At 38.9% G+C, this 133429-nt stretch overlaps 3 protein-coding genes and 1 non-coding gene across 10 annotated transcripts; 2 read left to right on the forward strand and 2 right to left on the reverse strand.

The window, feature by feature from the left end:
• Positions 1–22365: 22365 nt before the first annotated feature.
• TRNAG-CCC (transfer RNA glycine (anticodon CCC)) lies at positions 22366–22438 on the forward strand. Its single transcript has one exon. It is a non-coding gene; the product is annotated as a tRNA-Gly (tRNA).
• Positions 22439–23372: 934 nt separating this feature from the next.
• On the reverse strand, positions 23373–27604 carry KCNRG (potassium channel regulator). Its single transcript, XM_068527001.1, has 2 exons — positions 27024–27604; positions 23373–23613 (listed from the first exon to the last, which is right to left on the reverse strand). Exons 1-2 carry the CDS (start codon positions 27602–27604, stop codon positions 23373–23375), a joined length of 822 nt encoding a protein of 273 aa, XP_068383102.1.
• Positions 27605–28930: 1326 nt separating this feature from the next.
• On the reverse strand, positions 28931–40861 carry TRIM13 (tripartite motif containing 13). Of its 5 annotated transcripts, none has more exons than XM_068527065.1 (4): positions 40774–40861; positions 40081–40213; positions 32353–32533; positions 28931–30526 (listed from the first exon to the last, which is right to left on the reverse strand). In XM_068527065.1, exon 4 carries the CDS (start codon positions 30516–30518, stop codon positions 29295–29297), a length of 1224 nt encoding a protein of 407 aa, XP_068383166.1. In that variant the 5' UTR covers positions 30519–30526; positions 32353–32533; positions 40081–40213; positions 40774–40861; the 3' UTR covers positions 28931–29294. The 5 variants fall into 5 exon arrangements, with proteins under 5 accessions (XP_068383166.1, XP_068383168.1, XP_068383170.1 ...); XM_068527067.1 differs by having other exon boundaries at positions 32353–32561; XM_068527069.1 differs by having other exon boundaries at positions 40081–40210; positions 40774–40852.
• Positions 40862–41381: 520 nt separating this feature from the next.
• Positions 41382–98464, forward strand: SPRYD7 (SPRY domain containing 7). Of its 3 annotated transcripts, none has more exons than XM_068527070.1 (10): positions 41382–42204; positions 44850–45060; positions 45804–45859; positions 46368–47052; positions 50708–50849; positions 61533–61878; positions 85642–85758; positions 87951–88117; positions 92429–92531; positions 95929–96132. In XM_068527070.1, the coding sequence occupies exons 6-10, from the start codon at positions 61677–61679 to the stop codon at positions 96024–96026; spliced, it is 687 nt and encodes a 228-aa protein (XP_068383171.1). In that variant the 5' UTR covers positions 41382–42204; positions 44850–45060; positions 45804–45859; positions 46368–47052; positions 50708–50849; positions 61533–61676; the 3' UTR covers positions 96027–96132. The 3 variants fall into 3 exon arrangements, 2 of the variants coding, with proteins under 2 accessions (XP_068383171.1, XP_068383172.1); XR_011071127.1 differs by lacking the exon at positions 41382–42204 and adding an exon at positions 98045–98464 and having other exon boundaries at positions 44866–45060; positions 95929–96665; XM_068527071.1 differs by lacking the exons at positions 41382–42204; positions 44850–45060; positions 45804–45859; ... (1 more) ...; positions 50708–50849; positions 61533–61878 and adding an exon at positions 80369–80525.
• Positions 98465–133429: the final 34965 nt, after the last annotated feature.

Consider the following 133429-nt stretch of genomic DNA (forward strand, 5'->3'; position numbering starts at 1 on the left):
ATATTCTTGTGATTGAACTTTTGTGTTTTGAAAAAATGTAAACTGCCTGGAGAATCTTGTTATTGTTTATATTTATCTTATGCTATAGGGTTAGATTTTGTTTGAGAAATTATGCTGAGAAAAAAATTTTTAAGCCACCTTTACACTAAATGTCCTCAATTTGATTAACTTGTTATTAAAGTTATTCTGTATATCTTCATTTTATAATTTAAGCACTTAGCATGGATTAATATCTTTAGGAAGTAGTAGAAACTTTAAAATCACTCCAGAGTCTGCTTATTTCCACATCTCATTATTTTATAATCTTTGGGAATGCTTGTATTTATGAAAGTAACATTTTTCAGGGATATAAATTCTAATAGAACCACTAAAACTTTTTTTCTGTTTGGACTTTAATGCATGCGATAGTAACTATAGGATAATTTTTTTTAAGTTTTCATGTGATCAGTTAAAAATACCACTTTAGCATGAAGCAACGAAGTAGAATGTCGTCCCATAGTTAGAAGTAAAGAAAGTTTAAGTACATCATTTCTTAAGAGAATTTGTACATTTTAACATAGTCTATGCAGATTTTTATGTTAATTTGTTTTTCCATAAATGTCTTTTCTGGCTTATGTTTAACAAGGAGCATTAAAAATAGATTTGAAGCATTTATATATAGAGGACTACAAATTTATTTATTCTACTGTATTGGCACTGAGGATCAGCACTGAACAAAACAGATAAATTCCAGCCCTCATGAGCTTACAATTTTGGGAGTGAGGCATGGGTAATAGAATAGACAAACTGATAGGTACTAATATGTGGTATGTCAGATGGTGATAAGTTCTATGAAGAAAAATAAAGCAAGGGAAGTGGGAGGGATGGGTTAAACGTGTTTGGAAGGCAGGCAGATGTGTTTTTAAATAGTGTGGTCCAAAAATGCCTCACAGACATGACATTTGAACAAAGATCTAAAAAACGGAGCAAACCATTAGGTTTCTGGGAGAAGAGCCTTTCAAGCAGGTGAAATAACAACTACAGAGACCTTGAGGCTAAAACATTTTTGGTGTGTACCAAAAAGAGCAGCAAAAAGGTCTGGATGGCTATGATCAAATATACAAGAGGGAGAATCATAGCTCAAAAAGTTTATAGGAGCCATATCTTAGGGCTGTTTAAGTTCTTAGCTTAATGTACAGATTTAATTTTCCTTACCTTAAGAGAAACTTGACAGTTGTATGTGCATCAGCCTATTTGACCTCTGTAGATAGAACAGAATATTTTTTTGGATCTCACTCAAGGTTAGAACTGAGACCATTTAGAACATAAACAAAATGTTTAAATGGTTAATAGGTGTATGTGTGATGATCAGGTTTTTATGAATTGTGCTTTGATTGGTCTGAAATTGTTTTTTACTTGCTCAGTTTAGCTAGTCAAAGCTAATAGCTCCAAGAGACACTCTGAACTTGTTCACATTTGTCATTTACTCAAACGAACCACAGTTGTCTTCAACTCCTCCATTCTAGGAATTGCTGCCATTTTTCTCACTTATTCCTATTCTGTTAGCATTTTAGCTGAAGAGTTCTTTGCCTGTAATTGTTTCATCATGCTTTTGCTAATAAGATAAAATTCAGACTTCTTAACTTAGACCTCATGATCTTGCCCCAGCCTTAAGTTTTTCCATTTTTCTTCAAGCAAACTAGTCCTGCTCCGTCTGTTTTTCTATCTCTGTGCCCTTATTTATGCCATTTCACCACCCCAGTTCTCCCCCGACTAATTCCTGTACATTTTTAAAAAGCAGGTCAAACCTCTTGTGTGTGCTGAGTGTTTCCTGACCTTAACAGTCTGGCATTATCCCTCCTTCCCATGTTACGAACGGTTCATACCTGTAGCTCTTAACCTTTTTCTCTCACTTAACAGAGAAGTACATTCATTATCATTAATCATTAATTGTATCTCATTTATTCATGTGTATTAACCTTTTATAAATGTATTGGCAATGTGAAGAAAAAATTTAAATTTAAGAAACAACAAAAAGCAAGTGGACTAAGACATCCAGAACTTCAAAACAGCAGCCTAAATATTAGGTCCCAAAGTTCAAATATTAATTTTATGCTGACAAGTGATATAGTTGATTTTTTCCTCGGTTGTATTAAAATATATATCACATACAGTAGAGTGTGGACCAGTCATAATATATTTCTAGGATTTTAGCACGTTAAAAGAATTAAAGAATTAAAAGAATTCTTTGTGAGTAGGACCCAGGCATCATGATTTTAAAGCTTTATAGTTGATCTGTATCTGGCCAAAGTTGAGTGACCTAGAGCATCACAGCACATAAAAAGGCATTCAATAAAGAGCTGAATGATTGAGGAAAAAAAAATTTTTTTGAAAGAATACTGGATTCTCTATTTCAATTTTCTAATACTGTAAAAGCGATTAATAAATATACTCATTTAAGAAGTAATCCATGTGTTTATTATAGTGTTTATAATATTAAAAGATTGAAAGTTTTTAAAGTGTCCAATAATAAACTGATTAAATAATATGCTGAGCGGAATACTGTGCAGCTGTTTAAAATAATGTAATCAGTATTTTAATGAGCTAGAAACTTCATGGTTAAGTGAAAAAAGGTTACCAAATAGTGTGAACAGACTCATTAAAAGACTACATATGCTAAAATGCTATTACTGGTTCACTATGGATGTGAGATAAATCTTACTTATTCTTGATGATAAATAAGCATGTATGATTTTTGTGAGTGAGGGGGGGAGTTTGTTTTTTTGAAAAGAAGAGAGAGCTCCTTGAAAAATAAAAACAGTTACTTGCAGCAGCCTTACCACCACTTAATCACCTCCTTTAGAAATCTGTAAATGGAAACCCTAAGTTCCTATGGGTTCAGGAAATTTAGAAGTGATAATGAAGAATTAACTACCATGGGAAGGACTGAACAGGTAATTTCAAAAATCAGATAACTTTAAAATCAGCTTCAGGGGAGCAATCTACTCTGTGTTCTCAAAGGAATGGTGAAAAGGAAGTCAAGAATCACTTCTTGAATTCTCTGTTGAGAGGTTTTGCTGTCTTTTCCCCGGTCTTCCAGCCCCCAAAACCTCAAAAGGTAAGTATAAGAAAAGGAGTAGGTATCTATTTTAATTTTGAAACTATATTAATAAGCTGTAAAGAAAAACAAATCTGGTTTATTTTATAGTTACAGATATTTAATAACACAGTGAAACTGACTTTCAGATCTTAAAAGGATTTTTGTTTAAAATGAAGTTTGTTTTAATTTCTCCCAGCATAGAAATAATGTATAGGCATAGAAACCTCGAAAAAGGCAAAAAATTCTATTTAAAAATTACATTTTTACCATCCAGTGGCAACTATTATTAGCAGTATATTGTTTCCTTCTAGTTGTATAGATGGATTAGCAAATTTATTTCTTAATTCATGACTATGCCAGAAACTGGAAAGAACATCACCCTCTGGAAGAGAGATATGAGATATGCTCCTGGCTCAGAAAGTTTTTCTTTACATTTATCTAAAGTACAGTTGATCCCCAAACGACATGGGTTTGAACTGTGAGAGTCCACTTATTTTTTTCAATAAGTACATACTACAATACTACACCATCTGAGGATGAGGAACCGTGAGTACAGAGGGCAAACTCTAAAGTTACACGTGGATTTTCAGCTGCAAGGTGGGTCAGTTCCCCTAACCCCCTTGTTGTTCAGGGGTCAACTGTGTACCCAAAAAATACCACTAATTTTATCATTTGTTCCATAATGTTTTACTGTAAAAATGCGTACATTTTAAAATTTCTTTTTCTCAAGATATTTTAGTAAATTTGAGTACATGAGAAGATGCATGTTGTTGACCCTCTGGCTTCCTCTTTCACACCTGCATGTCATCCCCAAGGGTACCTTTGCATAGTTTGAGAGCCATTCTGAAGCAAGGGAGGTCATTGAAGGGTTTTCACTGGAAGAGAAAGAAAAATAATTACTGAAAATGTATTGCTCAAGATTTGCTGAAGGAAATCTAAGACCATTAGAGAAATTATGTGCTTCTTTTGTACCCCAATACTCACATCAAATTTATCAAAAAGCTGAGCTGGTGTTCTGAAACTGTGGAATTCACATTTGATATTCAAAAAACATTTACTAATTATGGACATTTCAGTTCAAACACATGGCTATGGTTATCAAAATGTAAACACGACACATATATAAATTCATAGTGTATGACCTGTCTGTTATAGTGACCCATTTAGAATGTAAAAATAGTGTGTCTCAACCTATTTTTCTCACATTTCAATATTTTATAATTTAACTAAAACTCTTTAACAGTTTTAGACAGGCAGGTTTAGAATCTGACAACTTGGCTAATCAAATAAAGAAACATTTGGGAGTCTAAAAATCTGCCTCAGAGGGGTGTTTGTCACCAGAACTCACCTATGGTACAGATGTCAAGTTAGACCCTCTGTTATGCCACTTTTGTCACCATTTTAGTGGGCATTGCATCCTTTGAAAAAATAGGGAAAGGACCCAAAAGTAAAGCCTCAGGTCCATAATAGTTAAGCTATCAGACCAGTTTTATGAATATAACTCTTTAGATGTATTTACCCCTAAAACCCAAGGAATTTGGATCTTTAAAAATTGATGACTTACTCTTTCTAAAAAGTTCCTTATAGTTATATTGTTCAGGAAAAAATTTGTGATGAGTTTACAGTACTTCTATATTCATTAAACTAAATTCCTTTTTTAAAAAAGAATTGTGGATGGTTTTTTGGGTAGCCAAATTGGATAATTTAGTTTGGAATTTAGGTAAAGGTTCAACAGATTTCAAAACTAGCATGAAAATTCTTCATTTATTTAGGCTAAACTATTGCTATATGCTAATAAACACGTGTTCTCCCAAATCATTGTTGATTGAAAGTCTTGGTTTGTATGGTTCATGTCAGGACACATGCAGACTGTGGATGTGAACCAGTTTTAGAGGGCATTCAGAGAGAGAACTGAAAAAATATGAGATGTCAAATGTCCTCAGGGGTGGGTGGAGGTATTAAGAAGCTTGCTTGAAAAAGAACAATATTGAGACTTTGATTCTGTATTGCAAAATATAGAAGGGCAAAACTGGGGAGATTCAGTTTCAGGGATGCAAATATAAACTCTTAAGCAAGGGATTTCTACCAACTATGGATGTGTGTGTGCATGATGGAAATGGACTGCTTTACCAAGGACCTCAGAGCGATGAAATGGGGGTGGGGGAGGGAATAAGATTTAAAGACATCATTTGAGATGAGTAAAATCAATACATCAGCTTGAACAAATTCTTGCCTTTAAAATGAGGGCACTTGTGCTAACAGTTTTTGACTAAAGGAAGCTACAGGGATATTTCTAGATTTTTTGTTTTAGCACAGCTTTTACTGAAAACTATTATTTTAACAGAACTGACAGTATCTAAGGAAGGTACTCCCTTAAGAAGTTCAAGATCACGGTTTCAAGAAGTATGTGTCACTTGTCTGAAAACTGAAATAATGAAAATAAATGTTAATGAGTTATGAAATTGGAACATAATTTTTGAATACTAAAAACTTATAAGTTGGCATTTGTTTTCAAGAAAGATCACTTTATCAAGGCTGTTGGGTAAATCCAGTATAGAACTGGATCATTAAGTTTTCATTTTCCTCTTAAGACTTCAAAGGAGAATAAAGTTGAAGAATTTGGATAAACTAACAGGAAGGAACCAATGCCAGAGAAATTCTTAATAATACCGTTTTGATTTGAAGAGAGTTGAATCATAGTGTCAATGTGACATTCTCTGATATTTATATTCCAGGGTGCTTGGATTTTTCAGAAGACTGCTGCGCCATAGCTTGGACTTGCCACTTTTGGAATTCTCTTTCTGTAGTTAAATATAGGGGGATTCAGCTTCAATTGGAGCTTTTCTTACCTTACTAGACACATAGTAGGTGCTCAGTTATTTATTAAGTGGAGTGTTCCTAGGAAGATCAATCTCACTCTGAAATTGGCACTGGGTCTAGTTGATTCTGTCATCACATATACAGGAAATAATCATTCTGTATATTCTTTGCCAGTCTTTTGAGCTTAAATCATAGTTGAGACTTGATTAAGAAGTGTTACGCCTTGGCTGAGAAGATAGTTTTTATGACATCTTTTAATGCAGGCTTCTTAGTTTTTACAGTTCAAGTACTTTTCAGACTACTCTGGTTCTCTTTCAATTTTATATAGAGATTCTTGATAGGAGAGAATTGTTAATACAGTAAGGAACATCAGCCCTGGCACTTTTGGGGGGTTTTTTTGTTGTTTTTTTTTTGTTGTTGTTGTTGTTTTTTAATCAGTCATCAATTTTATACACATCACTGTATACATGTCAATCCCAATCGCCCAATTCAGCACACCACCATCCCCACCCCACCACAGTTTTCCCCCCTTGGTGTCCATACGTTTGTTCTCTACATCTGTGTCTCAACTTCTGCCCTGCAACGCAGTTCATCTGTACCATTTTTCTAGGTTCCATATACATGCATTAATATACGATATTTGTTTTTCTCTTTCTGACTTACTTCACTCTGTATGACAGTCTCTAGATCCATCCACGTCTCAACAAATGACTCAATTTCGTTCCTTTTTATGGCTGAGTAATATTCCATTGTATATATGTGCCACAACTTCTTTATCCATTCGTCTGTCGATGGGCATTTAGGTTGCTTCCATGACCTGGCTATTGTAAATAGTGCTGCAATGAACATTGGGGTGCATGTGTCTTTTTGAATTATGGTTTTCTTTGGGTATATGCCCAGTAGTGGGATTGCTGGGTCATATGGTAATTCTACTTTTAGTTTTTTAAGGAACGTCCATATTGTTCTCCATAGTGGCTGTATCAATTTACATTCCCACCAACAGTGCAAGAGGGTTCCCTTTTCTCCACACCCTCTCCAGCATTTGTTGTTTGTAGATTTTCTGATGATGCCCATTCTAACTGGTGTGAGGTGATACCTCATTGTAGTTTTGATTTGCATTTCTCTAATAATTAGTGATGTTTAGCATCTTTTCATGTGCTTCGTGGCCATCTGTATGTCTTCTTTGGAGAAATGTCTGGCACATTTGTTAATGTTTATTTGCCCCTCTGGGAAATAGGCCTGTAAATTTTTATTATTTATTTTGAGTGCTTATTTTAGTGAAAGTGACCCAAATCAATCAAATCAAAACATTTAAATACCACCCCTTGGGTTGTGGATGAATTTTTTTTAAGTACATATGGAAACCACTCAAGCTTTAGGCACTATTAGTGACAGAAATAACTGCTGACACATTGTTTGTCCTTTGCCAGAAACTTTTACATTTAAAAATCCTTTCAATTCTCATAACCACCTTATGGGGGAGGTACGTCATTATTCCCATGTTATAAGGTAAGGAAACAGTCACAGGGAAATAGCATGCCTGATGTCACATAACTAGTAAGTGGGGGAGTCAGGATTCAAGCTCAGGTAGTTTCATTGCAGAGCTCATGCTCTTAATAATTATATCTACAACCTCTGTCCTATAGTTAACAAAAGGTAGGGGAGAGAAAACTAAATATTAAGCCCTAAAATGCTCAAAATGATAGTGATACCTTCCAAAGAATGTTAAGACTTTAAAATAGGTTTGTATGTGGGAGTACTATACTAAGCACAAATTATCTTCTCATATATTCCATGATGGTGCTACTATCCCACTGCAAGGAGGCATGCTCTGAGAAGTGTGTTTTGGTAACACTGGACGTGGGTGTTTATGTGTCCATGTCCTTCTGTATGTATGTGTAGTCCATGAATATACATGCAGCTATATGAATTCAGTCAGCCCTTAGTAGCATTGTCCTCCCCTGAGAAAACTGCCCCACCTAATTGTCCAGAGTAAGTCTACACAATCTATAGGTCATACTTGGTTGTACTGTTTTTAAGGTGTCAAAGCATCAAACAGCATTGTTATCTCACTTCACATGTCTCTTTGGAAGCTAATCAAAATCTAAGAGAAAATAAACCTTTTGTAACTAAAAGGCTGCAGACAAATTATACATTTGAATTGTAAACTTATTTTGCAGGTTACCTATTCCTAAGCTATGAGACATACCATTTTATTTGTATTTCATGTTAATTTAAAGAATTGGACTTCTGGCAGGCTTAAAAATCATTAACTTCATTCTGTCTTATAGAGCAATTGCAGGCAGTATAGCAAGTTCTTACTGAGCCTTCAGAAATATTCTCGGGTATTGCCTCAGAAGGGCAACCTCCTCCCACCCCCTTCACATACACAGAAAATTAATAGTTCCCTTTTCTGTTCTATCATCCCTATAGTAGTTTCATTATTGCTTATGTTACATCATATTGTGATTATTTTTCTTATTTCTCTATGACTAACCTGCAAGCTTAATAGGCTTAAGCCCAGACTGTATCTTAACTCAGCTCATTTGGTGACTGATGTAGTAAATAGAGCCCATGATCGCACACAGCACTCAGTAATATGTTACTTCCCTTCCTTATCATGGAACACATTGATACCAATATTAGTATGGCTACTCAAAACAACTCACTTGTTAGATAGCCAGAAGATAGATCTTTTCAGTGGAATCCTCCTAGGATCAGTTAGGTGAAATTTCCAGATCACAAATATCACAGTTTCATTGAAGGATCACAAGGAAAGAGAAATGAGAAACATGAAATAGTTCTTGCCAGGTAATAGCAAGTTTCATATGTGAAATAAGTTCTTTGTGAAGGCTCTTTATCTCTTACTGAGATGATGCATTAGTTAAGGAATAAAAAATTTCACAGAGTATGTTTTATCTCCTAGGTAACAGACAAAAGAAACTGACAATATACTTTATGTAAGTCTTAGGAAAACTGTCTCTAGCAGATTGAAATTGTTTCCCAGATGTTCTTCCTGAAGTGTCACAAGAACACTATGGAGGTCAGGAATTCCATTTAGCTTTGCTACCATCTCAAGATTCAAGGTTTTTAAAAAATATTAAGTGCTTTTAAAAGTATTAAAATTATTTAATGGCTGTTTTTCCCACTTCATCATTCATCTGACTGACCCTACAGTTGATTGCTTAAGACAGCTTTAAAATCCAAGTCAACCTTGCTTAGGCCAATGAATTCATACCAGCTTGTATGTAAGAATCCAACCAGAACGACCATTTGTGACTGCCTCTGTTTCTACCTCATCAAGAAATAGTTTTCACTTTAATCTTTCTCACTGAGGTCATAGGGTGTGACCTTTTTTCCTAGCACTGTATTTGTGTTCTTTTCTTGCTATCTCCCAGACTCTCAACTTTACCAGCTTCCTGAACCCACAGTACCCAGCCTCTAAATCCTACCTGCCTAAATCCATGTCATTCAGATGCTTTGTCCTGCATTGGGAAATCATCTGGCTTCCGGGCTCTACTTGTGTTTGGAGGACCCAAGTATATTCCCAAATTAACTGAAGCTCTAGCCTTAATACTCTGCTTGCTCTCAGATCGATTTCACATGGTGGCCTCTGTTGCTCTTCATAGTTAATGCCTTCCAAGCTAGGTATGGCCTACCTGTCAATAAAATATTTGGGTGTTTTATAATTAATAAATGTATGCATTGATAATATACCTGATATGTCTGCTACTCTAAAATTGTTTTTATCTTTAAGATGTTTTCGAAAATCAATTGCTCACTGCCAGTAATACTCATTACCCTCATTTTTAAATAAGGAAAAAGCCTAAGATACTGTTGCATTAGTATAGGATTTTGGCATCAAGATTCTAAATACAACACATGGCACAGTGTCAACAGTTAGTTAGCTTTAAATAGATAATTGCTCAGTAGAATTTATCCAGAGACCTACGAAAGGAAGCATGAGAATGATGAAATCATCTTATAACCTCATCTTCAATCCAGGCCTGCCTAATTGCTTGCCACGGAGAAGTCTAAAATTGTTGGAAATTCCTTTTTTTGGCTAAGTTTACTTTTCATCTTGTTTCATTTCCTGTCTTAGTATGATAATCTTTTTATATGAAATTGTGCTGTTTAAATTTTCATACTTTTAATTCATACATGTGTAGAATGTGTAATTTTATAATTTGTGATACCTGATGTATTTCAAGTAACATAATTTCCTTACACATATAAGAACAACATTAAAATTAAACTGACACAAGTAGATATCCAATAAACATTTAAATTAATATTGAATGAATTAATAAATTAATTTATTTAACATGGTAGTAAGTCAGAATTTTTAGAATTCTGTTATCGACAAATAGTCATAACTTTTCAACCTTCTCTGTGTTTTCAAAGTGTTTACTTTTAATACTCAATATTTTTGTATTTAATTTCCCACAGTTGAAAAGATGAAGCTTCTCATAGAAACAAAATAATTTTTTTAGATTAAATAATCCTTTTTAGACTATGTTTTTGGTTCTGTTACTGGCTCCTAGGGAAAAGAAATTGCAATAAAATAGGCATTTCTAAAGAAATAACTTAGGATTAGGATTCCTTCAAGAATTCATACAAGAATTAAGAACACTGTAGAAAATCAAGTAATGTAAATTAGAAGTGAAAATGTCCATTAGATTAATTTGATGATTCTAGACATGAGAATCTGTAAGTTGTTTTCTATCATTTTGTCCTCATTTTTAAAGTCTCAGACAATGCAACTTCCATCACTTGAATCTCATTCAGTAATGTGTATACAGCTATTCATTCATTCAACAAGTCACTTTGTTCAGAGGCATTTGCCTCTGATACTAGTATCTTCAATGTCATCAAAATGCATTTTATTAAGATGACAATTGAGCATGTAGGAGAAGCTTAAGCTTTCCCACTGGTTTAGAAGACCATGAAATGAAGCAGAATAAAAAGTTATAATTCAGTATAATAAAATTTGTGAATATTATCCTAAAGAAGTGTTCAGGTAGCTTGGTTACTTTGCCAGAGGAATGACAATGTAAACAGAAGCTTAAACTGTTCCTATCCTAGAGAAGTTAAATGTGGTCCTATTCAAATACTTAAAAATTGGCTTGACTTAAATTTGTGTGACCTTAAGCAAATTGCTCTCTCCAAACCTCAGCTGTAAATTTTAAGTAAGAGGTTGAACTTGGATCTGTTTTGTCCCAAATTTTTATAATCCTAGAACAGAGTCAGCCTCCAATGTATTTATTTTATGAATAATTCTGTACACTGACATATTACTCATTAAAGCAAAGGAAAAAAAGTTAAATAATCTTGTAGATTTATGTGGAAACCTTAGTTATCACCTTAGAATTTTGGATATTATATATTTAAGTTTTCCATTCTAGAAAAAAAAATTAGATTTTTTTTCCTACCCTTTTGTCAGATTGTCACCTTGACTGTATGAGACATGGCCAACAAAAGGAAAACAACCCCCATAGAAACTTGAAGAAGGAGAGGCACTGTAAATGAAAAATAAGAAATCTTTTAATGTTTATCAGATAAAGAAAGCATTTCATTGAAAGCATTTAATTGAATTAATGGGACACTATGGAGTACCAGATGATTTAGTTAACTGACGTTTACAATGATCTTAAACCTTGTTTGAATATTTTGTAAAATATTAATACAAATTACAATATTTCAGTATATTTTCTTAAACAGTATGCTGAATATTATTAAATTTTATGTAAGGATCAAGTCATATAAAGTGTTATGTAATAATAAGTATAGAAGTTTCAAGAGTAGTGTTTAATGTGTTTTAAGCCATAACATCCAGAGGGTGTTTGATTATAATTTTTCTTAAAGTTAACTTCTTTTTTCTTGAAGTAGAGTGCAAGAGACAAATTCAGGTTAACTAAGGATTCAATTTGAAGAATTCCAGTTTCCTTTAAGCAAAATTTTACTTTATTTCAAACTGAACAAAATTATGTTGTATTCATAATTTGACAACACACTTGAAAGGTGTACACTATAAAGGATTCAAATTACAAAACCTTTCAGTTATAATCTGTTGGTTGTAAGCAAGGCCATGTACTTGTAAATTTCTCCTACTGCCAGAAATTGTATCAGAAGGGACTAAATTATCAAGAATGGCTACTGGTGTTTTGTTTTGTTTTTGGCTCTGTGGCATGGGGGATCTTATTTCCCCGACCAGTGGTCAAACCCGTGCCGCCTGCCGTGGAAACACAGAGTCTCAACCGCTGAACCATCAGGGAAGTCCCAAGAATGACTACTGGTTTTGATCATGGTTATGTACATAAATGTATGTTATATACTCTACCAAAGTAGAGTAGCACAGTTTTATTCATATGCAAATCTATTTTTGAATAGTGTGAAAAATCTGAGGTGGTGATAATTTGAGGTGTCATATTCTGTAAATGAGAGTGAATATAATTTCATCTCATCAAGAATAGTTATTATAATAATACTTAAAATGTCTTCAAAGTTTTCTTTTTGCATTTTTCAAGTGAGATAATCGTTTATTATTAAAGACCTATTCTATGCCCAGTACTTCACTATAGTCTAAAAAAGATGGTCACTGTCGGCAAAGAACTTCTGGCCTAGATGGTAATATTATACTAACTTACAGGAAACAACTAGAGAAGAGTGGAGTGTAAAGTCTGTCTTGCTGACCTGAAGTGCAATAGAAGCTCAAAGGAAATGTGGATTTGGACAACAGAGAAGACTTCTTAGAGGAGGTTGAAAATGAGCTGGACTTAAAGAATAGATAGGATTAATTCAGTGAAATGAAGGAATTGGAGACTTACAAGTGCAGAAAACATGAACCAAAGCATGATCAAGTAGGAAGGAGTAAAGTAGAGTTACTGGGTTGAAAACAGATTGGTACTGGGGAGTAGGTAGGGAAATGAGTGTAACCATGGTTGAGATTGTTTTTCTTCCTTTGCATAAAATGCCCTAATTTCTAATTGAAGAAAATGAGAGTATATTCGGATTGCCTGCAGCCCTTCGAAAATCAAGGTGTGATGATTTGAAGAAAAATCACGATTTGTAAGAAATGTTGGAAGGAATCTTGGCTTAAATTAGACGAGTTTACCTGAAACACTCACTGGGAGTCTATAGCCTTTAACTGAGCAAATCAAGTGAGAAATCTTGAGAGGCAGGGGTTGCATAGCCAAAAGTCTACTCTCAGGGATATTTTTTGCCCAGGTGAGATTGACCTTATCACTATGGGAATGATCGCAAATACCACAGTACTGTTGTTAAGCCAAATAAAAACACTGTACTCCTTTTCCAAACCTCTAATTTGCATACAAGCCTTAGCTCAAGTTATGTCCTTTCCCTCATCTTCAGCTGTCCAAATATTCTTAGGCTATCTAGCCCCTGCATGTAATTTTCCCAGTTCACTTTTCTTCCTCTCCCAGAAATACCATTTCTCTCTTTTGTGCTCCTATTCCTGATCTAGAACAATTAACACATCCTGCTTTATGGGCAGAGGCTATTTTATTTTTTATTGTATACTCTGCAAGTCTAACATAGTGGGTGCTTGATAAATGGCAGTTGATTGCTGAAAATCAGTAGTGATTTGGTGATAAATTAATATGTTCTGGAAAGACTGAATACCAGCCAGATAAATATAGAAATGCCCAAGCTCTTGCCTGGTAATTTAGAAGTTCTCCACCTTTTACTGTTTCACTTACCAGGGCTCAGGGCTCCTCTCATTCTATGCTACCTATTAACATTCAAGTCTTAGCTACCTTAAAGTTTTTTTAAAAAAAACTTAATCAAAGCCAGAAACCTGTGGGTGGGGGTATGAATAGCTGGAAAGCCTATGAAATTTTGAGGGTTATAAATGATCTGATTGATCATCTAAAACTTTCCAACAAAGTATAATTTAACTGTTTCCTATTGGCTTTTATTTGTTGTCTCTCTGAGGAGATGGGAGATGGTAGTAGAATGAAAAGTCCTTACATTAAAAAATACTTTTCAAAAAAATTTTTTTCAAGAAGCATCGTTACCATAATCACAAAAATAAATGTATTGAACATCTGCTGCAATTCTTTAAAGTGACTCTCTAAAGTTAATTGTATGCTTCTGAATCCCTCCGCTTACTAGAGCTACCTTATTGAGTGAAATGGGTTTTCTTATAAGCTTTCTTGGACAATTTTGTAAGACAGTATCCAAGTCACACGAAAAAGCTTTCAGAAATCTCAGAAGGCAAAGAAAATTGTGGATCGAATATGTAGCATTTGTTTTCTGCTAGGACATTTAAGTCATATTTATAATGTGATAAGGATTTATTTTTATGTATCCTTAAGAGCTTTTAAATAAAATCTATAGGACATTTATGTCTGATTTCCAGAACCTATATATATATAAATTACATTTTTTTGAAAAGTCTAATGTTGCTGTTGGGTTGGGTTTGGCTTTGAGGGAGGTTGACGTATTTGTTATACTTAACATTTAGCCAGAAGTCAGGAATTCAACCAGCAATTAAATAATGGTTCCCACGGTGAAGCATTTTCCCCTCTACACTGATTTGCTTTATGACCTGTTTTCTAGGCACTTATTTTGACATCACCACTGCCCCCACAAAAAAAAAAAAAAAAAAAAAAGTGAGAACTGACTATATCACGGGTACCTAGACCATGTGGAGAAAGGACTGAGACCGGAAGCAGAAAACACATTGTCCGTACAGAGCAAAGTGCCAGACAACAGCTCACTCTAGTAAAGGGCGATAAATGCCACATGAGATGGTCTCCTCAGTTCAAAACTGTAAGTAACTTCAGGGAATTGCAGGGGGATTAGACAGTTGTCTCTGCTGACTCAATAAAAAAATGTCTTCATTTTGTAATTTGTGGCCTGTATGCTTGTAAATAAGATGCACTGGATTGTCAAGTAGTGGACTTTTCTGGTTTGTGCGTGAGAAATAGAATGCAACCAAAATAGAATGCAGTATTCCCCCAAAAGTAACTTGGGACGTTTGCCTTAAGACCTGAGACAAAGGTTACATGAATTTAGATAACCAGGTTAGAACTAAGTTATTGGGTCTTTGCCTAGATAACCAATTAGAGGACTTTTAGTCTTGATATAGCAAGGAATAGGGAGGTATTATGGCCTCTTGAAACAAAATAATGAAAACTTACAAAATAATGGAATTTTTGGAAATTAAATGTGGCTATACTATATATAGAAGGATTCTAAGAAAGTCTGTTGGCAAAGAAACTGGGCATGTGACTACTGTGGTGATCTAGGAGTGAAGAAAACCTGAACAGAATAGTGGCAATGAGAATGGAGATAAGAGAATAAATTTAAGATATTTCAAAAGAAAAAACTGTAGAACATCATGATGAGTTGGATAAAAGGGGGGGTGTCAAAAATTACACATTTTCTGTACTGGAAGACAATGATAGTATCACTGAAAGGAGAGAGTTAAGAGAAGCTAGTTTGAGAAGGAAAGATTCTGAGTCCCATTTTTGTAATATTGAATTTAAGATGATATCCAGGCGTTCCTTTTGAAATGCTTTGATTAAAAGTCGCTGAATATACAGAACTGGAATTCTATGTAAAAGTCTGGCTGGAGAGGTAAATTCGTCAGTTATCCACTCAAAACTGATAAGGGTAGACAAGCTAACTGAAGTTCTTTATTAAAGACAGTATATCCCTTTCTTTTAAAAAGAAGTACATAAACACATACATTTACATAAAAAAATTATTTGATTGGGTATGTAGTCTTAAATAAACATTTCCAAAATGGAATTAAAACTCTCCTTTTTTTCTTAGAGTGTCATATCTCAAGCTTGTGCCTATAGGAAAATCCTACACTGGTATCAGTTATGAAGGTCAGTGACTAAAATGTGTTAATTATTCTTTTATTTTATAAATTTATTTATTTTATTTATTTATTTTTGGCTGCGTTGGGTCTTAATTGCTGTGCGCTGGCTTTCTCTAGTTGTGGCGAGCGGGGGCTACTCTTCGTTGCGGATGCATGGGCTTCTCAGTGCGGTGGCTTCTCTTATTGTGGAACACGGGCTCTAGGGCACGCGGGCTTCAGTAGATGTGGCGCATGGGCTCAGTAGTTGTGGCTCGTGGTCTCTAGAGCACAGGCTCAGTAGCTATGGCGCACGGGCGTAGTTGCTCCGCAGCATGTGGGATCTTCCCGGACCAGGGCTCGAACCCGCGTCCCCTGCATTAGCAGGCGGATTCTTAACCACTGTGCCACCAGGGAAGCCCCTAATTATTCTGGAATCTTACCTTTGCTTCTATTCATTAAACAAAGATCTTTCCCAGTATTACATTGAGGGAATGAAATTGAGAACTTAAAGTCCAAATAATTCAGTCAGTTAAAACTGTAAAATTGACATGGCTTTAATTTCTCAAATGGAAAAGCAAGTAATTGAACTGTGGGAAATGTGCTGGTCTCCAGTTTCAAGACACAGTACAGCACAAAGACCTGGCATTCTGGCTGAAGAGTTGTAATAATAAACAGAAATTTGAAAACCAGGAAGACAAGTTTTCCAAGAGTGCAACTGTGGCATTTCAAAAGAGATATAACAAGAAATTTCGGAAGATGTCCAAAAATAGGTTTAGATAATTGAGATTCCTTATTTGAATACTTGTTTTTGATGGAGAAATACAGTTAAGAGGAAATGAAGCTTCTGTCTAAGAGGTCTAAAACATTTTCTCCTTTTCACCCTAAATTGGGTTTGCGTCTGAAGAAAAGTGTTAGCCAAAAAAAATCAAATAGGAATTCAGTACTGCTTAAATTGTAGCCAGAAGTTTAAAAAGTGACCAAAGCAAAAAAAAAATTTTTTTTTAATTAATTGAAAGCAAGTATTTTGATTTTCTAGGAGCTAAACCTTGTTTTACAGGATTCCTATTTAGAAAGTCAAAGTATCTTGATCTGTTTACCTAGTAATTACATGCCCATCATGAGACAGAAATACCACATTACTCTACATTTTAAATTTCTAATATGTTCTGCTTTAATGATATGTAAGGAAACCTAAAATGTTAATCTATGCCTCCAAAATAGCCTTTAAAAAACTCAGTAACATGTCTTCTGAATATACCAGAGTCTTTTATACCATTTTACCTAAATCCTTGAACCATCTGATTAATCCGAATTCAGTGAACCTATGTCTTCAAGGCAGGTTATCCAGAACTGGGAACATTTGTTTCTGTATTTCCATCCTAGTTGCATCTGACTTATGTGCCTGGTCTGATGACTTCAACTATCTTTTCATGACTCCTAAATTATGGAGGTAAGTCAAGATTTAATATTGATTATAGTCATGTAACATTCATTCTGAATTTGTATTCCTGTAATATTTATTTAATTACTAAGCACTCTTGTAGCATTGCATTTTTATTAGCAAATGATGGTATATTCCAGTTTTGGCTGAGCTATTTTACTCTGATTAAATGTATGATTTTGCATAACTTTTTTTTTTAATTTATTTATTTTTGGCAGCGTTGGGTCTTCATTGCTGTGTGCAGGCTTTCTCTAGTTGCAGCAAGTGAGGGCTACTCTTCGTTGTGGTGCACGGGCTTCTCACTGAGGTGGCTTCTCTTGTTGTGGAGCACGGGCTCCAGGCGTGCAGGCTTCAGTAGTTGTGGCACACAGGCTCAGTAGTTGAGGCTCACAAGCTCTAGAGCGCAGGCTCAGTAGTTGTGGCGCACGGGCTTAGTTGCTCCGCGGCATGTGGGATCTTCCTGAACCAGGGCTCAAAACCGTGTCGCCTGCATTGGCAGGCGGATTCTTAACCACTGCCCCACCAGGAAAGTCCAATTTTGCATAACTTTCAATAACTTAGTATTTCTATATACATCTAGACTTTCATCTCATTTTTTGTGTGATTACCCACATAAACTTCTAGTAGAAAATACCATGGGTTTTTTTCTGTAGTCTTTAACTTGAATCAACTCTTTCAGACTCTTTATGTAAAGTATCCTCATCTATCTTTGAATCTACTATAATTCTTGTTTTTCCAAGTGCCTGTTTACTGAGACTATAGTGTTCCAAATTGTTCAGTTCAGTTCAGTTAAGACTGTTAGATGTCCAGCACTGTGGGGGAATATAAAGACCAATATAAAGCTCAATCCCAGTCCTCATCTTAAAAGAACTCATGGAACCTCAGACATTGCAGCCAGACTTTCTTGGGGTCTCTTATTACAAGAAGGGTAAGATAAACCTCTCCTGTTTGGCTTCCAACTTGGGAACTCAAAGACATTCAAATTCTTACCAGATTGTGAAATGAGAAAAGTAACATGAAATAGAAACACTTGGTAGTTGGTGTGTTTTACTCAACTGATAGAGTAAAAAAACCACTTTAAAACAATGATTTCTAGATTTGAGGTGTTGGTGTGAAATCTGAAGGTGCAAAAAGCTCAGTATGATTAAATAAGTCTTAGGCACATTTCAGTTTTGGGAGCAAATTCCTATTTATTTTGCTGTATTTTGTTGCTTATTTATTCTGTGCCATGCTTAATACTCATTTCCCCTTCACCATGTAAGGTGTTAGCTCTTTATCTATTAAAATATTTTGGGAGTTGGATCGACCTCATAGCTTAGATATATATTAAGGCATTTTCTGAGCTCAGAAATATTGAGATGATGAGTCTTTTGGTGAAATTTGCACATAACTTTTCATCTCAGATCCAATAGAAGGCCGAACAATTCATGACAAAGCTGTTCTGGGACCAAGCTGGTGAGTAATTATGGTTTCTATGATGTTGTTGATTTTCCAGAAATCTAAGTATTTTTAGTAATATATTTTCATCTCATCTCTATACTTCTTGAACTTTTGTTTAAAACACTAAGTTTGATGTCACACTGGTGTTTTCCACGGGTTCACTGGCTCCAGGAAGGTAATAAAATTTCCCAAATTTCTTTTTAAAAATTTCCTCTTAGTGGCTTTTACATTGCTAAGTGTGCTATTACAGAGTCAACTTCCCCAGCACAGAGGAAAAATAAAAGTAGAATACGGGATAGTTAGAAGTCTTAGCAAGTCTTTTGTTATTCCAGCAAGGTCTCTGTTAATGTGACCATTTCTGTTATTTATGATAGAGAACCAATACAAAGACTTATAAAACTAAGCTGACATTTGTCAGATATAAACAGAATACAAGACAAATAGAAACAGCTTACAATTCCCTAAATCATATATTTCTCAAGCTGCTTTCCCTTGACCATTTTATATTACTTCAGGCTCCTGAATTCAGATAAATTTTGAAAGCAGCCCGAATTAATTTCGACTTTAACATAACCTAAGGATTCTTTGTAATTATGACTTGTAGATTCTTTGTAATTATGACTTGTATATTAAATTCGAGAGTAAAATTCAACACTAGAGCTCTTTTTCAGAAAATCTTTGTAGGGAGAACTTCCAGCAACTTATAAGGTTACATTGTTGAGGTTCAAGAATAAGCTAAAATCTTTAGTGCCTTATCAGAAATGAAACTGTAGGTGATGGAAAGAGGCTGAAACAAACATAAGTGGGAGAATAGGGGAGGCCCAACTATCACTGGTATTGTTAAGACTGACTAACCATGCTTTGTGATGACTCATACCTGTGTATCTGAGATGGATTGATAGAAATATATGATTTGATAGACCAAAGTTTTCAGTTTGGCTGGCCAAGACAAGCTTCTGCCATTATTTTCTTATAATTTCTTATGATTTTCTTATAATCACTTCAGTCGAGAAGTTAAGTGATGCTCATATGAAGATGTTAAAGTCTTTTTTTTTTTTTTCTAAAGCAGGCAAGAGTTTAAATTTGCCTGTGGTGCATCTAACATAAGCCTGTTTTCTTCCAACCATATGCCTGCCTCCCTTTCTAAAACAAGACTCTTTTTTGCGCGTCTTGACATCCCCGTTACAGTGCCCCACTCTGTGTTGGAGTGAAGACAAGAGGCTTATTACTTAGATAATCTTGACAGATGTGTCTCCAGATAATATCATCTCTAAAATATTTACTAAAATAAGAAACTCAATCCACTCTGAAAGTACACTTTTCCTAATGAATAATATACATTTTTAAATTTTGGTAATCTATCTCCTTCTAAAGACCTCTGGATTGTGAACCCATGACTTTTGAGGAATTGTTTAATTAAAGGCTTAAGTTATTTTAATTTATACCCATTGTCAATGTTATGAATTGTAATTGTAGTAAGCTCTAGAAGGGAAGACCTTATTTTGCTCCTTGCAGCTCCTTGCTCCCCAGTGTCTAGACAGTATTTGGCACACAGTAGATGTCAATGAATATTTTCTGACTGCATTAATTAAACGTATATATATTACATGTTTCCATAGGGTAATGTTTCTATTAGCACATTAAAAAGAACATTTTATTTCTCATCTCAAGCTAATTTCCGGCAAGTGTGAATGACTAAGAACACATAATAGCAGTTTAAACATTTCCTGTCTTATTCCTTGCCAACCTGTAGTTACAGTATTTTTTGCTTCACTATTCTTTTAACCAGTTATCAGTTTTGAATCATCTTATCAGCAAAGCCCTATACGGAATTAAACAGTGTAACATATATAACCATGCCAACTACACCCAACTAGTTAAATCACACGCGTGCCCAAAACTTAGCAGAATAGAAATATTGTGCCCTCGAATATGATGCTCGCAAGGGAACCAGGCCAGACACATCATCCCCAAACCTAAGATGACAGACTAAAACAACTAAGTTGGTTTTTTCTGCAGTAAAGAGAGGATGTGTGCCACCAAAAACAAAACACTCATTCATAAGGCTTTTTTTTCTTATTTGGGTCATTATTTTCCGTTGCTAACCTTAACGTTACTAATCTTGAAGTATTTTGCACTTTTCCATTATACATAATCTTTTGAGGTACTGTTAGGAAATTTTTTTTTTTTTAATCTTTCTTCCTTGCAACTTAGTACACAAATCTATAAGTAATTACTAGAAATTTCTGGAGTGTAATTTCTTTACTAAGTGTAGGGGTTTCACAGAAAGGATGGAAGAGTAAAATTTATGTCAGTATGAGCTAATAGGCCATACTATGCCATAACATGCCCCCAACCCTGGCACACACACACACAATCTTTCAGGTATGGCTTTTTCTTTCTTTTTTAAAAAAGACCTACCTGGTCTGATGAAAAGTAAATCTTCCTCCCACAACCAAACCCCACTCACCCAGTTTCCTCTCTACAGGTGACACATATCTTTGCTGAAAATTCCATGAATATAGATATATGAGTATTATATATCTTTCCACAAATGGAAACTAGGTACCGCATATAAAGTGGAAATATATTTTTCTACTTTATACATTGTCTTACACCTTGCTTTTTTTCAACTGATATATATTTGACAATCCTTCCTTCTTAGTTTATAAACTGCTGTCTCATTCTTTTGAAAGGCTGCACGGTATTTCACTGTATGAACCATAATTTATACCCATTCCCTATTGATGAACTTTGAGTTTACTTCCAATTTTTGCTGTTATGATGATACACTGTCTCTCTTGAATGTGAGTTCCTTGAGAATAAGGATTTTTTTTTATTTTTATTTTTTTTTATTTTTGGCTGTGTTGGGTCTTCGTTTCTGTGCGAGGGCTTTCTCCAGTTAAGGCAAGCGGGGGCCACTCTTCATCGCGGTGCGCGGGCCTCTCACTATCGCGGCCTCTCTTGTTGCGGAGCACAGGCTCCAGACGCGCAGGCCCAGTAGTTGTGGCTCACGGGCCCAGTTGCTCCGTGGCATGTGGGATCTTCCCAGACCAGGGCTCGAACCCGTGTCCCCAGCATTGGCAGGCAGATTCTCAACCACTGCACCACCAGGGAAGCCCAGAATAAGGATTTTTGTCATGAGTAAATGTTTTAATTCTGAAAACTTAGTACAGTGTTCAACAAATGTTTAACAGATGTTCTTGAATGAATGAATGGTACTTTTTAAAATGCTGCTCAACTGCTTCCACTCAATGTTTTTTAACCCTACTATGTGCAGAGTACTTGGTACTCTTTGATTCAATGATTCCCTTTCTAGATATTTATCCTAATATTTTTTTTAAATCATCATTTTTTTTAAATTATTAGCACCTTTTAATTATTTATTTATTTATTTATTTATTTATGGCTCTGTTGGGTCTTCGTTTCTGTGCGAGGGCTTCCTCCAGTTGCGGCAAGTGGGGGGCCACTCTTCATCGCAGTGCGCGGGCCTCTCACTATTGTGGCCTCTCTTGTTGCGGAGCACAGGCTCCAGACACGCAGGCTCAGTAGGTGTGGCTCACGGGCCCAGCTGCTCCGTGGCATGTGGGATCTTCCCAGACCAGGGCTCGAACCCGTGTCCCCTGCATTAGCAGGCAGATTGTCAAACACTGCGCCACCAGGGAAGCCCTATCCTAATATTTTAAAGACATGTATGTAAGAGAAATTCCTACAAGAGGACTCACTAAGTCAAAGTAATATGTGTAGGGGACTTCCCTGGTGGTCCAGTGGCTAAGACTCTGCACTCCCAATGCAGGGGGCCCAGGTTCGATCCCTGGTCAGGGAGCTAGATCCCACATGCCGCAACTAAGAGTTCGCGTGCCACAACTAAAAGATTCTGCATGCCGCAACTAAAAGATCCCACATGCTGCAACTAAGACCCAGCGCAGCCAAATAAATAAATATTTTTTAAAAAGTAATATGTGTATTTGAAATGTTAGTAGAAGTTATATGCAAAAGCTTTTTACCAGAGTAGGTGCTAATTGGTAACAAAGGTATTTCTCACCAAGTGTTCAGCACAGTGCTTTACACGTAGTAGAGTTAAAACTGTTGAGTGGATTGAGCTCACATTCAAGTGAGAAAAATTTGCTTTTATGATGGCATGTAAGTCTAGATAGAGGAAAGGGCTGATTACTATGCCTAGGAAAGAGGGAAAACAAGGCCTTACAGAAGAGGTACAGTTGAAAGTGGGTCACCCATCTTCTTCATCATTATCACCACTGATAGTTACTGAGTGCCTACCATGTGCCAGGCAGTGTGTTGAGTGCTTTACCTTATCTCCTTTAATCCTCATATATCCTATAAGGGAGATATATTTATTACCCTCATTTGATAGATGAAAAAGTTGAGGCAGAGAGAAGTTAAATGACTTGCCCAAGCCATATAGCTAGTAAGTGACTTAGTTGGGATTAGAAATCAAGCAGTCTGATTCCATAGTCCATTCTTGAACGCTTTATAAGTGTTCATGAAGAAGAGAAAGGGAAAGAGGCATTGAAGGTAGAAGGAACGTGCGCCAAAGCACCAAGTGCACGGTGTTGTTTAGAGCAGCAAGTAGTCAGTGTGGCTTAAGCACTGTTAAGCTGTGGTTGCCCAAAGATGGCATGGTAGAAGGCCAGAAAGTTAGGGTGAGTACATATTTGACTAACATATATGCCCTAAATATGGAATTTCCAAACAAGAAAATGGCAATTTCTTTTTACTCTAAAAGAGAACAGAGAACCTCATTTCTTTTTCTGAGATTGCTCTGGCATGAGGGTAGTCTCTGGTTTCAGTGTTTTGTTCATGGCAAGAGCTTCAGGCTTTTTTATCCTTTCAAAGCTATAGCATTCAGTTTTGTCTTCAGAGGATACTGTTCTGGTGCTGACCAGATGGAAGCCTTCCATTAATAAAGTGTCAATCAGTAAGCCGAGGACATTAGTTCCGTTGGCCAGTTTTCGGTTATCAGGTTTTATAGAAACATACCTAGGACACACAAAAATGTTCAATTTTAAAACAGCCCTTTAATAACCAGCAAAACTAAACAGAAATATTTGATTTATAACCTCAAATAAAGGTATCAAACCATTTTTGATCAGATACTTTTAAAGACTTCATTTATAAATCCAAGCCAGTACTTTCAGGCTACTGAAAACAGAGACCTTGCTGTGATCTCCAAAGTCATTTTAATTCCACATTTAGGAATATAGCTAACATTGATGAATTTTCATTGAGAAATTATTTTCTGGAGCAAACAATTTGATCAAACAATTAAATTAGCTTAATTTTCATATAGTGTAATTTAACTATTTCCAAATTTTGTTTTCAACTTACTAAATATTGTTTTAATCAATTTAATTAATTGATTCAATCATTTTAATGAACATCTAATACATTTACAGTTTCCCCCTAGATCTAATTTTACCCATTACCAGCACTGACATTACAGATTTTCTTTTGTGACTTTCTCCTATCAAATGCATTTTTCAGGTGAAATTTTGCAGATGTTAAATGTCAAGAAGACTTTATTGTCAATTTTTCTCAATAACTGTCCATTGTTGAAGAGCAAAACATGGGGTCAAAAGGCTTCTGGAGTCAAAATGACAAAACTTTCTGGAAAACTTGATAGATACACATTATTCAAGAAAAATATACCTGAACTTTTCAGATTGACTATATGTTGCTTTAATAATGTCAACATAACATGTCCATAAAGATATAGCTATATTGCCCCTTCTTTATCTACCATCAGGATATTTTTATATCCTTTGTGTCCTCCCACCATTTGTTTATGAGATGTGAAAAAAAAAAAAAAGGCTTTAGTTCCAGGCAGCAACCTAAACTATCTGTGGTTTTATGGGATAAAAAGAGCCTTGGGGTCATCCCTGGCCTCCTTTTAATTATGATTGATAGAGTGGTTATTGTAGCTCACATTTAGAAACTCATTCTAGGCAAAGAAAAAAATTCAATAATAAAATGTAAGAATTATAAAACTACAAAGTACATATCAAAAGCACATTTATGTTTAATACAGCAAATTTTTAACATTAGTAAATCATTTCATCTACCCCCAAACCCCAGATCTTGATTTTATAGCCTAGAAACTTTTGTCAAAGAGAAAAAATGTTACAGAACATCTCACAAAATTAAGATGCAAATAGTATATAGTAGGTGATAACAAAGTGGAATGTACTTGCAAGAAATCACTTGGCCTAAATACTTGATTCCCTAAGAGGCCAAAATGAAAAATGGAAGATTTCAAGGCATAAGAAAAAGATAAAAGAAACTAATGGGAAATGGAAAATCAAAACTTATTTTAAAAACTTAAAAGGCAAGTACACTTTTCCATTTGAGCTAGTTTATAAAGGAAAGGTCAGATAGAAGATGGCTACCAAAGAGACTCTAGAATCCTGTGACCATAACTTGACTTGATAATGTGGTATGGCCCTCTGCAAGATGCACGCCAAGTATTTCTAGTACTGTGAACTTGAGAGATAATAACTGAGCAACTTGCTAGGTTACCAAGACCTCAGAGTGATAAATCATATTAGTAGAACATACTGAACAGCTGGATGATACACCAGACTCTAAGGAGCCATTCAAGCTTACTCCTCCACTTTCCACCTTCAAAAAAAACATCTGAATGGACAGATTCAGACCACAAGGAGTGAGCAAGAAATAAAAATGATTGCTAGCTAAATAATTATATACCTAAGGTGGGCCTCTTAAGACCAAGAGTTTTCATCCGATCACCTGAACTCCCAATAATGTCACCTTATTTGGGTTATCTACCTCTACTTTGAAATTGGAACTATAGAAAAAAATCACGACCACTTATAGGCTGAAAAAAATTCTAAACTTCAAACAACTGAAAAGAATACTCTTTGGTGATGCAAGAAAAAGTCAGTTTTAAAAATAGCTTCTGGTTTTGGAATTATCTATTTTGGAATTTAAATATGTCATTCTCTCATTAAGATGAAAAAACTTTTTTGTACTATTTGTAAAACACAAACACTTAACAGCAAAGGGAAAACTACTGTCACTGTGTACACACAAAGAATATCCCAACTTGAGTTTCTAATGTTTTTCAAGATTATAGTCATTTTCTCCAAATGCATAGCTTTTAGAGAGCATTTAGTATTTCCAGGATACCTTTTTATCTTGCATGTTCCTTCTTGAAATCAATGACACCGTTTTTTCTTAGTTTTTTAACTTTTTAGAAAGGGATCCCCAAAGATCTTAATCACACAAATTTAAAACAAAAAACAAAAAACTGGTAATTTCCCTTCTATTTATGTTAGTACCCCACCAACTGTGACCAGAGGTATCTTAAAACATTTTGAGGTGAAGATAGGGTCTTAGGTTTTCTCCACAATCAGCCTGTTAGCTGGATGTCTTTCCCCAAAATGACATTTCATGCCTCTTTGGAAAGGCAGGAAATTATAAAGCGTAAAAACTTAAGAATTGTCCTACTGCCCAGGGTTCTTCAGCTGGTATGCAGGACCAAGGGGTATGTTGTGGGAGGGGTAAACATTGATCGTTTCTGATGGTTACTGCAAAAGTTAAGAAAATATCCCAAAATATGTCTGTCTACCTTGACCCCAAAAATGTGTATCTTATTTAAATACTGTCAGTAAAGAACATATGCAGACTTTTTTTTTTTCCCTCCTGAAAATTAAGGCCAGCTTTCACAGTAAAATAATAGTGGGACAGCATTAAGACATTTCTAAGGGGCGAAAAAAAAGCGTCCGTGACAGTAGAGTGGAAATCCGCCTTAGGGTCCAGCCAAGAATAACAGGGGTAGAAAGTGACTGACTCAGAAGCAACTATCCTTAATATACTGACAGCCTATCCCAATATTTTGAGTTGTGTAAGAGTGCCAACAATGTAACAGGAGACCAGATTTGCCATGAGATATATCTGCCTTAATGGTGTTTAAAAATAAAGTGGAATGGAGAAAAATCAGTAGCCAAATCAGAAGGACTGAAAGAACTGTACATAGTGTAAGGAAATCATGACAAACTGTTGAGCCTTTACTATATACCAGCAACGAAAAGAAACCCTTGGGGAGAAAAAGGCTTCTCATTCCATAGAAATGGAACATAATCTATAAAATTGTTTCCTCCTACAACTTGAATGACCATAGTCCCAGTTTTCCCTGGACAATTTTGATTTATTCCTATTGTCCCACATAATAACGACTCCTTCTTTCACTCTGAAAAGTATCTCAGTTTGGACAATAATTATCTGGTCATTCCACCCAACTCTGCTGGTTACTCCCCCCAAAAAATCATTTTGAGTAATCATTCTTTTCCAAAACTGAAATGAGAAAATTTCAATTTTGAGGGGAAACATCAGGAACCGGTGTAGAATAGAGGCTTCAAAATACAAAATACCTGATTCCAGTTTGGTTATCAGTCGTGCTGTCAGAGCCGCACTGGAAAACCAGGTCATGGTAAGAAGGTCTTTGTGGAGGCAGTGGAAGTAAGGTCATCTGAGGAGGGAAAGAGTTACTACTCCAGGTCCGTGCTGAAGGTTGCTCTATAAACACTGTAATTCTCCCAGTTAACATCTCGATTGTTTTGCTGCAAGAGCCAAACACCCTGAAAAAAGCTTGAGTGTTTCGGCTTAGGAAATGTACCTCCACAAGAGCAGGTCTTGGCTGTAGCAGGTGTTCTTGGTTTAAGAGATCCACCAGAGGATAAAGTTCATAGAATAGAGCCTCCCTCTGAAGCCTGAGATAGTCTGAAAAGTCAGTGGGTAATAAAAGCTGGTGAGTTCTCAAAAAATCTAAGATGAAACTAAATAAAACACCATCTCTGTCCACAAAAATCTGGCCACCAACCATCTTGAATTCTTGGTCTCTGCCATCTAACATACGTGTCAACCGAGAGGCAGGAAACTGCTTTAAGGTTGAAGACCTTGTGGTGAATATCTTCCCTCCCACGTTCAAAGTGACCAGTTCCTGACTACTCATTTTCCTCTTGCTTCACACTAGAGGCTACAAACCATCAGGCACAGACTTAGGAACTTGAAAATCAACCTGTAACCACAAATGTTACATATGATTAAGAAATGTAGGGGAGGGGAATTTAACAGAAACAGAGACCTCGATTTCCAGGTAACTACTGTTAAAGCAAATAGTGTGTCCATAGCTGTGTTTACAAATTTGAGAGTTGCCTGGGAACGTACAGTATACAGAATGAAAAAGTAACAGATGAGGAACTCCATAGTTTAAGGAAAACTGCCAATATGTCTGAGGACATGTGTCAAATAGATCCCTTTACTGTATCCCATTAAAAAAAGAACCTTCATAAAAACCTCTTGTAAATCTATATTAAAAAAAAAAAAAATATATATATATATATATATATATACTGGGAGTAGAAAAGCATTCCCTGTCTCCAAACCTCTTATCTACTATGAGTCCTCATGGCAGAGGTAATATTTATAGATAAACATTGTCTTAATTTTTTCTATCCCTTTAGCAATTTAGTGGCTAATCTTGGATTGTCAGTTGGGGATAAGGCAGTCATTACCTCAACTAGCAGCTTATTTTGACTACTCTTCTCATAACGAGAATGATTCTTCTGTACTTGAAATTCACTTGCCACCTTCTTTTCCTGTCCCTGCTTGTATTACCTCCTCTCAACCAAATTAATAGACTGGGGTAAAGACCCTCTGGACTGTCAAGGAATGTCTTGTCCCATGACAGAAATAAGGTTGACTGAAAGCAGTTCTAAGATAAAGTCACTTCTTGTTTTCATCTGAATTCTAAACAAGGTGAAAAAATTAAGTATTTTTGTTCTGTGGGAGACAGGGCATCTTTATCTCATGTGAGCAGATAGGACAGCCTTATTGTTTAGCTGATTATTTTGTACTTTATAATAGCTGATAGTTTCATCTATCGTTAAATTAATCTTACTACTCTTAAGATTGCCATGATACTTTGGAACAACACTTAGCTGCCAGTAAAAAGGTGGCTTTTCCATTTCCTGCTCTTGCAATGTGTTTTTTTGTTTGTTTTTACCCATGCCTTTGCTTGCACAGTCACCTAACAGTTTTGTAGTTTACCTCCAAACTCCTTTGGTGGTAAATTTACAAAACCTAAGCAGATAAAAGGCAAGCTGAAATAAATCTCCACCCTCCTTAAAACGTAAACTTCGCACAAGGTAATGCCAGTTTTTGTTTACATGAGATTTACATTGTACCAAAAAAAGAAATCAACCCTCTGCAGAAAAAGTTGGAAATTCAATCCGTATCTTATTCCTTTTTTAAAGAATGTTCACTCAAAACAAAAAAGTTGCTTTACAAGAGTAGTCTTTATTACATGCTTAAGAACAATCATTATTACACTACCTCATCAATATTAAATCATGTACTCTCTCACATCCCCTTTTTTCATAGCATAAACACAACCAGTATTAGGGGTAGGATGCTTATTTCAAAAGCACTTAAAAAAGGAAGGAGGGTTCAGGACTACACTATTAAATTTCACTTTTATCTTTATACTACCTAATTTCAACAACATGTGTAGGACATTGTTTTTGAAAGGAGTACTTGTAGAGGAAAATATCTGACTGGAATCTTGACCAAATCTGAACTACCACTCTGTATTCTGACAAATTTCTAACAAAAGACACAGAACTATGTACTTTAAACAGGTTTTATAACAGTTTATATTTGCACACAAATTCTGCCACATTGTTCAGCACCACCAAAGTAAAATTCTTTAATCTTTCACTGAAAATGAAAAACCCATCTGCCAACTGTTCCCAGTAAAAAACTGATTGTTCTACAAAATCAGCTGATTTAGTCAGGTAGGAACTAAAGTTTGAAAGATTGTCTTTCCAAGTTGTGATTTCATCAAATAAAGACCATTCTAGGAATATGGTAGGACTGAAGAAAATGAGAAGGCCAAGCAGAATGATTACCACAAATAACAGATAAAAGCTCCAAGGAATCTTGCTAATGAATGTGCCAGTGTCTTGAGGCAAAGAAAGTTTATCCACATCTACTAGTTTTATGTCTTCCCACTGACTGGTATCAAAGTTCTTCATTAAAGGGCTTGAGGGCAAATTAGAGGGAGGCAAAGGAGTTTCCTTGATGACTTTTATTTTCTCCCTGAACTCCTGCATCTGTTGCAGAAATATGATGGGTTCTGACACATCTTTGAAAGCCTCAGCAATGTTAAAGGCCATTCGTTGTTCCTGCAAGATGGTGTTGAGTTTGTTGATCTCTGGGTCATAGGCCTGCATAACTGCAAGTTTCATGGTCTCAAAGTCAGAAAGGATTTCATTCTTCTTTTGATCTAATGTGTGTTGTAACTTCTCAAAAAACTCCTTCACTTTATCTGAATCTTTAGTCAGCAACTGTAGAGATTTCCTTTTGCTAGTTTCCAAGGTATCCAAGCGAGAAAGAGCATCTCCCCGACGCCAGGTCTCAAAGCTCTGGAAGAGGGACTCAAAGGCATCCCTTTCCTGAGCATAGGCATCTTCGATAGAACAGAAGACATGCTTGGTGTGGTCACCACGAGTAGCACAGATCCCACAGATCAGCTGCATATCAGTCAGGCAGAAAATGTTGAGAGGCTGCCCCAAGTGTCCTTTGCACACTGGCATTTTGGGAGAGATCTTGATCTTGTTATACTTTTCCACAATACCCTTCAGGGAGTAATTAACCTGCAGGCTACTGACCCCGGTGGCTGAAGTTTCCTTGCGGCATGTGGGGCACTTGAATGGAGATGATCTCCACAATGAATTCCGCACGTTCCCCTCTAAGATCCCTTCTAAGCATTTTTTGCAAAAGTTGTGCGAGCAAGGCAAAACTCGAGGATCGTCAAACAGACTGCAACAAATTGGGCACGTGAGATCTTCTTCAAGCAGCTCCATCACATCTCCTACCAGAGAGAAAGAAACATTTTATTTTACTCCTGTAACCCCTTCATTTGGACTATGGACTAGTTAGAAGAAACTATCTTCATAGCCATTAAAAATGATTTTTCACTGAAATAACCAAACAAAGGAAATAAGTGAGAAATTTGTGAAGGGAATGCACACCAAAGCAGATTTAATCTGCTGGGACTAGAACACGCTCCTTATTAGTAGGGCTCCCTGTACACAAGGCCTTTGTGTGGGCTTTCCAACAACAGTCTTTGGCTGAGACAGGGTTAGGACTAGGACAACTGCAAGTTGAGCCAGCAGGACCCAACTGCTTGTTTTAAAACAGAGCTGACTACTAGCTGTCAGAAACAAAGCCACTCAGTGTCTGAAGAGAATGAGCTCTTTAGTCTGGGCCCACAATTATAAAATGGTATGCTATTTAAAGAAAGCAGCACAGAAATATAAATCCAAGCATGTACTGTCACGTAGACTTTTATTAAAAACTGGCATATTTTTCTATTTCAAAGGCAAGATTACAATTATTAAAATCAGAGGTAAAAACATAAAATGAGAGAGCTGCAATTCATTCTTCCCTAGAGAATTAAGTGAATATTTTTTCAAACCACTGGAACAGTAATCAAAGCCAGTGGGGACAAACCTGGGCGTCCCTAAGACTCTTCCAGGGCATCTGTGAGGACAATACTATTTTCATAGTAATACTGAGATGTTATTTACTTTTGGCACAATGTTGACAGTGCACTGTAAAAAAAGCAGTGGTGAGTAGACACTGCTGGAGCCTTAGCAGGAATCAAACAAGGCAACAGGTAGCACCAAACTGGATTCCTGGTTATTGTATTCTTCACCACCACGTACCCACGGTGGGGGCAGGGGTGAGGGCAGCCAGTTTCATTTTAGAATGTTCTAGATGAAGCAGTAAAAATTATTCATTTTACTAAATCTTGATCCTTGTGGACATGTCTTTTTAATATTTTGTGTGACAAAATATGAAGTAACCACAAAGCATTTCTACTGCATACCAGCAGATACTGTCTGGAGGAAAAGCAATTAGCTGATTGAGCTACAAGCTAAATCAGCTGCTTTTTTCATGGAACACCATTTTTACTTGAAACAACAAATGACGAACTATGGCTGTGCAGACTTAGGTATCTGGCAGATATTTTTTTGAAAATGAACAAAATGAACCCATCACTTCAAGGGAAACAAATGACAGTATTTCTCACCAATGATAAAAAGTTGAATTTTTGAGTGAAAATTGGATTTTGGAAAACATATTTGCCACTTAAGAGCTTGTAATGAAACAAGTGGTGAAATTAACATGTGGGTTTTGGCTTTTTTAGAGGAGAGATCATGTATAATGAAATATGTCACTATTTGGAGATCTACATTACACAGTGAACTAATTGGTTCAAATCACCAATGTATGTTATAAATCATACATTCTAATACAGTTAAATATCTATATATAATACACATGTAAATAAAAGCTCTTGGGAGCCTTAGTTTTTAAGTGTAAAGGGGTCCTGTGACCAAAATATTTGAGATCTCTGACCTAGAGAATACCATAGAGAATACCAATTCTCAATACAAGTTTATTCTTTTAAAATGTACATTTTAAAACTTTTATCCCTGAAGTTTTAGAACCAAAAATAGTGCTAAATATGTCCTCATTCAGTTTACTGATATATACACACACATATATCGCATTACCACCAAAGTAACAAAATAGGGTCTACTAATCTCTATGCCATCTTATAACCAAAAGTAAATAATTTTTTTTATTATATACTTTTTAAAAAACATATTTATTTATTTATTTATTTACTTGCTTGTGCCGGGTCTTAGTTGCGGCAGGTGGGCTCCTTAGTTGCGGTTCGCGGGCTCCTTAGTTGCGGCTTGCGGGCTCCTTAGTTGCAGCTTGCCAGCTTAGTTGTGGCACGTGGGCTCCTTAGTTGCAGCATGCATGTGGGGCCTATTTCCCTGACCAGGGATAGAACCTGGGCCCCCTGCATTGGGAGCACGGAGTCTTAACCACTGCGCCACCAGGGAAGTCCCAGTAAGTAAATAAATTTTAACAGTAATTTTAAGAATCACAATTGGAGCTACAATCTAGAAGATAAGTAGTATTTAAAAGATAAGCTGACCTTGCAAGACTAATTAGTTTATGGTTTTCTATTAGGTTGTGAGAGATATATGTATAACAAATATATAATACATATATATGTAGAATTAGAGCAAAGAGTATTCTGTCAAATTTAGTGTTACACGGCAAAAATGGTGAAGCTTATTTTTCTGAAAAATCTTTTGTGACATGGCAAATCATACAACCTTTGAAAAGCATTGAGAAGAGAACGGCTACAGAGACTGAGGTTAGTGTGCTCTCTAAGAAGTTATCAAGCAGCTATAAAACATTCTCTTTAGAGCAAAGAAGGAAAACTTTTGATGATCTTCCATCACTAGTCCTGGGGTTCTACACTTTATCACCTCCATTGATCTCTGTCATCTTTCACCTAAGAATTCTATGCTAAGGCTAGATTCTGGAGTAAACTGTAGAAACAGGAAAGTAGTGGCAGCAGCATTCAATAAAGTAAACCTAATTGACTCATCCTTGCAAGGTTAATACTTCCAGAGAATCCTATCCAAGCATATTAAATAAATAAAAGGAAAAACAAAGGATACCAAGTTTTGTAATGAGAAGGAGAAAAAGGGCACACAAGACAAAGAGAAACTTTTAAGAAAACTGAGGGACCAAGAATAATTTTAAGGCAATCAAGTATGATCAAAAGGAAAATGTCACACACAGGAAAATTTAGAAATAATAAACAGTCATCCCAAAGCCACAATCAATTTACAGCTCTTAAAATGAACCAGAGGAAAAAAGTTGGTATTTGGAAAGTCCCTTTTTTAAGAAAATTGCATCAAAATCATGGTAGATCCTATTGTTCCACTTTTAGTGATGTAACTTAAAAATTTTGGTTTATAATTTAAAGATTCTCATTTTAATCCACATTAAAACTAAACACTATTTTCTTTTCTTAGCTTTATACTCAAAACTACAATCACAAAACTATGTGACCACTTCCACAGCTGACTTTTAGAGAAAACTGAGACATATAGCCTAACAACCCAAGAAACCATGGCAAGTTTGTTGCCTTAAAAGTTTTAAAGGAAAATACATAATAAGGTTTTTAGTCTCACTAAGTGAAGGGTATGCTTTTCACAGTAAAGGAACTTATAGATCCTTTTCTTAAAGTGTGGCTAACACATAAAAATCTAAATAAATCAATTGAGCTTACTCCTTTGACGAAACCAAAGTACATATCCCCCCCCTTCTGGGGGACAAATACAGATATCAAGAAATTTTATGTGAACAGAATTACTGTTCACCAGTGATAAAATTTCAACTTAACCGATGTCAAATTAAGTATATAAAGGCAAATAAGTTTTCCAAGATTCATTTCTTCTTTTGAATTAAGAATTTCCCAAGATTTATTTATTTACTTACTTACTTATTTATGTATTTATGTATTTACTTATTTAGGCCACGCCACGCAACTTCTGGGATGTTAGTTCCCCAACCAAGGATTGAACCCATGCCCTCAGCAGTGAAAGCGTGGAGTCCTAACTACTGCACCACCAGGGAATTCCCAACAATTTCCCAAGTTTTATACCAACAAAGAAAGTAGCCAAATATATACCTAGTTATCTACCACCTCTCTGGTTTTCAACTTTATTTTCCTACCATATTTATACTTTAAAATATACTTTTTAATTTATGTAGAATAAAACTCACTCCTTTCAGTACGCCGTTCTATGAGTTTTGACAAATGCACAGTTGTATAACACCACCACAGATTTATTTTTAAGCAAACATTCAAGATATCCACACTTAAGGAAGACTATGAAAACTGTTTGATCAATACTACCTTGAGTGGGTATATAGCAACAACAGTCTCTGCAAATGAAAACAGTAACACAATAACCAGAATATTAAAAATGGAAAAGCCAACACTTACAAAGGAGTCATAAACTAGAAGTAAAAGCTAATATATATGACTTCTCCCTCCTGGAAGCCCTTTTGTTTTTATATGATCAACCCAAAATGATTACAATTGAACAGGTACTCATTTTATTCACTCTTAAAAGGTAATTTTAATAAAACCTTTTGGGCTTCCCTGGTGGTGCAGTGATTAAGAATCCACCTGCCAATGCACAGGACACGGGTTTGAGCCCTGGTCCGGGAAGATCCCACATGCCGCGGAGCAACTAAGCCCGTGCGCCACAACTACTGAAGCCCGCGCGCCTAGAGCCCGTGCTCTGCAACAAGAGAAGCCACCACAATGAGAAGCCCGTGCACCGCAACAAAGAGTAGCCCCCACCCGCCGCAACTAGAGAAAGCCTGTGTGCAACAATGAAGACCCAACGCAGCCAAAAATAAATAAATTTATTTAAAAAATAAATAAAACCTTTTAATTAAAAGAAACTTTCCTATTAAATCTTTGAACTTCATTAGCTGATAGCAATATAAAGTTCAAAATAATACCCATGATTTCTTTTCCAAATCCCATTACAGAAGAAAAAGAAAAGCCAATATATTACACCTTATGTCTGAGAGATTTAAATCAAATTTCCATCCTGCTTTGAGGCATCTCTGAATTCAGGAATTTTAAAGCAGTATCTAAATACCTAACAAGTAACTAGATAGCAAATTCTGAAACTCACTTCATAGACAAAACTACATTATGTGAGCTCTACTAAACAGACAGCCACCAATCAACCTTATCTTGGAACAAAGCTTAGAATAAAAGAGCTCACCTTTAAAAAGTATCACTTCCTCTCATCCCACTAGTTAATCTTATTTTCAAGTTGTATACTGTATTTTCAAGTAGTATACTGATATTTTAGTATGAGATCCACTAATAATCGTTTCTTGAAACTTACTAAGAATCTATTAACAACTACTGAATCTAGGTAGAGGATGTAAGGATATCTATTGTAATATATTTTTAATTTTCAGTATATTTGAAATTTTTCACAATAAAAAGTTGGAAAAAAAAACTAAAGAGGGGACCAATAATAAGAAAACCATATTGAGCTAAAAAAGTAAAACTTCAAAAACATTAGCTAACTATGATAAGCTTCAGAGAGAGCTTAATCTGCTGTAATATTGTTTTATCTTTTATAAAATAAAAAATATATTATTGGAATCTCTGGATCAAGGCCTGTGATGAGACTGACGTACTTGTTTTGCTCTCAGTCTATGACCTTTGACAAACCACTTAGTCTTTCTCCTCATTGAATAAGTGTTTTGAAAGGTATCTAACAATATATGAAAATTATTTACCAAGTTTTTTTTTTAATACTCTGTATCAATGTGTTATTAACACCTTATTCTGGCTTTTAGACTGTTCCAAAACTTGTATGATCCAAACAGGATAAAGTGAGATTAAGAAAAAGACAAAATTTCTGAAAACTTAAAAAAGGAATATTAAAATTAATATACCATATACTCCAATAAAGATGTTTAAAAAGAAATTTAAGGAGCCATAAAAAATAAAATAAAATAAATATACCACATATAGCATCTAAAATAGCTTATCTAATTGTTATGTGGCCCTTGCAAACACAATATAATTTACCTTTGTGTCCATATAAGACATAAGTAACTTACCTTTTCTGGCATTATCCTAGAATAAGTAGTAGTCAAAATTTCCTCCAAGGTATTTCTAGTAGAATTCCTGATAAGTAGGGCAAAATAAACCTAGTACAGAAGGTCCAGCAGCTTGGAAGGCCTACCTACTCAGAAAATTCACAAGTTTTTGGACTAAGGTGACAGTCTCAAAAACAAAAAACTAGGTCATTACCTTCATAGTCCAGAAAAACTTGGAAAAAATTAGTTTTTTTCCTTTCCTTCTTTCTCTTCTCTGTGCCACTATTTTGCCTCGACTTTTCCTTTGTTTATTCTTCTTTTAACTCATCTTCCCCATTCTATTTCAAGGAATGCAATCTTTTGATTTCCTCTTATTCCTTCCTTATCTCACACCTCCTCTTTACCTTACTTCTTATGTTTCTTTCCCTATTTTCTTTTCCCTGTATCACCTGATAATCACCCAAGATATTATTCTGTAATCCTGTAAATCAGCAGCATTAAATCAATAGTTTTAGGATACCAGCTAGATCAGATATCCCTATCCCATTTTTGTACAACTACTGAGAAATCTAAGAGGACACCGAATGGTGTTGAATCCCATTCTCTCCCACCCAGATGAAATCAATTTGAATATAATGAGGGTCTGAATTTGAAGGAAACATACATATAGCCCAAATTATTCTCCTGGTCTGGTACGAACCAAACCCAGACTACTTATCTTTACATGTTAAGAGTTAAAATTAACTTAAATTGGAACTACTGACTTCTGCAAAGGTTTTACAAACTAGAAATGTCTGGTTTCTTTTCTCCCAAATAAATATAAACAGGTTTAAATGAAGGTGGCAAAATTCTACCCCTAGAACAAATTGTCTTCTTTCACAACAATAAACTTGGCAATCATTAACCTAAATTATTATCCCCAACAGGTTGGTATCTATTAAAAGTTTTCATCATGTAGCTCTGCATTTGAGGTTAATTCCTGCTTTCAGAAAGTACTGTCAAAGTCTAGCATTCAGTACACAGTAAGCTAGATCTACGTAGATAAGTGAAATTATTTACATAGTATGTAATACTGTGCCAAGTGAAAACAAGTATTTAGTGGATAACTAATAAGTACTACCTACCTGCTAATAAGAACTTCTGAGATGGAAATGTAACTGGTCTGAACAAAGTTCCTTTTGCTCAGTGTAGAATTACATACGCATTTTATTCTAAGTAAAACTGATCTAGAAAATATTTCAAGTAGAAAGCTAATTATGCTAAACTTTAAGCAATTTTTAGGTTGGCTATATTCTATATACAATGTTGGCACTCCTCACTCATATTCAATACTGCACATATGCAGGGGAAGAAAGGAAGAGCTCCTCTGGGACTTTTAAATGGGGAGCCAGGTTACTGCCAAGGAGATATACTTGTGGTGCTTATGCCACAGGAAAGACAATAATTTAAACTATTGGCAAAAATTTTCAGTTCAACATTTCCTTAGAAATATATTTACATCTATAATGCAAATGAATTAGAAAGCGTTCACATTATGGGAATTTGCTTTATATTTACAGAAGGCTTAACTGGAATGTAACTATTCTGTATGTCAAAGGACACCTGTTTTTGGTTAACTGTTATGAGTACTATTCCTCTAGCACCATTCTAGTATCTAAGAGTCCCAAGGCAAGGTAATGACAATGGCAGTGTCTTTCACGAATAACAACAATGGATAATCCAATGATCTAATGACATTTTAAAATATGAAATATAAGCCAAAATTCCTGCCCTAAATTCAGAAATATAGCACATTTAAAAAGGTATTCTTACTATAAAAGGTGTGATAACTGCCTTACAAAAGGACATAGAAAGCTGACACCATACCGAAGTTGGAGAGGTTATCCATGCAAGTGGACTTTGTTTTTCTAAAATTATAAAAGTAATTTGTGATTATAGAAAATTCAGAAAATACAGGAAAAAAATTACCCATAGTTCCATCGGCAAGGAATAACCATTATCATTATTTGGTATATTTCTTCTAACATTATTTTGGCACATTCCTCCCAATCCTGTGTGTTTGCACACACACATATTTTAACAAAACTGGAAGCATAACACAACTTTGTATCCACTTTTTTCACTTGTTTCATCATATGCATTTCCCCTATTGTTATAAATTCTTCTAAAACATGACAGTCTATCTTATGGATATGCTGTTTCTTATTGACTGTTTGTTTTGGGGGGATTGTAACATTTTAATGAACACTCTGTAGAAAAGTCTTAGTCCAATTGTTAGGTGGGTCAAAGAGTAGGAACATTCTTAAGGCTCTTGAAAAGACTGCCAAGTTCCCCTCTAGAAAGGGCATACCACTTTCTGAACTCTGACCAATGATGCATGGCACTGCTCCACCTCTCCATGCAATTCCCAACCTTACAACAGAATCATACTTTTGTAGAGCTTAGTAAAAAAATAAGAAAAAGGCATACTTTTTTACCATACACTTTTTTACCATACCTACCTAAGTTTAACATATAAAACAGTTTAAGGCAGTTAATATTAGTATGTGTCTACGTATTACCAATATATGAGAAATACATGGTGCTAAAAGTTATGGGGTAGGAATAAAACAGAAGTACTGGGCTTAAAAACATCTTAGAGATCGTTTAGCTAAACACCTAACTTTACAAGTGAAAATACTGAGCCTCCCCTGCTCCCCCAAATTGTACACAGCAAGCAAGGCATAGGACCTGTGTTTCCCAATTCTCAGACCTTAGCACTATCCAGAAAGTGGGTCAGGAATTCAGTATCCTCATCCATCAAATGGAGAAATTTAATCATGAGCTCTCTAAATCCCTTCTAAAATTCTATAATTTTTACAAAGTAGGTTGTAACAGGTTCTCCAGTGAAGGGTAAAGAGCACTGAACCTGCATCTGAATACCTAGCTTTAAGCACTAGTTTTACCCTTCATGGAATGAGGATTTTTACAGTACCTACCTCATAATGTTCTTGGAAAGACTAAGTAATGTGTGACAATTTTGTAAACTACTGAGCTACATCAGTGTAAGGTAATTTAATTACATATGTCTACAGATACTGTGAAAACTGTAAATACTCATTTACAGTGTTATGTTAGAGGATGAGTGTATTAACCAAGAAAGGTCCTAAAGGAGAGCTGGACTCCCTTGAACTGTAATTTCAAGGGAGGACAAAGTAAGTATTACATAGCATAGCAGGTACAAAGCATGTTCGTGGAAATGGGCATAGCTGAACAACAGCTATGGCATAAGTAGGGCCAGGTAACCAATAATGTAGAGAATGAAAATAACCTGGTGTTATGGAAGGACTTGCCAGAGAGGTTTAGTACATCAGCTGGTGCAAAAAAGATGGTATTTTTAGGGAATGATAGGAGAGCAGGAAGAAACATATGTGCTTATTGTGCAAGACAGAAGTAGAACCAATTAATCAATAGCTCCATCAAGTTCTACCAGAGGGAGTGGCTATGTAAAAGAAATTTTGCTTTTAAAATACCTTTTATATAAAGGTCTCTAGAGTCACAAAACTGAAGCCCTGTTGTATAAGCCCTAGCAGCAGTGACACAGAAGGAAAAAAAAACCTATTAAAAAAAAAAGAAAGAAAAGCTGCTGTAGCCTCTTTTCCTTTGCAGTATGAATCTTTGGATTATAGTATGTTTCAAATAATTGTCACATAAAGAATTTCCAAGTATGGAATCAATTTTTCTGAGTTTTGACAAAATATGAAAAGAACAAAGACCACCCATGAGGGTGGGAACACATACATTCTACACACAGGTCAATTTTGAAAGGTTCTGGGCCTGACGAAATTGGATGCTTTCTTTTTTTGTTGGTTTTTGTTTGTTTGTTTATTTGTTTTTAACGTAGGGAAAAGTATTGTAGTTTACCTCTGTCCCCTGCAAGCAGGTGTATTGGTCAGGGTTACTATTTCCCAGGGCAGAGCAATCAGGTGTTGGTTTTGTTTGTTTGGTTTTTTTTTTTTTTTTTTTGCACGTCGTGACTGGTAATCAAAGGAGGCTACTGTAAAGAAAGAACAAAGAACGAGGGTATTATGCATTTATGTGCACAGGGTCCTTAGTCTTCACCCTCAGTTTTTTCAATCATTCCCCACAAATAAAGCCAGCCTGCTAGGACCCTGATGAAAAAGCCAGGAGCATGGGAGAGGCTGGCCATCTCTGTGCTAAGGAGCTTCTCGGTTAGGGCGCCCTCCCACGGGGCCAAGCAGCCTCCCCAAGTTCAGTGCCAGGGGATGGTCGCGTGCTCTGACTCCGGTTCATGGTCGCCTTTTCTTTTGTAGGCGATCCCGAGGCGCTGGAAGTGAAGCCAGGCGTGTTGGGTAGCGGAGCTGGTTTTCAGCAGCCCGGGCGCGCTGCCCCCGCCGCCCACCCGCACGCCGTTGCTCCCCATCCCCCCGTTCCGGGGCCTGGCTGCTTTCGGCTGTGCTGCCGGGACTGGAGCGCCGACTGAGCTCTCCGCCAGGCCCCCCCCACCCCACCACTCACGCAGGTGTCTGCCCGGCCAGGGCAAATCCCCACCCCCCTTCCCCGTAAGGACCCGGGCGGCGGGTACTTATCTCGGACCTCCGGGACCGCTGGAGAGGACCCGCCGGGAGCCGCGCAGCGGCCAGTCCTCCAGCCGCGGGCACCGCGCGCTAAGAGCCGGAACGGCTGCAAAATGGATTCGCGGCGCCGACGGGCCCCGCCCCAAGGCCCTCCTCCCCCGGCACCTCGGTCCGCCTCCTAGGCCGGGCCTCCCTTTTCCCGCGGGGAGGGAGTGGGTGAGGGGAGGCGGGAGTCCTTCCGGTATCTCCAACCGCCACCGACGACCGCCGCTGGCCGCAGTGCGCCTGGGAGAGGGGAGGGTTCCTGGCTGCTGGCTTCTCTCCTTTCCAGAGGGGCTGCGCGCGCCCGCGAAGCGCCGTGCCCCGGGCGCCGAGAAGGGGACGTGGATCGTGCAGACCCGCGAGCTCGGCCTGGACGGAGCGCGGGCGACGGGAGGCGGCGTTGTCCCCGGTGGAGCCGCCTGGGAAGAAAGCCGGCGCGCAACAAGATGGTTGGGTTTGGATTGTTGTACTTTTTTTTTTGTTCGTTGAATTTTTAGGAACAAAAAAAAAAGCCCAACCCTTCACACCGCTTCATCTGCATCTCTCAGGACCAGAGGCCCGGCCACAGCGGCTTGGGGGGACGGAGACGACTGTCCGCCCCGCACCCCACAACCCGGGGTGGGTGGGACGGGCGCCCGCGCTGCTCCAGCCGCAGCACAATCAAAATAGTTAACTACTGCACCCACCCACACCTTGCATCTATGTATTTCTTTGCAGGCTTTAGGCCGAACAGTAGCCACCCAATTCAAGGTTTCTTTTTAGGAAAAACACCACCGCCCTTTTCTTCGGAGAGAAGGAAAAATTCAAGTATGGCTCTAAATTATCAGCCGCTAGCCTGACTCACTCTTCTGACGTCCGGCGCCCTGTATAGGGACCTTCTCTGATAGCAAACGCATTAAGCACTTACCAAGGAGCGGTTGCAAGAAGATTGCAAAGATGAAAGAATGGCTTCTCCAAAACTTGCCATCTTGGGGGATGTGAAGCAAGGACAAAAATCACAGAATATGCCCTGGGGTTGAGTTCGCCCCCCCTCCCCCGCCCCACTTGGGGAAGTCTGGGATTTGGAAGTAGAATTGGGGGGAAAGGTATTCGAGGTCTATTTACAGTCCTTGGACCCGGTGACTAATAATGCTAGCTCAAACCCCATAAAAAGCTCCTCCCCACTCCCTTCTGAGATGTCCAGTTCCTCACCATGCCCGGGGTCCATTAAATCCAGTTTTGTGTGTGTCTCCCTTAAACCCAATTTTGCCTTTGAAGAACAGTTCCTATATTTATGTCATTTTGTCTTCATAAGAACACTGTGGAATGGAAATTATGATCTTCATCCTATAGATGAGGAAACGGATGAAGTGATTTCTCCAAGGCAAAAAACAAGAGGCAGCGCTGAGACTCTCAAGTCAGATTCCAGGTACACGGTCTTTCTACGGCACGGTAACTGTCAGTGCCAACGAAAACTGCACCCCAGTCTCCTACTAAATAAGTGTTATTAAAAGAAAATCAAACACCTGATTTGTAGAAACATTTTGAATACCCTAATATTAAAATGATACAAGAGTGAAAGGTTATTAACTCATAAATCAGAAATTGTCCTTATGTAATTATATAATACATATGTGTATCTGGTTGTTGGTAGATAGCAATTAACTTCTAACCAACTAAATGTAAAACATTGGTTAAATCTGCATAGAAATCCCTAGATTGTTTTAAAAAAAAATTAACTACTAAGAGACCATCGTATATTAAACTCTCTTAAGTGTAGAAAAATAGGGAAGGAAGAATAACCTATTTTCCCTCCCATGGTCCTAATAAATCAGCCAATCAGGGAATCACCACATATAGTGTGACTAGAAAAAGAGATTAAAACCTGCATACACGGGGCTTCCCTGGTGGCGCAGTGGTTAAGAATCCGCCTGCCAGTGAAGAGGACACAGGTTTGAGCCCTGGTCCAAGAAGATCCCACATGCCGCGGAGCAGCTAAGCCCGTGCACCACAACTACTGAGCCTGTGTGCCACAACTACTGAGCCCCTGTGCCACGACTACTGAAGTTTGCGTGCCTAGAGCCCGAGCTCTGCAACAAGAGAAGCCACGACAATGAGAATCCAGCGCACTGCAACGAAGAGCAGCCCCTGCTCGCCGCAACCAGAGAAAAGCCTGCGCGCAGCAACAAAGACCCAACGCAACCAAAAATAAAATAAATTTAAAAATTAAAAAACCCTACATACACGGATTAAAACCCACCCACACAGCTACCTCCTTCCTGGAAGAGCACACTATAACTAGATCCCATACCGAGGGACTGTCAAAATTCTTATCACACTGGAATTTCCTTTTATTGACTGTTCTTCAAATAAGCAGAATAAGCTTAAGATTGGAATTCATATGTCACCACAGCAATAAGATGTAGTCTTATGTAAGTTTGTCTTTTGTGAAAAATATATTTTTACAGGTAGAATTTCTAATGTTATATATTTGAAATATATATATATATACACACATATATATTCTTATTTTTGTGATTTATTTCATGGTGTTGTTTTTGTCCTGAGCCTTGACAAAGGTGAAATCCACCAGCTTTCCTTCCACCTACCAAGACATGATCAGATGTTCCATAACAAGAGGGACAGTGCCAAATTTGGTGTACACTGAAATGTAAATTATCAGAATGGGGAACGTCTAATACTTAAGACTGGAGCAGTTATGTGCAGGAGAGGGGTGCTGGTGAGCCTCCTTAGATATACTGGAACATTTCATTACTATTCTGTCCTTCCCTTCCCAATAGCTGCCAAAGTCATGAATGCAAGCCCCAACATTCCCCAACGAGAATTCCTGGCAATACAAGGCACTGACATTGCAAGGTGTAGCAAAAAGAGCAGACACTTTGGAATGAATTCTGCATCCAAACTCTAGCTCTGCCATATACAAGTTGTTCAAGTTACTAAGCATCTCTAAGCCTCAGTTTTCTCTTCTGTAAAATGGGGATCATGTTTCACTTGATTGTGAAAATCAGATAACATACAAAGCAACCAACATGGTATCTGACATATAGGAGGTACTTAATAAACGGTTGCTACTGCTATATGGGAGAAGAAAACCATGCTGGTTTTGAATAACAGTTGTTTTGGATTTGTAATGTGAGGCTTAAGCACGATAGTCTTAAGCAGAGCTAAACTGCCTATGCAGTGGAGGAAGCTAGCACCATAATTTCTGCTTTTTTTACACCCAGCCCAGGGTGGCCTTTTATTTTATTTTATAAATTTATTTATTTATTTATTATTTATTTATTTTTGGCAGCGTTGGATCTTCGTTGCTGCGCGCACACTTTCTCTAGTTGCTGAGAGTGGGGGCTACTCTTTGTTACATCGCGGTGGCTTCTGCTTGTTGAGGAGCACAGGCTCCAGGCACACAGGCTTCAGTAGTTGTGGCTCGCAGGCTCTAGAGTGCAGGCTCAGTAGTCGTGGCGCATGGGCTTAGTTCCTCCACATCCTGGACCAGGGCTTGAACCCGTGTCCCCTGCATTGGCAGGCAGATTCTTAACCACTGCACCACCAGGGAAGTCCCCAGGGTGGCCTTTTAAAAGCACGTATCTTTCCACTGCTGTACCTCCTTCCTTGTGCTTAGGGAAAGGAGAGGAAAAGGAAAAAAATCTCACTTAATGAAAGGAAGACTCTGCAGTGTTTTTTAAAGCTTTACAATTTCAGTGAAATTGTTGGAACATCCAAAACATTCCATTAAAAGGAAAAGAATCTACCTGTAAAAATACATTTATCACAAAAGACAGAAACTTACCTAAGACTTGATGAAATTAAAGGAATTAGTCCTTGGTTTGAAGAAAATTACAGGTTGCATATATTTCAATTGCACAGTGAAGATCGTGCATTAGATGGAGCAAACAGCAAGATCAGTTAGCTTTGGGAGAGAATGAGAGATGCTTAAACAACAGTAAACTTGGCCTTTAGTTGTGCCGTTTGTTTAGATGGAAAAATAAGTTATAAGAATAAAATGTCAGAGGTAATTAAGATGATATTAACATATGCTTATAATTATATACTCAGGATTGTGCTAGGCACCAAAGACACTAACTGAGGAATTTCCCATTTGGTTGAAGAGACAAGTCTTAACAGCATGAACTAGTTCAGTAATGGTGATTGTTTAAGAGTCAATGTGAGTGGTGTGGTGAAGACAAGATCAGAGGAAGGCATGGAAGCATCACGAAGATTTCACAGGGGAGGTGGGAGTCAGAATTAAAGATCATAGGATTTGAAGGTAAGAGGAAGAGCATTGGAGGTGAGGAACACAGGTTCAGGGTGGGAGTGAGCTTCACTGATACTGAGTCAGGGAAGAGCATGGCCTAGTTTGGAAAAAAAGTTTGAGGCCAAATTGTGGAATGTTTTGATGTCAGAATAAAGAGTTGAACTTCATTCTGTAGGAAATGGGAAGCCGCTGAATAATTATGTATATGGCACTAACAAGATGAAAACAGAATTTGGGGAAGACTAATCTGATAACAGGGTCCAAGATTTAAGGGAGAAGAAATTTCCTTTATTTTAATAGTTTTGAGGTTATTGAAAATTATAGATTTTTTTAAATGCAGTAATGTATATAAAAGTACAACATATGTGCCTAGGTTAAATTCCATTGAACCATTTAATTTCAAGTGTATTGTTTACTAAAATTTTCAATTTGTAAATAAAATGTAATGAATGTAGAAAGAATTAATGATGACAAATACTCCTAAAGTCCTCTGAGAGGAAATTATGTGTATATATATATATATTTATATATCAATCCTATATAATTTATCTTAACATAATGATCTTAACTGTATTGTATGACTAAAGTTAGTATGTTGCTTAAATATTAACTACATTTTAGAGTACGCCTCACTAGAGCTTTAAAAATCATTACATATACTCTGAAATGTAGTGTTCTGTTTTGATATTTTTAACAATGATTACACTCAATTATGTTAATAATTTTTTCTCTAAACTTAATTCCCATACATGTAGAATTTTATTCTTGATGAAAGTCACTTCATGAGGGCCTTAAGAAATGACTCATTCAGGTAAAGACTACTGTTGTATAAATATTTGCAGTTGTTTAAGAGAACTTGATTTGTAGAAACGGTTTATTTTGGAATCTTTTTGTAGCGTTCACTAATCATTATGTGCTCTAGTTTTATCTTGAAAAATGTCAGTTATAATAATAAATTTTATAATTTCAATTTAGAAAACTACTCTCACCCTGCTCTATGAGACATTTTTAGAACATTTCTTCTACAAATAAGGGTACAACAGTTTTCTATTATAGTTTTCAATAACTAGTAGATTCCTGTACTTTCTTTATCTTAAGTAAAGGCAGTAGTATATCTCATAGAACTTTGGTTCTGAAGGTCTAAATTTATCAGATACCTACCTATACAGCATCGCACAAGAAATACATGCCTCTGTTTTTTAACATGAGTCCAATTGAGTCTCTCTGGTATCAAAGCATGTGGTAATAAATGCCTTGTCAAAAATGTATTTATCTTATAATGGTCTTGTTGTTTATAACACTATGCTAATTGTTGCTAGAATGTGGCCGGATCTCTGGGAACTTGCGCTGGATCTAAAGCGGCCCACACCCCTCCCAGTCAGGCAAAAGACACAGACAATCCAGAAGATGTGTGAGACTCGTTATACAATATGAACACAGGTTAGGCATTTTGTGAAGGTCATCGACCTCTGTGTTGTGAAATTCAGTGGACAATTTTCAGTTCTCGTTTGCTTTGATCTCTTAGCAGCTCTCACTGCCTCCTCCTTAAAAGGCCCTCTTTCCCTGGCGTTTAGTAACATCACGCTCACACCGGGCTTTTCTTTTTCCAACTCTTTCAGGGACTCTTGCTGGGTTGTACCCAGCATTTAAGTTCTGTAATTCTTTAAACACTCAGGTTCAAGACACTGTCAGGACTTCAGCTAACATTTAATGACTCTCACATTCCCTGTAAAGCAGGGATCACAAACTGTTAGCCCGTAGTTACACCATCTTTAAATTTAAATACACTTTAGCGAGGCATGCTCCTTCTTCCTCTCCCACAGTCCTCCCTCTCTGCAGGCATTTGTGTTAGCCGTTGTGTTGTTGCTCGAGGCCCCTGCTCCTTCCAGATTCAGGATTCCTGCTCCCGAAGTCCTTTCTCTCCCGAAGGAACCCCCTCACCGGCCACCAGATTCCTCCTCCTCATCCTCATCCCCCAAGCACAGCACAACTGACACATCCCAGGTATGTCAAGCTTTCCAAGAAGTTCCAGGCCAAGGTCAGATCCCTCATGATCATCTCATACCATCCTATGCTCTTCTTTCATTGCACACACTGCAGTTTGTTATTATATATTTATTTGTGTAATAATTTAATAATGTTTCTCTCCCCACTTGACTGTAAAGTCCATAAGGTCAGAGATTGTGTGCGTTTGTGTGAGTGTGTTTATCTGTGTTTTCTCATCATTGCAGCCCTAGCTCCTAACCCAGTGATAATAATTATTTTTTCATGAATGTTTTAGGGAAGTAAGAATTCTCTTTTTCAGAGATTAGTGGTATATTTCAAACTTCTAAAAATTACCTGTTAAGGCCAGCTGAAATGGTAATGTATTCTGAATTTTATTCACTTAAAATAGGCACTCTAATATATTTTATTTTATCAAAACAATATTTTCCCTCTTTATCTGCAAAGCGAAGTTTTCCAGACTCCTCCTATAGCTTACACAGATGTGTCAGTAGTCTTTAGTCTTTTACGGTAGAGCTTGTCTCTTAAAAATGAGGATAATTGGGGAGTTCCCTGGTGGTCTATTGGTTATAATTCGGTGCTTTCTCTGCCGTGGCCTGGGTTCAATCCCCCGTCAGGGAACTGAGATCCTGCAAGCCGTGCAGCACAGCCAAAAAAAATAGAGAAAAATTTTTTTAAAAGGATAATTTCTTGAATAGTCCATCAGAGAATTCTTATAAAAAATTGGGAACCTTCTTTTTAAGCATAAAAATTAAGCAATATGCCATTAAAAAAAGACTTAATGATATGACTAAATAAAAATGTAAAAAAAAACCTTTTATGTTAAAAATACAATATAGTGATAGTAGTATATAACTATTAAAAGAAGATATAAAGCAGTACGTATTAACAATGAGATATGTATAAGATATAGTAAGTGAAAAATCAAGTTAAAAACAGTATATATACTATGATTCCAATTTTGAAAGGAAATGTAATTCATAATATATTGATAGGAAAAAACATTTGGAGGAATATACACCAAGTTATCAATTTGAGAAGATGGAAATGGGAAATTTTCAGTACGTATGCTTTATATTATTATAATTTTTTTGTATTTTTACATCGAGCGTCTATTACTTTTATACTGTATAAAAAAGAAAAAAGATAAATTTGTAAAAAACACAAATGCACTTAGAACAAATACATGCAATATATATAACTATGTTCTCTTCCAAATGAATAACAAATCAAACAAAAGGTAGAAAAACAAGCCAAGAACACGAAAAACAGGACACAAAAAGAAGAAATACAAATGACTGACAAGCATGTGAAAAAAATTTCATTCTCATTGATAAAGAAATACCAAGCAAAACACTTATACAGCCTTTTTTTAATGACAAGTAGGCCAGCATTGAGTGGTACAGGCCATCCCGTTTGCTGCTGGAAACCAACATAGATGGATACAACATTTTGGAGGACAGTTAGGTAATCTGTATCAAAAACACTCAAAATATATATACTTAATTCAACTTCTAGAAATGTATCCTAAGAAAAGAATCAAAAACATAATTTATATAACAAGGATATTTTTATGGAACTTTCAAGGGAAAATTAGAAATATCCTAATTATCCATTAAAGGACATGAGTTATATGAATCCTGGTACATTCAAACAAAATAATAATATGTAGCCATTTAAAAATCATGTTTTACAAGGCTATTTAACAACTTGAAAAATTCTTTTATTATGTGAAGAAAAGCAAATTTCAAAACTATATGTAGCATGATACTGATTATTTGTGTGTATGTGTGTGATTGCATATGCACATATTAAAAAGCCATCACAGTATTAACAGTTGTTATCCAAAAGTAGTAAAAAGTGAGAATGATTTTTATTTTGTCCTGATTCTTTCATGAATTTTTGAACATTTCTATAATGGTTATATAATGTATTACTTTTATAGTAATAAAAAAGAAGTTCTTTTAAAGTTGCTGGCCCATGCTTTGGAAAAAAGTTTGACCGTTCCTGTAAAGATTAAACATAGAGTTACTGTATGATCCAGCAAATCTACACCTAGATGTATACCCAAGAGAACTGAAAGTATATGTTCATGTCCATCAATGGATGAGCAGAATGTGGTATATACATACAATGGAATATTATTTAGCCATAAAAAAGGAACAAAATACTGATTCATGCTACAACATGGATGAACCTTGAATACATCATGCTAAGTGAAAGGAAACTGACAAAAAGGCCACATATTGTGTGACTCCATTTAGGTGAATTGTCCAGAAGAAGCAAAACCATATAAACAGAAAGTTAGCTAGTGATTTCCAGGACTGGGGAGAGGGAAGAATGGTAAGTTACTGCTAGTGGTTACAAGGTTTCTTTTTGGGGTGATGAAAAAATTCTGGAATTAAATAGTGGTGATGGTCACACAACCTTGTGAGTGTACTAAAACCCACTGAATTATACACTTTTAAAAGGTGAATTTTATGCTATATGAATTATATCTCAATTCTTAAATATGGAAAAAAGTTTATGGCCCATCAAAGTTTCCTGGAAAAAAAGAATAGCATTTAAATGTATAGAGTACTTTATATATAAACAACCTACAATATGGTTAGCGCTATGATAGAGGGATGGAACATTAAAAAAAAAAAATCTAACAGTACCTGGGGGTTAGAGGAAGTTTCCATTAAAACAGAGATTCTTGAACTTTTTGAGAATAATAAATAAAATAACCTTTATTTATTAATCCATTTAAAATAATAATGATCCATTGCATTACTCATTCCTCTCAATGATGACATCTTATATAACCATAGTACAGTACCAAAACTAGGAAATTAACATTGACAACTAAATAGACTACAGGCTATTCAGGTTTTACCAGTTTTAGCATGCAGTCACTCTTTTAAAACTTTTTGTAATTGAAAGGACAATACTGGGACTTCCCTGGCAGTCCAGCAGTTAAGACTCCACACTCCCAATGCAGGGGGCATGGGTTCGATCCCTGGTTGGGGGAACTAAGAGCCCACATGCCACGCCATGCAGCCAAGAAAAAAAAAAAAAAGAAAGGACAATACAACAATATTAAAAAATTTTAAATAAATGATTAGAGGGAATTCCCTGACGGTCCAGTGGTTGGGACTTCGTGCTTCCATTGCAGGGGGCACGGGTTCAATCCCTGGTCAGGGAACTAAGATCCCGCAAGCTGTGCAGCGCGGCAAATAAATAAATAAATAAACATCTTAAAAAAATTTTTTTTCATAAAATAAATGAGTAGAACTACCTATAATCTCACATTAAAACCAATCTGATTACCTTATATAGAAATACATTAAATTTTTATTACAAAATAGTTTAAATATACAAAAAAGTGGTAACATAAAAAATAGCCAGGTACCCACATTATCTCCATGTATGTTTTTACACTTTTACCACATATGTAAATATCCATGAAAATATGTTGTATTATTTTGCAAGTTTGAAAATCTTATATAAAAGTTGTATCACAATACACAAGGATGCATCTTTTAAATATTGGGTTGGTCAGAAAGTTCGTTCAGGTTTTTCCGTAACATCTAATGTTTCTATCATAGTAATACATGCTGTCAACTGCTAGTTGGGGATGAAACTTTCCAACCTCTCTTCCTACTTTCCCCAGGAAGGGGTTATCATGGAGATCAGAGCGGAGACTCTGGAGAGGCCTTGCCTGGACTGGAATCCAGAATCTTCTATTCAGCAGCAGTGGAACATTTGACAAATTACTTACTCTGGTCTTCAATTTCCTCATATGTAAAATAGAGGTAATGACAGTCCCTATTTCGTAAAGTCATTTGAGTATAAATTAAGGCTATGCAGGGGAAGCACTTGGTGCAGTGAAGCACAGCATCTAGACGTGCTCACTAAGTGTTTATCATCATTGTCATCATCTCTTTTTTTTTTTAAAGGGAATGCTATTTATTTATTTATCTATTTTATTATTTATGGCTGTGTTGGGTCTTCGTTTCTGTGCGAGGGCTCTCTCCAGTTGCGGCGAGCGGGGGCCGCTCTTCATCGCGGTGCGCGGGCCTCTCACCGTGGCGGCCTCTCTTGTTGCGGAGCACAGGCTCCAGACGCGCAGGCTCAGTAGTCGTGGCTCACGGGCCCAGTTGCCCCGCGGCGTGTGGGATCTTCCCGGACCAGGGCTCGAACCCGTGTCCCCTGCATCGGCAGGCAGACTCTCAACCACTGCGCCACCAGGGAAGCCCTGTCATCATCTTTATTATTGCAGAGAATGACTCTAGATGTTGCTCTCTCTTCCTGTAATGAAAGAGTGGTGCACATAACCAGAGCCAGCTCAGACAGGGGAGTAAAACGTTTTCTGCCCTCTCCCAGTGGTGTGCTAATCAACAGTTAACACGCAGCTTTGGGCAAGGGTGGGGGATAGGGAGGCACACTTTGCAGTGTTCACCAGTTTCCACGTTGTAAATTCTCCCACCATGGCTGACTGCAAGCTGTCAACTTGAGTTCACTGCATGCTGACTGCAGAGTTGGGAAGAGTTATCAGAATCAGCTCTCAAGTCATGTGAGCCTGCTCCAGCACACTCAAGCGAGAATTTGTCTTTTTTGCTGCCTCTTTGTTCACTGCTGAAACCAGGGTCTGTTCCCTCTCAGGCAGAGGACCAGGCATACATATCTTTTTTTTTTTTTTTTTTTTTTTTTTTTTTTTTTTTTATTTATTTTATTTTTCACACACACACACTGTATTTTATTTCTACAAGAGAGAAATAGACTGACACCAAGCATTGTACATGGATGACCACAACAAAAGCAACAATGATTGCAATTACCAAACATGAAACACACTCATACTATGTCATAATATTGACATTCAGTCCAGTAATCCTCCACTGTAACAGCTCCTTTACTTCAGGCATACATATCTGATGTGCTCCTGCTGAGGTAAGAGTTTATTTATGCCTGGAAGATAGAGGAAGCCTTCAGATCTGAAGCCCAAAGCAGTGCTCATGCGCAGCTTACCAGAGTACAGGTAGCAAGTGATACTTTAATTCTCATCTGTTAGTTCCCTTTGTGTCCCTGAGAGATCTTAGGTGTGAGTGTGGGTGTGACCACAGTCTAGGGTAAGATTCTGTTATCTTTGGTCATGTGGCCGCAATGCCTTCTTAAGACCAACAGCACCTTACCTATTTTTAACATGTAGCATTTTGCACTGCACTATTTCTACTTAAGACGTTCAAGTAATCATCTTTCCACAGTCTTTATGGATACTTTCTAATGGCTGCATAAGTCCATTAATACACCTAAGTATAAGGTATATGTAAAGGAAAAAGAACCAGGAGGCAAAAACTGGGAAAAATGACATAAATGTAAGAAAAAAATAATAATTTCAAAAACTGAGTATGGTCTTAGCTGTTGATGAGAAAAGTAAATTGAGCCCTGAAAAATAACTGAATAATTGAATCTTACAATTAGGTCTCTAATGCTTTCAGGAAGAGAAAGTTCATCTCCTTACGCGGGGCAGAGGTGGGTAGGGGGCGTGAAATGCATTACCTCGTGTAGAAGTCAACTGGAGAAACTAAGGCTGGAGTGATTCATTAAGCTGCTCAGGATCACACAGGGCAGATCACCCAGGCCAGGCTTCATTCCACTGTAGTCAGGAGTGAATGAGAATTAAGGAAGTGGAGACAGGAGGTATGAACAATTCTTTCCGGAAGCATGATGGGGAAAGAAGAGAAAGAGCAATGACTAAATAAAGTATGAGGACATGGAATCACTGCTTCTATAATAAATATAAGGCTCAGCTCCTCCAAAGTTGACATTGAAAAAGGCCCCAGTGAGTGCAGGGCCAGAAGCAGACAGACCACAGAACCCTAAACGCTGTCCTGGAGATTTGTCTGTATTTTGGGACACTCATTATCTTTGCTCCGTCAGAGCCTCCTCGGATCCATTCTTCCTTTCATATTTGAGGCCCATATGTGAGATGACAAAAGACATTTCTTAATATCCCGTGGCACAATCAAGTCAAAGCCAGAAAGTTTAACCCAGGGGTCCCCCACCCCGAGTCCGCAGACCAGTACTGGTCTGTGGCCTGTTAGGAGCCAGGCTGCACAGCAGGAGGTGAGCAGCGGGCAAGCGAGCAAAGCTTCATCTGCCGCTCCCCATCGCTCCCATTACCGCCTGAGCCACCCTCCCCCCACCCAGTCTGTGGAAAAATTGTCTTCCATAGAACTGGTCCCTGCTGCCAAAAAAGTTGGGGACCACTGGTAAACAGCCTTTCTCAAGGCAAGGGCAATGTTTCCTAACCTTGCCGGTCACAGAGACTGCCCCAGACACTCATTTAAATATACGGAATGTCAGGAGATTTGGATTCAGTTCTCTGGTGGGGGCCTGGGAATGGGTATTTTAAAGTAATGCCAGTTATCCTTAAATTCCTGCAGGGTTGGGTATCACTGTGCTGGCAAGTAACAAAGAGAAATAAACACAGTAGCATAAATCCCCGTAGTTTGGCTCAAAAGAAACGGCCTACTCATAACCATGCTGGGGTCCCCAGCCTACCCCTGTGATTTGATGCCATCTTGGCATGTGCTGGCTTAATCTCCAGCCCAATCTGGGCACAATAGAGGGAGGTCCGTCGCCAAATTATCAGGTGGCAGGAGAGAAGGGAAAGAGGGCTTCTTCTGTTCTTAATATGTTTCAAACTGACCACTAGTTCCTAACCAGCATGCCAATACAGACAAGACCCATCTTTGCCCACCTCATCCCCTTCTTCTCTGTCCCTCAGGCAGGCACCTGGAGGTGGCAGCCCCCTCCTTCCTACAGCCTTCTCAGTCTTCGGGAGGGTGACCCTACATCTTGGTTTGCCTGGGGGAGAGTCTTGACTTAAGCCCAGAGTTCTCTCTGGTTTGGTGTCCCCTTTCATTCTCAAAAGGGTCCCAGTGTGGAGCATAAATCCTATCGTCATGCTGTCTATGAACAGAGTGAGAACAGAAACACAAGTGCACAAAAGCAAGAAGTAGTCTGCCAGCAATTTACACAATGACTTCCAATTATCAAGCAAATCACTCTGTGACACTGCATACATCGTTTCAATTAATTCTCACAGCAACCCCATGAGGGAGCTCTGGGCACATGGATTCTTGCTGGTAAGGAAAGTAACCGGGTTAAATGACTTGACCAGGGTCATCCAACTATGAGGAGCAGAACTGGATTCAAACATGCATCTGAGTGACCGCAACTTCTGCTCTAAAGGGGGCCTGCCTGACTCCTCAGGCCATGTGGCCACCCCACCCACCAATTTCTGACTGTGTTAAGAAACAGAACTTTACCAAGAACGTTGGTCAGTTTCAACACTAAAGGAACTCTCTCAATTTTCATATTTTTCATCTTACATTTGAAAGTAGAGTCTATTTCTGCAGCTGTGTACATAATTCAGCTCTTGTTTCTGTAACCTAATTTGAAAGAACACTTCCAAAAGAAGCAATGAAGTCTACAAAAGCACAGTTTGACTCAAGTGGATCCAACCAATTTGCAAATGGAAAATAACACGGAGGAATAAGTTTTGCATCACAAGTGTGGCTGCTTCAAGTCATCTTTCATGAAACTAAAAATGTAAGTGTAACCCAGAAAATGGATGGTTCAAAGTCTTTGCTTTACATCTGCATAGCTTTATCTTCTAAACCAGTTGCTCTCCCAGGAAAGATGAACTTAAAGTTTCACCCTTTGCTTTCACCACCAGATTGACTGCAGTTTTCTTTCTTTTAAAAAATGGGTAATTTTTTAATTTTAATTTTTAATTCCAAAAGCACTGCCTTAATGCATTTTCTTTGGGGAAAAAAAATCATAAATAAGGCTTAAGTGGCCTTCGATCAATACCCCAGTCTCAGACCTGTACATTGTTACTGGTTTGTTTCTGTCCTTCTGTTTTTCTATCCAGGAAATTATTTTTCTACCTTCTGCCTTTTCCAATAAAGCTTCCAGTAGAGGAGTATTTTCCTTCTTCCCCTCAAACTCGATCCATAGGGAAGCTCCTAAAATCTCAGAGATTGAAAGCTCCAAGAGGGCTACAGCAGCTTCTCTCTCCTTCTAGTTCTTCTTTCTCTCTGTTGAGTGTTTAAGAGCAAAAGCTCTAGAGCCAGAGTGCTGGGTGGGAATCTTAACTGCATCACCTATTAGCTGAGTGACCTTGGGAAGTTCATGTATTCACTATTCATTTAAATTTATTTATTTACTGAGTGCCTTTTACATATCAGGGATACAATGGTATACAAGGCAATGTTCCTACCCTTGTGGAACTTACATTCTAGTGGGAGACACAGAATGTAAACATATGAATGAATATAGCATAACTTCAGGTGGCAAGAAATGCCACAAGGAAAAATGAAACAGGGTCAGGGGACAGAGACTGCCTTTTACCTAGATGAGCAGAGAAAACCTCCCTGAGGATGTGACAACAGAGCAGAAAGCTGAGCATAGTTAGGGAGCAGATCATGCAAAGATGTGACGGGAAGAGCAAGTGCAAAGGCCCTGAGGCAGAAACAAACGTGAAGTGTTGGAAGAACCGAAGAAGCCTAGTGAGCTGACACAGAGTGTAGGAGAGAGAATGGTGGCACGTGAAGGCTCCCACTTTTCACCATCACCTCCTGTCTTCCAATCCCAACTCCAAAAATTCCCCAACTCCATTCGATCCTATAGTCTACTGTTTCACTACCTTTTGCTTGCTCCCCTCCTCCCTCATGTCCTCACTTCCCTCCTTAACCAGCTTAGATATGCGGTCCATTATTATAATCACTCCCCTGCATAAACATTCAACTCCTTTTAGCTTCATACCATTTTCTCTTTCCTCAAACTTCCAACACTTCCTCCCCAACCCTTATCTTCACTGATGAGCTTCCTATTTCACTGAGAAAGTAGAAGCAAACAATAAAGGAGGTCCTCAAGCTCCCACCCCGACACCTGCCCACCCACCCGTGCTTGTGCCCATATCCCCACCTCCCCTCCTATCATGGGGGCTGAAGGCCTTCCTACAGGTACACAAACTCACCTCCTCTCCTGCTCTAGCAAGTTTCTTTCCTCCTCTTCCATCAGTCCCATCAGCATAAGAAATCACTGTAATTTCTTCCATTTCAATAAAGGCTTCTCTTGACCCAACTTGCACCTCTAGCCACCACCCATTTTCTGACATTCTTTACAGCACAACCACTTTCACTCACTGTCTTCACTTCCTCTCCCCCCATTTCCTCTGAACCCTCTGCAGCCCAGCTTGAGCCACCATTCCACTGAACCTGCCTCCATTGCTAAATCTTTCACCGTGGTAAATCCAACGGTTAATTCTCGCTTCTCACTTACAGGCGCATCACCAACTTTTGAGCCCTTTTCCTCCACTGCCACCATCCTGGCCCACGCCACCCTTATCGCTCCCACCTCTGACTCTGAGCAAGTCTCCCTGCAGCCACTGCTGCCCTGCTACCCAGTCACATCACTGCACTGCTCATATTCCTCCCGGGGCTGCCCAGCCACCCACTCAAAGTCCCATGCCTACAGTGGAGCAGGGGAGGGACCTACAAGTTCCTACATGGTCTGCCCTTTCCCCGACCACGCCCGGGACCTCTCTGACCTCCGCTTACCCCCTGCATTACTCTCTCTGCTCTCGCCACATCGGCCCCCTTGCCGTTACTCAAACATGCCAAGCACACCTCTTCCTTGGGGCCTTTGCACTTGCCATCCCCACTGCCTGGAATGTTCCCCCAGAATCCATTTGACTCACTCCTCTTCTTCCAGTGTCTGCTCCCTTGTCACCTTCTCAGGAGGCCTTCCTGGTCATCTGCTCAGCCACCCCAGTGGCCCCTCACTGGGGCCACTCACACTTCCTATTCTCCTTTCCCACTTCACTTTTGTCCATAGCACTCACCACCATCTGATAGCCTACATATTTCTTTTTTTCTTATTTGAAGTATAGTTGAGTTACAATATCGTGCTAGCTTCAGGTGTAAAGCATCATGATTTAGTATTTTTGTAGATTATGCTCCATTATAGGTTATTACAAGATAACGGGTATCATCCTACATACTTCTTTGATTATTGTCTCCTCCCACTAGAATGTAAGCTCTGGACAGGAACAATATGCCCAGCATGTAGAACAGTGCCTGGGACATAGTAGGCCATCAATAATTTTTTGTTAAATGAATGAAGACTGCACACAGCAACCAGGAACCAGCTCACGTAGGGCCTTGTAAGTCCCCCACTTTATTTTATATGTGAAGGACAGTCGTTGGAGAGTACGTGGTCTGACTTAACAGTTTAAAAAGACCACTCCGGCTGCAGTGTGGAGGGAAGATTGTACCGGGGGTAAGAGTGGCCTCGGGGGCAGTTGGAGGTTAATGCAACATCCAATCAAGAAAGATAATGAGGACTTGAGCTAGGGTGAAGAAAGGTCAGATTTTTAGATATATTTTGGTGTTACAGCTGACAGAACTTGTTAATAATGAGGCGTCTGAGAAAAAAAAGAGGAACTGAGAATAACATCTACGGCTTCCCTGGTGGCCCAGTGGTTAAGAATCTGCCTGCCAATGCAGGGGACACGGGTTCGAGCCCTGCTCTGGGAAGATCCTACATGCTGCAGAGCAACTAAGCCCGTGCACCACAACTACTGAGCCTGCGTCCTAGAACCCAAGAGCCACAACTACTGAAGCCCGTGTGCCTAGAGCCCGTGCTCCACAAGAGAAGCCACTGCGATGAGAAGCCCGTGCACCATGACGAAGAGTAGCCCCCGCTCGCCGCAACTAGAGAAAGCCCGCGTGCAGCAATGAAAACCCAATGCAGCCAAAAATAAATTTTAAAAAATAATAAACAAAAAAAAAGAGAGAATAACATCTAGGTTTTTGGCCTCAATACTTAATCTCTCTGAGCCTGTTTCCTCTTCTGTAAAATGAGGATAATTAGAGCATCTCTCTCGGGATTGTTGTGAGAAAGAGGGTAGAGGACGACCGTTGCTCACACAGTGTCAGGCACATGCTAAACACTCAATAAATGTTAGCTCTTCTTATTGCCCTAAAGATAACTATTTCCTAGGATTACAAAAATATCCACACCACAGAGACTGAGGGAAAAAATTGTTTTGTAGAGTGTACCCTCCCCTCCTAAGGGACAGACATTTACTTTATTTAACAGAATACTTAACATTAGTCTTGGCACAGTTTACTTGCACACAGATACCTAAGAGAATTCCTCACATTTCAAAAGGGTCATAAGCTTCCTTTAAGTAGTGTTTGTCCATTTAATAGTTAGCAGAAGGAGTAAATAAAAGCTGAAATTACAAACCTCTGCTGATTAAAAATCAATCAAAATGTAAGAAAAAGTATATCTGAAATAATAGTGATTTTTTTAAAAAACAGGTATTTGCTGCATTTTAATACACCAGAAACTAATATACCATGCTGTCTGGTTCAATACAGGACACCTGGCAACCCTCTTTGTCAGTGTAACTTAGCTTTCTGCAAAGCCAACACCGAGCTCTTTTTGGCTGCATTGGCCTGTCCTCATTTCCCCCTGGAAAACTCTTTTGAACTTAGTACAGATAACATTTTGCCTCTATTACCATTAGCAGCTTCTCTCAATGGGTCCCCTGGCTTGGCGAGTGCTTGTATGGGTAACCCGGTATCTTCTTTCAAAGCCTCCCAGTGGTGGCCTCCAAGTAGCATGTGAAGAGCTGCCTGTGGGGAATTTCGGGCCCTTCAGGGACTTTCCTGCTAGCATCTTCTTCTGCTTCACCAGATCTCCCTGATTATTGGTGATCTGAGCCCCCCACCCAACTGAAGACCAGCCATTCTTCTTCCCAGACACCCTCTCTGCCCTGACCCCTCACAGCAAGGACCTCTTTTATGGACCCTTTTCTCTTCCTGGAGACCTCCCCCCACTCCTCTCCTCAGGCGAGACCCTAGGGCATTTCTTCTGCTGTGCTTCTCCCCAAGTAGGGCCTCTAATTCCTATCCAAGAGCTGCCTCTTCTGCCCTCTTAGAGCTGCTTTGACCTATCCAGTGACAGCCCCTTAAGAGCTGGGCCCGACTGCCCCGACCTGGTCCTCAGCTGGATCCTAGTGGCCTATCGCAGGGCAGGGACCCACCTTTCCCACGGCCGACCCTGGAGTCGAGATGTCCCATGTGGCCTGGACAGACTATCCTTGCTCATCTTTCTTGCCAGCCACTCCCTGTGGCCCCAACAGACAAGCAGAATACAGCAATGGCGGGCTCAGATGGAGACACTCAGGAAAAGGAGAGAAAGCTGATTAAGAGCCAGCTTCAGAAATAGTCATGATTTCTCTGAAACAGTAGACTTCAACGGGCAGGTACATTTAAAATGCTCCAAGCACACAATTCTTTGAAGATTTGGGCATTTGAATTTGGGGTGGTTGTTTTTTAAGCTTTCCAAAATGAGAAAAAAAAAAGTCAGATACTTTTCTGCACACTGGAAACCAGAGCCTCGCCTGGAATCATAATGTAAAGCTTCAGACTCAATCTGGTGGGCAGGTTCACTAGCTACACATTCGTTCTCACACCTCTATCATTTACGACACAATCAATTTTCCCTAAAAAAGATATATTAAAAGCCAACTTCCAACCATTTAAAAAGTACCCTTGCAGTGTTATCTACATTCATTATTAAAATGGTGTTTTCAAAATTATATGAATTCTATTTAAAAATTATTATAGTACTTTTTTATGTACCAAGTACCGTTCTAAGAGCTTTACAAAGATTAACTTTTTAAATCCTTAAAATAACCTAATGAAATGGATACTGTTATTAACCTCATTTATAGACAAGGAAATTAAGTCACAGAGAGGTTAAGTAACTTGCCCAAGGTCACACAGCTAAGTGACAGAACCAAGAATTCAAACTGAGACAGTCTGGGTGGGTCACAGCCATATGCTGAGGTCACTAGGCTATGCTGCCTCTGTAAAGGGCCTGAAACAATATATAGATAGATCGATAGATAGATACTTTAATATGTATTTATTATATATAAAATACATATTATATACATATATTTTGTGCATAAATGTTACATGTTTTATACATGTATATGTATGTACATATGTAAATATGAGAGAGAGAGAGAGAGAGAGAAAGGAGGATTGTAGGTGCAATTTTTCCAAATGGCCACCTTTCCGCATGTTTAGAACACATGCCTAAAACCCAGAAAAGTACTGTATGATTTTTCTGTAGCTACATCTTCTTGAGGAGCCTAGATAACTGGTTTCATAAACCTCGGCTTCTCATCTAAGAAATGAGGTGGCTAGGTTAGAGGAACAGGTTGGTCAAGTGAGTGTAAGAAGCCTCCAACTTCAAAATTATTGAAATTTCCTGGAAGACTGACCAGGTACTTTTCCTCTTTACATCTGACTCTGTGAGATGTCCTGACTCAGTATTCTGTAAGCTAACTCTGGACTGTTCTTGTGCCTTTTGGACTAAATATAATGCGGGTTTGTTCTGTACAACAGGTGATATTCTAATGCGTATGTGCAGGTTTAAGTTTAAATTTATAGGGACTCAGGCCTTTGGGTTCACCAGACAGGTAAGGCTTAAGTTAACAAGTGGGGCCGAAGAAACACGTTCTATCTAGTACTGATGCAATTGCGCCCCCTGCCGGCTATGTGCAGGTGAGCAGGCTTCCTAAGGGCGCCACTTCTGCTCCTGGGGCACAGAGCAAACTTTCTCCCTCCCCCTTCTCCTGCAGGGTTCCAAACAAGCCACACTTGCTTAGCATTCCCTGAGCTAGGCACAAGTGCATTTAGGGCTGGGGATCGAAGATAAATCAAAGCGTCGCAGCCTTAAAGGATCTCACTGTCTATCGGGGCACGCCCAAAGCAGCGCACTAGAATACAACTTGAGCGGTGCGTCTCTGGAGCCAGCCTCCTGTCCCATACGTTTGCAACCACAAGTGGCACGGAAGAGCCTGAACCAAACAGCACAGTACAATGCCCTTTTGTTAGGAAAGGAGAAGTATGACTCACCCCAGCATTTTCTCTGTGCGCAGAAACTACGGCCTGCACAGGAGCGACAAGTCTAATCGGTGCTCCCCTGAAGCCCCAGGCTACCTGGGAGTAGTCCTGAAAGCCGGCTCTTCAGGGTGAGGGGCTGCAAGGAAAGGTCACGATTTAACAGGGAAAGAACAGAGGTTAAGAACGGGGCCAGGAGGAGATCTAAGCATTTTGATATTAAATTAATAAGTAACAAGTGCATTAAAAATATATAACCAAGACCTCTAATGCTTTTAGTAACAAGATGCTAACTTAGCTTCCCAACTAGACTTTGTTGGATTTTTTAAAATAGAATTTTATCTGTTTGAGTTTTTCACACTAGGCCAGGAGGCCTCCTCAATTTCTAAAACACAAAAATTCTTTCTGTTCCTCTTCTCAAACCTAATCAGACTCTGGACACACCCAGCAATTCATTGTGTCTTTTAGTTAACTCTCTGTCTCCTTTCACTTTAGAGAAAGTTCTGCCGGTAACAAAACCTGCTCTACACGCCAGGAGGAAAAAGGACTTGAAGGAAGAGGAAGAACACATTTTTCAAAATTCTTTTCAAAATATATGAGGGGGAAAAAAATATAAGAAGCGGAGAAATATGCCACTCGATGCAGGAGTCACTCTGGACAAGTGTCTTGGAATCAAGTCCTAAAGGACAGCCATCATGGCAACAAAAGGTGGATGTAATTACAAATAAGGACCTTGGAAGAATCTCTAAAACGGTTCCTACAAAGAGTGCAGTTCAGAAAAATCTATGCAAAAGAAGAAAGACAAAAGTGGAACCTCATGAGAGCAGAGAAAAAGCAAAAGGTGAGAAGGGAGAGAGGAGGAGGTGGGAGGTGGAGAGGAAGGGGCAAGCGTGGGTGTTGGGCTGCACCAGGGTGAGCGCCTCACATTTGTAATTCAATGTAAGAAATGCGTGGCTTTGTAAAAAAGCAGGCAAAGAAAGTAGAACTTCAGTGTTCTCACACACACACACACACACACACACACACACACAGAGTAACTACGTGAAAATGCGGACAGTGCAGAGAGCATAATGTCGAAGTGAAAGCCTCTTCCCTGCCCTCAGCGCATACGTAGCCACTAATAGGGGTGGGAGAGGTGCAGGGGGTGGGGACAGGTGGGAGGCCGTGTGCCCCTGAGACAGTGGCTGCACGCTGACCCGCTGGAGGCCAGCCCTGGACACTGTGGTTTAAACCAAAGGTTTTCAGCTAGTGGCTTCACAGGAAGCCCATACACAGGCTTCCCACCCCTAAAAATCCTCACCTACTTCTCAGCAAATGTGAGACCTATTGCCAAAAACAACAGCCACCTCCCTATTTGATTTAATTGGCAAAAAACAAAAACAAAACCTCTATTTTTGTGCATGCCTGAAATGTTAAGAATGTACCTGTAGCAAATTTGAACAGAGCACATTAAGCTTTGTGAAGTAAACTGAGTGAAAGTGTGTACAACAAATATACAAACGTCTCTCTCTGGACCTGGGTCAGCTGGTGTATGGTAATAAAAGCAGACCGGAAGATTCACCCAGTTGTGCTGTATTTATACAGTATCTCTCTCCTCTGTCCTAATTCACAGGAGGTGGCAGTGGGAATGAGGATGAGGATGGAGAGGAGAAGGTGTTAGGCTAATGTTGTGTGCCTGGTGATAAATGAAAATGTTGAATTTCCACAGGTATGTTAGAATTTCACACATCCTGTAGAGAGGTTAAAATAGCATTTTCTCATATAGCTTTAACATAAAATAGTTAATCCCGAAGAATGGGCAACATACAGTACTTCATTATAGAAATAATGATAAATGCTATTTATGTAATAAATAATGAATGATAGATATTTATAGTAAACATAGATTCTCCTTCATGCAGTTATAAAAAGAGCTCTAGTTGTTATTTTACTAATAATCCCTTATATAATAATTCTTTATGAATTATTAAAGTATGAGTTTGACCTTTAACTAGAATATCTACCACGTTCTAGCAAGGTTAGGACTAGAACAGCTCTCATTGCATTGCCCAGATTGTATTTCTGTATAGTTTGTTAGTTGGTTGATTTATACCCTACTTTGTTGCATAAGAGATTTAAGATTGCCCAGTGCCTTTCACATCAGAGGTGCTAAGTAGTCTTCAACTGTATGCTATTAGGCTGTATATAAGTATATATAAAAATTGGGTGCCAGTTAGAGCAGTCATAATATTAGATGAGTATATTTGAATAATACTAAATACTAAAACACATGGTAACTGAAATGGTTTCTCACACATACACACACACAAACACACACTTTTTTTTTTTTTTTTTAACCCCATAGCTTTTCTGAACAGCAACAGAAGAAAAATGCAGAAAATATAAAGCCAAGCTGGGGTAGGTCCTATGCAGTGAGCTCTTTGGGGTCCCTAGCAGAGACATAGATTTCAGTCTGTTCATAGTTATCCAAATTAACACAACAGAATAGAGATATGAAGGCTTGAGAAGATTCAGTCATCTCAGCATCATCCTTTCAAAGAGCTGTCATCAGACGCCTTTTGATTCTAAAGGGAAAAGGATAAAAACACCGTTCTTCCTAGGGAGCTAATTCTATATAATTGAAGTAGTCAAACCAAATAGCTCTTTATATTTATTTACAGTGTTGTAATTGTATAACAGGATAGAGGTATCAAATGCATTCAATAGATAAAATGCACTTTATTTAAAATAGGGAAGGATTTCCTGGGGGAACCATAAAATCAAGAATGTTGTAATAATTTTGTGAATCATCCAGGCATAATTACCAACCAATAAAAATAAAATATTCCATATACTCTCAGTTTTCACTAGATATTGGTTTATAAGTCATTGTTCTATTGTTTGCTTTGGTTAAAACAAAGTCTTTAAAACCAATATCCTTTATTTGTCAACATGTACTAGGTGGAAATCTTTATAATCATGGAATTTTATGTGTAAAAAGCTGCCCAGACAGGTCCCAGCTCTGGGTGTGCAGTGTGCACCGGCCACGGGAGCATCCTTGTGGCCCAAGGGCCTGGATAGGCTGGGCCTTTCCCAAGGGACCCTGAAGTAACACAGCTAAAAGTGGAGAAACAGAAGTTAAGATCTCAGCTGATAAGATGGGCCTTGCATGAGGTCAGAGGGCAAGTAAAGTCAACAGTGGGAGAACAGTAGTGATTAGAACCTGGAAGTTGAGAAAAAGACAAAGCAAGGCTTTATGAGAACTGAATCAACCAGAACAGTTCAAAACTAAGGCTCTGGATGACAAGGTGGGTCAGAATATTCCCCATCCCCCTTTTTTAGTCACTATATTACCAGTTTAATTTACACTGAGGAATCTATGCCCACAAGCAACCAAAATAATGATGATGATGATGATGATGATGATGAAGGAATGATTGGTGTATTTTCTCCCTGAATTCTACACATGTGATGCAACAGCTCTTAATCAAAAGCTACTTTTCTGGTTTACCTGAGAAATCACTGTCACAAAGACCAGAAATACTCAAAGAAATACTCCATTCTCTCTTCAGACCTACATGGGAATTAGAAGGTAGCCCAGTGAACAAGGAGTCAGCGCAAGTGAGTCCGAGGCATAAAGCTACAGTGGCACAAGGCTGTGATAGTTTAGGCACCCATCTTACTGTTGGAGTATCTTATTCCCCTACAGAATCTACAATAGAGCTGGATTTGTCACTGGGACCAAAAATGCTGGCTGACAGTCCTTTGGGATCCAGAGTTGTGAAAAAGGGAGAATCAAGGGGACTAAGAATTGTTTCTGCCACCTAGGGAGTATAGAAGATTTTGCAGTTTTTTTTTGTAAATTGGAGATATGACCTCCCCACCAAAAAAAAAAAAAAACCTTCTAGGCCCTAGGCATGGAGTCTGTAGTATTCCATGGATAAAATGGTTCTGTCAGCTTTAGCCTCAGCCAGAGATGAAAGAACCAGCATTCCTGATAGAATTAAGAGACCGAAGGTACTGTTTGCTGGAAATAAGCCATGGATGGAAGCTCCAGGGGGACAGGGACAAAACCATATCCCCAGCACCTAACAGGGCCTGGTTCACAGTAGGTGAAGATAAGTATTTGAAAATGAATAAACAAAAAGATAAACCAGAAAATCGAAATAGAAGGATGATGAGGTAACTAGTTTTAAGTAATAAAAACCCTGAGAGATCAGAATCCAGGAAATTAGATTCCATCTAAAAGGCTATAGAACCTGGAAATCAGAATACAGGTCTAATCATGACAGTGGCCTCTTTTGCATTTCCTGCTGAACTAGGATGGGATTAAATTTCTAGATAGTTTTTTCAAACACTTTATTATGAAAATTTACAAATATACAGTAAAGTTGAGAGAATTTTATAGTGAATACTGTGTAATTACCATCTGGATTCTACCATTAATATTATACTATACTTGGTTTATAACATGTATATTCATTTCTCTATCCAATCATCAATCCTTCTTATTTTTTATGCATTAAAAAGGGGACATCATGAGATGTCCCCCTAAATAGTTCAGCTGGCATATCATTAACTAGAGCTAAAGATTTGCTGATTTTTTTAAATTTTTGAATGAAATTTATACACAATGAAGTACAAAATCATAAGTGTAAATAACCCAGTTTTAACAAATGCTTACACCTTCATAACCCAAATCCCTCTCAATATATAAAACACTACTGTCCCCTGAGACACTTCTCATAATTTTTAAGAGGATTTTTGTTGTTGTTGTTGTTGTTGTTTGTTTTGGTTTTTTGTTTTTTGTGGGGTTTTTTTGGTGAGGGGAGGATAATAGAAGTGTTGACACTTCAGTGTGGGCTGATTACAGCTTAAAATAGCTAGAAAAAACTTAGTGGTGGTCCTACACCAAGGGGCGAAAGTGGTGGCGGTGGTGGTGTGGTGAATTGGGAGATTGGGATTGACATATATATACTAATATGTATAAAATGGATAACTAATAAGAACCTGCTGTATACAAAAATAAGTGAAATCCTAAAATTAAAAAAAAACTTAGTGGTGGTCCTATATCAAGAGTAAATGGGTATAATGTTATAAGTCATAATTCTAGTTATTACTTTAAAATGTATATCTCAGAAGTAAAAAAAAAAAGAGTAAATGGAACTCCGTGAGCATCACCTTCAGAAATGATCTCCAGTAATGAGATCCATGAGAATAATTGATTACTTGCTATTCTCAAACTTCAGACAGCCTCAAGTTAAAGAAAAGACCAATATAAACATACAGCTTGTAGCAAACCTTTCTACTTTCACATCCTCCACTGACACACACACAGAAGGAACAGAGCTAGTTCACATCCCCAGCCTGTGTCCTGGAGCTCAGACGGCCTGAGTCTCATTGCTATGATCCAGACTATGCTGGGTGGCTTTCTGCACTTTCTCTAATACCCAGACAGATGAAATTCTTAAAACCAATAAGCCAGTACGTCTTATTTCCCCTCAAAATTGTGTGTTGAAAACCATTCAAAAAGCTTCTTATTATATGTCTTAAGATAATAAAATATAATTATTTACATTACCAGATTTGATCTTCATTTAACTTGCAGTTTGCTGTACAACATTTCAGGTGCAGCTTATGGCATCAGAATACGGAACTTTGTAGTACCTGGACATTATGATGTCATTAAAATATCCTTTAAAAATTTTATTATGGAAATTTTCAATCATACACAAAAATAGAGAGAATAATAATGATTCTCCATGTACCCATCAGCCAGCACCAACAATTATCTTCTTAGTAAAATGCATTAAAAATTCACACATGTTGTTGCATGAATCAGCTTTTTATTGCTGAGCAGTATTCCATTGTATGGGTTACCACAGTTTATTCATTCCACCTTGATTGCTTGTTTTGGGGCAATTAAGAATAAATATTCACATATAGGTTTTTGTGTGAACATAAGTTTTCGTTTTACTTGGATAAATACCTAACAGTGGGATTGCTGCTGAGTCATATGATAAATATATGCTTAACTTTATAAGAAACTGCCAACTTTTTTTCCTAAACTGTCTGAACCATTTTGCATTTCCAGCAGCTATGAATGAAAGTTCCTGTTGCTCTACATCATGGGCAGCATTTTGTATTCAGTTCTTTATTTTTCTTTATTTTAGCCATTCTAATAGGTGTGTAGTAGTTCCCATTGTGATTTTTTTTAAATTTATTTGTTTATTTTATTTTTTGTTTCTTTTTGGCTGTATTGGGTCTTCGTTGCTGCGTGCAGGCTTTCTCTCTAGTTGCGGCGAGCAGGGGCTACTCTTGGTTGTGGTGCACGGGCTTCTCATTGCGGTGGCTTCTCTTGTTGCAGAGCACGGGCTCTAGGCCCACAGGCTTCAGTAGTTGTAGCACACGGACTCAGTCAGTTTTGGTGCGCGGACTCTAGGGCGCATGGGCTCAGTAGTTGTGGTGCATGGGTTTAGTAGCTCTGCGGCATGTATGGGATCTTCCCGGACCAGGGATTGAACCCATGTCCCCTGCACTGGCAGGCGGATTCATAACCACTGCGCCATCAGGGAAGTTCCTCCCATTGTGATTTTAATTTACGTATTCCTAATGACTAATGATGTTAAGCACCATTCCATATGTTTATTTGTCATCCATATATCTTCTCTGGAGAAGTTTCTTTTCAGATATTTTGCCCATTTTAAAATTGATTTATTTGTTTTATTATTATTGAGTAAAAGTTCTTTATATATTCTGGATACAAGTTCTTTATTGGATATGTGATTTACATATATTTTATCCCCACCTATGGCCTGTCATTTCATTCTCTTTATTCTTTTGCAGAAGAAAAGTTTTTAATTTTGATAAAATTCAATTTCTCAACTTTTTCTTTTATGATTGTGTTTTTGATGTCATGTCTAAAAACTAATCACCAGATCCAAGGTCTCGTTTTTTTTTTTCCTACAAGTCTTACAGTTTTGCATTTTATATTTAGGTCTGTGATCCATTTGAGTTAATTTTTGTATGCGGTATGAGGTATGAAACTATGGAACTCTTAGAAGGAAAGCTTTATGATGTTGGGTTTGGCAGTGATTTATTGGCTATGACACCAAAAACACAGACAACAAGAGCAAGAATAGGCAAATCGGACTGCATCAAACTTTAAAACTTCCGTACAGTAAAAGAAACTGTCAACAGAGTAAAGAGGCAACCTAAGAATGGGAGAAAATATTTGCAAACCATATATCTAATAAGGGGTTAATATTTAGAATATATAAAGAACTCCTACCACTCAACAACAGCAAAAAAAAAAAAAAGATTAAAAAATGGGCAATGGATCTGAACAGATAGTTCTCCAATGAAGATATACAAATGGCAACAAGCATATGAAAAGATGCTTAACATCACTAATCATCAGGGAAATGCAAATCAAAACAATGAGATATCAACTTACACCCATTAGGATGGCCACTATCAAAGAAACAGAGTAAGTGTTGGTGAGGATGCAGAGAAATTGGAACCCTTGTGCCCTATTGGTGGGAAGTTAAAATGGTGCAACTACTATAGAAAACAATATGGAGTTTCCTCAAAAAATTAAACGTAGTATTACCATATGATTCAGCAATTCCTTTCTGGGTATATATATTCCAAAAGAATTAAAGCATGATTTCAAAGAGATATTTGCACACCCATGTTCACTGGAGCATTCTCAGTAGCCAAGAGGTGGAAGCAACTTAAATGTACATCAATGGATGAATGAATAAAGCAAATGTGGGTGTGTGTGTATATATAATGTGTATATGTATATATGAATATATGTATATGTATAATTATTCATATATATACTATTTTGCCTTAACAAAAAAGGAGATCCTGTTGTATGCTACAACATGGATAACCTTGAGGACATTACACTAAGTGAAATAAGCCAGTCACAAAAAGACAAATACTGCATGATTCCACTTACATGAGGTATCTAAAATAGTCAAACTCTTGGCAACAGAAAGTAGAATGGTGATTGCTAGGGGCTGGGGGAGGGGAAAAGGGGAGTTGTTTTTCAGTGGATATAGAGTTTCAGTTTTACAAGATGAAAACCTTCAAGAGATCTGTTACACCACAAAGTGCAGATAGTTAACACTACTGTACTATACACTTAAAAATGGTTAAGATGGTAAATTTTCTGTTTATATATATATGGTGGTACTTGGGAACTGGGTTTGCACAGAAGCTTGGAGGACGCTTAAGGTACAATTTTACCACCACACTGTATTTTCCATAAACAGATGCAGTTACTAGGCAAAAGTGTTTTAAGCCCAGAAGTCTTATGAGCAAGAGAGACATAGTCCTTAGGGAAACTGCTATGAAGCATTTGTCATAATTCCCTACTCAATAACCCAAATCATAATTTCTACCATGACTCAGGTCATCTTTGGGGACTGAAAAACAAACACTTTCTCATGTGTATGAGAAGTATTGAGAGGCACTGAGATGGGGTCGTCAGAGTCATGAGGCTGCCACTGCTGTTCTCTAGCTGTTTGACCTTGGACAGCCACCGATCTCTCTGAAATCTATTTGTAAATGGGGACACTGGTACCTCCCCTTACAGGATCGGTGGGAGGACTGGGGAGAAGGCCTGTGGCACACTCGGCACTGTGCTTAGCACACAGTAGGTCCTCCAAAATACTGAGTACAATGGTGATGGTGATTCGCCCCTTCAGACTCCAGGCCATTTTCAACACATTTAATTTTGCATATGACTTGAATAGCTTGGTCCGACTTGTCTGGGAAAAGGGAGTTTTTCTTTCTGAATTCCAGAATTACATTAATTAGGCCTCAGGAACCCCCATTCCCAAACTCAATAAGTTATTCTCTTCACTAAAACAGAATGATGAGTAAAATGGAGCAAGATAACTGTACTTTTTTTGTTTTTTCAGGGAGTTTCTCCATTTTCTCATAATGAAAGACCATTAAAGTAATCAGAAGACGAATAAAAATGTAGATCAAATGATCCTTTGTTACCTATTTTTACTCAACTGTACTTGAGGAATCCATTGATTAAACTGCCAGCAAACCAAAAGAAAAAAAAGAAAAGCATATGCTTCTCCTGATGCCCAAGTGGCCTTGGTTATGTCATATATGGTGATCAAGACTATAACTACTTAGTGACACTGGTTTGCTGGCTTAACCAAAGTAATGGTAATACAAACCACGCTGAGCGACAAATCTCAAAGTGGAGTGCTCAGGTTATATTTTTGTATGTGGGAATGTGTGGGCCACAATCTCTCTGTTGGGGATGGGATTGCTTTTTGGCCCAACTACTGCACTCTGTAATTATTGCAATGACACTGTAGACCAGAAGGTCAGTCTAAACCCCCTTGTGTGGATCATAATGGATTATAGCTTCACCTTGGACCTCATCCTGGCTGTCTGAAATAAGACCTACTGATCCCCTATGGAACTTACTCATAGTTGGCTGAGTCTGCACCCTTGGCGGGGAAGAGTGTGACTGAGGTAAAGACTGCAAAATGGTCCCATCCTGCTGCTTGGAGTCCTGTTGATAGTAGTTTTGATTAAATGTTGAATGAGACAAATTAAATGAATTTGCTCCCAGTCTCTGTGGTCAGATTAATCAGAGTAGCTGGTGGAGTGGCACACTTTGAGTAGAAACTCAAGTTCGGCCAAGACTGCATTATTCCGGGCTGAGGGGTGGAGAGGAATCTGCCATGGGCCCTGGGTGTCTCTGCATGTTCCTGCTGGGTATGCCATGAATGCAAACCCCTGACCTTTCTTTCCCGGGGCCATTTTTCAGAGCTGTATTTGTAGCAAGCAACCTTGAAGAAGGGGTAATGTCTCTCCCAGACAAAGAGCAGGCTGGCTTTCACTTACTATACAGAGAATCTCCCCAGCTCCATGATTCTTTCCTCTAGTACAACCCACTGCATTCCCAGACATCCATCATGGACCCTTTGTGTCACCTTTGTGGGGCTTGTGGGACATGGAGAACCAACACAAATCAACATAAAGCTCTGAATACTACTTTTGCTGTGAGCAATAAAGTCCTTTGTCTGTGACTCAGGAATTTTGGGTCTTCTGCCAGCATCCACAAAACAGGACCGCTTGTAAGCAGGGTACAATCCAAGGCCTTGCACAGATCCTGACAGTCCTATATTTGGATTTGGCTGATGGTGCTCTAGTGGAGTCATTTAACTTGTTCTCTACGCCTATAAATTGGAAGCCAAATCTAGAAGTTTCATCAGATTCAAGCTCAGCTTTTATGGCAGAAACACTTTGCATTGGTGATGTGTCCTTTTTATTACACCACGTTAGGAGACGTAACATCAGGTTTTCCAGTTTTAGTGATGCTCAGCCTAGCCAGTGGATTCAGTTGCTTTCAGTACAGTATAAAGTTCTCCATCAGCATTTCGTCTAATAATTTTAGCATTCATTGATGATCATTGCCCTGATCCCTTATTTCATTTGTGTTTTTTTTAAGGGTAACATTTAAATGGTATCATTCTTCTTCCATTTACCCTCTGTGATTCTTCGGTAAGGGAGAACTTTCTATCATTGACTATTTGGTTGCCCTAAAATCAGTTCATCCCTTTAAGCCTCTTCTCTGGGCCCCTTGTTTCAGGGAACCTCACACTTTGGAGTTCCTTCTTCCAACTCTTCTAAGTCTCTCTCTGGTACCTGGAACCAGCCAGGGTTAGCAGGGCCAACCAGGTGAGGTGCCCCAAACCCAGAATGGGACATGGTTTGGTCATAAACTTGGGTTCATTAGTTTCAAGTTTTTGTTTTGTTTTGTTTAGGGATTACTTTTTTTCTTTTGTTTTAATTTTGTTTTTAAATATGTAAAATATTTACATGGTCCCCAAGTCAAAACTGTATACTAAGGCACATGCACAGAAGCCTCACTTTCTTCCATGTCACCCCCTCCACCCTGTTTCTTCCCTCCTGCTATAAGTAATTATTTTGTTGTTGTTGTTGTTTATCCTTTCATTATTTCCTTCAAAAAATGCAGTCATATACATTTATATATTCTTATCCTCATCTGCTATTTCTTACACCAAAGGCAGCATACTTTATTATCCTTCAGCTTGATTTTTTTCTCTTAACAATATATCCTGGAGTTTACTTCATTTCAATATATAGGAATGTTTCTCACTCCTTTTTAGAGTTGCATAGCATTTCATTATGTGAACATATCATGGTTTATTCAATCAATTCCCTTATTGATGGACATGTGGGTTGTTTCTGCTTTTTTATTCTTACAAATAATGTCACAACAGGGAATTTCCTGGCCGTCCAGTGGTTAGGACTCCAGCGCTTCCACTGCAGGGAGCATGGGTTCGATCCCTGGTTGGGGAACTAAGATCCCGCATGCCACGTAGAGCGGCCAAAAAAAGTCACAACAAAGAGTTTTATATAAACATCATTTGCATTTTTGCTGGTGTACCTTTGGGCTAGATTCCCACAAGTGGGATTGCTGAGTTAAAGGGTAAATGCTTATTTACATTTGCTAGATTTGGCCAAATTCCCTTCCGTGGTGATTATATCATTCTGCATTTATCAATACATCAGCAGTGTATGAGAGTAACTGCTTCTCCAACAGAGTGTATCATCGAAGTTTTGGGCTTTTGACAATCTAGTTGTTAAGAAATGGCATATTGATTTTTTATCCTTTTTTTGTAAGCTATTCTGAAAAATGTTTTAAGTGTAAAATATCATTAATATGAAACATAGTATTTCCTCCAAGTAACTTTAATTTGCATTTCTCTTATTACAAGTAAGGTTAAGTATCTTTTCACATGTTTAAGACCATTGGCTTTTCTGTATCTGTGGACTGACTGTTCACGTCTGTTCCCTATTTTTCTAAGAATTGTTAGTCTCTTTCCTCTCCATTTTTAGGAGCTCTTTAAATATTAGAGTATTAACTCCTTGAAAATTCATTGCAAGATTGTGTTCAGTTTGTCAGCTGTCTAAATTGCTTTGCAGTACTTTGTCAGGACTCGAAGCCACTCACTAACCAACCAGAACATCGATTTATTAATTTACAGCATGTACTATTCCCTTCCAGTAACATAAATATCCCATTTCTGCTGTGCTAGGTACCTTCTTCCTGGTATCAGAATCCCTGAGAAACCAAATGATTGACAAGGAGGTTATTAAGTGGCTGTATCAAAAGCTACTTCAACTGTATAGACCTCTATGCTCTGCCTTCCCTTTTCTTACTAAGGATGAATCATCCGTGCTCTTACTGAAGGTCAACTCCACCACTTATGCTTTAGATCCCACCCCTTCACTTGCTCAAGGATATGGTTCCTGCAATTTTTCTCTTGAATCAGGAACCTTCCCTTCACTATTGGATCCCTCCCCATCGGCATTCAAACAAACAGTAGTGTCTCCCTTCTTTAAAACAAAACTTCTAGGCCTCACAATGTTTTGGGCTCACACATCTCTATCCAGCTACCATGCCATTTCTCTGCTCTCTTTTACAGTAAAAAAAAAAAAAAACCCAAAAAACTCAAAAGTTGTTTATTTCTGTTATGTCCACTTCCTCTCTTCCCATTTGCTACTGAACCCACTCTAGTCAGGCTTTTGTACCCTACAGTAACAGCTCTCATCAAGTTCACCAATGTCCTCCATGTTCTTAAGTCCAGGCAGCCATTCTCAGTCCTCATTTTATCCATCCTCTCAGTAGCATTTGACACAATTGTTCACTCCCTCCTTCTTGAAACCCTTTCTTCATTTGGTTTTTGACATAAGAATCTCTCCTGCTTCTCATCCTATCTCACTGGCCTCTTCTCAGGCACCTTTGCTATTCTTTTTTTTTTTTCAATTGTAGCTTTATTTACCGATCTACACACAGAACAACTTTGATGGGCTACACCGCGCAGCTTGTGGGATCTTAGTTCCCTGACCAGGGATTGAACCCACGCCCTCGGCAGTGAAAGCGGGAAGTCCTAACCACTGGACCACCAAGGAATTCCCACCTTTGCCTTTCTTCCTCAATTCAGTCCAGTTTGGTCTCTGTGGGATTTTATCAAGAACATCTCACCTGAGTGTTCTTTGGTCATATATGGTCTTTTTATTTACTTCTCCTGGGAAGCTAATCTCTGTCATGTGTGAGTTTATTAAATTAAATCTAAGGGCAGAAATTTTGTTACTTAATTTCCAAGTCTAATAATCACCTCCATTTAATGTAACTAAGAAATTCCCCCACAACTAATCCATCTAAGATTTTAGTCATAATGTATACTCACGGCCTTAGTCTGACTAATCTACGCTCTACTCTATATACCCTCAAATGCCAAAAGATAACACTGAAAGAACGCCTGCTTAAGAAGCAAGTAGTCCTGGTTTCTGGTTCTAGCACTTATTAGTTATGCATCTGGTTAAGACACTTAATCTTTCTGAATCTCCGTTTCCACATCTTGTAAATGTGGATCATAATTTCTACAGTGCCGTTGTGAAGGTTTAATAAGACAACAAATGAGAAACCTTGGTGTCTTGGTGATTAGTATTAACACCCATCCAATTGCATTAGCCAGAATAGTTTCCATTTTTTCATTGTCATGAGAACTGCTGAGATGAAGACCCTTATATACATTTATATATGGTAAATATATACCTATATGAACATTCTTTTTTGGCTCTTATTTCAAAGTGTCTAATATTAAAAAAAGAGATGGTAACATTCAGTTGGCTATTTGAAGTTGTGTTTCGTAACTTTGCTCACAGATAAAGTACCCATTGTGCCAATATGCCTTTCTAGTGAAGCAATGAAACCATCAAGATTAAGTGTACATTTTACAGAGAAATATTGATAAAGTTGGCAAAATCTATAATATTTCTGATATTTAAAGGAAATGTTAGAAAACCATCATACTCTGATTGGAATTTTTTTCAATCTTCTAATTAAAAGGATAAAAGTCTTGTTCCTTACAGAATGGCACAATCACAAAATGGGAAGAGCCATATAATGTTGGAGAAGAATTTATATGAAAATAAATTATTGGTACGATAATTAAAGGAAATTCACATGAAATAATTTCTTCTATTCCATTAAGCAATGATACAGCTTTGAAATAAATCATTAAGACGTCAAAAATCACCTGTATGATGAATTATAGTTAATATATAAGTATACAAACATAACCTATGTGACTATGAGGTTTTACTGCCTATATATAAAAAAAGAAATGTTATTTTAAAACTTACTGACAATAGACATATAGGGTTTGTCAAATAGTGAACCCTTAAAAATTATTTCATTGAAAAAGTATACTCTTTCCCAATGTTATTGAGTGCACAACAAATGAAATACTAAGCTACTTTGATCAGCAATCAAAATTTAGGATTTACAGCTAACGTAAAATGTAACACCAGGGACTTCCCTGGTGGTGCAGTGGTTAAGAATCCTCCTGCCAGTGCAGGGGGCCAGGGGTTTGATCCCTGGTCCGGGAAGATCCCACACGCCGCAGAGCAACTAAACCCATGCACCACAGCTACTGAGCCTGTGCTCTAGAGCCCGTGAGCCACAACTATTGAGCCTGCACTGTTTATCAACAAAGCTTATTAGCCAAAAATCCTAGTGAAAGATTCCATAAATCAATGAATGTGGTGATCAATGCTGACTTTTAAAAATTAAGAGTAAACTCATAGGTAGGGAAAGATTTCTTGAACAGATGCAAAAGGCACTCACTATAAAGGAAAAAAATTGATAAATTGGATCTAATTATAATTAAGAACTTCATCAAAAGACACCACTAAAAGAGCAAAAAGACAAGCCACAGACTGGGAGAAGATGTTATCAAACACAAGTTCACAAGTTTGTGTGCCCAACACACAGTGAGGCCAGACAAACCAAAACATTGGAGTTTGGAGCAGAGAAAGGTTTATTGCAGGGCCATGCAAGGAGAATGGGTGGCTCGTGCTCCAAAACCCCGAACTCCCCTAGTCTGGGGGGAAAAGCTTATACAGGCAAAATTTGGGGTGAGGGCTACAGGGTGTGAGACTTTCTTCTGATCGGTTGGTGGTGAGGTAACAGGGCAGTGCTCCAGGAATCTTGCAGCTCAGCCTGAAGTTACCATCCTCTCCCTGGGTAGGGACCTTAGTTCCTGCAGAACTCAAAGGTATTGTTACATGTATATCCCTTGAGGAGGAACCAGGATCCTGCACTATAGTTTTTTGATTGTTCCTCCTTTGTTTCTGCATCCCCTTACTTCCCTGATCAGCAACTGTTTGAATCTGCTCTTTGGTATTCACGAAGGTCGGTCTAGGAGACAGAAGCCTTTTTCCTGCAAATATAAAAACGGAGGACACAGAAAGGCTTTTGTGCCCAGGAGGGACCCACAGGGTCCTGCTCGGTTTCAAAGATGCTCATAAAATTTTATACCTGACAGAAGACTTTTATCCAGAATACATTAAAAAAAACTCCTACAAATCAATATGAATAAACAACAGTTCAGTTCTTTTAAAAAGGCAAAGACTTGAACAGGCACTTCATGATAAAGACAGCCTGCTTTATCATCCACAGAAGGGAAGGAGATGAAGGTACACTTCTTCCAGGTTGAAAGTTTTTGGTAAATCACATTTTTTACTCCCTGGCCCCTTATTTATAGAACACTTGCTAGTGGCTTCTTTTTCTTCCTTTTTAATATTAAAAAATTGTTCTGCTTTATCCTCTATTATTCTTATTTTTCTGTACCTCTATCAAATTCCTTTATCTTACCCCATCTTCTTTTTCCTTCCTAATGCCAGATCTCTATATTTTCCATCTCAACCTGGCTTAAGTGTCTTAACAATTGAAAGTACTAAATATCCTTTTCTTTGGGCCATCTAGAGACACCTGATGAAGGACACTGCTGGAAAATGTTCTATGCTGCTGCTGACAATAAAGCTGCAGGATGACTAATGTCAATCTGTTGTGAGTAAAAGGGTCTCAATGCTATTTGCCTTATTTTTGGTTGTTGAATATCGGTAATATACCTTATAATTCAGCAAACCCAGATTAAATGAGTGCAACTAATGCCAAGTAAATTTATTTTATTTCATTTCATTTCATTTTGTTTCATTTCATTTCATTTTATTGGCTGTGCCACGCGGGATGCAGGATCTTCCCTGACCAGAGATCAAACCCTACATTGGGAGCGAGGAGTCTTAACCACTGGACTGCCAGGGAAGTCCCTGCCTGGTAAATTGAAATACCAAATATCAACTTCTGAAGTAAGGGAGAGAAGGAAACAAAAAGAAAATTGGGTATTTATTCTTAAATGTAGCACCCTAGGGAGGCAGTTTGCACAGCGGCTAAGAACACAGACTCTAGAGCCAGACTTGCCTGGGTTTGAATCCAACTTCCCTTATTGCCTATGTGACTTTGGGCACATTTCTTATCTTTTCTTTGCCTCAGCTTCTGCGTCTGTAAAGTGGAAGACAGCTTGACCTCATGGGGTTGCTACAAGGATTAAATTAGTTTATAAAAAGTACTTAGAACAGTGCCTGGCAACAGTAAGCACCACATAAATGTCAGTTACTATTACTCAAAATTATAATAATGAATAGATCAAGGCTCTAGTAACATTGTTAGTTTTTAGGAGTCTGAGTTTTTGTAATGTTTCTGATTTTTAAAAGATCACAAATGTGGCTTGGATTACTCCAAGAAAAAAAGTTTGGCTTAATACACTGATAAATGAGTTTTTAAGAAAGAAACCATTTTGTATGACCCAGTACAGGGAGTAGAGTTGACTAACAGGAGATGTCTGGCTGGCATAAAAACCATTAAAGAAAATCCTGAGCACGATGTTAAAGTCAACTCGGAAACACATGCTTTACATTATTGTCCTATCAGTTCTTGAGTTCCTGGCATGTGTCGCTGAAGCAGACAGACTGTTTTTTCAAGTAGTCATTCTGTGTTATTGCTTTTGACATAGATAAACGACCTTCTAACTAACTATTAGGAAACTTTTTGTAGGGTTTATTTGTGATGGTTATTTAAAGTGATAGCTGTGAAAGACTGTCAAAATAGCTCTAACATTGTGCTTTTCAAAAAGAAAGGCTAATTTCTTTGAAAATAATAATGAAAGGATAATAGAATCGCATATATAAGAAGGAATAAAGTCTGTGAGCTCATGGATGGCATTCATCTGCCAAGACAGGGAAGTCTGTCTCAGGAGTTAACCGGTTTTGCTTGCTTCATACTGCTGAGTACACTTGAGTCGCTATAATGGGGGCAAAGTTCACTGGGCAGTGCCCCAGCAAATTACTTTTCTAGCCAGGAAAGACTAGGGCAATTCTGCCTCTACAGTAATGGCCAATTCACAGCCATCTAAGAGTCTGGCTTTTCATTGAAGATGTGACTAACTTGAATGGCCTGAATGTTTATTATATATTTAATACATGTACTAACTACTTTTAATAATATTTCTGAATATTTTACCTTATAACAACTAATTTTGTTTTATTGTCTAAATACATGAGTTATGGAAGTTTATGGCCAATTTAGAGATTAATGAAACATACAAAAATAAAGTGCACATCTGCATTTTGAACTGAGAGCACATTTAGGAGGATTGTAGCATTAATTGCAAGAGTTAGAACTTCAGAGTTTGAGGCAGCATGAGCTGGTGGAGCAAATACAGGCTTAGGAGTCAGACGGATGGGTTTTGAATCCTACCTTGTTTATTTCCTAGTCATCTGAGGCTACACAAATTATTTAATCCCTCCAAGCCTATTTCTTCATCTGTAAGTAGAGACAATATTCACTCTCAAACCTTTCAAGAATTCAATTATATACGGATGTGAAAGAGTGCCTACCTCACCCACAGGCAGAAAATTTTTGTCTCTGCAGCATTCTATTCAACTCCCCACTCCCTCCCAATGGAAAAAACTAGAACATTAACACTTCTCAGAATATTGGTCAAGGTTTTCAGCAAAAGAAAATTTCATGTGTAAAATGATTACCAAGAAAGTACTTTATAGGCAGTGAGGGGGTTCAGTAATCACCTTGGTTACCATTCCTATGATAACTAAATCTCAAAGTACAAAACTTGGAGGTTTCCATAAGTATTGTAATGAAAACACCATTTGTATAAACATCAAAGAGACCCAGGACCCTGAAAAAATTCTCCTATTCTGAGGAGAAAAATTCTCCATAAAGGATATTTGTACTCAGGTCACTAAAAAGTTGTGTAGAGGAACCCATTACATACTAAGGGGGCATTTCGCATCCAGTTTCCCAAGACTTGAACCCTGGGGAAGACTTCAGGATGGAAACCTTATTTGGGAACAGAGGTTTGAGCCAGGTTAATTCTAGAGGTCGTCCCAGACCATCTCCCGACGCCAAATGCTATCATAAGATGCAAAAATGGATCAGGGGCGGATGATCTAAGTAAGCACGGAGATGACAGGCGCTCGCCACGGGAGGATCCTACGTGGACGCAAGAAAGAACACGCGGTAGGAACTGAGTACTTCCCTTGGAGGCCCCGCAGCCTTCCCGCTGCCTCCGAGTTCCCATCACACTCATGAGAATCCGAATCCTCTGTCCACGAACAGGGTGAGCCTGGAAGAGGCCCGTCAAGAATCGCCCTCCCGCCCCGCCCCAGGGGTCCCCTCCCGGGGTGGCTTCCTGGGCTCCCGCGACCGCGCGGCACCAAAGGTCACGGAACGCCCATCTCTGCACCTAAAATGCAGCAGGACCGACAATTTACAGCGCCGGGTGCATATCCACGGTGCAGTCACCAACAGCCATTACTCCAGGGCCCTGTGCGTCTGTTTAGGACTTGAGAAAACTCTTCAGAAACCCGCCACGGTAGGGGGGCCGTGATGGGGGTGTGTGGCGGAGGCTCTCCGAGGAGGCAAAGTTCTCTCACTCCTGGGCGCGCAGGGGAAACTTTGGGGCTCTTCTAAATCAGCTCCCACTCCCCCAGCCAGATTTGCCTCTGTCAACTCATCCCTAAAGATAACGTCGAAGTGGGGGACACAGTTTTAAGAATACAGCACCCGAAGACCCCTGAGCTTCTGTAGAGACCAGGCAAGCTCGCGCAGCCGTCAATATCGGGACACAGACGGGGAGGCCCGAAGGGAAAAAGTCTCCCGCGCGCAGGCGCACGCCGTCCCCCGCCCGTCCGGCACGCGCTCCGCCTCGCCTCGCCACTAGCCCCGCCCCCGTCTCGGCCCCGCCCCTCCAGCCGGTCCCCCGTATCTTCCGCCTAGGCTGGCTTCGCCTCAGCCTACGCTGCGCTTTCCCGGCCTGCGGCGTCGCGGTACCGGCGTCCGCGCTCCACCCAGACGCCCTCCGGCGCTCGGGAGGGGGCGGGAGGCGGAGCAGAGGGTGGGGGGGTGGTGCCGCCGCGGTCTAGGGGCGGCAGGCGGTGGCGGCGGCGTCGGAGGTCCCTGAGATATGGCCGCCTCGGTGTTCTGCTGCCTGCGGTGCTGCAGAGATGGCGGGACGGGCCACATCCCTCTGAAGGAGATGCCGGCCGTGCAGCTGGACACGCAGCACATGGGTAAGGGCTCTCCCTTCCCCAGACCCAACGGCCCACCCCGGGTCGGGCGCGGCTGGTCGGGGTCAGCCTGGAGTCACGAGGACCGCACGCTGCCGGGCCCCGCCGGGCTTCGCCCCCTGTCCCTCACCCTGTGACGCTGCCCTCGACCCGGTTTGGCCTCGCGGGTCTCCTCCAGACTCCGACCGACCCCACCTCGGCCCGGCTCTGCGTTCAGAGCGGCGCAGCCCTGTCAGCTCTTGTCTTGGGACGATGGGTGTGTGGACCTACCCGTTTCCACAGCAGTGTCCTCCCGGCTGCCGCCTCCTGGGACTCGTAAGATGTCACCTTCGAGGGGAGTGGGGAGGACTCCGTGCTCCTCCTACGGTGCTCCACTGCCGAGCTCCATCCAGTCCCACACATTTTCAGAAAGCTTTCGCTGTCCTCGGCTCCTTCCTCTGCCCTGAGAGCTTTCTCTTAGCCCATCATTTATTAGTTGTTTTATTGGAAATGATTTTCCTCTCACCTCCTAAAGTCAAAACAAGGCAAGTTGCAGAAGCCTGAAGCCACCGCTCAGGTCAGAACCTGTCATTTCAACGAAAACCTCCCACTGTCCGACTCCTGTTAGTCACGCCTAGAGGTGCTGTAATTTCTCCTGACCGGCCTCTTCCCAGCAGGTCAGGCTATTGCAGAAATAAAACAGCGCTTTGCTTCTTCGCATCTATGTTTTTTCCTTCCAATGTCGAATGAGCTTACAGCTTCTCTCCTAACGTTCTTCTCCTCCCCTCTGTACCCTCTTTCACCACCTTATTACTTCTGTTCTTAGACTTGTCCCATGTAGTTCCGTGCTTCTGGAATATGGTTCTAGAAGGAGAGATTTCCCACTATAATTATTTCAGAGTACTGTCTTTTTTGCAGATAATTCTCTTCAAAGTATACATCTGCACTTTCAGTTTTTCCCACATCTCTCTTTGGCTAAAGGACAGTGCATTGAAATAACAAAGGGAATTCTTAATATTTATAGCAAAACCCTCTCCCGCCCAGATTCTTTATAATTCTGGAAATACTCTGCTCATTATATGTCTATAGCATGTACTAAATCAGAAATGTGATGACTGTTTACCACTTTGTATGTGGGTATTTTAATTCTTAGATTTCCCAAGTATAATATAGAACCCTGATACATAAATATATATGTATGTGTATCTCTTTATTTCTTATTCATCATCATTTATAGACAGATGTTCAAATTCTATAATTTCCCTCAGAAAATGTTTCCATTTCATTTATTCATTCACCCAGCTGATATTTATTGACTGATGTTACGCGGTAGGCATTGTTTTAGATGCTAGGAACACAGTAAAGGAAAACCACACGTAGTTCCTGGAGCGTATGGTCAGCTTTAGCTCTTTCTATCTCTACTGCCAAACTCCTGAATTACTACAATCTGCTCTTTAAAGGATTCCTTTTCTCTGGTCTCTTCTTCCACGAAGAACCGGTCACTTGTACTCATTCCACTATGTTCTCCTTTTTCCAAAGCTGCCCAGCATCTTTCAGTAGAGTAATGTCATCCCTCATTACTTTCTGCATGGAAACTTTTCTTAACCTGTCTTCCAGTAAATGCAAATTCTTCAATCACAGAAGAAGCATGATTTTAGAAAGCAAATAATATGAGGAGAGGCTCATCAAGTTAGGAACAGGTTTCAAGCATCAGTTGATCTTAAGTTGAAATATGAGAAGCACACTGAGCGAATATGCCTGTATTTGGATATGTGAAAGGCTGTATTAGGTCACCTAAAGAATGTGATTGCGGTTTTTTGTTTAGAAAATAGTCTATACATGTAATATGCAAATGAATGTTGTCTCTTTCAAAGTTGTCACTTATTTTGGTGATGCTGCATCACTTAAAACGATTTGGAATTCCTCTTGGGATTTTCTGCGGAGTAGTTTTTATAAATATCTTCATTTTTACCACAACCTCCGTATTTAATTGTGAATTGACTTTCTAGAAATGAATGTCTTCCAAGGTAGCTACTTTGAAAGGGATGCCATTCATTTGGAAATGTCTAATGTTTTTTAAAAAATACACTTTGGCTATGTTTATATGTGTTCTGGCTATACTCAAATTTGCCTTGGCTTTCTAAACAATCTTGATAATTAATGAAACTGTACAAATCACATAGATCCAAATATAAGATATCTTTGTACTTAAAAAAGAGAAATGGAATAAGCTTAAGATAATTCCCCAGTGGTTCACAAACACTCTAGAATGTTTTGTGAATATATCCATCTTTCTGTATAAAACATCTCAGTACCTAGCAGAATGCCTTGGAGATAAGAAATGAGGTTGAAGTAAGAGAATAATAGCATATTCAGAGTTGGTTCTGTGGTTCCAACTCAGTTTTGTATGAGAACCAAAAAGTATTGCTGGGTTTGAAAAAAAAAATACCATTTATTTGCATAGTTCTTTGAAATGTTTTTCACTTAGGATGCTTTCAGTTACAAGCCGTAAAACCTGCAACTCAAAATAGTTGAAACAATGAAGGAAATTTATTGGTTCATGTAAATTTAAAAAGTACAAAAACAGCACTATCTTCAGGAAGACTCAGTGCTGCTAAGGACTGAGCTTCTTTTCATCTCTTTCCTCTGTCTTCTGCTGCTTCTTCCTGAAGGCTGGCATCCATGATAACTTGCAGCCTCTCCCTGGGCTGTAGGCTTCCTCATTCAGATCCAGCAAGAATGAGAGAATCTTTATCCCTTCATTCTCTCTGCAAAAGTCCTGAGACTATCTCTGGTGGTAGTGGCTTAGGTCATATAACCGTTTTTCACTCAGTCACTGTGGCCAGGAGATGTGGAATGCACTGATTGACTTAACCTAGGTCAAAGCTGTACCCCTGAAACCAGAGATTGAGTCAGCTTCCTTGGAACTGTTTTGATCTCCAGAGGGAAGTCTGTTGGCAAAGGGAAAACAGATGCTACATGTCCACTACACAGTACTTAGCAGAGTGTATTCATTCATTTCTGTATCAGTTATTTGTCGAGCGTCTGCTGGATGCCAAGCACTCCATGGTCTTTGCCATCAAGGAGGAGCTGGGCCCTGGATGTTCTCCAGTTGAAACTGCTGAGGTATATGGGGCAGCAGGATGTAAATTATGTATAGAGACACTTTCCCAGAATTTGCGGTTTAACATTTGTAATTAGAAAAAAAAAAATGGATGCTAATAAATTTTTAATAATCATATAGTAGGATCTTAGTTTTACCTTAAATAAGAGAGTGTCTTTCTTAAATCAACCAGTTTAGAATTGTGATAAAATCTGAAAATTTGGTATTTCTCTTATGTATTTGTCCCAAATAATTTTTTAAGTATGAATTCAACACTGAGTTAATGAGAGACCTGCCTCCCTGTTCATACCTTTTGTTACTATGTTCTAGTTTTATTTAACCCCCTCTGGAGGAGTTCCCTACAGTTCTCACAGCCAGATCTGCTTGGCTTGTACACTTATTACCAGAAAAGTCATACTGGTTACAGATCTTGGGAATCACATGCCTCAATGTTACGGGATATTTCTTACGTTTTAGAATTTTGTTAACTTTCTTCATGTTCTCTGATAAGCTTTCCTAAATCAATATTTGGAAAAGAATTGGTATTGGAGTCACCTTATCAAGAGACTTTTTCTCACTCTCATTTATCAAATGTTATTTGAACTAAAATTTTCCATGAAAATACAGTGCATTTAATGATGTTAAAATCTTGTTTACATATTTGCAATATGATTGACAGCAGCTATCTTACAAACATTTTTAAAATCCTAAAATTAGCGTTTTTCCATGACAGCTATTTCTTTATTTTTGACTGCGTTGGGTCTTCATTGCTGGGCGCGGGCTTTCTTTAGTTGTGGCGAGCGGGGGCTACTCTTCGTTGTGGTGCGCGGGCTTCTCGTTGCAGTGGCTTCTCGTTGTGGAGCACAGGCTCTAGGCACGCGGGCTCAGTAGCTGTGGCTCACGGACTCTAGAGCGCAGGCTCAGTAGTTGTGGCTCACGGTCTTAGCTGCTCCGTGGCATGTAGGATCTTCCCGGACCAGGGCTCGAACCCGTGTCCCCTGCATTGGCAGGCAGGTTCTTAACCACTGCGCCACCAGGGAAGCCCCATTTTTTTTTTCTTTTGGCTTCGTTGGGTCTTCGTTGCTGCGCGCGGGCTTTCTCTAGTTGCGGTGAGCGGGGGCTGCTCTTCATTGTGGTGCACGGGCTTCTCACTGTGGTGGCTTCTCTTGTTGCGGAGCACGGAATCTAGGTACGTGGGCTTCAGTAGTTGTGGCACACGGGCTTCAGTAGTTGTGGCTCTTGGGCTTCACAGTGCACGCTCTGTAGTTGTGCACAGGCTTTGTTGCTCCGCGGCATGTGGGATCTTCCCGGACCAGGGATCGAACCCGTGTCCCCTTTATTGGCAGGCAGATTCTCAACCACTGCGTCACCAGGGAAGCCCCGTGTCAGCTATTTCAAGAACATAGATATATGTTCCTTTCCGTGTCCATTCATCTTCAGTTCTTACTTGACCAATGCACTAGTATAGGACCTTGTACCTAGTAGACATTCAGTCAGTTTTTAGCAGATTGATTTGTTTAGATTGAACTGAAAATGGTACTAATTTGCCAGTTTCTCTTAAGTGTTTATGTTTTTATTTAAATCAAGATATTTATGAAATCATCAAATTGATTCATTGGCTAAAATTTAAAAAGTCTGCTTCTGGGAGTTCCCTGGTGGCCTAGTGGTTAGGATTCTGGGCTTTGACTGCCGTGGGCCGGGGTTCAGGGAACTGAGATCCCGCAAGCCACGTGGCGCAGCCAAAAAAAAAAAAGTCTACTTCTACCTTAAAAGTGTTTTAAATATTCAGTATAATTCAGAATTACTGTTTATTTGAAACTGCCTAATTAAACAAGATTTCTGGCCACAAGTTAATGTTCTCCCAGGAAAAAAGTAAATTAAATATTTTAAATAATTTATCAATATTTTTATATTTCAAAGTATATATAGTCTCCCTATTTTTTGGAGACCAAGAGTTAAAAGTGAAACAGAAATTAACCTTGATTGTTGGATAAGAGAATACAAAACTTTACACAGTGTCTATATTCTTTTGTTTAGGAACGGATGTTGTCATTGTAAAAAATGGAAGAAGAATATGTGGAACAGGAGGTTGTTTAGCCAGTGCACCTTTACATCAAAACAAAAGCTACTTTGAATTCAAAATCCAGTCCACAGGTTGGTATAATGGTACTTGACTATTAAAAGTCCTAATTATTCTAAATATGAGGAGTAATTTTCAATATATGAAAAAGATTAATGAGGTAATTAAAAAAACACTAAACGCTTACTTAGAAGGCCTTTTTCTTCCACATCTTATTGTGTGATCCTGGTTTAATTAGTCAATTTCGTTATATTAGGTTCAGTTTTCTCATCTATAAAATGGATTACAGGAGCTGCCCTTCCTGCTTCACATGAGCTATATGTATGAAAGTGTTTTAAAGACAGGACATACTGGTTCAGTTTAAGGCACAAGCATTATTATTAATATGGTTAATTATTAGTGGCAGCTAGATAAACCATTTCATTTGGTCAAGCATATAAGGTGTAGACTCTTGCTGTTTTATCTTAGGATAAAATTAATCTTATGATCCTGAGTTTTTCTCTTAACTCTTGTTAAGATTCCCTGATTCAATGTCTTCTGAAGCAATTGGCAGATTTAGAATTCTGATAGAAGTCTAAAGTCTCTTTAAAAATTTATGAATCTGTACACCTGAAACTAACACAATATTGTAAATCAACTATACTTCAATTAAAATTTTTTTTTAATTTTTTTAAATTCTGAAGTTTCTTGAGTTGTATAGCAATTCTACATGAGTATTATGATAGTTATTAATTAGTTAACTTGTGGCAGTGTTGAATATGGGGAAATTTTTTTAAGGCTTTATTATAAAGAAATATCTAGTGAAACATGGTATGAGTAATATACGCACAGAATAGGAAATCTAGAGTGGAGTAAATTAATTCTGCTCTTACTCTTACTTGAATGACATAAAATATTCCTCTGGGGCTTGTTTTTTAAATTCATTTTAAATACTGATTTTTCTTAAGTGTGTGAAATAAATTTGAATCTGTCCTCCATTCCATTCTTTTGTAAGTTAACTCACTGGCTGCAAAATGTCTCTGGCTACTGTAATCTTCTCAAGTATAACATACCTTTTCTCAAGAGAAGCGAGTAGTTCCTTGAGCCTGAAATGTAATACAAATTTTTATGTGGATTTTCTATAAAGGGTGCTATCCTCAATAATATCTCTAGAATAAGTGCATTATTGGAGTTTGTAGCATTGTTCCCTCAATGAAAGCTTCAGGCAGTTGTGCCCAAGTGTATCACAGTGTGCACAGTTCTTTAGGAGTAAGGGGACTCTGTAACCCTGTGTAGAACTGTTGTCCCATGAAATTAGTATTATCACCAGCTGTCACTCTTGTCCCACCTTGGAGGATAAATTATATAATCAAATTATTTAGGAGGCCAAGACAGTGAAGTCCAGGCATGCAGCTTTCTGATGGTCTCACTCAATCTAGGAAAACTGATTGACAACATGGTCTTCAAACATTCTTTGATCTATAGAATTTCTCCTACCTGATTTTGATAAAAACTGAGAAGGAAACAGTTTGAGATGTAACCAGGAGCTGTAGGTATTCTGTTAGATTAAGAAGAGAGCTGCTTGCTTTAAAAGTCAATTTAGACCAAAAGGTTTTAAACTCATGGACTTAAGGTATTGGATAAGAAAATCATTTTACACTTTATCATTATTTTTCTCCTCTCCATGATACTGACCGGGTCATATATTATTTGTCACATATTATAGATGCAAAAAGTAAAGACAGTAAATTCCTGCTTCCCAAAGGTGGTGCTTGAAATAGAACCCCAGGCCATTTAAATTCATTGTGTAGCTTTTAATAGTATTTTTAGAGAATAATAATAATAATAATGACAATAGCTAGTATCTTTTAAAAATACTTCCTCTGTGCTTTACTTACCCATTTTTTTTTAAATACTTACACTGTTCCAAGTGCTTCACTTGGATGATCTTGCTGTATCTTCTAATAACTTTAAGAGGTGAGTACTGTTAGAATCCATAGTTCACAGGTGAGGAAGCGGAGAGAGGTTAAGTAACTTGCCCAAGATGACATAGCAAAGTCAGAATTCAAACCTAGGCAGTACAACTCCAGGGCCCACTCGCTTATCTCCCAGGCTGTACTACATCTGCAAGAGAACATGGTATAGTTTGCAAACTACTTTTAAAAGGATTTTTTTAAAGATTAACAAAAAAATAGTTTAGTGATAATACGCCACCTTCTTTAAAAACAACTCCTTTCATATTTGTATTCTGCAGATTTGGGGAGCATTTAAACTATTATATTTTTAGGAATCTGGGGTATTGGCGTTGCAACTCAGAAAGTTAACTTGAATCAGATCCCTCTTGGCCGAGATGTGCACAGTCTGGTGATGAGAAATGATGGCGCCCTATATCACAACAACGAGGAGAAAAACAGGCTGCCAGCAAACAACCTTCCACAGGAGGGAGACGTGGTGGTGAGTTTTCTTGTGGAGTTGTTTTCCACTGTAAATTATTAAACTTGAACTGCTTTTAGTATTTCTAGTTTTGCCTCTGAGTTTGTGGTTTGAATTCCAAAGCACCAGAATTGGATCTAATGAGGTAGTGTATTTTCCAAAGAGAGCACTTGATGTAGATGCTGCTGCCTTACCTAACTGCCTGCTCCTTTCTAGAGCTGCCACTGGCCAGGAAAATAAGCGTGAACCCTTATTTCCATTTAAGGGAGAGTTGATGACAGGTTGGCTGCTGATCATTTCCTGCTTCTCTCACATAAAAGAAGTCTTGGCCCACAATTTTAAAAGTTTGCTAACCCTTATGTTAGAAAATATTAGGTATTTTTGCAGCTGGAGATCTCTCAGAGAAAAATTTGACATTTATTGCTTAATTTGTTATGAACTTCTGTTAAAGAAGTACAGCATTTTATCAGGAGCGTTGGCCCTCGTTAAACATAACCTTATTAAACTTCCTTCACTCTCAGAACTCTTCAGAAAACTGACTCAATATTCTAAGGCTTGATTGTAGAAGACATTTTTTGGAAAGCAGGGGGTAGAAGGAGTTACATATTATTGACTTCTCTGTTTTTATTCCCAACTAGATATATTTAAGTCTCTACCAAAGCCACCCTATTGAAAATGTAATCTAAAGATCCCTTTCTGTCTTTTTCCAGATACTTCCTCTCAAACAGTGTTGTCCAAGAACCTTACACACTGAGTTCAGGCCATTAGCTATTGACTGAGAACAGAGTTCTTGGGTCTCCTTACGCAGAGCCTCGGGTTCCTGGCTCTCATACCAAGTTGGAAGGAATCTGTAAATAATTAGAGTTTCTAATAATAAGATAAAACAGACAAGGTAAATCCAGGTTATTAAATTAAAGAAGTATACAATATTTTGAAGAGAGTGAAGGAAGATGTGGAAATGAAGATTTTTAATTTTGGTCTGATCTTTTATGCAATTTAAAAAATGTGAAGAAGAGTCTTTAAATAGGTAAATTATTGAAAGTATGTTTTTCCTAAATTAACTAAAGGGAACTAAAGGCATAAACCATTTTTAAAATCTGCTTTTCCTTGTTCTTCCTTTCGAATAGTTGGTTCTGTGTTTGTAGGTCATTGCCAGATGCCCATAATGTAGAACACCCTTATTCAAATGGTTATTTTGTGGAAGAGAATCTTGAAGTCAAGTTGGTGCCATCAACCTGTTTATACTAAAAAATGAAATTCAAACATAAGAAAGGTTAATCAGTAACAAATGTTTTTCTTTGTTGATCTACTGAACTTCTGTGTGTTATTCTTGCCTTCCTGTCTCATTCCCTGAGGTGACTGATACCTCAAATTGACAGATTTAAGAATGTCATTTTTAGTCTGTCAGCATTATTAAATTAGACTTTGAGGGACTTCCCTGATGGCGCAGTGGTTAAGAATCCGCCTGCCAGTGCAGGGGACACGGGTTCGATCCCTGGTGCAGGAAGATCCCACATGCTGCGGAGCAACTGAGCCCGTGCGCCACAACTACTGAACCTGTGCTCTAGAGCCCGCGAGCCACAACTGCTGAGCCCGCGTGCTACAGCTACTGAAGCCTGTGCACCTAGAGCCCGTGCTCCGCAACAAGAGAAGCCACTGCAATGAGAAGCCCACACACTGCAACAAAGAGTAGCCCCCGCTCGCCACAACTAGAGAAAGCCCACGCAGAACAGCGAAGACCCAACACAGCCAAAAATTAAAATAAATAAATAAATTAGACTTTGAGTTTTTATGCCCATTCTGATAAAAGGAGGACTCAAAAAGATGAAATATAAGCAGAACCCTGAAAAGTAAAACATTATCCTACTCTATTATCTTCCTAGTTTAAACATTTGAGAACAAATTTCACTAAATTACTGACAATAGCATAGGAAAAGAGGAATGAATTATAAGACAGGAAAAACATTCTCACATGTGTAGAATTTCAGTCATATACCATTCTCTCAGGAGAATCAAGAAAAACAAGCTTTCAACATCTAACCAAATGATTGTATTTATACAGTAATCATACAGTACCAACAGGGCCTACTACAGCACCAGGGAGGCAAGGCATTCCTGAAACAGCTTATGCTTATTTTTTCCTTTTATATATAGTATTGAAAAGTGCAGATTACATTTTAAAATTGCAGTTTTCAGTTTAATTTCAGAGAAGTTTCATAAACATTCTGTGTAACAATAATAATAATAGCAAACACTTCTCTAGCATCTGTTATGGGCCAGAACGGCTTTAAGTGCCGGGCAGGGATTAAATTGTTTAATCCTCTTAATGACCCTGTGAAATAGGTGGTACTAGTATTACCATTTTACAGATTAAAAGTTAAGTAATAACTTCTTATTTGGAGTGATCTCAGGCAGTCTAATTTCAGAGTTGCTTCACCAAACCTGCAAATAATTATTGATAAATCCTTAGAACGCATCACATTTCTCGGTATCGTTATGAAAGAATCAAACCTAGTTTCTAGAGCATATAAAAAGACAGATTAAGGGACTTCCCTGGCGGTCCAGTGGTTAGGACTCAGCGCTTCCACTGCAGGGGGCATGGGTTCGATCCCTGGTCGGGGAACTAAGATCCCGCATGCACGTGGTACAGCCAAAAAAAAAAAAAAAAGAGTAAGTTAGAAAATACTTGAACTTAAACTCTGCTGCTGGAGGGCGGGGGTTCTCACATCCTTCCTCGCTTTTTTCTTGGGTGTTGGTGCTGGAGGGCGGGGTTGAAAACTTGCTTGCTTGCAGTAGGTGATGCTGCCACCAGGTGGGGAAGGGTGCCCAGACTACAGCCTGCTGATCTGAACTGCTGGATTCCCGGTAATCCTGTAAAGAGAGTAACACACTGCTTTTTATGTAATCATGTTATTTATTTATTTTTGTAATCATGTTTTTTTAATGAAAACAGACTTCTTCATTAAAAAAGCTAATCCTAGCCATCACTTAGCTTTATTATTTAAGTACGTAAACTGAAATGAAACAAAAGCAGCGTTTATCTTTCTGTGTTTAGTCTAACCCTGGCTTTGCTAAGATTTGAGGAGAATCTTTTATAGCGCTTAACACATTGACTCATCTGGGCCTTTGCTGTCTTAACTGGGAAGTGAGGGAGTTAAGACTAGATCATCTGTAAGATCTTTTTCTACCTTTAAAAGCTTGTAGGTTCATATAATTTATCCACAGTCAGAAATCCTTGAAGTGGTTGCTTCTTGGACTGTGATGGTTTCTATCGAAAGGTCTGCACTGTCTATTCTTAATTCTTCAAAGTAAAGCTCTCTTTTTGTCATCAATTAGTAAATATTGTACAAAGTCTTAAAGAGAGTTTTAAAAGTTCTTAAAAGTTTTGAAGTTTTGAATTGCATGGCAATTAAGAATAAGTTTTCCGAAGCCATACTGCATGAGGTTAAATCCCAGCTCTGCCACTTCCTAACTGTGCAAACTCAGGTAAATTATTTAACCTCTCTGTGCTTTAGCTACCTCATCTGTAAAATGGGGATAATAAAAATACCTATCTTACGAGGATTAATGAGTAAATATGAAGTGCCTAGAATAGTGTTTGGTATATAATACAGATTATTTGTTTTCCAGCATTTTAATAATAATAATTGTTATTGTGATTTTTGTACCATTGATAATGTACAAAGTAATATATTTTTATTCTGTTGTCTTTTTAAAGTCTTTTGAGCTGTCGTTTTTCTGTTTTTCAACTTGATACTAATTACCACTTATATGCAGTTGTAAATACCCACTTTACCTTGGTAATTCACTTGACATATTTGAAGCCAAGGTAAAGAGATACAGAAATATATCATTTCTTTTTGGAAATATGTTGTATAAAGACAATTCATCACAATTGAAAGCAGTGACAGGTAATAATCCCTAATGGTGAAAACGTCACTGTTTTCCTCCCTTGAGATCAAATTCTATATATAAAGAACAGTGTTTTCTATATGAGTTTAAAAGGTCTCTCTGCTTACAGTATATAGTACTTATATCATCTTAATATTCAAAATATAAAATCCAGATTATCTGAATATAATACTAGGATTTAGTTTTACCTTTAATGTGGACTCTTGGGATTTTACCTTTCTCCCCCCACATAATCACCACTAATTTTTTTTAGCTCAGTTCAAGTGAATTCTACCTAACTGTAAACCTTAATACAAGCTATTGTGACCTTTTGCTTAGTTTTTTGTGTTTCCATCCTCCCCAATCAGTGCTTTCTGACTGTTCAGGTTTTTATGGAACATGTATATTTTTACCCTTTTTAATATTTACTTTGCTTCCTAGGGTATTACATATGACCATGTAGAATTAAATGTATATTTGAATGGGAAAAACATGCATTGTCCAGCATCAGGTATACGAGGGACAGTGTATCCAGTTGTTTATGGTAAGCTAAAATATTTCTAAACATTATTAGATATATGTGAACTTTTGCTTGGCATTTTCATTAACTTTATAGCTGTCATTCAGAAGGCTGGACAAGTTAATAAGGACCTCTGTAGTGTACTCAGTAGGTTATCACAATCCCACTTGGCAGGACTAAGGAAAGTTTTTATTCCCCATATATTTAAAAAATAAACTTGCTAAATACAATGATTATACTTAAATATGCAATAACCATATTCCCTTTTATATCATATAGTCTTATATTCCAAAAATATTCTTATATTTCACTCCTTATATCATATAGTCTTATATTTATATCATATAGTCTTATATTCCCTTTTATATCATATAGTCTTATATTCCAAAAAACTTTACGGAATTTACAAACAGATATTTCTGCCAGTTGTTAGAGAGGGTTAGATGGCCAGGAAATGTTTTTGTAAAGAATATTTTGGAAATAGGGATGGGAATTTCATGTAGATTGAGCATTGGTTACCTTTATAAAATTACCTAAATGTTAAAACTCTTCTGAGACAAATATTGACTTAGAATGGTTTCATATTGATTGTTTTGCTTTTGATAGCCGTGTATATGTGAGTACTATAGTTCCTGTACAAGTGTATCCCTCCAAGAATTGGGTTACTTAGAGATGACTCTGTACCAGTTAGTTACTTTAATTTTATTACAGAAAATTTCAAACATGTATAGAAGTAAAGAGAATAGAATAATGAACTTTCATGTACCCATCACTCAGCTTCAAACAATTATCAACTAGTAGCCAATCACGTTTCATCTCCTCCCTGCAGTCCTCCTGTTCTTCATCTCCCCCTCCTTGTAGTATTTTGAGGCAAATGCCAGACATTATACCAATTTATTCTTAACTATTTTATATGTATCTCTAAAAAATAAGGTGTCTCTCTATAAAAAATATACATAAGCACTGTGCCTTTATCACTCTATTCTTCATTTTTTATGTTATCAACTTTAAATCAACAGGTATATGATTTTTCTGCCTGTGGTTTTAGTTGCTCTAAAAACATTTTCTCATTTAATTACTTTAATCAATTAATCTAAGGATTTGAGCCATAATAAAAACTAATTGTTAACTTTTTTGTAGTAACTTACTGGAAAAGTAACAGTGTTTGTTCGGGATGGCAGAAAAATATACAGCAACAAATAAAAATGTTTAATAATTTGATAACAGTCATAGCCTGTGCTTTATTTTAAGGTTTTCATTTATCTTCTTTTTTCCTAAACTGTTACTTTTCAGTGATTTTTGCCTTCTGTATCTTTGCATGTCTTTGCATGTAAAGGTGTATTTTTAAACTTGATATAGGTTAGTTTATTTGCAATATTGGGTAAGCCTAAAAGAAATGTATTTACTTAAATACATGGGAATGTAGCTTAATATTCAAAATAGTTTAGTCTGAGAAATGAAATAAATATCAGTAGAATGACTGAGTTATAAATGAATATAGCAAATGAGATTTTTATTCTAAATTGTTTCTTTGATTTGGCATTATTTTTAATGTAATAAAGTTAAAGGTAGTAAATTATATATAGTAATGTATTTTATAAATTGAAATTGATAAATCAGTCCAATTAAATCAAATATTTTAGCCAGATACTATCAAAGATAAAAATAAAATTCAAATTCCCTTACCCTTTGTCTTCTATCCCATCCCTAATGCTAGATCCATCCAGTCATTCATTTTGTCAGTTCTTACATTCAACCTATGGAGAGACAACACTGCGTAACACTGAAGAAAAGTGTTGTTACGTCTCTGCACGTTCCAGACTTTCATTGTAGTTCTTGAATTCCCTATTCATTCTCCATAGATTGACCTTCCCTTCCACTTTATAGAGAAACAGACCATCAGTGGTAAACTCCAGCTTTCCTCCCCATCCTCCTGAAGCTTTTCTGGATCTACTCCAGTCTTGCCTTCTTCCCATCCCATCTTAGAGGAAGTGGTGCCCTTCATGTTCAAAAAACTGTCTCTGGTCTAGATTTCAAACTCCCCAACTCTGGGACTTTACTGTCATTATTTCGTCTCTGTCTCATGTCATCAACCTCTCTCTTCAATGTCTGTTGAACATTCTGAATCGTTCTCATTCCAAAATACCCTCCCTTAAACTCGTACCCTCACCAGTCCTCTGTTTACCCTTCTCTATATGTCTGCATTTCTTATAGAATAGCTTCCATCACTGTTTATATTGTATCGTTCACCTGTTCTTCAACCAGTGTGGCTGCCTTTACCACCACTTCACTGAAGCCACCCTTGTTAAAATCACTAGTTGAGTTCATGAATGTCAAATCCAGTACTTAACTTTTTTTCTGCATTTATTATGAAGTATAAAATACTAATGTGTATTAAACATATATGTGCAGTTTAACAAGTAGCTATAAAGTGAACACCCATATCATGATTATAGTCAAGATAATGAACATATTCATCACCCCTAAGTTTCCTCCTGCCCCCTTGTAATGCTTTCTACTCACCTCTCCCCACCCACCCCATGCAGCCACTATCTGCTTTCTGTCACTACAGATTATCTTGCATTTTTAGAGTATTATATAAATAGAATCATACAATTTGTATTCTTTTTTTGTCTGGCTACTTTTACTCAGCATAATTATTTTAAGATTTTTCCATGTTGTAGCATGTATCAACAATTCATTGATTTTTATTACCAAGTAGTATAGTTCATTGTGTGGATATATCACAGTTGTTTTTTCCCTTCACCTGTTAATGGCTATTTAGTTGTTTCCAGTTTTTGGCCATTACAAATAAAGGTGCTGTGAACATTCATGTACAAGTCTTTGTGGGGATATATGCATTCATTTCTTGAGTAAATGCTGGTAAAAATATGTAGAAGCTAAATAAGGCGTGCAGTCTAATGAACAGTGTTAGTATCAGTGTTAGTTTTCTGGTTTGGATATTGTACTGTAGTTGTGTAAGATGTTACCACTAGGGGAAGCTAAGTGAAGCGTACACAGGAATTTCTGTATTATTTTTGCTACTCTTTGTGAATCTATAATTTTTTTAATAAAATATTTTTTAAGAAGTAATTTATCTTAATGTGTAAAATTGAGAAGATACAGGTAGGTAAATAAGGAAAAACTCAAATTACCAATATTTACATCATCTAGAAATAATTATTAATAATATTTTGATGTATTTCCTTTCAGTGTTCTTGATAGATAAAATCTTGATAGATTTTGTTCTTCATTGTGGTTATTTTTACCCAATAGGATCATGTTTTATAACCTGGATAGCAGATGCGTTTATTCTTCCTGCCTATTAATATTATGGCATTATGAAAAGAGTTTATAATTTATGTATTCATTCAAATTAAGGTGTTTGCTTCTAATTTATTTTCTTTTTTTCTGTCTCTAGTTGATGACAGTGCAATTTTGGATTGCCAGTTCAGTGAATTTTATCATACTCCTCCACCTGGTTTTGAAAAGATATTATTTGAACAGCAGATCTTCTGAATGTATTTGTTTTTGAAACTTGTATTTCTGCACTGTTAAAAGTGTTTACCATTTAATAAAGCTTTACCTGACCTACAGATGACAATATATCCTTAAAAATATGCTCGTTAATGTTGTCTAAGGAACCAATGTATACAATATACCATCCTGAAGTTGTGATTTAAAATACTTAGGTTTTGTGATAATGAAATCAGCATTTGGGGCAGTTTATTTAATTCTTATTTAAATATAACTGTGGGTTTGATTAACAGTATTAAGTGGAAATACGTATATAGATATTTAAAAGGGAATCTTTCTTAAGATAAAATATTTGTTTTGATAGAGATACAAAGTTGGGTGGGGGTTTTTGTCATGCTGAAGTGTAGACCTCATTAACTATTTTAAGTCTGCAGTCCAATAATTTTGTGTCTCAGTGTCTTTTTTATATAGAGTATAACAAGGTGACAAATTTATGTTATTGGCAACTTCATTTCTGGCGATTTATTTGCTATAAAATGTACCACTTTTCTTAAAATTTAAATTGCTTATTTTGTTTGTATGTCATTGCTTTTGATTTTCTTTGTGAAAGGAGATAAGTGTCGTAGTAGCTGTCAGAGTATTTTGTTGAAGACCATCATGCTGTGTTACTTCAATACCTGAGTAAGTAGTGGTTGATTGGTGATGTAGTGTACACAGCAGACATTTAGAATAGTATCATGCTTTCAACTTAAGTGGAAATGAGATTATTCTTTTAAGGACTTTTATTTAAATGTGCATTTTTCTGTAAGGAATAATAAAATATTAGTAATTAAGGACTATTCAGTACTATATTAAATACATGTTCTTCCTGTTAATTATACAGTAATTCACTTCACCCTTGATTATTTCAGAAGTTCGGAGATAAGTGAATTCTCTCCACAACCCTGAGCCTTTGCCTAGTTTTCAGGAAGAATCCCTGACCTTTAGATAACACCCTACTAAGCTGAACAAATCACTTTCTATATCTGGTACCGTCTCCTTTCCAGATGGGCATGCAAAGGATGCGTGCGTTTCACTCCTTTACCAACGCGGAGCAGTATGTTGTACTAGAAAAACAGGGCTTTAGAACTGAAGGAGATCTGAATTGTGGTTTTGCCACCTGATCCCATTATCTCTTCAGGCAAGTTCCTCAGTCTTTCTGAGCGCAGGTTCCCCATTTATAAAAGGGATAATCATACCCTTGATAAGATTCTGTAACTCGTTAAATAATATTACATACGTAAAACACCTTCGTCATCGTAGGCAGTTAATGAACGTAGCTTCTTTGTTGACTGCTCAGTGGTTTTCATAGTGTGGCCTTCAAACCGTCAGCCTCGGCCTCACTTGAGAACTTGTTAGAAATGGACACTCAGGCCCCACCCCCGACCCACTGAATCAGAAACTGCTGGGGATAGCACCCAGGAATCTGTGTTTGAACAAGCCCTTTGGGTGATTCTGATCCACGCGAGAGATTGAGAACCACTGCTCAGGAGAGAATCCTTTGAGAATGATTGCCTACTCTAAATTTTCTAAGGATTTAAGACTATTTTTGACCCATAGACTAAAGAATCCTGCACAATATTTATTTATTGTTCATTTGATAGACACAAACGTGACAATGTGTTTTGAAATCATAGATATACCTGAGTAACATCTATTTACATAAATCCCAAATTTACCTCTGTAGATACATAGAATTGAACTAACTTTATATTGTTTATGCATTTTTATCTGACTTTCTGGGCTAGTAGTTTTAATTCATAAAGAATATGCTTACTTCGGAAAGAGAATTAATATAACTACTGTTTGCTCTCTTTATAATGTTACCTACCTCTTATTTATTTTTTTAAAAGCCAAACTTTTTTTTTTAATCATCGTATTCTTTTCTCAAGACTATCTTTGCTACCTCTAATCATACAGAATAGGTACAATACTAAAAATGGTACATGAGTTATGTCCATGGCAACAGTTTGATGAAGTCTAGATGTGTTTTTAATTTCTAGGTATCTAATTTCTCTTAGGAAAATTACCTATAACCTCAGTCTAATCTTGAGAAAAATCATCAGACAAATTCCAGTAGGGGCGCGTCCTACAAAATACTTGAGCAGTACTCCGAACTGTCAAGGTCATCAAAAACAAGGAAAGTCAGAGACACTGTCACACCCCGGGGAGCCTAAGGGAACACGACAAGTCAATGTAATGTGCGAACCAGGAGCAGAAAAAGGACATTAGGTAAAAACTAAGGAAATCTGAATAAACCATGGACTTTAGTTAATAATGTATCAATATGTTTATTAATTATAGCAGATGAACCATAATAATGTAAGATGTTAATAACAGGAGAAACTGGGAGAGGGGATATATAGGAACTCTGTACTATTGTCTCAATTCTTCTGTAAATCTAAACCATTCTAAAAAAATAAAGTCTATTTAAGAAACTATGTTGAGCTAGGAGAAATTTAAAAATAAAGCCTTTCTTGAAGCCAGCAGACCATTAGTATGATACATACCTATAGCCTAACTATTCAATGATAGCTAAATATAGACATGGATGGGACATAAAACATTCTTGTATTTTAACACACAAAAACCTGCATTTGTTCCTGGCTGAAGAGATTGTCCACTGTCTTGATTCTGTTTATTGCAAAAATCCATTTGTTCACACTGGTGTAGCTTTTTATACTCACACTGAAAATTAATCAGTGATTTATTATCCATGTTATTATTTCAGTGATTTAAACATTGCAAGGGATTTGCAATGTTAGATATGTGAAACAATGAAAATCTCATAAATAATAAGTTTACATTATTAAAAACCAGAAAAAGAGAATTTGGCTTTTAACTGCTTTTGGCTCATCAGTTAAGATTATTTGAATATATTTTCAACTTGGATTACAAACTATTATAATTTAAGAATGGTACAAAATATAATTTAAGGCTTTTTAAAATCATTAACAAAAACAGACACATGTATGACAGTGTTGCTCACATCTCTTTTTTTTTTTACTGTATGCTTACTTTTTTAACCAAACGATTTTTTTTTTTTTTAATACTTTTTTGGTCGCACCACACGCCATGTGGGATCTTAGTTCCCCGACCAGGGATGGAACCCATGCCCCTTGCATTGGAAGCGAGGAGTCTTAACCACTGGACTGACAAGGTAGTCCCTGTACGTTTACTTCTTAATGTAAGTCTAGATATGGACCAGCAAAAGCATAGCTGGAAATGGAAGTGAAATCTTAGACTAATCTTGATAAATTACATTAAATCAATAATTTCTTTTACATAATGTAAAAACACTAGATATTGTGAGTGGAAAATTTATAATCAAAACTGTGGAGTTTCCCTGTACATAGTACTCATAAATGGAATATAATCAACTACCACTTACATTAATTTGCATTATTTATGCAACCTGGCAGGGAAATACTTTGGGGAGCTAACTGGACTGCACGTGAATGAGTGGAAACAATAGAATCAATTAAACTCGTGCAATAGGATATGAGACTCCCTTTCAACTTGCTCTTTTAAAAAAACTGAGACCAAATTATTGAAATAATGAGTATAAACACAACGTTAGATATAATTAGCAATATAAATGAATCACACACCACCCAAGACTTCTATAGAAATTGAAAGGAAAAATTGTCCCAGTATTGGCTGAAATGTGTAATCTGTAGTTCCGTAGGAATCATTACAATGTAGTCATTCAAAAATTGAATCATTTATGTGCTGTGTTTCATAAATACTTAAACACAATAGTCCCTGGCCTCAAGGAACTCTGTTAATAGTAATTCATTCATAAGTATGGCTCTGTAATACCCAAGATATATTGATAAATGAAAAAAAAGTTGTGAAACATTTGTATGTATAATCTGATTCATGGTCCAGTGGGTAGGACCCAGTGCTTTCACTGCCGGGGCTGGGGTTCAATCCCTGGTCCTGCAAGCATGGCACAACCAAAAAAAAAACAAAAAACAAAAAACTAGAGCCTTATGTATAAGAAAAATATGATGTAATATATACATCAAAAATACCATATCTTGAGAATAAGATTACAGGGATCTAGCTCTTTCATTGCAAATTTATCTGATAATTTTTTTACAATAAACATACTATTTTGGGGAAAAAAATTTTAAACGAGGAAAGAACGTGACTCTGGAGGAAGCCCTGTACACTAGAGAATGGGGGAATTTTACATTCACACTTAGAAATCTAAAAGGCTGCAGTAGAATCACAACACAATTAACTTAAGTACAGGATAAAAAGTGTTTCATGGCAATTCATCTTAAAGGATTCAGAAATTTTAGTCTATGCCATGCCTGGCACCACTACAAACTGGGTCCCCAGACCCAGGCAAGTAAGTGCTAGTGAAGCCACATGTGGAGTAGACCAGTTCCAGCAGACACTGCACTTGAAATCAAGGGCAGTGATAAACCAGCAAAGGCTTACCAGGCTGCTGAGCAGCTGCTTAATTAATCCATGCATGAATGAATGAATGGTCCTTGACACTGGGAATGTTGGAAGAATGTATTCAATCCACGGGGCTATTGAAGCTGGTATGACTTGTGAAATGCTAATCATTTGAAGAAGTTGACTAGAAATAAAGCCAAAAAAAAAAAAAAATCTGTAGATTCATGTGTGTGATTCTCACAAATGTATTTCAGAAGAGACAGTCATAGATGTGTTTCAGATATCTGATGGTTCATCACTTGAAAAAAAATGGGTAGATTTATTCTCTATTGCCCTGGAGGAAGAATTATTAGAAGGTACAGGGAAGCAGATTTTAATTTAAGATGGAAAAGAACTTTCCTACTTAGTTCACTACTGAAATTGCTGCCTTGCAAAGAAATGAACTTCTGGTCCCTGGAATTGTTTTAACAGTTGTTTTTAAAATGTAGGTTTTGTTCTTATTCAGGTATGGAGAGCAGGAAACTACTGCTGTTGAAAAAGATAGTGTTACAGTTCCCAAGAGGAGAGGGCACACCTTGCCACACAGGGACTCACAGGTAAGCATCAGGGTTGGTCAGGAGGCAGAAGGAGCAAGGGGAAGGCAAGGGCGTGAGCCCTTATTGTGGTTTCCATGTGCAAGGCAGGGTAAGCATACTCAGGATTGGCTAGTTTGAATAGTTTCAGCAGGCTCTGGGGTACGGGGGCTGTCCCAAATTGTCCGGTACCTGGCCCTGGGGTGAGTAGGACAGGGAAATATTGATTGACATGGAATGTAAGAGCCAGGTAAGGAAGGTGGGGGGCTCTGGATTCGTTGGTTTACAAATGAAAGGCAGGCTCCTTGGGGCGAGTGGTTTGCCTTCTCTAGGAATTAGCTAACCGTGGGTGAAGCAGTCCCTCCTCTGACAGTAAGGCCCCAGTAAAGCATCAAGAATACAGAAAATAAGAAAATATAATCAATACACAGGCTAGATGACTATCCCAGAGATCTCATAAATATGGTTCCCGCTGGGTTAGAGACCAAACTAGATGTTTTCTTAAACTTTGTGATTCCGAATCATTCAGACTATTGCCGAGTCTCCAAATAAGTTAAATTGAAAACAAGGAAATAGGAGATGCAGGACCTCCAGGGATTTATACAAGGATTTGTCACATTAAAATTTGTGTTACAATGGAACAGGATAGAAAGCCCAGAGAGGGCTTCCCTGGAGGCGCAGTGGTTAAGAATCCGCCTGCCAATGCAGGAGACACGGGTTCGAGCCCTGGTCCAGGAAGATCCCACATGCCACGGAACAACTAAGCCTATGTGCCACAACTACTGAGCCTGTGCTCTAGGGCCTGAGAGCCACAGCTACTGAAACCCGTGCTCCTAGAGCCCGTGCTCCTCAACAAGAGAAGCCACCGCAGTGAGAAGCCCACGCACCGCAATGAAGAGTAGCCCCTGCTCGCCGCAACTAGAGAAAGCCCACGCAGCAACGAAGACCCAACACAGCCAAAAATAAAATAAATAAAATAAATAAATTTTTTTTAAAAAAAAGAAAGCCCAGACATAAACCCACACACATATGGTCACCTTATCTTTGATAAAGGAAGCAAGAGTATACGATGGAGAAAAGACAGCCTCTTCAATAAGTGGTGCTGGGAAAACTGGACAGCTACATGTAAAAGAATGAAGTTAGAACACTCCCTTACACCATACACATAAATAAACTCAAAATGGATTAAAGACCTAAATGGAAGGCCAGACACTATAAAACTCTTAGAGGAAAACAGAGGCAGAACACTCTATGACATAAATCACAGCAAGATCCTTTTTGACTCACCTCCTAGAGAAACGGAAATAAAATCAAAAATAAACAAATGGGACCTAATGAAACTTAAAAGCTTTTGCACAGCAAAGGAAACCGTAAACAAGATGAAAAGACAACCCTCAGAATGGGAGAAAATATTTGCAAACGAAGCAACTGACAAAGGATTGATCTCCAAAATGTACAAGCAGCTCATGCAGCTCAGTATCAAAAAAACAAACAGCCCAACCCAAAAATGGGCAGAAGACCTAAATAGACATTTCTCCAAAGAAGATATACAGACTGCCAACAAACACATGAAAGGATGCTCACCATCACTAATCATTAGAGAAAGGCAAATCAAAACTACAATGAGGTATCACCTCACACTGGTCAGAGTGGCCATCATCAAAAAATCTACAAACAGTAAATGCTGGAGGGGTTGTGGAGAAAAGGGAACCCTCTTGCACTGTTGGTGGGAATGTAAATTGATACACAGCCACTATGGAGAACAGTGTGGAGGTTCCTTAAAAAACTAAAAATAGAACTATCATATGACCCAGCAATCCCACTACTGGGCATGTACCCTGAGAAAACCATAATTCAAAAAGAGTCAAGTACCACAATGTTCACTGCAGCACTATTTACAATAGCCAGGACATGGAAGCAACCTAAGTGTCCATCAACAGATGAATGGATAAAGAAAATGTGGCACATATATACAATGGAATATCACCCAGCCATAAAAAGAAATTGAGTTTTTGTAGTGAGGTGGATGGACCTAGAGTCTGTCATACAGAGTGAAGTAAGTCAGAAAGAGGAAAACAAATACCATATGCTAACACATATATATGGAATCTAAGGAAAAAAAAAAAAAGGTCATGAAGAATCTAAGGGCAAGTCGGGAATAAAGACACAGACCTACTAGAGAATGGACTTGAGGATATGGGGAGGGGGAAGGGTAAGCTGTGACAAAGTGAGAGAGTGACATGGACATATATATACTACCAAATGTAAAATAGATAGCTAGTGGGAAGCAGCTGCCTAGCACAGGGAGATCAGCTCGGTGCTTTGTGACCACCTAGAGGGGTGGGATAGGGAGAGTGGGAGGGAGACACAAGAGGGAGGGCATACTGTGTTATGTATGCATATAGCTGATTCACTTTGTTATACAGCAGAAACTAACACAATATTGTAAAGCAACTATACTCCGATAAAGATGTTAAAAAAATAAAAAAGTACAGCAAAGAACCAAGGAAAAATAAATAAATAAATAAATAAATAAAATATAAAATGATATATTGCAAAAAAAATTTGTGTTAATTCTGAAAAGGGGAGATGATACTATAGTTTATTGAGGAATGTAGTGCTAGTTCAACACGGTAAATAAGAGGTTTCACACAGTTTTGTGAGTAGACGGAAGTGACTTACCAGTGATGAACAAGAAACTGTGAAATTGTATATTTGGGGATAAATTGTATGATGGTCTCCTAGGTCTTATTTAAGGTCACACAAAGATCTCTGAAGTACCAGCCCAGTGTGTGGTCACAATCAAAAGCATATGTAAAATGCTATTATCAGAAAGGGTTTTGAAAATTAAGCAGAGAATCTTATCAACCATGATAAGAAACAAGACACAAAACTTGTCCTTCCTGACCTATGTTTGGTTCACTTATTGCGTTTCTGGTGAAAAGGTGAGTTGAAGAAGCTCAAGGAAGAAGAGCACCAGTGACCCAGAGAAGGCACACGAGACACAACAGCCTTTCAGTCTGGAAGTCAAGGCTGAGGAGGAACATTATCCCAATCTGTAGAATCGTGGTGAGTGTGGATGGGTGCGGTGAACTTGGACTTGCTGTCGAATTCCAGAACACTAATAATTAAGGCAGCAACCCTTGAAACTTAAGGAAAAGAATATTTAGAGGCAAAAAGTTCCATATTATCTTCATGCTGTGTAAGAAACAGGATTGCGAGGTGGTATAGGGAGAGGTCGTTTTGAAACTGAATTGTTAAACCAGAAGGCATCTTGGAGACCATTTGTCCAAATCCTCACTCCCCCCATGGGTAAAGCGGCCCAAGAGAGATTAGGTGTCTTTGGCAAGGTGAAACAGTAAAATCCAGGTAATTCAGTATTCATTAAATAAATATAAGCACTTACTCCTTCAGGCACTGTATAAAGTTCATTCTACACTGCCATGTGATTAGATAAATCCGTTAACAATTTCTAAAGGAAAGGTTTCTAAAGGGTTTTTGATAGAAGCTAGGAATTTAGGAGTATATCCGTTTTAAAGCTGAGAACATGAAAGATAGTTTAGCAGTCCTACAAAACATCCTAATACAACTGTCCGAGACTGAACAAAGGCCAGGATAGACCATTAGATAGATTCACGTTTGATTACCCTTATTCAGTGGCTGGTTCTTGTAAAGGTGCCAAAAATGATGAAATAAATATCTGCCTTTCGGGATTATCTATGTGACAGCTCTCCATTAGCATAAATAAACAGCAGTTAATGATTCACTGACTGTCATTCCTGGGTAATGTGCAGACATGGAGGTGTGGCCTCAAAGACAGTTAATAAGAAAACGTGTTTTTTGGCCTTGTGTTATATTGTAATTAGATTGGACTATGTACACTGAGGCTTAGAAATTTACAATACACTAAAGAAGGGGCTTCCCTGGCGGTCCAGTGGTTAGGACGCCATGCTTCCACTGCAGGGGGCGAGGGTTTGATCCCTGGTTGGGGAAACAGGACCCCACGTGCTGTGTGCGGTTAATTTAAAAAAAAAAAAATACTAATGAATTTTACTACAACGTGTCTTCTGTTGGCATTCCTGAATTTTTTCCTGGACCTTGTTCCTCCCATTAAACTCATTTTTAGAAAAGGCTCAGTATTTGCTGGACTTTACAGATTCAGACTTTATGAAGATTCAAACAATGAAGCCCCTCTTTTTAAAACAATGTTTGGGGAATTCCTTGGCGGTCCAGTGGTTAGAATCCAGTGCTTTCACTGCCATGGCTCGGATTCAATCCCTGGTCGGGGAACGAAGATTCCGCAAGCAGCGTGGCGTGGCCAAAAAAAAAAAAAATTTTTTTGAAGGATACTTTAAAGCAAATATAATAATAGAAGTTAAATTACAGGGAAAATGTTTAAACCCATCACAAGAACAAAGTTCCCACATTTTAGAAGCATACATATATCTTCTTGTAAGCAGTTGTCACACTAGTTATAAAACAGTTCCTGCCTATTTGTTAAGGATTTTGGAAAATAAGATTGGCATACTTACTGGCATAACTTATGTATTATCCATAACTCTTCTCAGAAATGGTGGTAGAAAATTTTCTTTTTGATTCTTTTGGGAAGACTGAACTTATTCATTCAACAAATATTTTTCAGCATCTACTATGTGCCAAGCACAAGGCTGGGCTAGATGGAAGGATGAGTAAGGCAGTCTTCACCTTGAAGGAAGCACATGACCATGCTTATGGCTCCATTACATTTACGCTCCACCAGCAGGAACAGAAGGAAACTGACATAGACTTGTTTTTTCTAGCATTACAGTGAAAATATGTCACGGTAACAAGCAGACTAGAATCATTCTGTATTTCCTTCAGTCAGATGCTCAGTTGGTGGGGTTTCTACTTGAATAACCCAAACCTTCATTCCCAAAAGAACCCAATAGTCAATTATCTTGTTTTCCTGTTTGTTTGTTTCTATGGTTTCCATTAACCCTTAACGTTGGTCATGGAAATACTAAAGACACCCCAGAAAATCCCCCGTGTTCCAGACATAGTCCTCCTTGTCCCCATTGTGTAGCAGCAACTCACTTTCCCTTCGGTAATTAAGGTCAATCACTTTAGTCATTAGAGTAATGCTTTTTCTGCCTGTTGGTTCAATGGCATGAGGAGCCCAAAATGGCCAGGTGGAAGCCTCACCATCCAATCTAATAGAACCACTGTTATTTCCGCTGGTGGAAAGATTTTCTCTTTGGGGACGAAGACCTCCCAGCCAGCAGAGCTCAGGGTTATCAGGATGAGAAGCGAAAATTACCTGTGAGTGAGTTATTGGGTGTAACAGTAAGAAGAGCCACTCCTACTTTCACCCCTTGATTCTGGACCATGTGTTCCGGTTATGTTCTGGAGACAGCAGGGTTCTTCCCCAAGGGGCACCTGCCTCCTCTTTAATCAAGGAGCTTTGGGTCTGTGAATTGACTTACATTTGGAAACTGGATAAGATGCCATGACTGTCCACGGTGGTGACTCAAGTCAGGTGTTTGGCTACCAGACCTGAAGTTTTCCCCTCTCATATAGATCAAGCAGTACTCTAACAGACTGTCTACCTATTTTATTCCTAGGAATAGCATGATAAATTAACCACCATCAAAGATCTCTGCAGGCCAAGGCATTCTGATTACCCCTCACAGTAGATGCATCCAATTTGTCTTTGGTGATTAAGTGCTACCACTACCTCTGCCACTCTGAGATCCATTATCCCTATTAGAATTGGAAAGACCATATCAGTGGTAGTACCTTTTACCTGGCTTACCGAGGAAAGCAACCACAGAGCTCTCCTTTGAGAGAGCTTGCAGGGGCTCCACTCATGAATGCAATTCTCAATGCTTTAGTGAAGGAGATGTGCTCTGGGCCTTGTCATGGAGCATAGCTGGGGGTCAGGAATGAATAATGATGTGATGAGAACAGTAAAGAAATATTTTTTACCATCTTCTGGGCTCTGTTCACAATTGAATAATTGTTTCCTAATAACATGGGCTTTTTAGATTTTGTAGACATTTTAGAGCATGGCAGAAGATTACAGAAAGATATTAGGGTATTTCATGAATCAAAGCCTCAGGAGGGCCAGAAACCAGGAAAGTTTCTGGATTCCTCAGCTGCATTCATGTGTGTCTCTTCTTTTTAAAATTTTGCCATCATTATGACAAAATTCCCATCCTCAGTCTTGGATCTCTCCATTCACATTCTAGAAAAAGAAGCTGAGAGAATTCCCTGGCGGTCCAGTGGTTGGGACTCTGTGCTTCCACTGCAGGGGGCACGGGTTCGCTCCCTGGTGGGGGAACTAGGATCCCACGAGCTGCATGGCGCGGCCAAAAAAAAAAGTTAAAAAAGAAGCTGATTTCTCTTTCTCTTATTTTATCAGTTTTCCTGGAGGCATGCTTTTAACTGGCCAGTTAGCAAGTATTTTAAAGAGCAAATACCTTTCACATCAGTTTCCACAAATGCATCCAGCATCATGCTTTAAACTGGAAACAGTGCTTGGGGAATTACACAGTGGTATGTATAAACCTGAACAGGCTGTACTCACAAGGAAAAATATGTGATTTATCTAAGCATAGTAAATACTTCAGAGTTTAGATTTCAGAGTAGGAATGTCTCATGTAAACAGTAGCAGTGACTTTCCCTATAGCAAAATTTCTAAGCATGAGAATACATCAAATTTTTGTAAAGAACATTTGCTCAGTAATATCTTTGCCCTTTTATTTAGAGGGTAGAAGAGGGAAGAAATTTGAAAAACATACTTATACTACCTTCTCTTTTCTCATATTCTTTTCCTTACCATAAATTAAATCACCATGCACTGAATTTCAAGACCAATGCCATATCACTAAAGCTGTCAAGTTTTGCAAATTTACACGGTGACAGTTCAGTGCTCCTTGACTGGCAAACTTCTCTCTGGGTGTGGGTGTCCTGAAGCCTCCCAGATCCCTGCGTCATACTGCTTCTCAACCACACAGTAGCCAGGCCTTTAAAGGAGAAACGTAAAACTCATACAGTCAGATGAAACAGATTTGTACTCTGTTAACTCTGTCTTCACTTTTGCCTACAGAATGTAGGGTCCTTGAGGTGCCTGACATATTGTTTTTAAACTAGCTCCATCATTTCAAAAGCAAATGGTAGGAATATTTGCTGAGAAGAACATACCTGAAACATTACATTCTGATCCATGGGCAGTGAAGATTCCATTTTCCTGCTCTTTTCCACCTGGGTTTTGGTTCTTATCCCTGCTGTACCCTCTGATTAATGCTTATTTTCTCAGGGTTGTGGTTTCGTGGTTTTTGGCTGCCACTTCCTGCCAAATCTACTTGGTATCTCTATATATCTAAGAGGGTCCCCCATCAACTTGTGCCCTTCCTTTTTTCCTTTTCCCATCTACTATGTTGATTGCACTTGAACTCAATGAACTTTCAGTCCCTGGATTCCTTTATTTTAATCAATGGAGCTTTCTAACTAAATTGGCACACTAACTCCTAAGCAAGCCAGACCTGCATGTTTGATTAACCATACTGCTAGTCGTAGTTAGCTTGGAAAAAGTGTTGCAACTTCCAGACCTTTGGGAAAATCAAAGTGAGTTAGAAGCACCAGTTTGTAGAAACATGAGCCAATCTGGACAAGCCCAACTATTTTGGGAAGTAGATAGCCTCAGGTACACAGTTATGGATTAGGATTAATCACAATCCTATTTATGACATACTTTCCTCAATGGTCCTTAGGTGGCCTCTTCCAGTAGATATGATTATATTGGTATAGATATAAATATAGATGTAAATATAGATAAGCACCCGTGAACTCACCATCTAAAGCAAAAATTAAGACCTTGACAAATTATGTCACTTAGAACAACAGAAATTTATCCTTTTCTAGTTCTGGATGGTAGAAATACAAAAATATGTCCAATCTCTGTCTCTGTCTTCACATGGCCTTCTCCTCTGTGTGTTTCTCTGTCTCTTCTCTTATAAAGACATCAGTCATTTTGGATTTAAGGTCCACCCTACTCACATATGATGTCATCTTAGAGGATTACATCTGCAAAGTCCAAATAAAGTTTCAGGAGTCAGAACTTCAACATACTTTTTGGGGGACTCAGTTCAACCTATAGCAGTATATAAGTGTCCAAATTTAGAAGAAAATGCCAAACCATTTCCCAAAGTAGTTAAAAAATGTACACTCCCACCAGCATTGAAAAAACTTGGTATTATCAGACTATTTAAATTTTTACCAACGGAATGAGTATAAAATGGTATGTCATTGCAGTCTGGGTTTATACTTCCAAACTAATAATTATGGTAAACATTTCTCCATATATTTATTGCCCTTATCTTTCTTCTTTTTTTTTTTTTCCTGTTGGGCTACTTATGCTTTTTTTTTTTCTTTTACTGATCTGTAGGAGTTCTTTGCATATTCATACCAGTCCTTTGCCAGTTTTATGTACTTTGAATATCTTATATATATAACTTTTCACTTTCTCTAAGGTAACTTTGATGAACAAAAGTTCTTAATTGTATATAGTAATATTTATCAGTCTTTTATGGTCAATATTTTTTGTGTCTTCTTTACAACATCTTTCCCTATACCAACGTCTTAACTGTGTCTATCTCTAATTTTCTACAATGAATTTTAATATATTTTGGGGGGATGTCTGTTCAATCTACCAATAATCAAGAGAAGATTGTTGAAATCTCCCATTACAGTGGTGAATTTACCCATTTCTGTCTGTCCTTCCATCATTTTTGTTTCATGAATTTTGCATCCCTTTGTTTATTACATACATAGATGCTATGCATCTTTTTGCTGTTGGCTTTAGATCCATTTTATCTAATACTACTGTAGATAAACCAACTTTATTTTGATTAGTATTTTCCTGATGTATCATTTTGCATTCATTTATGTACAGCCTTTGCATTTTCCTCATGCTTTAGGTTTGTCTCGTGTTAGCAGCACATACTTGGATTTTTTTTTTTTATAAATTTATTTTTTATTTTATTTATTTTTGGCTGCGTTGCATCTTCATTGCTGCGCGTGGGCTTTTTCTAGTTGCGGCTAGCGGGGGCTATTCTTTGTTGTGGTGCATGGGCTTCTCATTGCGATGGCTTCTCTTGTTGCGGAGCACGAGCTCTAGAGTGCAGGCTCAGTAGTTGTGGTGCACGGGCTTAGTTGCCTCATGGCATGTGGGATCTTCCTGGACCAGGGCTCGAACCCGTGTCCCCTGCATTAGCAGGCAGATCCTTAACCACTGTACCACCAGGGAAGTCCCCATGCTTGGATTTTTTAAAAAATCCAAATTGTCAATCTTTTTCTTAAAAAGATTAATTTAGTTCATGTATATTTGCTGTAATTATTTATATATTTGGACCTGTTTCTGTGATCTTAATATTTTATTTCAGTCTGACCCACTTTTTCTATACTTATTGTCAACCATTTCTTTAATAGGTATATATTCCCCTAATGAGAGCTTTATTGTACCCTCATATATCTTCATCTCTACTCCCCAAATCTACATCATGTTATTACCTACACTTTAATGCCAGCTTATTGGGAATATGTGTTCTTTTTTCTTTAGTCATAGCTATTCTTTTAAGTCAAACAAATTTTACCAGTGGACTTGATCAACTTTACTTCACATATCTCTTGCAATATCTACTAGATTTTCTCTCCCCTTATTTAAATCCTTGGTCCAAAACAGTTTCCAATGTAGTCTTTGTGTGATAAATTTTCTGGAAACTTCTATGCCTGAGAATATTTTTTAATCATGCTCTTGCTTTTGAGTGGTAGACTGGACATAGGAAAGAGGTTGTTTCTGATTTCTGTTCCCTCAATATTTTGAAAATACCACTCCACTATCTTCTTGAATTACTTGTTGCTGTTGAAAAATCTGATGTCAACCTGACTTCTGTCCTCTTTTTGTGATCTTCTCTTTCCCTTTACAGTCTTTTAGAATTTGCTTCTTTGAAATTCTTAATTTTACTATAAAATTTCCTGGTATGGATTTTTTCATTATTACTCCTCTATAACCCTTTCAATCTTTCATCTTTTATAATTACAGAAATTATCTCAATTTCTCCTCAGACATTTCTTCCTCTTCATTTTTATTTTTCCTCTCTTTCTAGGATTCTTATTAGCCACATGGTAGTACTTCTACTTCTATCTTCCAAATAACCTAGCTTTTAAAAAATATTTTATGTTTTTGTCCTTTCCTCCTTCCTTCTGAAAGATTTCCTTCACCTGTTCTCCCAAGTTGCTAATTTGTTCTGCAGCCCTATCCATTCTGTTATTTATCCATCTGATACGTTCTTTTCAACTATTATATTTTTCACATCTAAGATTTCTTATCAGTTTGTTTTCTTATTTTTGTTTATCTTGCCATATATTCTTTTATCTCTTTGTATGTTTATTGGGCCGAAATTAAATTAGAATCATTTGTTTTCATATGTATACTTGGATTCTGTAATCTAATATGTTATTTTTCATTTCAAATAGTTGTGCTTCTCAAATCTCTTGTTACTTTGATGTGTAAATTCATTTTCCCCTGGAGGTAGAGGCTTCTCTGTCTGGTAATGCATAGAGAGGAAGGCCAGTCCTAATTAGGTCATTCCCAGGGAGCCCCAGTTAGCCCAGAGGGTGGGATGGACTAGGCCCAAGGTGGGGAAAGAAGCCTGGGCACAAGAAAACCAGGGTCACTCATTCCCCACCACAAAACACTGAAGTCAGGACTTTACTCTTTGTCTTTCAGGGATCTTCGGCATTAGAAGGAGACTCTCTTGGACTGTAATTTGCCAGCCCTGGGGGTTTGGAGGGGAAGGGGAAACAAACCCAAAATAGTCCTCATTGAATTAGTCCTCATTCCAAGCACAATTATTGAATCTAAAGTTGTGAATCTAATTTGTTGCATATCACTGGGAGGCCAGTCCCTGGCAGATTACCCATCAAGGGGCAAGATTTGTGCTAACATTCTCTTTCAGTGAGTACCAGGAAATCTCCTTTGTCCAGTTTTTCAAGAATTTCCCAATTCCATCCCTTCACATTTCTTCTTCTGTGATTCTTTTCCCTCCCCTACTTCTTCAGACATCTATTTAGGCCTCCTGCAGGTCAGGCACTGTGCTAGGTCCAGATTCTGACAGATGTGAAGAGCAAATGTACTTCAAAAATTAAAAACGGGGGAACAGAAGTGGGACCAAGGCTAGAACATTAAAGACAAATTTGGCCTCCTTTCCCTGGCAGCAAAGCAAGGAGAGAGGTGCTGCCTTCCTCTGAGGTGGAACCTAGAGATGGTGATGGAAAGGTGTTCTAAGCCACTGGTTCTAACTTTGGCTGCTCCTAGAACCACCTGGGGAGCTTTTTAAAATCCTAATGTCCAAACATACACAGTGTCAATTAAATCATAATCTGTGGGGCTGGAACCCAGGCATCAATATTTTAAAAATTCTCCAAGTAAACCCAATATACACCCAAGTTTGAGAACTACCGCTTGACTATACAGGCAGGCACCAGGTTTAGAATCAGGAGTCCTGGGTTAATCCCATTATGGGTTGAATTGTGTCCCCCAAAATTCCTGTGTTGAAATTCTAACCCCCAGTTCCCTAGAATATGACTTTATCTGGAGATAGGATCTTTACAGCAGTAATCAAGTTGAAACGAGTTCACTAGGGTGGGCCAGTATGACTGGTGTCCTTAAAAAAGAGGAAATTTGGAGACAGACATGCATACAGAGAGTGAAGACAGCCATCTACAAGCCAAAGAGAAAGGCCTGGAAAAGATCCCTCCCTCACAGCCCTCTCGGGAGGAACCAACACCCCCTTATTTCAGACTTCTAGCCTCCAGAACTGTGAGACAATAAATTTATGTTGTTTAAGCCACCCAGTTTTGGGTACTTTTTGTTATAGCAGCCCCCTCAAAATAATACAAATTCCGACGTAGCCATGTTTCAACTATGCAAATAACTTCTCTTAGGGTGCTTCAATTACCTTATCAGGAAAACAGAGGATAAACCCTCCCTCGCAGGGTCTCTGAGAAGTTTAAACGAGATAAGGTAAATGAAGAGCACCCAGCACCCACATTGGAACACAGTAAGCGCTCAGTAAATGCTAGCTGAGTCTGAGTCTTTCCTGCTTGAATAAACCAAGTAGCTCTTTCAGCTTACCTGACTGTGGTCAGCTCGGCAGCCTGGGGATGCAGCCTGCTACCGACAGGATCCGCCCTAGGCTCTCAGAAAACAGAGTGAAAGACTTTGCCGGCTCTGGACAACCCCTTTCCACCCTGTGCCTTGGCCTAGGGAGCCCCTAAGCTTTCTCTTCAACCCTGTCTAGCAAGCAACTCTTGCTCCCAAGGGCGGCCTCTAGGAGGCGCTCTGTCTTCAGAGCTCGGGCCTGGACTCGCCCCTCGGGCGGAGGGAACGCGGAGGACGGATCTGAGGCCCGGCAGAGGGCGCGCCTCCAGCTGTCCCCCTTCCTCCCCATGGCAGTTTGCTCGCAGTAACTCGGGAAAGCGGAAACACTCACTTTCCAGGGCTTCGCTGAGCGCGCCCTGATGCCCCGTGTGCTACATCACTTACTCTGGACAGTCCTGTTCTTTTCTCACAAATGAGTAAGTTAAGGCTCAGAGAGGTTAAGTAACTGGCCGAAAGCACACAGCTAGTGGAATAGAACGCAGCTCTGCCTGACTCCAAAAGCAGCAAAACACTTTTGTGGCCAGAAGAAGCCCCAAGTGTCCAGCTCTCCAGAGGGGGCCAAGTGACTTGCAGGCCTAGTCATGGGCCCAGCAGAAGACCCCAGGGACAAGAGGACCAAAACAGCTTTTATTAATACTTTCCTTTTCTCCTCAGAACCTGCTGCTGCTTCTGCAGCCCTAGGTATGTCTGTCTCTCTTTGCATCCACTGGTGATTTTTTTTAATTATTTATTTATTCGTTTTTTACCACCCTAATTCTGAAAGTGAAGGTGTTGAGGGTTAATTCCTTTTCCTTCTTTTCTCCTGTTCTCTGTCCCTCAGGATGGTTGATTTTCACAGTCACTTCAAAGGAGTATATAGGACAGTGTAGGAGCAAGTGTTTTGTTTATTGCCTCTCCATTGAAGGAGTCAGGACACATTAAAAAACAACAGTAGTAACTACATGTAATTGACTGCTGATGTCTACACTGCTGGCCAATGGCAGAGTTCTTCCTCCAAGACATGGTCTCCTGTGCCAGAAAAAATAACTACTGTTAATTTGATGTTCTGTGTCACTGAATTTGTGCTCTGCGGCTGTCCAGGTGATATTCTCCAGCTCCTTCCTGCAATCATCCATCCACCCACCCACCCATCCATCCTGCCAATAGTTCAGGGCCCACAACATGCAAACCATGGAGAAGTATACCTTGCTAGGTATCTGCAGTTGTGATCCAGCAGGGCAGCGCTCATGGGAGAACTGGCACCAAGTGCACATTCAGAAAACACTCTTTAATGCAGGACATACTCATGAAAAAGATGCCAATTCTTTCTGGACATTTTGTTGTTTGGTCTTGTAGCAATTCTTTTTAAGAGTATAGGAGTGATTACAGGAGGCTGGAATTCTGGTCCTCTCTATTGCACTCACCAACCCCAAATTGAGCCTGTGGACAAGGCCCTTGGCTTCTGTGTTTGTACAACAAGGAACACAGGCTCCTTTCTGACTCTGCTGGTCTCTCATGTCACAAGCTGGTGTTGGGACTTCCCTGGTGGCGCAGTGGTTAAGAATCCGCCTGCCAGTGCAGGGGACACGGGTTCGAGCCCGGGTCCTGGAAGATCCCACATGCCGCAGAGCAACTAAGGCCGTGTGCCACAACTACTGAACCTGTGCTCTAGAGCCCGCGAGCCACAACAGCTGAGGCCATGTGCCGCAACTACTGAAGCCCGCACTCCTAGAGCCCGTGCTCCGCAAGAAGTGTTACAAGCTGGTGTCATCAACTGCTACAGCTTTGAAACAACTTTAACATCTCTCCTGCCCACACTAAAGTTCACAAGCATAATGCTGTGTGCAAGGTGAACTGTATTGAGATCCCTGGAGAAAAGACTCCAGGGCCGAGACAGCCTTCCTGCCCCCCACCCCTTGCTGTGCATTTGTTCTATAAGTTAGTGGCCTCAGGGAGGCCCGCCTGCCTCTGAGGCCCTCCCTAGCCCTTGTTCAAACATGCCATCACCAATATCTAAGTAAATGTGACTGGGTGTCATGGAGAACAAAGACACTGGAAAGGTGCTAGTGAATGAAAGTCATAATAGAAGAGCAGAAAGTCTACAGAACAATTCCGGTGCCTTGGGTAGTGCTGATGAATCCAATCTTCAGGCCTCAGCACCCTTTCCTTCTCCCCGTGCGTGGCTGAGCACCCTTCCCCAGCCTGGTGCCCAGCGTCCTCACCCATCCATCCAAAGCTGCAGGAGCAGGAAGAGCAAAGTGTCCAGAAGGAGGCAGCACAAGAGGCAGGGGCTGGCTCTGCCCATCAGGAGCTCTGTACATTTGGGTGAGTCGCCTGGTCTCCAGGCCCATCGTCCTTGTCTGTAAAATGAGGATAGTAATGTCCAGTGCACAGAATTCCTACTGGGCACAGGAAGTGATGGGTGTAAAACACAAGCATGTGGTATGTGGTAAATCTTTTTTTGTAAAGAGTGTTTCCTTCCCCGAGGTACCTGTATTTCACCAGGGCACAAAGTCCAGTCAGAGAAATGACCTTGTACAGTAGATTGCAGGTCATAACCAGGAAGGAAAATGTATTTGGAGGGATTGGTCATCTTCCCACTGTCATCGTATCCCAGCAAGGGGGCAGCTACTGAACAGAGACCTGTTCTGAGACTAGAATCTCATAATAATGATGAGAGTAGAATACTGCTTCCCTTACATTTGTAAAATGATTTAGAATTATCAATGAATTCTTATTTGACTCTGAGAGTGACCCTTTAGACAGGACAGATATAGTATGTCCATTGCAGGGATGTGGAGGTTGGAGATCACAGAAGTGAGGTGACTTGCTAGGAAGTGACTTGAACCCAGGGGCTTGACTCCTCTGGATTCCAAACTCAGTGCTCTTTCCACCATGCCCCCAACTACAAGTGTGAAATATTGACACTTGGCCAGACTGTTAGAGAGCCATGGATGACACATCACATTGTGTCCCACAGTGGCCAGTGCAGCTTTCCTGCAGGAGCACATCTCCAACTTCCTGCTGGGAACTAGTGTGGTTTTTACCCACAACTTTACTTCCCAGCAACTTCTCCAGAACATATTTGCCCCATACCATGGACAGAAGTGAACTTTTGATCTTGCCCAGCAAGTTGGCTCCTCCTCCATCCTCCCCTTTCCGGTGCACAGCACTGCATCTGTCCTTTTCTTTCTCCTAGAAACCTGCCCCTCACCCGCACATCCCATACTCTGTCCTGGTCCTTCCTCCGTCCTGGTCCTTCCTCCAGTGAAATGTAGCTCCATGTTCTCTCTCTCTCCACTGCCCTAATCCAAACCACTTTCTTTTGTCTGACTTCAACTTGCGTCTAATCCCTGGGAGAGCTTTTGTTAAAACTCAGATTGCAGGGCCCCACCCCCAGAGTTTCTGATTCAGTGGGTCTGGGATGGGGCCTGAGAATGAGCATTTCTGATGCTGCTGGAGTCCACACTTTGACAACCAAATAACTGTAATAGCCTCCAGATGCCACTGAACTTCCCTCCAGTCCTTTCTCTGCATAGCAGTCTGGGAGATCTTTGCAAAATCTCAGTTGGATCATGTCACTTCCTTGCTGTCTTAGTCTGTTCAGGCTACTATAACAAAATACCATAGACTCAGTCGCGTATAAACAACAGAAACTTATTTCTCACAATTCTCAAGGCTGAGAAATTCACGATCGAAGTGCCAGCAGATTCTGGGTCTAGTAAGGGCCCACTCCCTTGTTCACAGATGGCTGTCTTTTCTCTTGTCCTCACATGGTGGAAGGGGCAAGGGAGCTCTTTTACAAAGGCACTAATCCCATTAATGAGGGTGGTGCCTCATCACCTCCCAAGGGCCCCACCTCCCTATACTGTCACATTAAGTGTTAGGATTTCCACATATGAATCTAGGGGGGACACAAACATTTGGTCTATAACACTTGTCTGAAACCCTTCATGGCTTCTCATTGCACTTAGAAAGGGAACTGTGTCTGTCTTGTATCCCTTTGTGCTGGCACAAAGCTCCTTCAAAGTTCATGCCACCCTCCAGTTGCCTTCATCTACTGCCTCCTTGTTCCTTAAGGACTTGAGTACTGAGCTCACTATCTTCATTTTCACCGACCACTTCTGTCACTATGTGGGGAATGATCCATCTAACACTTTGGCCTCTACGTTCCTGACCTCACCTTGAGTGATCTGTAGCTTTCCATCCTGGGGGTCATATGCTTGACCTTGTCGTCACTTGTAAGTCCCAATTTGAAGCCCCTCATTTCTTTTTTTTTTTTTTTTAACATCTTTATTGGAGTATAATCGCTTTACAATGTTGTGTTAGTTTCTGCTGTATAACAAAGTGAATCAGCTATACGTACGCATATATCTCCATATCCCCTCCCTCTTGCGTTTCCCTTCCACCCTCTCTATCCCACCCCTCTAGGTGGTCACAAAGCACCGAGCTGATCTCCCTGTGCTATGCGGCTGCTTCCCACTAGCTATTTTACATTTGGTAGTGTATATATGTCCATGCCACTCTCTCACCCTGTCACATCTTACCCTTCCCCCTCCCCACGTCCTCAAATCCATTCTCTATGTCTGGGTCTTTATTCCTGTCCTGCCTCTAGGTTCATCAGAACCTTTTTTTTTTTTTAGATTCCATATATATGTGTTAGCATACGGTATTTGTTTTTCCCTTTCTGACTTCCTTCACTCTGTATGACAGACTCTACGTCCATGCACCTCACTACAAATAACTCAATTTCATTTCTTTTTATGGCTGAGTAGTATTCCATTGTATATGTGTGCCACATCTTTATCCATTCATCTGTCAATGGACATTTAGGTTGTGAAGCCCCTCACTTCTGACCACCTCTTCCTCTCCTTCTGGCTTATTGGTTCTAACACTCGCATCCCAGCAATTCTCTGACCTCATCAAGGCCCATGATTCATTGGCCTTATCATTTTTTCATCACCCATCATAGCTTAGGTTAAATGGCATATTTTTAAAAGCACTTCCTCGTAAATACCACTAACTCTCAGCTGTCCCCTACTCTATTCCTATACCCAATCACCCAAAAAAGAACACCAGCTGGGGTGAGTGTTCTCACTTTAATTCATGGCCACAGACCATAAAAGTCCCTACATACTGGCCACAAATCCTATATATTTCCCCTCCTACTTAAGCGGTGGTCCTGGACCAACAGCACAGACATCACCAGGGAGTTTTTGCACATGCAGAAGCTCAGGCCCCACCCAGACCTACTGAATCAGGATCTGCATTTTAACAAAGTCCCCAGGTAATTAATTTCCGCATTAAATGTTCAGAAGCGCTGTCCTAGTGGTTTGCTTTCTGGATCACCAGAAATTCATTCATCATCTTTCTCTTTCTCCTCAAACCTTCTGAATCCCTGTGGCCCGTCGCTCAGCCTCACACTTCATTGAGAATCCCAGAAGCAGTCATACTGAATTCATCTTCCCATCACATCCTCAACGTGCTTCCACATCCCATCTTCCCTCCCGTTACAATGAGAGAAGGGTCCCAGCTCTGCTGGAGGCCGTTGCCCTTCATTAGCCTCCGGATTTCATCCCTCTCTCTCCTCCATCCCTGAATCATGAGATGCTCCTTGGCTACTGGACATGTTCTAGTTCCAGCTTAAAAAACTCTTCCCTGATCCCACATCCCACTCCTACTGCCCACTTCTCGGCTTCCCAGCAAATCACCCAGGTCCCCTTTCCTCCAGTATTCTCATGGCTCACTCCCTCTCTTTATTTAGGTCTTTGCTCAAATGTCGCTTCAGTGGAGAGGCCTTCTCTGACCACCCTTTATAAAATCACACACACACACACACACACGCACACACACACACTCACTCTTTAATTATTTTTATAACGCTTATCTCCACCTGGTATGTTCTCTGTTTCTTTAGTGTTGGTCTCCCCACACTGGAATGTAAGCTCCAGGGAGCAGGGTCTTTTTCTGTTTTGTCTGTGGCCGTCTCCCCAGGGCCTGACAGTCACTCTTGTTGCATAAATAAGGTCTAGGCTGGAGTGCCGCATGCCAGGAAGAGACAGAGGTTACCAAGAAGGGCCCTGGAAGGCAAAGACCTCAGAGACCCCTTCATTTGATAAGAGGTGATGGGACAAATAATATGTCTTTTTCATTCTTCATCGCTTTCTTAGGGTTCATTTATTGCAAGGATATAGAAATGTACTTGTCATCTCAAGTGAAAAAGAGGGAGACAGTTCTTATAAGATAAGCAGAGTCTCACTGAATCCCAGTGGGGAGTTCAGAGGGGCCTCAGCAGATGGCCTCCAGTGATTCTCCCCTCCCTGTATTCCTGCCCTGGTGCACAGGCCCCCTACACTGAACAGGCCTGACCTGTGAGTAACCAACAGGATTGTGGAAACAACAGTGTGTGTGTGGCTTCTGAAGTTAGATCATAAAAGGCACTGTCTTAGGTCACTTGCCCCAGGGGAAGCCAGCTGCCATCTCCCGAGGACACTCAGGAGTTCCCGGGAGAGGTCCACTGGGGGAGGAACCAAGGCCTCCCGTCCACTACTTGCCAACCTCGAGAGCAGCCCCCTTGGAAGTGGACCCTCCAGTCCTCCTCAAGCCTCTCTTGTCTCTGCCACTCCTTTCTCTGCTCTCTTGCTTTCTGTGGCCAAATGCTCTGTTGTCCGTACCATTCTCCCACTTCTCTCTGCAGATGACCTTTTCTGCTTACCTTTTAATATACAAATGGCAAAACATCGTTGCCAGTTGTTGGTCTACATCATGGGGCCAACTTTTTTCTATAAAGGGCCAGGTAGTAAATAATTAGGCTCTGCAGGTCCTGTGCTTTCTGTTGCAACTCTTCAACTTGACTCTGCCTTTGTAGTGCACAAGCAGCCATGGACAATACCTAAGTGAATGGGTGTGGCCATGTGCTAATAAAATTCTATTTACAAAGTCAGGCAGTGAGCTGTGTTTGACTCCACAGTCGTGGATTGCCTACCTCTGGGTCTTCAGGACATCGCAGCTCCAGGGCCCAATACCATCTGATGGGCTACGTCTGAGGCTGGTGTCCACTGTTGGCAAATCAATTTTGGCCAAATAGCCGCAGTGAGACCCGATGGGTTAAGGGAGGAGCAGGGGCAGATTTTCCAAGAAAGAAATGGTGCTGATCAGGAAATAATGTGCATCTTTAGCACAACGACATTCAGTCAGTTCGTTAGTGTTAATTGAGCAAGGATTAACTGACCATCTACATTGCCCTGAGCACTTTGACAGGATCTTAGGAATATAAAGATGAGTGATACATGTTTCCCAATAATAGCCATTATGTATCTCATGATTAAATGTGCCAGGCTTGCCATTAAGTACTTTATACACATTGTCTCATATAACTCTCAAAGCAATACTGTGAGGAAATTGAAGTTCAGAGAGGTTAAGTAACTTGTTTAAGGCCATACAGTAACAGGGAGCCAAGCCGCCTCTGACTATAAAAGCCAGAGCTCTTAAACCTTATGACTCCTGCTATTCAGTGCTGCCTCTCAAGTTTCTTGAGAATTCTTGCCCTCTGAAGAGCTCATAGTCGCCTTAGACTTTTTTTGGGGGAGGGGGGTAAATTCTCTATTTTTTTGTAAATTAGTTTTGAATCCTTTTTGCTGTTGATAAGACCAGTTATGTAATTATGACCTCTATTAACAAATAGAGTGACTCTACAATTAAAAATGACATTGGAGGAAGCCCTGTTCGCTGGACAGAGCCCGCACCTGGCCAACTTCCTGGCATTCTGGATTTGTGGGCCACTTATAGCCTGGCAGTCATTGTGGTCCGCAGCTGCCGTGGCTTATCACAAAGGCACATTTAGGATTATTGTTGAGGAGGCTGGGGATTCCGCCCCAGTTAGTTTCTCTTTGTCTCTCTAAACTCTCAGAAATTACAACATGAATAAACATAGTCCATTTGCATTATTTTTCAGCAAATTAGAAATCAAATTGCAGTGAACTAAATACGTAATTTCTCAGAAGAGGCTCCCTATTCTTCTAATCATGAAACATTTACTTTTTTTTACATTACTTTTTCAAGGAGCCAGTTAGACACATTAAAATTTAAATCTTGGAGATTTACATCACTGTTTTTCTCTTCAGGTTCAAATCCACATTAATAATATCTACCAAGAAAAAAAAAAACCAATATCCCAGAACACCATTATATTTGTATTAACACCATTTTTGTTTCATAATTCTGAAGTTACAAATCAATAATAAATGATTATACTATATTGTTAAATTTTTTTAGATTTGACAGTGTAATTGTGGTTGTTTCAAAACCAGAGGCTTTGTCTTGGAGACACTGTGGTAGATTGAAAAACCTGGCCACAGTACTTTGCAGTTCCTCCCGTCAAGGGAAGACATCCACTTTCCCACCGCGTGTGTCTGGGCTGACGTTGTGATTTGTTTAGACTGATGGAATGAAGTGGAAGTGATGCCGTGTGGGTTCGGAAGCCCAGACCTCAAGGGGTCTCATAGTTTCCACTTACATCCTCTTAAAATGCTGCCATTGTCACGGAACGAAGCCAGACTTTTGAATGATGAGAGATGACATGGAGAGAGAGCCACCGCTGACAAGCCAGCACCAAGACCCCTGACAGTGAGGGAGGCCATCCTAGACCTGCCCACCCCACTCAAGCCACTAGATGACCACAGCTGCATGAATCAACCAGGGGAGACCATTAGAAGAATCACCCAGCTGAGCCCAGCCTCAATTGCAGAAGTGTGAGCAAATAAATTGTTGTTATAGGCCACTATGTTTTGGGGTGGCTTGTTATAACGGTGTTGAATAACTGATACAGGCAAACATACTGAAATATTTATGGATAAAATGATATATTGTCTTGGATTGACTTAAAAACAATCTGATGGTAGGGAAAAGTTGGTGGAGGTATGTTTGAAGAAGGTTGGCTGTCAGTTAATAATTGTTGAAGCTAGATGATAGATGTGTAGGGGAATTCACTATTCTCTCTCCCTTTAAAATTTTTAAATTTTCGGATATGTTTGAAGTTTTCCTGATAAAAAGTTTTTTTTAAATGAGTCAGTATTGTAATATTGCGAACCAAGTGGAAAATTACCTATCTAGTATGGTATAACTTAAACTTTAATGTTGAATATTAGAAGACTTCATGTCTGGTCTCATAAAACAAAAATTAGAATCAAAACCAAAGAAATCAGGCTAAGAGGAAATATGGTGCAAAGAAAGGGCAGAAAACTTAGGCTGTTGGTTCTTGAGCCATCAGAGGCTGAATGAGTGCTATATATGTGCATGGCTACAAAGTTTTAAAATTAAATGTTAGGAAAGAAACATCGATCCGAACTCTTTTCAGTAACCTGTGAGTCAGACTCTATGCTGAGTACTGGAGTTGTAACAGAGAGCTCATCCCGACCTTCTTGTCTGCCCTTGGACACACTGTAATCTCTTTAGCCCAGAGGTGGGAAACTCAGTGCCAACGGCCTGGTCAGGTATGTACACAAGTGAGGTGGCTACAAGGGGGCGGGGCTGTGGCAGTGGACAGCATGTGCTGGATGAGGACCAGGGAAACATCTAGAAAGGTCACTGCAGCAGAGGGAGCTGGTTCTCCCACTAGCAGCTCTCCTATCTCACAATAGACTTTTTATCTAGGCACTAGGCAGCCCAAAATAAAGACTGCATCTTCAGCCTTCTTTATGGCTGGGTGTGGCCATGAGATTGAGATTTGGACAATGGTTGTAAAAATAATATGTGCGACTCCCAGGTTATGCCCTTTAAAGAGAAGTGTCACATCCCCTCCTTCCTTCTTCTCTCCCTTCAGTGCACTGCTGAGACAGAGTAGACATACAGACAATCGTAACTGCCCCCAGGATGGCGGCCGGGCCACTCTATGAATTTGGGGAGCCTTAAACATCTTTGCCTTTGTGGACCCCTTCCTCCATAAAAAAGTATTAAAAGTTATATTTTACAACTGCATCGATATAATGGCACATGTAATCCAGACTGGATTCATTTTTATGTATTCATAATTATTATACTCATGTTTTTCTTCTGATTCTAAACCAAATTAAAATTAAACATTTTCATGGACCCCTAAAAATATCACAGGACTTGGGCACTGCCTGCTGCGCCACCCAATGGGTAAGTCAGCCCTGGATGGTGGAGCAGTTAGAAGAGCCAGGGTACTGGGGAGGGCCACACCAGACAGGACCCTCCCAGAAAAGAGAATAAACATCTGCCTTTTAAAAATCACAGTTATTAGGGGCCTCGCTGGCATCCATCTGAACCTGTATGTCTACTAATTGAACCCAGTTACTGGAGGCCCAGGAGGCTCCCTAAAGGAAGTGACATCATGAAGGATGCGTAGGAATTGGCCAAGTGAATGGGAGGGGGTGAGGGAGGGCATTTCAGGCAAGAAAACAATTTGAGCAAAGGCTGGGAGGAGAAAAAGTGAAAGGAACTTAAGGACTTCATTATGGCTGGAGTTTAGGATGCAAGGGTGTGTGTATGAGAGAGAGTACTGAGTGCTTGGGTCCTTTGGTCTGTTCTTGGGACCGCCCCTGTGTTTGGACATGCCCTCTCATCTCCTTATCTCCAGTGCCTACTGGAGCCAGCGGAACATGAATGACCAGGTGTCCACAGACAGGGGCTGTGTCCAAGAGGAGAGCATGTGCCCAGTTTAAGGGGCCTCCACTGGCCAGCTTCTGCCATTGTCACATGAGATTGCAGGCCCAGGGTTGAAAGAGTTTCCAGTTTATCTAAAGAAACCAGAAATTTGATTTTGCTTGCAAAACTCCTGACTTATAAATGTAGACCGTTAACTAGGATTAGATACAAACAAACACTGTTTATGCCCGTCGGGATCCTGGGCTGAGAGCTGGCACCCTCATGCCCTTCTGTGAGGCATCACCCTTTTCCCTCCTCAGACTCCAGTGGGGACAGTCCTTCAATGACAGCATTTGGAATTGCAGGACAAGGCTGGATACGGAATCTTTAAAAGGCTGAAACAACCTTTTTCAAATGCTTTGACTCAACTGGGGTTAGTACCACTGCTGATTCTTTTTTTTTTTTTCCCCTGTTCTCTCCCTTTCATTTTTTTTCCAATTTTTTTATTGTGGCAGAATCACATGTAACATAAATGTACCATCTTAACCATTTTAAAGTGTACAGTTCAGTGGTGTTAAGTAGATTCACATTGTTGTGCAACCATCACCACCAGCCATCTCCAGAACTCTTTATATCTTGTAAAACTGAAACTCTTACCCATTAAACAATTCCTCATTGCTCTCTCCCCCCAACCCCTGGCAACCACCATTCTACTTTCTGTCTCTATGATTTTGACAACTCTAAGTAGTGCATGTAAGTGGAATCCTACAGTGTGCATTTTTCTGATTTGTTATTTCACTTAGCATAGTGTCCTCAAGGTTTACCCATGTTGTGGCATTTTACAGAATTTCCTTCCTTTTTAAGACTGAATAATATTCCATTGTATGTATATACCACATTTTGCTTATACACTGATTCATCAGTGGACTCTGGGGTTGCTTCTGTGTGTTAGCTATTGTGAATAATGCTGCTATGAACATGAGGGTACAAATACCTCTATTAGACCCTGCTTTCAGTACTTTTGGATATATACTCAGAAATTAAATTGCTGGATCATAGGGATTTATTTTTAATTTTGTGAGGATACTCCAAACTGTTTTCCACAGAAGCAGTACCATTTTAAATTCCTATCAACGTTGCACACGTGTTTCAATTACTCCACATCTCCAACAATTTTTTCTTGACTATAGCCATCCTAATGGGTGTGAAGTGGTACCTCATTGTAGTTTTTTTTTTTTTTTTGAAAATTTTTTTGACCCTTAATCTCTTTCTCTTGACTTTTTTTTTAATTAAGTAATTAATTAATTAATTAATTAATTATTTTTGGCTGTGTTGGGTCTTCGTTTTTCTGTGCGAGGGCTTTCTCCAGTTGCGGCAAGCGGGGGCCGCTCTTCATCGCGGTGCGCGAGCCTCTCACTATCACGGCCTCTCTTGTTGCGGAGCACAGGCTCCAGACGCGCAGGCTCAGTAGTTGTGGCTCACGGGCCTAGTTGCTCCGCGGCATGTGGGATCTTCCCAGACCAGGGCTCGAACCCGTGTCCCCTGCATCGGCAGGCAGACTCTCAACCACTGCGCCACCAGGGAAGCCCCCTCATTGTAGTTTTGATTTGCATTTCCCTAATGACTAGTGATGTTGAGCATCTGTTCATGTGCTTCTTGGCCATTTGTATGCCTTCTATAGAGAAATGTCTATTCATGTCCTTTGCCCATTTTAAAATCAGGTTTTTGTTGTTATTGTTGAATTTCAGTTCTCTGTATACTCTGGATATTAATCCCTTATTAAACATATGATTGAGTTTAGTTTGTTCTTTTTCTAGGCCCTTAAGTTTTAAAGTTAGGTTGTTGGTTTGAGAGCCTTCTTGTTTTTAATGTAAGCTCTTATAATTATAAATTTCCCCCATATCACTGCTGTTGCTGTGTCCCATAAGTTTTGGTACATTGTGGTTTAGTTTACATTTGTCTCTAAGTATAATTTTCCTTGTGATTTCTTATTGATCCATTAGTGTTTAAAAATATGTTGTTTAATTTCAACAAATTTGTGAATTTTCCAATTTTCCTTCTCTGCTATTGATTTTTAACTGTACTACATTCTGATCAAAGAAGACACTTTGTATAATATTTGTCTTTTAAAATCTATGTGTGGGTGTCTAACATATGATCTATTCTGAAAAATGTCCCACGTGCCCTTGAGAGGAATATGTATTCTGTTGTTGTTGGATGAATTGCATGTCTGTTAGGTCTAGTTCACTTATTGTTTTTTAACTCTTCTATATCCTCAGTTATCTTCTGTCTAGTTGTTCTATCCATTATTGAGAGTGAGGTACTGAAGTCTTCAACTATTGTCATAGAACTGTCTGTTTCTCACTTCACTTCTATCAGTTTTTGCTTCATATATTTTGATGGCCAGTCATTAGTATGTAAATGTTTATAATTATTTTATCTTGATATATTGAAAGCTTTATTAATATACAGTGTCCTTCTTTGTCTCTTTTAACCTTTTTAAATTTAAAGTATATTTTTTCTGATATTAGTATAGCCACCCCTGCTTTCTTTTGGTTATTTGCATGGAATATCTTTTTCCATCTTGTCACCTTCAATATATTTATGTCTTTGGATCTAAAGTGAGTCTCTTGTAGATAACATATAGTTGGATCATGCTTTTCTTTTTATTTATTTATTTATTTATTTATTTTTGGCTGTGTTGGGTCTTTGTTGCTGCACGCAGGCTTTCTCTAGTTGTGGCGAGCGGGGTCTACTCTTCATTCCGGTGCACGGGCTTCTCATTGCGATGGCTTCTCTTGTTGCGGAGCACAGGTTCTAGGTGCGCGGGCTTCAGTGGTTGTGGCACGTGAGCTCAGTAGGTGTGGCTCGCAGGCTCTAGAGCGCAGGCTCAGTTGTTGTGGCGCATGGGCTTAGTTGTTCCGTGGCATGTGGGATCTTCCTGGACCAGGGCTTGAACCCGTGTCCCCTGCATTGGCAGGCGGATTCTTAACCACTGCGCCACCGGGGAAGCCCCGGATCATGCTTTTTTATCCATTTTGCAAATCTGCAAATCGAATCTTTTGATTCGAGAGTTTCATACATTTATATTTATAGTAATTACTGATAAAAGAGGACTGACTTCTGTTATTTGTTATTTGTTTTCTATATGCATTATAGCTTTTTATCCCTCATTTCCTGCATTACTGTCTTCTTTTGTATTTAGGTTTTTTTGTTTTTTTTACTGAAACATTTAAATTCCTTTCTCATTTCTTTTGTGTATATTCTTCAGCAATATTCTTTGTAGTTGCCATGGAGATTACATTTAACATCCTAAAGTCATAACACTCTAATTTGAATTTATGCCAGCTTAACTTCAATAACATTAAAAAAAACTCTGCTCCTTTACAGTTTCATCCCAAACCCTTTTGGTTGTGGATGTCACAAAATTACATCTTTATATACTGTGTGCCCCAAAACATAAACTAATATTTCTTTTAAATGATTTAGTCTCTTAAATTATATAGAAAACGAAGTGTAGAGTTACAAACCAAAGTTAAAATAATACTAGCTTTTAGACTAACAGTTGTTTCATTAAAATGCATCAGTCTCAGGGTCCCTGGTGGTGCAATGGTTAAGAATCCTCCTGCCAATGCAGGGGACATGGGTTCGAGCCCTGGTCCAGGAAGATCCCACATGCCGTGGAGCAACTAAGCCCATGTACCACAACTACTGAGCCTGTGCTCTAGAACCTGCAGGCCACAACTACTGAGCTGCATGCCACAACTACTGAAGCCCGTGCACCTAGAGCCCGTACTCTGCAACAAGAGAAGCCACCACAATGAGCAGCCCATGCGCCGCAACAAAGAGTAGCCCCCGCTCACCACAACTAGAGAAAGTCTGCGCACAGCAATGAAGACCCAACACAGCCAAAATTTAAAAATATATAAATGAATAAATAAATTTTAAAAAATTCATCAGTCTCTTAAATCACATAGGATACAAATAGTAGAGTTACAAACTGTCATTACAATAATACTAGCTTTTATAACTGTCCATGTATTTACCTGTATTGAGGTCTTTATTTCTTCATATGACTTCAGGTTACTGTCTAGTGCCCTTTCATTTCACCCTGAAGGACCCCTTTGAGCATTTCTTGTAGGGAAAATCTGTTGGTAACAAAGTCTCTCAGCTTTTTGTTTATCTGGGGATGTCTTAATTTCCCCCTTATTTTGAAGGATAGTTTTGCTGGATACAGGATTCCTGGTTGGTTGACAGGTTTTGGGTGTTTTTTTCTTTTTTTCCCCATTTTAGCACTTTGAATATGTTGGCCCACTGTTCTAGCCTCCAAATTTTCTGATGAGAAATCTGCTCATAATCTTAATGAAGATCCCTGTACGTGACAAGTTGCTCCTCTTACTGTTTTCAAATTTTTATCTCTGTCTTTTGAAAGTTTGAATATAATGTGTGTTGGTGTGGGTTTCTTTGAGTTCATCTTACTTTGAGTTCATTGAGCTTCTTCCATGCTTATATTCATATCATTCATCAAATTTGGGAAGTTTTCAGCCATTATTTCTTCACATATTCTCTTTGCCCCTTTTTCTGTCTCTTCTCTTTCTGGGACTTCCAGGATGTGTATGTTGGTCTGCTTCATGGTAAGCCACAGGTGCTTTAGGCTCTGTTCACTTTTCTTCTATCATTTTTCTTTCTGTTCTTCATCTCAATAATTTCCCTTGTCTTATTTTCAGGTTCACTGATTCTTTCTTCCACCTGCTCAAATCTATCTTTGTATCCCTCTAGTGAATTTCCCATTTCAGTTATTGTACTTTTCAGCTCCATAATTTTTTTTTTAGGTTTTCTCTTTACTAATATTTCCATTTTGTTCACAAACCATCTTCTCAACTTTCTCCACATCTTCCTTTAGTTCCTTGAGCATCTTAAATACAGCTGTTTAAAGTCTTTGTCTAGGTGATCTGCCCATCAGTGCCATAAAGTTTTTTCAGGGACCGTTTCTGTTGTTGTTGTTGTTTTAAGGGTTATACTTTCCTATTTCTTTGTATGCCTTGTGCTTTTTTTTTTTTTTTTCCCCGTAAACTAGACATTTGAATCTACTAATGGGGTAACTCTGGAAATAATATTTTTACATTACCTTAGGGTTAGCTGTTTTGTGTTACTATTTTTGCTTATTTTTTATTGTTGTAGGGTGTCTCAGTGCCAAGAATCAGCTTGAGGTGTAAACTTGAGGTATTTTTAGGTCTTTGGTGAGCCTGCACCTTTCCCTGAGCATGTGCAGTCACTTTCTAATTTTCCCTGTATATGCAGTTGCTTTTCAATGTCCTAGTCTTTAATGTCTATCTCCAAAAAGGGAAAAAGAAAACTGAAGGGGGGTGAGAAAGGGTGCCAGTCCCTTAAATCCCCAGAAATCACTTCAGCTGGGTAGGGGGAGCTTACAACAGTGGGGAGAGGTCAGCAACAGTGACAGCCCATCTCTTTACCTGCACCTCTGTGATGAGAAGCAGCCATCAGTGATCAGAGCACAGATCCCCAGTATTTGGAGATCAGGGTGCTTTTTGCCCACCTTGGCTCCCACAAGCTGTGTATAAGTTGCTCCACGAACATGTGCACAGCTGCCTTCAAAGGTGCTGAGCAGTGGGAGATGGGTAGCTGCTACTGTGCTAAGAGCTTAAATTGACCAAAATTAACTGCAATTGATGACAATTACTGTCCAAGACTTCCTTTGGAAGTTGCAAACCTTCAATAGATTCCAGAGTTACATCACGTGGATTCTGCCAGTGCAATTGTTGTCTAAGAGGGGAGACAGATTCCTGGTGATTCCTACTCCACCATCTTCCCAGAATCCTCTCCCCAGTTTTGAATCTTATGCCACAAGTTTCACTGATGCTTAATGAGAATCTATGAGTGAAAAAAACAAAAAGAACACACTTGCTTAGAGAATGCAAAGTGATTACCCTGTTCAGAGTGACAAGGGAGAACATTAGTGAATATTCAAGTACTACTTATCATAATATTTAAGTTAAATATATATTCATTCTGTAGCTAACCATGATGTAGTTGGGTTTCTGATTATTTAAAATAGCATTCATGTCATAGTCAGAGTTTAATTTTAATAGTTCTCCGCCAAGGACTGTTGACTTGTAATCTTGAAACTGTGCATATTTGTTAGAGAAAATTGCATTTGTTAAAATGCCTGTGGTAAAGAATATGCTTGTTTACTTAAAATTATCACCACTATGCTTTTTTCAGAAAGTTGAATTTTCTCACCAGCTTCATCATAAATACATGCTAAGTAGTCCTTACTGATCTAGTTACAATTATTCAACCAGTGTAAGTTCAACAGAAAACTGTCCATTTTCTTAATTAGACAGTACCTGAAAGTATCTTTCTTATCTGCAAAGGGAATTTTGCAGTGGTAAAAGTAAAGTAAGTCAGTGGTTCTAATAGATTATTTTTAAAGCACAAATCAAACTCTGATCCTTCTACATCTGTGTAGATAGTTTGTGTGAGATTGTTCACGAAGAATGAAGAATGAGAGGAAAAGAGGGCCTAGAGGAGAGCATGAGGAACATTGGCTGTTAAAATGTAGAACTACCATATGACCCAGCAATCCCACTACTGGGCATATACCCTGAGAAAACCATAATTCAAAACGAGTCATGTACCACAATGTTCATTGCAGCACTATTTACAATAGCCAGGACATGGAAGCAACCTAAGTGTCCGTCGACAGATGAATGGATAAAGAAGATGTAGCACATATATACAATGGAATATTACTCAGCCATAAAAGAAACAAAATTGAGTTGTTTGTAGTGAGTTGGATGGACCTAGAGTCTGTCATACAGAGTGAAGTAAGTCAGAAAGAGAAAAACAAATACCGTATGCTAACTCATATATATGAAATCTAAACAAAAATGGTTCTGATGAACCTAGGGGCAGGACAGGAATAAAGATCCAGACGTAGAGAATGGACTTGAGGACAGGGGGAGGGGGAAGGGTAAGCTGGGGCGAAGTAAGAGCGTAGCATTGACATATATACACTACCAAATGTAAAATAGATAGCTAGTGGGAAGCAGCTGCATAGCACAGGGAGATCAGCTTGGTGCTTTGTGACCACCTAGACGGGTGGGATAGGGAAGGTGGGAGGAAGACGCAAGAGAGAGGGGATATAGGAATATACGTATGCAAATAGCTGATTCACTTTGTTATACAGCAGAAACTAACACAACACTGTAAAGCAATTATACTCCAATAAAGATGTTAAAAAAAAAAGTATCAGTGTATCAGATGCCTCTGTGCCTGCCTCACATCCTCCTGGCCCACCCTTTTTTTTTTTTTAAAGTTTAGTCATTGCTGTAGCAAACAGGCACGTATGTCCCACCAGCCCCTCCCCTCAGCTGCCTATGGAATCTCTAGATTTCTGTTGGGGTGGAGGTGGGGACTTCTGTGCCACCACCCATGCCTGTGGGGACCCACTGAGCCATTCAGATATGTGTGAAAACTTGGAGATACAAGGACTTACCCACCTTTAGGCGACCTTTGAGCAGTTGGAGGCAGCCTTACAATTCTGAAGTCATTTTCCCTAGCAACTCGGCATCCCCAGTGGGATCAAGTCCCAGCTGCCCGCAGCAGTGACTGGCTTCGTAGTACAGCTTTGGATTCATTCTCCATCCCAAACCCCACTCCCATTCCTTGGAGCCACTTTATAAGAAACTACACACATATCTGTCTCAGGGTCCAACTAGTGAAGTAGAAAGCACTGTGTATTTTATTTTATTTTTATTTTTTTTTTTGGCTGTACCACGTGCATGAGGGATCTTAGTTCCCCGACCAGGGATCAAACCCATGCCCCCTGCAGTGGAAGTCTTAACCACTGGACTGCCAGAGAAGTCCCAGCACTGTGTATTTTAAACAGAAAGATTTATTCAGAGAAATGGTTGCACGTGTGATAGAAGAAGCTGAGATGCCCACCAGTGCAGGGTGGGGAGACAGGGAGACCACAGCCTGAAGTCACTGACACCTCTAGGTAGGAGGGACAAAGGACAGAGGTGATGTCAGCAGGGCCTAGAAGACAGAAGCACCACAGCGGGCCTGTCCAGCAGGAGCTGGAGCCATAGAGGAGATACCTTTACTGCTGGAGGTGCTGCCCTCCGCCCGCTTCTGGCAGAACCCAGCCAGAAGCCAGCGGACGTGGGAGCCTAGGAAATGCAGCCTTCAGGGATTAGCTCACTGCAGCAGAGAGTAGAGCAGGGGCAGGCAAGGAAGGGAGGGAGGACAAACTGGTCTGGACTGGCACAAAAGAACTGGCAGGGGATAGACAGCAAAAGAGACTGAGAGTGAAGAGCCAGAAGTCTAAATTGTTCTGCTTTTCTAAAACGTGCTTTGTAAGATTAAAAGAATATTCCCAGTTAGGATACCCCCATTTGTTTCCTTGCTCTGTCAGCTGAGGGGGCCTGGAAGCAACAACAGCGCAGTAGCAGTGAGCACATCGAGTGCCCAGATCTTGGTTTATAGTACCATTCTTCAATAAAAGGAACAAGGGGTCCTCAGAGAAATGGCTGATTCTAGGACTAGGGCAAGAGACGTATAAGATGAGCCTGGAGCATCCTGTAGGGCTAGAAAGTAAAGTGTTAAACACAACAAAATAAAATAAATTGCATAATGATGGAGGTATGTGAAAGGGACAAAGGAGTCAAATAAAAGAGCCCCCAATGGCCAAATTTGGAACACTCGATCAACAAAATAAAGTAGTACTGGATTATAATCCAAAGTATAAAATAAATATCCAGGAGTCTGTACTTATAGATGATTGAATAAATAAATACATGGGAGTGGATAGACACATTTCCCATGCAAAAGAATTCCAAACAATTTATGTAGGCACTCAGCCCTCCAGGAGGTGGGGCATAACTCCCACTCCTTCAAAGTGAGCTGCACATCTGACTTTCTTCCAAGGAGTACAGTGTGAGAAGGGTAGTGGGGTGGGGGGCTGCGTACCTTTAGAGTGGAGAAACCTGACAGACACCACCTTAGCCAGGTGATCAAGGTCAACGTCAACAGGGATAAATCACAGTGATAGTCTGTACCCTTGATATGGTGTGATGAGAATGGCACTTTTCTCTCTCAGTCTTCTTCCCCGAAACCCATAACTCCTGTCTAATCAGAAGAAAAACATCAGGCAAATCACAATTGAGGGTCATCCTACAAAACAGCTGACCAGCACTCCTTTACAGTCAAGGTCATTTAGTACAAAGAAAGTATGAGAAACTGTCACAGACAAGAGAAGCTTAGAGAGATGTGACAGCTACATGTAGTGTCAGATCTTGGAACAGAAAAAAGGACATTAGGTAAAAACAAAGAAAAATCGGAATGCAGTATGGACTTTAGTTAATGATAATGTATCAATATTTGTTCATTAATTGTGACAAAAGTACCATTTTTTAAAAAAATTTATTTTATTTATTTATTTTTGGCTGCATTGGGTCTTAGTTGCTGTGCACGGGCTTTCTCTAGCTGTAGCGAGCGAGGGCTACTTTTCGTTGCGGTACGCCGGCTTCTCATGGCAATGGCTTCTCTTGTTGCGGAGCACGGCCTCTAGGCACACGGGCTTCAGTAGTTATGGCACATGGGCTCAGTAG

This window comes from Eschrichtius robustus, chromosome 18 (genome assembly GCF_028021215.1).
Source record: "Eschrichtius robustus isolate mEscRob2 chromosome 18, mEscRob2.pri, whole genome shotgun sequence".
Lineage (NCBI taxonomy): Eukaryota > Metazoa > Chordata > Mammalia > Artiodactyla > Eschrichtiidae > Eschrichtius > Eschrichtius robustus.

Excerpts from the sequence above, each read along its gene's own strand:
- KCNRG (XM_068527001.1), bottom strand. The coding sequence starts at position 27,604 with ATGAGTAGTCAGGAACTGGTCACTTTGAACGTGGGAGGGAAGATATTC. Across the intron at positions 23,614-27,023 it reads GATAACCAAACTGGAATCAG|GTATGTTTCTATAAAACCTG; the intron begins GTATTTTGTATT and ends TGTGTGTCCTAG.
- TRIM13 (XM_068527066.1), bottom strand. The coding sequence starts at position 30,518 with ATGGAGCTGCTTGAAGAAGATCTCACGTGCCCAATTTGTTGCAGTCTG.
- SPRYD7 (XM_068527070.1), top strand. The coding sequence starts at position 61,677 with ATGCAGGAGTCACTCTGGACAAGTGTCTTGGAATCAAGTCCTAAAGGA. Across the intron at positions 85,759-87,950 it reads ATTCAAAATCCAGTCCACAG|GAATCTGGGGTATTGGCGTT; the intron begins GTTGGTATAATG and ends TTATATTTTTAG. Across the intron at positions 92,532-95,928 it reads AGTGTATCCAGTTGTTTATG|TTGATGACAGTGCAATTTTG; the intron begins GTAAGCTAAAAT and ends TTCTGTCTCTAG.